General features: G+C 32.6%; 11 protein-coding genes and 1 pseudogene across 25 annotated transcripts; 7 read left to right on the top strand and 5 right to left on the bottom strand.

Annotated features, from left to right (window-relative positions):
- Positions 1-14,982: 14,982 nt before the first annotated feature.
- Positions 14,983-15,649, top strand: LOC102618586 (signaling peptide TAXIMIN 2). Its single transcript, XM_006470098.4, has 2 exons — positions 14,983-15,268; positions 15,384-15,649. The coding sequence occupies exons 1-2, from the start codon at positions 15,171-15,173 to the stop codon at positions 15,505-15,507; spliced, it is 222 nt and encodes a 73-aa protein (XP_006470161.3). The 5' UTR covers positions 14,983-15,170; the 3' UTR covers positions 15,508-15,649.
- A 2,783-nt stretch (positions 15,650-18,432) lies between these two features.
- On the top strand, positions 18,433-21,569 carry LOC102619066 (uncharacterized). 2 transcript variants are annotated; one of them, XM_052434617.1, is made up of 3 exons: positions 18,433-18,805; positions 19,227-19,657; positions 19,988-20,692. In XM_052434617.1, the coding sequence occupies exons 1-3, from the start codon at positions 18,641-18,643 to the stop codon at positions 20,031-20,033; spliced, it is 642 nt and encodes a 213-aa protein (XP_052290577.1). In that variant the 5' UTR covers positions 18,433-18,640; the 3' UTR covers positions 20,034-20,692. The 2 variants fall into 2 exon arrangements, with proteins under 2 accessions (XP_052290577.1, XP_006470162.2); XM_006470099.4 differs by lacking the exon at positions 19,988-20,692 and adding an exon at positions 20,836-21,569 and having other exon boundaries at positions 18,438-18,805.
- Positions 21,570-35,485: 13,916 nt separating this feature from the next.
- On the top strand, positions 35,486-53,633 carry LOC102620125 (uncharacterized). Of its 4 annotated transcripts, XM_052434618.1 has the most exons (4): positions 35,503-35,726; positions 51,271-51,378; positions 52,459-52,784; positions 52,931-53,633. In XM_052434618.1, exons 1-4 carry the CDS (start codon positions 35,670-35,672, stop codon positions 53,355-53,357), a joined length of 918 nt encoding a protein of 305 aa, XP_052290578.1. In that variant the 5' UTR covers positions 35,503-35,669; the 3' UTR covers positions 53,358-53,633. The 4 variants fall into 4 exon arrangements, with proteins under 4 accessions (XP_006470163.2, XP_052290579.1, XP_052290578.1 ...); XM_006470100.4 differs by lacking the exons at positions 51,271-51,378; positions 52,459-52,784; positions 52,931-53,633 and adding exons at positions 36,901-37,244; positions 37,404-38,131 and having other exon boundaries at positions 35,486-35,834; XM_052434619.1 differs by lacking the exon at positions 51,271-51,378 and having other exon boundaries at positions 35,501-35,834.
- On the bottom strand, positions 40,056-42,743 carry LOC102631214 (homeobox-DDT domain protein RLT2-like). Of its 2 annotated transcripts, none has more exons than XM_052434621.1 (4): positions 42,121-42,743; positions 41,254-41,750; positions 40,921-41,025; positions 40,056-40,208 (listed from the first exon to the last, which is right to left on the bottom strand). In XM_052434621.1, exons 1-3 carry the CDS (start codon positions 42,310-42,312, stop codon positions 40,959-40,961), a joined length of 756 nt encoding a protein of 251 aa, XP_052290581.1. In that variant the 5' UTR covers positions 42,313-42,743; the 3' UTR covers positions 40,056-40,208; positions 40,921-40,958. The 2 variants fall into 2 exon arrangements, with proteins under 2 accessions (XP_052290581.1, XP_052290580.1); XM_052434620.1 differs by lacking the exon at positions 40,056-40,208 and adding an exon at positions 40,313-40,762.
- On the top strand, positions 44,177-46,515 carry LOC102619849 (uncharacterized; annotated as a pseudogene).
- Positions 53,634-62,001: 8,368 nt separating the features above from the next.
- LOC102620408 (homeobox-DDT domain protein RLT2-like) lies at positions 62,002-75,430 on the bottom strand. Of its 10 annotated transcripts, none has more exons than XM_025095341.2 (19): positions 75,180-75,427; positions 74,704-74,984; positions 74,202-74,597; positions 73,250-73,368; positions 71,962-72,414; positions 71,793-71,882; positions 71,552-71,716; positions 71,244-71,466; positions 70,695-70,795; positions 70,010-70,096; positions 69,745-69,897; positions 69,463-69,618; positions 68,136-68,345; positions 67,349-68,056; positions 66,696-67,247; positions 65,696-66,325; positions 65,410-65,514; positions 64,367-64,630; positions 62,002-63,035 (listed from the first exon to the last, which is right to left on the bottom strand). In XM_025095341.2, the coding sequence occupies exons 2-19, from the start codon at positions 74,822-74,824 to the stop codon at positions 62,256-62,258; spliced, it is 5,313 nt and encodes a 1,770-aa protein (XP_024951109.2). In that variant the 5' UTR covers positions 74,825-74,984; positions 75,180-75,427; the 3' UTR covers positions 62,002-62,255. The 10 variants fall into 10 exon arrangements, with proteins under 10 accessions (XP_024951109.2, XP_015383214.2, XP_006470169.2 ...); XM_015527728.3 differs by having other exon boundaries at positions 75,169-75,427; XM_006470106.3 differs by having other exon boundaries at positions 64,367-64,458; positions 64,567-64,630; positions 74,704-75,427.
- Positions 75,431-86,527: 11,097 nt separating this feature from the next.
- On the bottom strand, positions 86,528-87,244 carry LOC107175887 (protein DMP7). Its single transcript, XM_015527689.2, has one exon. The coding sequence runs from the start codon at positions 87,216-87,218 to the stop codon at positions 86,604-86,606; it is 615 nt and encodes a 204-aa protein (XP_015383175.2). The 5' UTR covers positions 87,219-87,244; the 3' UTR covers positions 86,528-86,603.
- A 13,408-nt stretch (positions 87,245-100,652) lies between these two features.
- Positions 100,653-104,240, top strand: LOC102622632 (receptor-like protein kinase 5). Its single transcript, XM_006470113.2, has 2 exons — positions 100,653-103,345; positions 103,541-104,240. Exons 1-2 carry the CDS (start codon positions 100,768-100,770, stop codon positions 103,930-103,932), a joined length of 2,970 nt encoding a protein of 989 aa, XP_006470176.2. The 5' UTR covers positions 100,653-100,767; the 3' UTR covers positions 103,933-104,240.
- Positions 104,241-107,732: 3,492 nt separating this feature from the next.
- Positions 107,733-110,363, top strand: LOC102624264 (NAC domain-containing protein 73). The gene is made up of 3 exons (XM_006469016.4): positions 107,733-108,426; positions 108,541-108,730; positions 109,451-110,363. Exons 1-3 carry the CDS (start codon positions 108,238-108,240, stop codon positions 110,002-110,004), a joined length of 933 nt encoding a protein of 310 aa, XP_006469079.2. The 5' UTR covers positions 107,733-108,237; the 3' UTR covers positions 110,005-110,363.
- Positions 110,364-118,671: 8,308 nt separating this feature from the next.
- On the top strand, positions 118,672-119,806 carry LOC102623984 (homeobox-leucine zipper protein ATHB-52-like). The gene has a single exon (XM_006469015.4). The coding sequence runs from the start codon at positions 119,171-119,173 to the stop codon at positions 119,708-119,710; it is 540 nt and encodes a 179-aa protein (XP_006469078.2). The 5' UTR covers positions 118,672-119,170; the 3' UTR covers positions 119,711-119,806.
- Positions 119,807-121,611: 1,805 nt separating this feature from the next.
- LOC102623692 (uncharacterized) lies at positions 121,612-122,543 on the bottom strand. Its single transcript, XM_025095470.2, has one exon. The coding sequence runs from the start codon at positions 122,464-122,466 to the stop codon at positions 121,768-121,770; it is 699 nt and encodes a 232-aa protein (XP_024951238.2). The 5' UTR covers positions 122,467-122,543; the 3' UTR covers positions 121,612-121,767.
- Positions 122,544-130,590: 8,047 nt separating this feature from the next.
- Positions 130,591-133,369, bottom strand: LOC102623388 (zinc finger protein NUTCRACKER). Its single transcript, XM_006469013.4, has 3 exons — positions 132,884-133,369; positions 132,411-132,807; positions 130,591-132,151 (listed from the first exon to the last, which is right to left on the bottom strand). The coding sequence occupies exons 1-3, from the start codon at positions 133,005-133,007 to the stop codon at positions 131,206-131,208; spliced, it is 1,467 nt and encodes a 488-aa protein (XP_006469076.2). The 5' UTR covers positions 133,008-133,369; the 3' UTR covers positions 130,591-131,205.
- Positions 133,370-144,179: the final 10,810 nt, after the last annotated feature.

Raw genomic sequence — 144,179 nt, forward strand, 5'->3', positions numbered from 1 at the left:
ATAACATATTTAAATATGAGGATTCAAGAATATTGGTATTTGAATAGAAGAATCTCACACAATAGTCATAAAATAATTGTAAAATTATATAATATTATTTAAATAAAAAATTAACATTATTTTTTTAACTAACACTATACGGTTTTACAATTATTGTTGTTGTTATTGTATCACTATTAGAACAATAGAACTCTTGGTTATTTTTCTCCAAGAAATTGATAAAATTTTAACTCACTCCCTTATTTTTTTATTTTTTTATTTTTTTTCTGACTGCGTTCAAGGCCTCTAGACCCACACGTAGTTCCATAAACTTTAAAACTGTGAGCATCAATAATTGTTGCCTAGAAAAAGGCGAGGACTAAAACTTTCAATTCTCCACATCCAAGTACAAATTTATCGAATTATCATCTACGATAACCACCTTGTCTGTTGAGTTTTCGCACATCTTGTCAGCGTCACCTTTGCTCTTGAGAACTTATTAAAGTGATTTTCAAGATATTTTATTTGTTTATCATGAGAGTTGGAATCTTAAAAGTGATAGAGAATTAAAAATATTTTATTTAGGTTTTGCGACTCATATAATATTAATGAAAAAAAAAATAATTAATTAAAATTTTTTTTTTGACTTCATCTTAATTATTAATTATGAAAAATTGATTGTTAATCAATGAAAAGATTGATTCACTCCATGTTTAGTAATTAATCATTATTCCCAAAATTACTTTAATTGTATCATTTCCTTCTTATATTTTCAAATGTTTTTATAATTAATAATTAAAATAAATATTTTTATTTTATTAATTTTATTTTTATCTCATTAAAATCATTAATAATAATCTTTTTAAATTTTGCTAATTTTATTTTCTAATTGAATAAGGATAATTTTATATTTTTATAATATATGAGAGGTTATTCATAAAATTGTATTAAATATAAATTTGATTTTCAAAATTAAATTTTAAAAAGTTACTACTTTCCCGTTTTTCAAAATCCGCTATACGGTGAGGTAATTTAAAAAATATATCAAATACTAAATTAGCTTTTAACTTTTCAAAATCACTTTTAACCTCACAAAAGCAATTCTAAACAGAGTCCTAAATAGTCTCAATTGTGGAGTATGATAGAAAGTGCATTGATGATCTAAAACTTTGTATAAATATCTGAGCATCACGCTCATTATGCACACGGATAGAATACGAAGAACCTTAATTTTTCACTTTTTATACACAATTTTAGGATTGCTGAATCAACATATATTAAGGATGGCAATGGATCGGATCTGACCCAAGATCCATGTGATCCAAATCCAATTGGATCGGATTTGGGTCGGATTAAAATGGATTTGGATATCGATGTGTGGATCTAAGGCGAATCTGGAGTAAATTCAGATTTATCTTAATATCTAGATCCAAATCCATATCCACTCACCATTTAATGTAATTTTATTTTAAAAAATTCTTAACAATTATCTAATTATAAATGATGATAAAATTTATAATGATGATAAAATTTATTCATTAACATGTATTTAAGAATCTTAAAACTTAAAGGTACTTAATTGATAATAAGACAAAAATTTATCAAGTGTAAAATAAAATTAAGATAGCCTGACAAATTTTTTTAAGTTTTTCACTCTACAATTTAGCCTCTTTATTCCTCTTTAGTCTACTCTCGCTTCTCCACTTCATTTGAATGCTTGGATCAGTTCTTTAATTGTTACGAAAATCCATAGACTTGAGTTTGTTTTTCTATCATTTTCTCATAATCTTATTTATTTTGTATAATTACTAATCAATGGTGGCTATCAACTATGAAATAATTATGTTAATCATATATTTAGTTAAATATTATCATAATAAAAATAATAAAGCACTGAATATAATAAATCATTTTTAACTTATATGTTATTATTTAATTATATAGGAATGATGATAGTGTGCAATGGATATCAAGATGGTAAAGGAGACATTATAATATTATAATGATCTTATTCATGCAATTACTTTTGATCGATATTTTATTATCTTTCTTATTTGTTTATTTTGGTGTAAAAGTAGAAGCTACAATACTTATTAGATTTTTTATACAAATTATATAATTTAATTGTTACCAATGCATTTTAGTCTTAAATTTTCTTTCTAAAAAAATATTGATCTCTTATTATTGAGATTTAAAATTCATGATGGATCTAGAGCAAATTTGGATTTTAATTTTTCTTTTTGGATTTGGAGCAGATATAGATCTTTATTTTTTGTTTCGGATCTAGATATGGAGCGAAAAATATAGATTCATGACGGATCTGGAGCAGATACAGATCTTAATTTTTATTACGGATCTGGATATGGAGCAATGTAGATCCAATCCATATCTACTCCATTGCCATCCCTAACATATATTAAATGACATATTGGTGAGTGACAACTATTTCAGTTGAAAAAATATTTTCGTGGAAAATAAAAGGTTTGAGTTCAAACTCGATTGTTGTGAGTGGGAATGTGATTTCGTTGCCAACATGCCATTAGAGTACTAAGTTGAAAATTTTAAAAAAACAATTGCACAAATTAATTACCTTGTAATTACACAGGCCAAACTTGATCTCAACTATTGTGACTGTATTAGGTAATTATCCAACAAACCAAAATGTGTGGGGAACTTTACACCAATAACCATAAAAGTTTTGGCTTTTTCCATCTTAACCTCCCAAACAAACTTCTATCAACATTAGCCATAAAAAAACCTTTGAGACCAAAATACCCCTCTCTCTCTTCTCTCCCCCAACAATCTCTCTTTCACCCATCTCTCCCAAACCGAAGAAACTCCCATCATCGGCGGCACTAATGGTCTTTTTCTCAAGCAAATGATATGTTAATTCACAAGCGATTCCACTAAAATAAGAAATTTATTTTTGTAAATACATTAAAGCATTATAATTTTTTTTAAAAAAAATTCCAATTTCTGTAGATATCTAGTATTTCAATGTGCTTTTGGTCTATTGATGATATGATGGTTATAATTTATCATCTTGAATTACCCGTAACTGAAGTTTGCATATCCAAGAGTTGAATTCTGTGAAATTTAAACGAATTTGGATAGATAAATAGGATTCTTCATCCTTTGAAGTCAATCCCTGCGTAAGAACAAGCTACTGAGGAGAGCTAGCGTAGAAAGTTGCAGAACGGGAGTTTGAAAGCAAAACCAGAAAAAGAGTGAACGAAGGTGAAAGAAACTAAGAAAGATATAGAAACAAATATTTTTTTTTTTAAAAAAGAAAGAAGGTGGAACGGTGCAAGGCTTTCTGCACAGAATCCGATAAGAAATAGGGAAACATTTTTACTTTCTGTGCAGAAACGGTTAGCTTTTTTTATCTTCTATTCTCTTCAACGAGATTTATTCAAATCATTTGGTTATTTAACCCTGTATAATATTATTTACTGCAGTAGCCATTTGAGAGAGGGGAGAAAGAAAGAGATGGATCGATCTGTTGAAATTTGTTAATCATGTTGAAAGTTACAAGCAACTTCGCGCTTCTTTTTTTTTTCTTTAAGCTTGTGGGCACTTCATAAAACCAAAATTCGATAATCCATAATCAGTTTACAATCTCTCTTGGTGCGACAGGCGACAGGCGCCCGTCGCACCAACTCACCCACGACTGCAGTTCCCTGAAACTTTCGAGCAATTTCAGAAAATAACTCATACCACTAAGTAATGTCGATTAGTGTTGGATCCAGATAGATTATGATCGGATTTCACTTTTATTGTTCGCCGTCGGCGTTTATCGTTGTCTTTTGCCATCGCCGGTGATGATTCAAGAGTGAAAAGCTGCCTTTGGTTTAACGAAAGGGGAGAAAGAACGTTGCTTTTGATTTGTAAACAAGGGTAATTTAGGGAGAAAAACGTGTGTTTGACTGATGTTGATAGAAAAAAATTTAAAGGATTAATTGTGAAAACAGTAAAACTTTTATGGTTATTTTTATAAATTTCCCAAATGTGTGAACCTTGTGTTAAAAAAAACATATCACTGGAAGTCTAATTCTGAAACTATTCTCTAATACGGGCATGAAAATCCTAAACCTAATGTTTTTCAAATGGTCTGCATTGATGGAAACTATAAAGCCTATACGTGTTTAGGGCAGAGCGGGTCACTAGCATCGGGGTCTGGTATCAGGTCCTTTAATAAAACAGCAAGTTCCATCACTTTCACTGAAAGTCTTCTTCGTGATTAATTTGTGCATTAATTCATAATTCATTCATCGCCATCTAATCGTCTCCTGAGTCACCCAGTTTTTCCTTTTTCTAGTTCGCATATCTTTCATGTCATTGTGACTCACAAATCTCATCCGTTTTGCACAAATTAATTACATAATTCCCATTAAAAATAATTAATAATTACATAATTTAACGTGTAGAATTTAGACACGATTATGTCAAGGCAGAGTACAATTATTATTGTTGTTGTTGCAGTTGTTGTTATTGCCATTATTATTATTACTATTTTCTGAGGTGTAATAGTGATTATCATGAATCAATTGAATCACGGGTTGTTCGATGTTTACGTCCATGATTGGATAAGTATAAAGTTTGCTTGTTTTGACTTGACAATTTTCCACTTCTTAGCCAAAGACAAGTCAATTCTATTTAACGTTTGGCTGCCAGAACCTAGTGATTATGTGATTCGAATCACTTCTCGTGAAGCTAGAACTCTGACTGCCATGTGATTTAAGTTGATCCACCAAAGCATAATTTTCTTATAAGAGAAGAGCGTGTTATTTAAATCAGAGTTTACTTATTTGTTTGGTTCTTGAGAAAAGAAACGAGAAAATTGATAAATGCTTTGATTTCTTACTTTTTCATACTGAATCTGAATTTACAATCTGTATTTATACTAATGTCCAGAACTTTCCATATACACGCCAGAAGCATGAGCTAATTAACAACTTCACAGGAATCAAGTTTATCTTGATGTCATTGAGCTCAAAATTGCGGGCATTAGTTCAGGTCAAGCCCTTACGGGGGCAATTTTCCTTGTATATCGTAGATATTTTCTCACTAATTATGAGAGTAGATTTTCAAACTGTTGCTTGATAGATTTTTAAAGTGTTAAAAGTATGCAGAAGAACTCTCTGTAGATTTTAGATCGTAATGTATTTGTGGATGTAAGAATTAAAAAAATATATCTTGATGTCTTTGCATGCCCATTAATATATTATATTAATATTATATTCTAAGATAAGGATTAAAATCTTATCTTGATATGAACTTTTTTGAGAAAAATTCATATGATTAATAAATTTAAAATATAAAAAAGTTAAATATATCAATACACTATTACTATATAACATATGGTATAAGATTGTTAAAAACTCGGGAGCGCTCAGTTTAGAAGAGAATTCTAATCCTTGATTAGGTAAATATAAAGGAAGTAATCAAGTTTTTCCATTTTCTAAAAGTGAAAATTTTTAATTTATTGAACTTAAAAGAGAATAACAAACCTAAAAGTTATCTAGTGTTTTTTAAAAATGATAGGAAAAATGGAATACTAGAGATTTAACCAATAAATAAAAATATCTAGTGTTTCTTAAAAAATGATAGGAAAAATTCAAACATGAATTTTTGTATAAAAAATGAAAAAATTAGATGAAATTCGACGAACATTTACAGCTTCAGAAGTACGGTGTACCACTATTAGGCTTATGTACCTATTTTGACATGCGAAACTATACATAACTATTAGTTTCACTAGTCGTGTAATAATTTATTTATTTATTCTCATTTTCTAAATGGGTAAGGCCTTGATGTCCCCCAGGTTGTAATCCCGTTTATTCTTTTATTTTATTCACTAGCTTGTTGAGTTTTTTTTTTTTGGGGCTAACATATGCGACTAAGTTGAGGTTAATAATTGATGTAACCAATATTATCATTATCATTAGTTCTTTTCTTACCATGCACGATCATCTATATTATTATCATTTTTTTTAAAGAATTTAGTTCTCCTACGCAATTAAGAGAATTTCGTAATTAATTAATAGCTTATGATTATTAAATATATAAATGGATCATCTTGCAATATTTAGTGGTCTCTTGAAAGTCACTTTCTTGATCCTCCACTTGATGAGGAAAGCAAATGGGTCACTCCTTAGGGGGTCATATTCATATTATATACGTGAAGTTTACTGAAGACCCTGAGGCAGATTCAATGTCAGCCTTCTCTTCAATGCCCTTTGCAATCACCCATTTACTTGACATTAATTTCAAACGACCACCAAATTATTCAAATCCCCATTCTCTGTGTATGAAATTACCGTATATTAACTACAAGATACAAGATCATGAATATTCATCATTAATCGTTGCATATTAAAAGCCCTAGCATATGATGATGCTGGCTATTTATGCATGGGTGAGAATTCAATTTTATTGAATTATGTTAAAAAGTAAAAGAAAAAAATAGAAGGTCGAAAGTTGAGCTATATATATTTATTGACAAATAATAGGAAGAGAGAAAACCTCTCATATTGGTCAAAATTAGAGGAAAAAAAATCCCGCTTTTGAAGGTTCAACCAAAAATTTGAAGTTTTTAGTTTTCTTTTTACTTGATTATATGCGTTTCAAGTTTTCAACTGTTATTTATTCCCTTCACTAAAAAATAAATAAATAAATAAAGCCTGCTACTTATTCCTTTTCAAGAAGCTCTCTCATTAATTTCTGAAAAGTTTCCAACTCCAAGGAACTCCAATGGTGATGGAGACTAACTAGTGGCAATCATCATTGTCTGAGAATGTCTTAATGGTTTATTAATTTTGTTAAAAAGATAACATGACTGTGTATTAAAGTCTCTTAAGATATCATTAAAATACTCTTTAAATGAGGATTTTATTATTTATTTAAAAAATTACACTATTAATAAAAATATTAAAATTTCTCGAATAAAATTATTCTTCTACCTTTATAATATTAAAGAACGATTTCTCTTTCATCGAATAATATAAACATATTTTTTATACTATAATTATTAAAGAGAGACAAATATTATAACTACATTATTAAAAATTTAGAGGTAGTTAAATTTAGAGAAAGAAGAATTTCATTAAAATTATGTAAACTAATTATTTATATTTGAATGATCTTTTAAGAGAGAGGCCTTTTTTTATTATTCTATTTATCACATAAACAAATAAATAAACATTTAAAGAAATAAAATTAAATGAGTTTTTTTGTTAATACTCTTAATACGTAGTTATATGAGTAAGATTGTGACTCCACTTTTTGTAATAATTTGAGAAATTTTATTCACTAAAGTAGCGCATGCATGGTAATTAGTGGATACAACAATACTCTTTTATGTAATCAATATTATGAGCCATGCATGACACTAAATATGAGGAAAAAAATGTCTATAGTGCATTAATGCTATTTCCAAATCCATTTGAGAATTGGAAATCAAATTACTCGACTAAATCAAGACTGATTGGATACAAAAAAAGAAAAGAGTATTCCTAAGTCCGGATCACCAATAAACAACAACACACTGGTTGCCCTAATATTCTGAGTTAATCAGTAAAGCACCCTCTAGCTAGACAGGTAATGAAAATGCAAACAAGTAAACAGTTGCCATGATAACTAATTTTGTTGAGAACTTTGAAAGCCACAAAAACAGGATATCAGAAAAGGTGATTGTGACAATTTCAGAAATTTCATCCTCATGATCGAAGAACTGGTAGAGTCAGTTTAATCCAGCATGTCCAATTGCCCATCTTGTTAATTAATTACTGTCCCCATTCTTAAGATATTTATTTCTTGCTATTTTGTCTACATAACTAGTAGTTCCTCTTTCCTTTTCAGAAATGTTATTATCGGCAGGGTAAAAACTTATTTAGTCCATGTATTTTAATATTAGTGTTCATTTAGTCCCTATATTTTTAAAAATACTCTGAAACATCCATCCCGTTAAAGTATTGATATCCCTACCGTTACTTTTTATTTCTTTTGATTTACTTTTACAATATTACCCTTTTATAATAATTTTTTTATTTGGACATTAATAAAAATAAAATAATTAAATTATCAATTTAATCCTAAAAATTAAAAAAAAATTATATTAATTTTTAATTGTCAAAAATTGTATGCAAACTATCAAGTGTGCAAATGGTGCTTGCCAAAAAAAATTAATATTTTTTTTTTATTTTTTAGGGTTAAATTGGTAATTTAATTATTTTATTTTTATTAATATCCAAACAAAAAAATTATTATAAAAGGGTAATATTGTAAAAATAAGCCAAAAGAAATAAAAAGTAATGGTAGGGGTATCAATACTTTAACGGCATGGATGTTTCGAGGTATTTTTAAAAATACGGAGACTAAATGGATACTAATCTTAAAATACAGGGACTAAATAGGCTTTTACCTTATTGGCAGCACCCCGTCCACTTTTATATGCACAGCACTAGAGAAGAACACAATCACGAGGACTCTATTGCTATTTTTTTTAAAGATTGTCTTTATTTCCAAAAATGAATTCATCATTAGTTTCCAAATCTGACTTTTTCCACTACGAATCAAATATCTATAGTTTTTTCATATAAGATCTAGAGAATTCGAGTACTCGTTGGCACCTCTTGAAAGATTTTAAAATATATCAAAAGTATCATGTCAATTATATAATAAGTAAATGATATTATGATATGTATGTATTTGTTTTAAAAAGCTACCATGCAAATAATGGTTAAATTAAATTCAATTACACACGTCATACATGCAGTAGCTGATTGTATTACCTCTTATGTATAATAAGAATCATTTTGCTTCTTCCTTAAATAAGTATACAGGTCATTCAAATTTATCAAATATCATCCCAAATGTGCTACTACTAATTCTAGTAAGGTCATAATAGATTGTGGCGATCCATTAAAGAAAAAAATAACCCAAGTCGCAAGAAAGTTTAAATGATAGTATAAGAAAATCATTTTTGTAATAAATGTGACGTTAAATTTAGACTTATTTGTGTTTTGGCCTCAGGCTAGTTGTCATTCACTACAAAATGGCCTTTATATATTTAGCAAATTTTTACATTTAAGTAGCCTTTCTTTTTTTTATTATTATTATGCTTTAACCCTGCATAGTTATCATGCCAGCCACATTAAACATCCGCTACCGGTAGACATACTAGTAATGCCATCAATAACTCAAAAAAGGGTGAGAAAAAAAAAAGAGCAATAACCATTTTAAAACGTGTAGGCTATGTATATAAAAGTTTAATAGATACTTCTGCGGTATAAAAGAAGCTTTATTAATTAAAAGAAGAATGACTCACCTAACCAAAGTTAGTTGGTGTGAGTGGTTCGGCACTCTCATTCCTTAAGAGATGTCAGAGATTAAAGCTCCGCTCTTATATGGAGTCACCACTTTGGCCAGCACTTTACCCCTTACGGGCCGACCCAGTGCGAGCGGGGATTAGTCTGGATTGTGGTACGAGCTTAAAGGTGCCTCAAATAGTTGAGGCCCACTTAGGACCACCTCGTGGTTCAAACCAAAAAAAGAAAAGAATGACTCACCTAATTAGGTAGATTACCTTTCATATAATGCATAATGTTGAAACCCAAAAAAAAAAAAAAATCCACAACAACACACAATTAAAATGGAAGATAAATATCCAAAACAAAATACAAGTGTGTGCTTTTATATATATATAGTATAGGTGTTAAAGAGGCTCTCAGCTGCTTAAGGAATTCCCTTTTAAGTCTGTTGTGTTAGAAATGGATAGCTTGCTTGTTTTTAATGCTTTACATGATAAGTTGGATTATCCAAATGGTTTTGGCTCTATTATTGCTGACTGTAGAGCCTTGGCTCAGTCCTTAGGAGAAGTGGTGTTCTCTTTTGTTCATAGATCTGCGAACTCCGCTACCCACACTATTGCTCGGGTGGGGAGTTCTATGTCAGGTTCGGGAGAGTGGAGTTTTATTCCTCCTCCCTGGTTATGTAATTCCTTGGCCGTTTAATGAAATTTCTTCCTTTCAAAAAAAAAATATATATATATGTAGTAATTTTGGGCCAGTATAGGGATAATGGAATAAGGGACAATGAGAGAACATATCAAGTTAACAAGAAAATTGATAGATTTTCATTTTGTTAGTACATAAAAAGAGATGTCATTGTTGATAGTGCAAGTGTTGCTGTATATGATGAATATGTAGAATTAGTGTGGGTCCTGAGAAATAGCAATAATTGTTGCTGCTGGTGATTTTGTTGTAAATAAAATCTGACTTTCTCTATCAATGGTCATTTTCTCACAAACTGGTCCCCCTGTCCACACCCTATAAAATCCAAAACCTTAGCTCTGTCCCAGACCCAGTCCCACCACCTTCAATAATTCATCCGGTCTAAAACTCTTTATTTTTTTCAAAAAGAAATGTTTGAAACGGTAATGTCACTCTTCTTTTCAATATTGAGTAATGATACAGCCACAAACTCTTGTATAAATTTATTTTGTACAAACTGACGTGGCATTAATTCATTGGTTGAATGAAAATATAAATTAATAAAAATAAATCATATGGGCCAAGTGATATTTAATTCAACCAATCTTATCATGCCACATCAATTTGTATAAAATAAATTTGTACAAGAGTTTGTGGCTGTATCATTACTCTTTCAATATTATATTAAAAATTATGTATTGATATTTACTAATAAAAAATCTACTGAGATTTGAGATCAATTTTGCCATGGTACAGCCCATAAAGATTGTATCTGTTAAAAAGGAAAAAATAAAATAAAAAAGGACTGGTACATGTACAAATTAAGGAAAAAAAACTATTTAATAAAAAAAATTGTTCATTAATTAACACGTCATTTTTGTCCCTATTTTTGAATATATTTGAGCATCAGTACTCGTTTCAAATGTTTGGCAGAAATTCATTCCCCACAAATGCATGAAAATGGAAATCGAATCTTCAATAAGCTTACCTATAAAGGAAAGTGCTTTCTACACATTAATGCTACCAGTTCGATGGGTAACATCAATTGCAAGATTTATACTACGTAAAATTTAACACAGACCGTGTGATCAGACGAAGGAATCATTAATTGGACCACCCACAACATTGAATTTTATGCTGTAATTAATTACACATTATATACAACAGATCGAGATGAATTATTATTTTGTCTGGTATGAAAAATGATATTCTAAATGCAACAACTGATATATGTGGAGTAGAGAAGCCATTTTTGTCGTTGATGACTATTTTGTGAATATATAGATTTGTGGTGAGCATTTTTTTGTTTGACTATGGGCATGCATTTCATATAATATAGTAGTAGTACTTATTCGGAGAGAGAATCTTTTATTCCCTTTCCATGTGAAGTACTTACGGTTAACTACTTCACAGTTTTATTCTCATTCTTTATAGACGACAATGAAGTTAATTACAGAGGAGAGGAGATGAATATATCACACGCAGTGATCAGCAGCAGTAAATCTTGTGGTGCTTAGAAAAAAAAAAAAATTGCTGCTTAATTAATTACGTGGGAAGAGGAAAAGTTGACCAAAATTTAATAATTGACCCACCTTGAATTTGTTTTCACGGGACCTGTAGCCTAGATTATCGTCTTCATAATGGTGATCAGGGTACTAGTTTGGGCTCCATGGAACTCTATTTCAAATCCCCTATCGATAGTGATAAATATATCTGTGAGAGTAGTTATTGCTGAAAAAAAGCCTAGACAATGACATATAATCTTACACTTTTATTCAAACACATGCTCAAGAGAGAGAGATCGATGCAAGTTCGGGATTGACCAAAGGATTATGTAAATCTTGACTTCAATTATAACAAACTACATATTATGAATAAAATAGAAAATATATTGTTTCAATCTCACTAACTCTTGAAGGGCAAATATCATCCGTGTAAGATCAAGATCAAAGTTCAAAGCATTCATGTATAAAGCTCATCAAATCAAGAACAAGCTTACGTGATTTTTTGTCAAATATCTCTTATAAAGCTAGTATAATTAAATGAGTGCTTAATTAAGGTAGGGTTTGTTTTTTCGTTTGAAATTTAAATGGGTCTGAATTTTTCTAAAATCTGAATGGGTCTGAATACGAAAATCTGAATGACATATTTATTTTTCTTTTTTAAATATATGAATATAAGTGGTATCTTATTTATTTTTACAATAAAAAACATCTTAAACTTGGTTATTTGACATTTATGTCCTTGTAAATTAAAACAAAAAAGAGGATTAGATTTTAAAGTTTAAGAAATAAGTTATTTTATAGAAATATTTTTGGAATATAATATTTACTTGTCATTCAAACCTTTTTCCATTCAAATAAAAATCACAAAAGTTTACTTTTTCTATTCATATATAAATGTCTGAAAATCAGACATAAGATTCCAAATATATATATATATATATTTTAGAAAATGTATGAAATTAATAAAATTTCATATTTCAGACATTTAACAAACAACCTCTAAGTATTTAAAAGTTCAAATCATTATCATGATTTTAAATATATCTTTATTTTCATACTGTAAAGTTTTTATATTTGAAGAAAAATGGAAATTGAGTTCTTTTTATCAAAATGATTGTTTTCAAGCATGTGGATTAAGTAGATAATTTGAATATTTTGAAGTCAGTATTATTGAAAATATGAAGATAGAAGAAGTACCTATATGAAAAGATTTACAACATTTTGGTTTAATAATTTTAAAACGTTTTGAGGCCAAAATACAAAATTACAAAATTAAAAAGTTAGCCAAGCGATCATCCACTAACATTCTGTTTTGAAATGATAATTCACTTATTTTTAGCAGTAATCCATTTTAGATTTAAAATTCCAAATTATCTCAATGGTAACATACATTAGCAAATGGTTATCCACTTCATAATTATCTTAACATGTTTGCACACATAATGTCTTATTTTAAGAGAGTAACAATTAGTTTCTTAATCCATTTATAGAAAAGCCAACTCTAACTTAATTTCATAATTTTTATTGAGCTAAAAACTTGATCATTTTAATCATATTTGAGTTTTTATTTGCTTATTGAGCTACAACTTATTTATATATGATTGTGAGGAATTTGATCTTGTAAGAATCATTTCTATCTTTAAAATTGAGAATTTGTAATTGTAGGGAACACTTGGGTAAAGAGTGTGGGATCGTCTCAAGATTGTAAAAGGTTCATTGACATATTTAAAGTCAATTGTACTCATTTTGAAGCCTTGGGATGTCAAGTTTAGTTAGTAAAATCTTCAAATTTGAATCACTTGTACGCATGGGATGGACGTAGGTCAATAGGTGGGGTGTTCGAGCTACATAAAACTCATTGTGTTCATTTTCTTTGCCCTTATCTCTTTACATTAATCGTTGTAGTTATCATTATCAGATTTCGGTAGTTCGAGTTGTTGGATTGCGACTATTATTGAAGAAATTTTTAAAAATCTCAATTCACCCTTCTTCTTGGGTTGTTTTACTAGAATTATAAAGATCAACACATTGATTCATCGTGTTCAACGAGTTTGCTCTCAAGCTCAGCTATAGCTCCTACCTTCTTTTGATCTACTACAAGTTATAGTTGTATGTCTTCAACAATCTACAAGCACACAAGCAAGATCGAAAGAGAGAAGAGGGCTTTCTACACTCTTGATCAAGTATCAAAATGAGTGAACAATGACTCCTAATGGGTTGGAGATACTTAAATACTATGGTTCAATGTATAGACCCCTCATGTATTGGTACAAAATTGCTTATTTCATTATGAGCTACAATAACACAATTTAAATATTACACTTGTCCATAATATGCTACTATGTAGGGTGTAATGAAATTAGGCTCATTAACATAATATTTGATCACATAATAAGAGTCTAATTAAAAATACTCCTTAATATTTGACATTGGTCACATACTAATATGATTAAAATATAAAATAATTAGAATGATTTATACTAGTCTACAAAATATAAGAAATAAATACAACAATTATATCTCGAGTATGGGGATGGAGATCTCACCTCTATTAGGAGTAGATTTTTTTATCTATGTATGTACTTAATAGTCTTTTTAAATTGTGGTTCAAGTGTATGGATTTAAACTCCCCCATAAACTTCCGATTGCAATATCTTTATACTCCTAAAAAAAAAAAGAACAAAAAAAGTAGCTATATAAATTGTGCTCAATGAGCCTAATTAATTATTAGTGTCCACAAATAAAGTAGCTATGGATAGAGCTACATGAATGGGAAACATATATTGTGCATTCTTAGAGCAAATGTTTATCATCCCTTTCCTGAAGATTAAAACAAGCTTCTTCGACAACTATTTAGATGGGAACATTCAAGCAATTTATCGAGATAATTGTCGTGTGATTGATTATTGGAGAAGAAAGTCACGATACTACGTCACTTTATATTTATAACCCTCACAAAATTTTCATTACATTTTCGAATTTATGCCCAAACTTGAGATGCGTAAAGCAAAACTTGCTATTACAGTTTTCTTTTTCCATTCGGCTTCAATTGGCTTTGAAAATTCATCTGCAAACCGTAGGAGAATCGAGAAACAAAAGGCTTCTCAATATGTGGGTATGTGCTACCACTACCCACAGTCCCATAAGATCGATCGAGTGACAGGAAGGCTGTTCAAGCCCAGCGGATTTATTTACACTTCATTTAGGCTTTACTGATTTGGGCTTAAAATCAATAACGTGTTATTGTGCTACTAGGCCTTACTGAGCCCAAAACTAGACGTCGTACCCAATTCATTGACCTAAAAAGGTACAAATTCCACAGGATGAAACACATTTGAGTCGTCACGAGCATTCCTCGAAATTGCAAAATTTAAGAAACGCGCAAGAAGATTCAAAAAAGAAAAAGCTCAGGTAATACCCATTGACTTGGCTGCAAAAAATATTAAAGATTCGTCGTGACCACGTCCAAATTTGGTAGTTTCAAAACGCTGCTCCCCGTCAATATACAGAAATAGGGGAGCGTACGTGGTGGCTATGCACCGCGTCTTTCTTTGTTTGAATTTTGAAAGCACAAATCAAAATAAAAACAAAAACAGAAGCAAAAGCAAAAGCAAAAAAGCATTCTCTCTTTAAATTCAAAACCATAAAACACGTCAAAGAAACAGGAAGCCGAAGAAAAAAAGAAAAAGAAAAAATGGGAGAATGCAGGCCATTTGGTTTCTTGATAGGGCTTCCATTTGCTTTCATTGCTTTGCTTTTATCTCTCGTTGGCGCTGTCATCTGGCTTCTAGGGTACGTTCATTTCTTCCTCTTCTCTTCTCGTAATCAATTAATTTCTTTCTAAGTTAACTTGGTTCAATCTTTTTTTTTTCAAAAATAAATTATATATATGGCATTTGGCATGCAGGAGCGTGTTGAGCTGCCTGTGCCCGTGCTGCATTTGCTGCGCCGGACTTGCAAATATCGCAATGGATCTTGTTAAGCTTCCGATTACTATACTTAGATGGTTTATTGATCAGATTCCTTGTTGATTATCTTTTATTATTATCATTTTTTTTTCATGTAACGTTGCTCATATTTCATTCGTTTGATCTTCTTTTGACTCTTTGTTCAAAGAAGGTTTCAGTTTGCTGTATATGGTCATAATCCATCAAAGTTTAGAAGTTTGTAATTTTTAGCTGTTGTAACTTTTTATCTTATCGTTAAAGAGTTGCGTTCCTGATCTTGTGAACTTCTTTGAATCCTAAGAAGCGTAAAATCAGAGACTTAGATCAACACGAATTCTATACCGATCTTCACTAGATTGTGTTATCATTTTACCACTAAATTTTCAAAACTAATCACATTTGCTATTAATAATTAAATTGGAGATTTTGGTTAACCGCATTAATTACGGAGCGTCAATCATCATGGACTTTTTAATTTAAATCTCTTTTATCTCTTCGAATATTGGTATATAAGTCCGATTATTTATCTCTTTAAGTGATTTGATCGCCTCACAGCCCATTAATCATAGCTTGTCGTGCAATATCGTGCACTAGAATATGTGCGTCAATCTGCGTTGAATCAAATCCTCTTTCTTTTAAATTGGGTATGGCTCGAATTTTTGGTTGGTACAAAATTTTCAAGTAAATCTTTGTCACTTTGTGTTGCGTCATGAATACGCTCAATAAACTTCAAATTGTAAAAAAAGATAGCCAATTATATATTTAGCGCAACCACAAAGTATATGGGCCCAAAACGGCTTAAGTATCCTGAAGGCTGGAAGCCTGAAATCGCAGCATTTACATGTGTTTGGATGAGTTTATTTGTTTTTTCTTTTCTTTTTCTTCCTTTTTTTAACAGAAATTTAGAATTTTTTTTTCTTAATGAAAAATGAATCAAGCTTTTAAATTCAATTGACATGTTACTGGCTTGACCACATTGTATAGGTAAATGCAAAATTCACTTTGATAATCAATTCAATATTTGTCTTAGAGGAATGTGAGCGGAAAATTTAGATAAAATCAAGAAAAAGACATCAAATATGTGAAGATTAAATAAATATAATTGATTTTACAAGTAATTCTGCAAGTTAAAAAGAGAGACAGGAAGAGAGATTTCTCTTCCAAATCTCATTTGAGCTTTGATATGGTCAGTCTAAAATTTTTGTTAAAAAAGATTTAAAACAATCTTAATTACTAATAATGTATTCTTATTACTAGTTACTACCGTACTTTAATAAACATGAAAGCAAATAATTATTTCAAAATTTTACTCTCACTAACATCGAAAGTGATGCAACATGCATCAATTAGATAATAAATTATTACAATTTTTAAAATCACTTAATATCAAGGGCATCTCCAATGTAGCACTAAACCTAACACCAAATCACTTTTTACACTATTTTTAGTGTAAAATACTTCTCCAATGTAACACCAAAATGGTGTAATGAATAGTCTTGCACCAAATATGGTGCAATACTATTCATTACACCATATTTGGTGCTAGAAAGAAAAAGTCTCAAATATCCTTATTACTTTATCTTATTTACATATTTGTCCTATTTTATATAATATTTTAAGTTATTATTATTATTTTTGTTATTTTTTTAATTTCATTTTTAATTTTTGAATATTATACTAATATTTTAAATAAAAATATTCAACACAAAAATTAATAATAAAAATAAAATGCCAATAACATTAATTACTAGATTACTTATTACAAAATTAAAAATACAAAATTAAATTAACACAAATTAAAAAAGCTACTATTACTAGCATAAATTAGAACAATTATTTAGTAATGTGGGAGATCATTATTAGATCCTCCAATATCATCAAAATATTGGCCGATATTATTGAAAGTATTTTGAGATGCTTGGCCTTGCTGAGATCTTCTCTGCAAAATCTTAATTTGTTCATTTTGAAAATATTGATGTAAGCTCGGATCATTTATCGAATTTAAATCTTTAAGTAAAATTTTGTTTTCTTCATGATATGTGACCACTCCAATATGATAATCTTAAATCTTAATTTACTTGCATTATTATGCACAATATGATAATCGAAGATGAACGCCATGTTAATGCAACAATTAATGATTGGATGCAAGCCCCAATACCAACCGTTGATATGAGCGTAGATGAGAATACTAGATTTCAAGAATTTATTGCTCGACACAAACAAATTAAGGATAAACAAGCTCACATTGTACTCCGAAATGCACTAATTGATCATTTATGGGATAAATTTAGTAATTCGAATAACTAGAGTATTATTGTTATTGTATTGTATTTTTCTATATTAATGTAATGTTTAATTTTCATAATGTACTAATTTTCTATATTTTTTTGTTAATCGATATAAAATTACTTATTATTTAATTATCTATATTAATAGTAATATTTATTGTGTTAATTGAATTAATTCTTGAGAATTAAAGGAATAAAAAGAAGAATATTTTTTTTTGGTGTAAAATTTGGTGTAATGGGTTGGAGATGAAATAGTAATTTAGTGTGAAAAAGATTTTTTTTGTGTTGGTATTACACCAAAATGGTGTTATGTATTGAAAAGTACCTAAACCTTTCAATAATCAATCTATTTTCTATTTGAATTTTATGTAGAATACGAGTGTGTTTATTTAATAATTTTTTTTATAAAAAATCTATTCATTGTAAGATAAATAATGTAAATTTACATGAACATTATCTACATTTAAAATTAATATGTCGAATAAAAAAATGTAATTATCGTCGTCATCGTCAGTTGTGCAAATGTTTAAAAGAAATTATTAAAAGTAATACAAATAAGATATAACCTGAAATAACGACGCTTTAAATTATATCATAGAACGAACGACAGCAAAGACGTAGCAAATGACTGTGACGAAAACATTGGTGACAGAGGTGTAATTTTAGACAAGAAGAAAATATATATATATTTTTAAAGCCATTGTGATTTCTGGAACCTTCGACAGGATTCTAAATTCATCCAAAAAACACTTTCCAAAAATTGCAACCACATCCCCATCTTATTGTTATAATTATAAATTTATAACCCACTAGAGCAAAAGCTGATTACCCACACACAATTGACAGAAAGTCTGAAGCATTTTTGTAAGCAGAATAAGAAGAAGAGATAGTGAAAGTAAAGAAGAGAAAGATAGGAGAAGAAGAAGATGGGAGTTGATTATTATAAGATACTGGGTGTTGATAGGAATGCTAAAGATGATGACTTGAAGAAGGCTTATAGGAAGCTGGCCATGAAGTGGCATCCTGATAAGAACCCCAATAACAAGAAAGATGCCGAAACTAAGTTCAAGCAAATCTCTGAAGCCTATGAGGTATCTTTCCTATGCTCCCTTTATCTGCTTCATATCATCAATTACTTTTTTTTTTTTAGTATCTTTATGTTGACGTTATTGCTATGTAATTGTGGCTTCTTTAGTCCAAAGTTCAATTTTTGTGAATGTTAATCTTCAAAAAAATAATAATCATTATAGTTAATTTATTTCGCGTCTCTGGTATCTCATCAGATAGGTTCTGTACTTGTAGCAAAGCTACAAGATAATTAATAGCACAATCATTTTTAGGAGAAGTTTTAAATAGAGGTTATAATTTTCATTATTTTGCCATTATACATTGACTTTGGTTAATTGTTTCATTGCTGGTTGTGAAATAGATTCTGTTTGTTGTATTTTGAGATTAACGTGGCTTGGATGTATACTTGTTTTGGTCATTGATTGAAACTCTTTGTTTGTGTAGGTGCTGAGTGATCCTCAGAAAAGAGCGGTATATGATCAGTATGGAGAAGAGGGCTTAAAGGGTCAGATGCCACCACCGGATGCTGGTGGTCCAGGTGGAGCGTCCTTCTTCTCCACTGGAGAAGGGCCTACGTCATTTCGGTTCAATCCCCGGAGTGCTGATGACATTTTTGCTGAGTTCTTTGGTTTTTCACACCCATTTGGTGGCATGGGTGGTGGCGGTGGAGGGATGAGAGGTTCAAGGTTTGCAGGTGGGTTATTTGGGGATGATATGTTTGGGCCATTTGGTGAAGGAGGAGGAGGATCAATGGGTGGTGGTGGGGCAAGAAAAGCGCCTCCGATTGAGAATAAGTTGCCTTGTAGCCTTGAGGATCTCTATAAGGGGACCACTAAGAAGATGAAGATCTCTAGAGAGATAGCTGATATAAGTGGGTAAGTGGTTATTGTTTTAATAGTTGGTCTGTTTTTGTATTGGTGGTGTTATCTTACTTTTAGTAGTTATTCTATGGTTGTGTTACTTTTACTTTTTGGGAATTTTAATTGAGCATTGATTTAGCCATTCTGCTGCTCATCAAAGTATGGCTTATTTTCAAGAACAAAAGCTATAGTGTCTAGAAGTTGCCCCCAAACAAAAAAAGGGGGGAAAAAAAGGGTTTGCTTTGCTAAAAGGTATACTTGTCTTTTTAATTCATCTTAACTTAATTGCTTCTACTAGGCTTATTGGATTTTACATAGTGGAATATTTCATTGGTTAAAATGCAGAATTAACATCCAGACTGCAGTCTTGATTGCTGATTCTTCGAACTGAACCAATTAAATGCTGGATGTGTTGGTTTATGAGAAGGAAATCTGAGGCCGTTGCTTAATCTAAGTTCTGATGATTGTTCAAGCTGAACTAATTATTTTGGCTTGGGAGAAGGAAATATGGGGCTTTTGCCTAATCTAACTAAGTTGAAATTATCAGAACTTTTCCAGTGCTGGATTGTGTACAAGCCAAATGTTTAATTGTGATCATATCTGCTTACATGTTTGGGTTCTTCTTTTGTAATTAAACTGTGACGAACCGCCAAAGGCATTTGTAAGAACCTTTTGAATCAAGCCGTGCGGCGATTCGAAAGGTTCTCAGCCAGGCAGTAACTTAACTAGATGAAGTATAAGCGCTTAGATGATTTTCTGTCTCCTCTCTATTTAATATTAGATACCATCTCTTCATTTATGGTCTTCCTTTTGTTGTGCTCCTGTCCGAAAGCAGCTGTTCGGTGCGAGTTAATTTTGCAGTCAGAATTTGTACTTGTATGGATATATGGTATCAAGAGATCCTTCCTCTAGAATAGTTGATGAGTTCTGATCTACTGGTTTTATGTTTGAGCTTTTTACTTTGGGTTTCTAACCTTGCAGACATGATGAATGTGTTAGATGTGGTGCTATCAGTTAATAATTTTAGAATCTCATTGCATTGCCCCTTTCTGTTTTTCCTTTCCAAAAACAAATTTTCACTGTGAATTGTACTAGTGGGTGTGTTTTATAGTAATCTCTGGAGAGGAGGAATACTCTCTCTGACATTCTTGAGCGTTTCCAATTTTGGTTTAACTTGTTTTTGTCGGGTGCAGCAAGACTATGCAGGTAGAGGAAATTCTAACTATTGATGTGAAGCCCGGATGGAAGAAGGGTACAAAGATCACCTTCCCTGAGAAAGGAAATGAGCAGCCAAATGTTATACCTGCTGATCTTGTATTCGTTATTGATGAGAAGCCTCACAGTGTATTTACTCGGGATGGAAATGATTTGATTGTCACACAGAAGATATCTCTTGCAGAAGCATTGACAGGTTATACAGTTCATCTCACCACCCTAGATGGGAGAAGTTTAAACATCCCAATCAACAATGTGATTCATCCCACCTACGAGGAAATTGTCCCAAAAGAAGGAATGCCCCTTCAAAAAGACCCATCAAAGAGAGGCAACTTGAGAATCAAATTCAACATCAGGTTCCCTACTAGGTTGACCGCCGAGCAGAAGGCGGGAATCAAGAAACTCCTTGGTCCCTGAAATAGATACATCGGCAAATGATATTTTTCAGAAACAGAGCTTTTTGTTGTGAATATCCGCGTGTCAGATCATTGAGTATATTATGAAACATGGCCGGCTGTCCTGGTTGGTTCTTTGGTTACATTGTGATTACAATTCTACTAGCTTAAATTGATAGTTACTTTCTTAGGCTTGTTTGAGAGTTGCTGCTTAATGCATGGGAGAGTTGCGTTGTCATCTTATTTAACATTCAGGGGTTATCAACTGTAAACCAACATCTGCTTTCATAATAAAAATATGATTGATTTCTGCATCATTGCTTGTGTTGGTTTCTGATGATATTAGGAATCTGATATAGGGTGCTTTAGGTGATTAAAAATTTCCTTTTGTATGTGTCGTATCTACTGTTTATGTTCTTTGGGTTGATATGTGGTGGTAAAATCTGTCTTTGATTTACTTCTCCCTTGCGAAATGCAAGTGGAGTATGGACATCCTCTCTTGTGAGGGGTTATTTGTATTGGGCATGTATTTCATAAAATTCATTGTAATAATGTAAGTCCCAATCATGTATATCTGATTATAAATATCAGTGTAATATCTCTGCTATAATAAGCAGTTGTTGTAAATATCTGTGTAATGCAGTAATCTGATGATTAATCAGTCTCAAAAAAAAAAAAAAAGTAAAACTGTTGGAGGAAGCTATAAATTTTTTAGTCAACTTGCATTTTACTCAATCGATTGTTTTAAATATTTTTATAATATATTTCATAATCACGGTTGTCGGTGTACTAAGTTTAAAAGAATAATTCGAATCAGTTATGTTTGTTAAGAGAATTTGGAAAATTTACAAAAGTAACCATAAAATTTTTATTATTTTTACAATTAATTTTTTAAATTTTTACAATTAATTCTTAATTTTTTTAATTAACATTAACCAAGTATAAGTTTTTTTTTTCTAAATTATCCTTGTTTACAAATCAAAAGTAACTTTTTTTTTTCTTTTATCAAATCAAACGCAGTTTTGCACTCTTGAATCATTACCGGTGGCGGCACAAGGCAACAACAAACGACGACGGAGAAGGGTAAAAGTGAAATTCGATCATAATTCATTCGGATCCAACACCAATCTACATCATTGAGTGGTATGAGTTATTTTCTAAATTTGTGAGAGTTTCAGTGCGATCGCTTGGTGTAACATGCACATGTTCCACAAATTTCGTGCGACAGGCAGCTTGTCGCATGAAATTTTCGTAGGACAATCTACCTTTTAGTGCGATAGGCACCTTGTCACACCAAAAGGTAAATTCATCGACTCTGTTTTTTGGTGCGATAGGCTGCCTGTCACACGGTTTATTAATTTGAATTTGCACCAAGAGGCAAATTCATTGCATCTGACTCTTTATTAATTTGATAGTGTGTAATTAATTTTTTTTTTATAATTTCAGGTTTAATAGATTCAGTTGTGCTTGAATTGTGTTATGATGGTTGGTGGAAAATGTTAGAGGAAGACCGTATGGAGTATGTGAATAGTAAAAATAGAGCTTTTTTTATTGAGAAAAATTGTCTGTTTGATAAGTTTTTGACAAGAGTATACGAGATGTTACAAATAAATCATAATGAACATAGTATCACAATGAAGACAATTTTGAGGTCTAGTAACACATTTTATCGTATGTACACTACATATGGATATATTTGATGATGAAATGGTGAGGGTTGTGTTGCATGTGGCATCCAATGTGGCCAACTATGGATGCATTCCTATATTCGTTACCACATCACCTCGAGTTCCGAGCGAAGATGGTGAGTCACATGTCGAAACAGAAACTTACTTTAGAGCAAATATGTCTGGCCCCGATAATGAAGAAGAAGTGTTGCCAAGGATAATGTCGTTGCAGTAATATTACTCTTCAATCCACGATAATTATGACAACATTGATGATAACGATATTACGTTAGAGGATGTTGGAGAAGAGGTGACTAACGACGTTGTTGGAGTAATGGTATTCTCCGTATCACAACAATGGTTTTCAAGATAATGATGATCTTCATGATGAGATAGAAGGGGATAATATTTGTGCAGAACCTTCTAATAATATGATGGACACTTATTTCAATAATGCAGGTGATGATGGAGGAGCCGGTCCTTCCAATATTCTGTCGTTTTAGCATGAGGATGAGTGTGAAAACGATATTCATGCAAATAACAGAGACAATGAATCTATTCCTCCAATGGTTCGATCAAGAAGGAGGATTGACCCCCTCACAAGTCTTGCTCCAATTTTGTCTTCGAACATGATTGCTCCAAGCTTTCTTAGCAGTTGTGACTTAGATGATATTAGTGTGGGTAAGCTATTTGTTGAGGAGAATGAGTTAATATTACAACTGCGCAAGGTTGCCTTTAGGAATAAGTTTGATTTCAAGATTGCACGGTCTACAATGACACGTTTCGAAGCTCATTGTTATTCATAATCATGTAAATGGCGTATTCGAGCAATTAGAAGTTCGAACGAGCATAATGTTCTTTGGGCGGTGAGGAGAATTGAACATGTACACACTTGTCATAATGATGTATTGGTTAATGATCGTCGTCCAGTAAGGAGCCGAGTTGTCGGTCATATTATTACAGATAAATATATTTAAGAAAAGTGGATTTATACTTCGAATGACATCAGAGCATATATTCAACAAGAATACGGTGTTCAGTTAACATACCAACAGACATATCGGGCCAGAGAAGTTGGTCTTAAAATAGTTCGAGGCAACCCTGTAGAGTCATACAACTTGCTCCCTAAATACTCTCACGTACTGACTAAAGCGAATGAAGGTACAGTCACTCACTTCGAGTGGGATGGAGATGATAATTTCTTGTACTACTTTGTAGCACTTGGATCTTCCATCAAGGGATTTATGCAGTGTATTCGGCATGTCATTATTGTAGATGGTACTCATCTAAAGAGGCTATATCGTGGAAGCATGTTCGTAGCAATATGTTTGAATGGTAACAATCAATTGTATCCGTTAGCCATTGGGGTCATGGAGTGATTGGTGATAGGCCGGAGTTGGTAATTATATTTAATCGATGCATTGCCATAAAGAGAGCCATTCTGAAAGTATTTTATAATGCAACTCATAGCGTTTGTTTTTACTATGTGAAAGGTAACATTAAGTTAAAGTTTAGGATGTCCAAAACTCTTTGGGATGAATTTGAGCCTGCTTTTATTAATGCAGCAAAAGCATATGGATATGAGAAATTTAAAAAACAACTTGAAGAGTTGTGGATGATCCACTCGGGTGCGGCTGATTACTCAGAAAATAATGTGGATATTTGTAATTGGGCAAGGCCTCAGTTTGAAGGTATGAGGTACAATATACTTACCACCAACATCGTGGAAAGTGTTAATTCTTTTATGAGGGAACCGCAAAAATTTCTTGTTACTCATCTTGTTGATTACTTTAGGAAAACATTACAGCAATGGTTTTATGATAGAAAAATTGTGGCTGAATCAATGAGTACTCGGTTAACAACATGGGCAGATGAAATAGTCACTGGGAGAAAAACTATAGCTGAAAAAATGATCGTTCGGCCTGTGTCTTCGTATCAATTTCAAGTTGTAGATGGTGGGATCAAGGAAGGTTTAGTTGATCTGCAAAAGAAAACGTACACCTGTAGAGTATTTTAGCTTGATCATCTTGTATGTGCTCATGCAATTGCGGCGTGTTTAACTATCCGAGTGGATTTCATTAACCTTTATTCGGACTTTTACACCACAGAATCGTTGGCGATGACTTATGCACAACCAGTGGAGCCGGTTGGCGATGTGGCTGATTGGGAAATTTCAAATGAAATTTAAGAGATACACGTATATCCACTAGTTGAGGCAACACCACCTGGTCTTCGTAAAGAGCTCAGAATACCCTCGACTGGCGAGGACGTTAACCGGCGGACTGTTAGATGCGAGTGGAGTAATGAGTCGGGACATAACAATAAACGATGTAAGAATCCCATTGCGTCGAGTCAAAATTAGTTGTATTGTTTCAACGATTCCTTAGTTAAAACAGTTGTTGTTTTTTGTGTATTGTACACTTTGAAATACTAACTAGGCAACCCAAAAGGGGGGGTGAATTGGAATTTTAAAATTTAAGCTAAGCAATTCGCTCAACAATTCAATCTATTGCCTTAATCAAATTGAAAACAATAAATTCAATAAAAGCACAATAATAAATGAGTAAGGGAAGAGAAAGCAAACTCAAGGATTTTTACGTGGTTCGGCAATCCCCGCCTACGTCCACGCTTCCAAGCACACCGGGCTTGAGGATTTCACTAAGCTAGCCTCCCAAGGCTTCAAACGCTTACAATTGACTTCCAAGGTGTCAATGGACCTTTACAACAAGAGATTATCCCCAATCTCTTAACCCAAGTGTATCCCAACACTTACAATCTTTTAACTTGATTTTACAAAAAGGATTACAAATGAATCTCTCTCACACAATGTATTTGATCACAAGTGAAAGCTCGATGTGTGAATGAATGAGATGAATACAAAGATTTAAAGCTCAATGAAAGTTGTATTCTCAATATTTTGCTCAATGATGATCGTTGGAATACTGCTTATTTGAATTAGATTGAGCTTATTTATAGTTGGAGCTGAAAAACTAGCCGTTACAGACTGTCTGCTCGAAAACGGTTCGCCGTTAACCATTAACGGTTAACCGTTTAGGCCGGTCAAAGTTACCGTTGGGCCAATTTTCAAATAAACGGTTAGCCGTTTAGGCTTACCCTTTCGCCGTTAATTTCCAGGGACCTGCAAAACAAATTTGGTTTAACCGTTCTTACTAAACGGTTCAAGGTTAGCAATCTGGAAATAATCGGTTAACCGTTTTCAGTAAACGGTTCACCGTTAGTTTCCAGAATCATCATTTTAACAATACTTTGCAGAACATGCTTTCTGGAAATTATCGGTTAGCCGTTTTAAATAAACGGTTAGCCGTTTGCTACAGTGATTGCTACAGTGAAAATATTTTCCAAATTTACAGTTTGACTACAAAACTTTATAAAACTGTATTACGGCCCAAAACGTTATGAAACTTTGCACATAGGTCCAATTTCAGAATTTCTAAGTAATGCTTTGTTAATCCCAAAACTTTCTGAAATTATGGTATACCCCAAAATGCTATTACACTTTTCAAATAAGTCCTTTACCAAGATTTCAAGCAATACTTGTTTATTTCAAAGTTTTCAAAATTCTTTCAATTAAACCATAAACTTTGAAAAACAACCAATTTCATAAAATCATTTTTCCATTAAATATGAAACATTTATAATGTGAAAATAATGATTTGTTTAAAAAGAATAAAAACAATCAATTTCATAAAATCATTTTTCCATTAAATATAAAACATTTATAATGTGAAAATAATGATTTATTTAAAAAGAATAAAAACAATCAATTTCATAAAATCATTTTTCCATTAAATATAAAACATTTATAATGTGAAAATAATGATTTATTTAAAAAGAATATTAAATAATTTGAGCTTAAAAGATTAATCATTCTTAAACTTGTTTGTTATCATCAAAATCAATATTATGGAAACATATATGTTAACACACTTATGTGTCATAAAATTTTATTTTATTTTTTTATATTAAAATGTGAGCATTAAAATTATATAAACTTAAGTGTGCAAATTAGAATAAAATTCAATGTTTCAACATTCAAATTACTACAACGGCTTAAATACAATATCATCATTAAATATGTCAACTGCAATCTTCTTTTTAAAGTATTCCACACGACTGCTGTTAAACTCTAATTTAAGACCGAACATTAAATATATTGTAAACATTAATAAAAAAATACCGCAATCGCCAGTTTCGGGCTCTTGTTGTGACACACTCTTAATTATGACAACTTTCCAAGGGTTAATACTCCGTAACTCAGGTCGGATGTTGTAGAAGTCAATATATTCCAACCATCGAGGGAAGATAACTTCAAGCGGCTTGAATTTCAACTTGTCCTTTTTGTCGTCTCGAAATGTCAGTAATGAGTCATAAATCCAGACTTTGTTCTTACGAAAGTCTACTCGAGGTAGTACCCAATGCTCACAGTCCAGGTTAACAGGGATGAGTAACTGTATATTAAAATTTTTTGTTAATTAATAATGTTTGTTATATATGAAATTAAAAAACAAACAACAAAAAGCCACATCCACATTTGATTATGCCCGTGAAATGCAATAAAATACATACCATATCGACATCCGTCATTGGTTTGGACATGATGTGTTGTCACTCACCAATATAGTTATTCAAGTTGTTGCTATATACTAATGAATCGACCACACAATTCCTGTTGTTTCATAACTGATTCAAGAACACATATTACATAGATAACCAAGAAATGCATAAATTAACAAAACTTTAAGGTGATAATAAACAAATAAAAAGGGTAATTATAAGTTATCTCGGCACGTTACCCAAAAAAATGTATTAGTATGTGTGAACGTTAAACTAAGGCATTCGTATACTATCGTTGTTTCTCGTTAATCAAGCAAAAATACTCGTGAATATGCTGTAGAGGAACAGAAACATGTCGATTTAAATATATATATATATATATATATATATATATATATATATATACAATACAAAAATCCACAACACGAAAAGAAATTAGGAAAATAATTACCTTGTCCCCAAGTCATCCCATTGAAACATGGCCCAAAATCACTTGAAAAAACGACCGCGGGTATTGGACTCTCCAATCCACTGTCATATCGCCAGCGAACCATCGGTCAAACTCATCATATAGACTTGGATCCTCCAATCCTCTAAGTAAATTTATATCCACACTCGTACTCATGTCAATTGCATAGTCTATGATTTAGGGTGGAGGTAAAGGCTGGACGTTCTTTTCTCGCCCGAATGGAGGAAGCATGTAGGGACTGTTAAAAACATACGACGGTATGTATGCTCGGCCGAACTTACTAATGCTCGGAGGTACCTCAGTAAAGACCTGCACACTCTCCCTACCAACATCCCTGTAGAAACTATACAATGACGTGGGAATAGAAAAATTTTGATTGCCCACATGAGTATACACTCCATAGTCATCCGGGGCATGTCCATTCGGCAAGATGAACATATAAAACAACTATCAAATTAAAAGTTAAACGAACATAATTGTCAAATTTAAATTTGTTCACCGCGTACGAGCGTCTAATCGGAGAATCCTTGTTTGGAGGCTTAGACAATGAATCGATATATCCCACAACAGTTTCTTTAAAATCTTTAAATTCCAACTTAAGTTCATAAATTTTACGATCAATCTTGTCCATCTGTCGTCTCTTATAATCATTAAACTACTTTGTCCTTATCTATTAAAAAATTTTCTTTATAATAACATATTGTTATAATGATTTATATATCAGGAAAAGAAATTATTTATGATCTCGGAATCCAGGAAAAAAAATTATTTATAATCTTGGAAGCATGTGTGTCATCAGACTTGTCTGTCTTCTCCTGATGGTCATCCACAGGCACCTTATCCTCAGATATGTCGTGGCAATGCTCTGGTGTTGGGCTCGGTATGTCGTCATACTCGTCTGATTACCTTGTAACGGCCGGCGGCGGGTTGATTGAAGGTTGGTGCTGTAGAAAATAACATTTAAAATAAGTAAATGAAAAGTAAAAAATTTCGATTAAATAAATAATGTTACTTATAGGATACCGACCTTATGAATCCAACCTGGAATACGTGGCATATAATCTTTCACAATGAGCCAATATTTTTTGTGACTCTCCTTTGCATCCGGCTCAAGGGTTTGCAAAACGTTCCTCTGCCATGAATTCAGCCCAAAATTTTAAGTGTACAAAACTCAAATTTAGTAATGTCAAAGATAGTACTATACGTCTACCAATACATATTACTTACAAGACGAGATTCGTCATTAAAAAACGAATAAACCTAAGCAAAGTTTATTTTAGAAAAAGCCATGGGCTTCCATTGCACGATGCGGGGAATCTTCTTCTTCGTTTTCACGACCCATGTTGGTGGCAGACCTCCGATTGTTTCGTAAATCCAAGCCTGCAACAACAAAAGTGAGAAAGCAATTAAAACTACCATTAAATATTTAATATTACAGAACTTATTACTAAAAAAACAATGCACAAACGTAAAGCTGTAAAGATTGTACTTTTTTATTTTATGATTTGGATTTTCCAACCGAGTCGTCTGAAATTTTTTATCTTTCTCGTACAGTGCATTGTCAAGACTATCCTATGGACGATTTCGAAAGTAATTTATATCATCTACTTCGTTCAGCCAATCGAAATTGATTTGACAGTGGCTCTTTCTTTCATTTAGAATTCTGTCCGCAAAATAAAATAGCGCGATCTTTAGTGCGTCAATGTCGTCCATAGCCTCGAAATTCAACTTCTCAAATAATGCATCGAATGGCTTAAGATTAATGTTGCAAAACAAATCACCACCAAAATACGTTTTCAGTAGCCTATGACCCGATTTGTTATTTGTTAGTGCGGTATCTACGCCATAAGAAAGTCCAGTAACCAGACATCATTCTTCAATTGACAAGCGTATCAAATGCTCACCAATTTGAAACCATAACTGATCCTCCACTCTGTATTCTCCATGAGCCACTTGCCTAAGCAAAATATTGTGCAAAATTACATCACTAAACCGAAAGTTTCGGCACTCCAAAAAATGCCCAAATATGTCTTTCTTGAACAGATACAACTGTCGTTTTGTTAATTTTTGCTCGATGGCTTTTACGACCGTAGATAAGTTACACATACTCGAAATTCACCTCGGAAAGTGATCGACATAAGCTAATATCATCCTGCCTAATTTGTTTCTTGACACTTCTGATTTTTCCATGTATCTATAATATTTTTAACATTATTAGATTGTATTTATAATACAATAAAAGGGAAATTAACTTTTGGTAAAAAAACAATTTAAAACTGTAATTTGGTATGACAGGCACGCACGCTACTGCCCAGCGACAGGCGCTAGCTAGCAATTCCCTCGCTGGGCAGGCACCATTCTTCCCAAAACAACACAATCACAAATCACGCCCAAAACAACAACCACTACTACATGCACCACCACCACTATTATTTGCAAATTACAACCACTATTATTCTAAAATTTCATTTTAAATTAATGAAATATAAATAAAATGGCTAACCTAGGTTTTGTTAAAAGCCATAAAAGATAGATTGGATGCCGATGATGGGTGGAGCCGTTGCCGACGAGGGTTAAAGTTGCCGCTGACTATTGGTGTTTCTTGGCTTTGGGAGAGATTACGTGAAAGATAGATTGTTGGGGGAGAGATGTGAGAGGGACATTTTGGTCTGAATTATTTTTTGGCTAATGTTGATAGAAATTAGTTTGTGGGGTTAAAATGAAAAAGGCATAAAATGTTATGGTTATTTGTGTAAATTTCTCAGAGAATTTTTTAACCAATTATTGAAATTAACTCCCACTGCAATTAGATTGGGCAGAGCGGCACGTGACAGGGTATGAATAGGGCGGCACATGACAAGGTATGAATAGGGCGGCACATGACAAGGTATGAATATGGCACGAGTAAGTTTTGATGGGATGCGCGACATGGTATGATATGCACGTGGGTTGGGTCAGGTTTAGAATTGAAGCATGTGGGTCTAAAAGATATGCAGAATGAGATATGGGAGCTTGGCATGTAAAAAAGTCTGCAATAAGTAAATTTTATTTTTTATTAAAAGTAAACTTCAAATTTTAAAATTTTATAAATAACTTGAAATTGAATCTTTTAATACATTTTATTAGTGCAAGTTTTTTACATTCATTTAATTCTTAATTTAAAAAAATACTTAAATTGATTTATGTTTATAATTTATTAAATGAATAATTGACATCATGATTTCAATAAATAAAATTATAAATATTATGATTTTATAAATATGTACTAATGTTATTATAAACTATGATTTATGATTTATGTAAGTCCAAGTTAATAATTAAATTAACTCTTAAGAAAAAAAATTACTATTATCATTATTGTTAAACATTAAAAAATAATTCTGACATCGTAGGGTTTAATTTAGTAATTAATATTTATTATCTCTTATTAATATCAGTTTATTATTATTGAATATTGGCTTAATTTTTTATTCTATTGAACTTGACTAAAGACACATGGATCTAAAAATATGTAGGCTTAAAAGAGTAGGTCAATAACTTGGCATGTTCTCTTAAAAAAAAATTAAAAAAGAAAAAAGCTTTTCATGCATTTTTTTTCTTAGGCGGGATGGAACGATGACATGAGTGGGCATGACAAATGTGTCAAGTTGGACCTAAGCAAATATATATATTACATGCGGCACGAGCATAAGTACATATGTGTCTTCCTTTGATGGGCTAAGCCAACACAACAGGGACCATTGGCATCTCTAACTAGGGATGACAATGGGGAGGGGAGGGGAGGGGACCGATCTCCCCGTACCCATCCCCGATATTTTACGTATGTCCCCATCCCCTCCCCGTCCCCGTCAGAATTACTTGAGAGAATCCCCATCCCCTCCCCGAATAATAACAGGGGATCCCCGAGGGTCCCCGATCCCCGAATAACTAATACATTTTTTTTTTCGATTTTGAGTTAATCATATTAAAATAAAAAATTCAAATAAAAGTAAAGTTCGAAATATATCTTACATTAATATCTATTACAAAAGTCACATACATTAAATTAGTAAGTAACGCAACATGCAAGGGATACAAACTTATTTTACAAACTATCATGAACAAATTAATAGTCTAATACAAAATTGTTACAAATAAAATCGAATTTAGATTCAAAATTAACTTTTTCAATGGTGGCGTGGGCACTTTATAAATGTGGACTATTCCTTTTACAACACAATAGTTAAATCGGAGCAAATCAAAAGTAAATATTAGATTAGATTAGATTAGATATTAAAATTGTGATTCGCTGTGGGCAATTATAACATCTAAAATTAAATAAAAAATAGATTTAAGTTTAAAATATTTAAAGAATATCAAAATTAAAAAAAATGTTTGGCTAATAGAATCTACTCGGTCTTTTTAATGTCCTAAATAAAAATTTAGAACTTTAATTAGCTAATTAGGCCTAAAAGTTTAATAATATAAATATTTTGATATTTTTTATTTTTACCAATATTTATAATTTTATAATTTAAATTTTATAATTTATTTACTAGTAATTTTAAAAAATTAAAATTAAATTAAAAATTAAAATGGGGAAATGGGTAGGGGATGGGGATTCCACCTCATCCCCGTCCCCTCCCCGAATAAGAAATTGGGTATGAAATTATCCCCATACCCTCCCCGAATGGGGAAAATTCCCGAGGGTACCCGTCCCCGTGGGGATTTTTGCCATCCCTATCTCTAACTATAACATTTCTAGATTATTTCATGACCTGGGGTGTTATCTCACTCCTCATAACATGGGGTATTATAGTACTGTAGCCAATTGTTGTAAACTGAAATATCAATCTGGTTTAGCTTAATACGGCAGGTGCTGCATTACTTTTTTTCTTTTTTTCTTTTTAAACTTTATTATGATAATAAATAAATAAAATTTATTTTATAATGCTTGATTTTTTATTTTTGTTTTTTATTAGAATTATTAATGTAAATTAATAAATATATAATTTATTATTCAAATATTGCCAATAATAAATACTTAAAATAATATATAAAAATATAATATAATATAACATTACATTACATTATTAAATTAATATATAAAAATTAATTTTTTAGTAATTAAATATAAGTAATAATAAATATTAATAAATTTGAATAACGTTAATTTAAAATTACTAGTAATATAAATAATGATATAAAATACTATTGCATAAACAATAGATTATGTTGCACTTAATATAATATTGTATTATAATTTAATACACATATGTAATGTAGCTAGTGTAATACAATACATTAAACGCACCCTTAATGAACCTAAAAGAAGCCCAATTAGCAACTCCAAAAAACTCTTTTACTAATAACTAGGAAATATAATAGCGCTTCACGTGGCTTTTAAAAAAGAATTTAGTATTATCATTTTTTCTTACTTTACACTTGAAACTAATAAAAAATATGAATTGATTTTTTTTTTAAGATGAGGCAGCCTTATAAAATTAATGTTATTTATGAAAGTTAATTATTTGTTTGTTAACTTTATATACATATATTAATGTGTATAGTTAAGTGTACGGACCTTATACCTTTTGTAGTTGTTGATAAGTTCTAAATTATATTCAACTTGCTAATCTATTAGAACTTTTATATCTCTTTTTTTCCAACCAGCTCCAACAATCTCAATATCACCCACACCACATAAACTTCCGACAACATTTGTAATATTATGAAAAAATAACATAAACATGTTAAAACATAAGGATCAATAATTTCTAATATACACTTAAAGATTAACAAACATTAATAATTAAAAATATATATTAAAAGATTGTGTTATCATTCACACGTATATCAACCAATAAAAGTTAGAAATGTTGAATGCAGTAGAAGTATCCAATGCAGTCGTCGGAAACCAGGTGGTTTAAACCAAAAAAAAAAAGTTATTAGCCAGTAACACAAATAAAGAAGTAACGCAAGATAACGAATAAAATGATAGAATATATTATAGAGTGATTTTATTCATTCAATTGTGTGTGTATAAAACAAAAAGATGAGCTCTCCTTTTATAATTATATAATCACTCCATGAAATTAATGAAAAATTATGGATCATAATTTCTTGTGAGATAGTGGGAGTTATAGGGAAGCTAAATGTTGCTAATGGGAGATAGTGGGGAGATTAACAGATATATGTTATGAACATCCACATTTATTTTAATAAATTTATAACACTCCCCCTTGAATGTTCATTGTATAGAATATGCCTCATTAAAACTTTTACATAATTGTTATTGTATAATAACAATCAAATTAATTATGAGAAGATGAAAAACTAAATCTAAAAGAAATTTTATCTATTTATTAGATAATAGAAAATATACGAAGATGAGAAATAGTGATGCCACATCACCTCTTTTAGTCACAACTTTATATATATATTGTAATAATGAAATGTGCATAAAAAATAATATAAAAATAGCATATTATTTTTTACATTATTTCATTAAAATTTATGTCATCGTCAATACATATATCAATATTATTAATAAGAGTTGATTAATTACGTGAGAGACAGCTGAGTTTGTGCAATTGGACCGAACAAGTCTCACACTATATTTTGCAAGGCCATCACTTTATTTTCAAAGGTTCGACCTTGTGTCTGTTTTGTGTGAATTATTATTTTTTCCACATACATCATGGGCTTTTTATATCAGTAATTATAGAAAAATGTTTTAACTCCACTAGGATAATTTTTATAATAATTTAATTATTATTTTAATATTAAAGCATATTAATTAAAATATCTAAACTCTTATTTACTCTTATGTGGATGATGTGAGATGGAGTCGGCCCTAAATTTTGTTCATATTTACATAAGAAAGTCTTGTTCGAGATTGAGGTTGGACAATTGTAACATAAAAAGTACACTATTAAAGTATTTGATAAATACTAATTGCTGTAATTTGAAAGATAAATTGATTTGATTTTACACTCGTGTGATGAAAAAATTATTATATTTTTATTAACTTTTTCAAAATTATTATTTAAAAATTATATTTATTACATCATACTAAATTTATTTTATAGTTACATTTTTTTTTAACAATAGTTATAAGTTTTAAGATATAACTATTAAACACTAATTACTGTAACTCAAAAATTAAATTAATTAGATTTTACACTTGTGTGATAAAAAAATAATTATATTTTTAATAATTTTTTAAAATTATTATTTAAAAATTATATTTATTACATCCTATTAAATTTATTTTATAGTTATATTTTTTTTAATAATAGTTGTAGGTTTTTAAGATATAATAGCTCAATATCAGTTAAGCACAAAGTAAGAGGAATGGAAAAAGAGACGCGTTCACATTGTACCTCAAAAGTAGAAAAAAGCCAAAGAAACGAGGAAAAAGATTCGGAGCTTACCGAAATTCCAAAACTGCCCGTTTACTTCTTCGTCAACGGAATATTAGAATCCTGAAGAGAACGTCCACTTTGGTAGTTTCCAAGCACATGCCCCATGGCCATCACTCCATCAGCTTGCGCGAGAAGTAACTCCGCGAGAAGTAACTCCATCAGCTTGCGCGAGAAGTAGAAGCAAAAGGAGAAATTATTTGATTGCTTTTGCTTTGCTCCGAAAGCAAAAGGCTTATAAAAAGCCATCCAAGCTTTTGGGCAGAAGCAGAAGCAGCAGTTAGTGAAAGTGAAGAAGAGAAGATGGGAGTTGATTATTACAAGATACTGGGAGTTGATAGGAATGCAAGTAGCGATGACCTGAAGAAGGCTTACGAAAAGATGGCCGCGAAGTGGAATCCTGATAAATATCCTGATAACAGGAAAGAAGCTGAAGCTAAGTTGAACCGAGTTTGTGAAGCTTATGAGGTCTAATATCTTTTTACTTTCTGCTTTCTATTATCGAACTTTATTTTCCAAAACACTATTTTTTAATCACAGTATGTTGTTATGTGATGATGGTTACAAAATGATATTACTTTTGTGGGAATTTTTTTTTTTTAATTTTCTTGAAATTGTTATTCTCTAATTTGAGACCATTAATTTATCACTAGGGGGAAAAACTCTTTTACTACCGTTTACTCTCTCTAATTGATTACGCTTAAAATTTAAAAATATTCACTAGGTTGTCTGTAAATTTCACATACACACTCGTGCTTGTGTCTGATCAAGTAAGATGTAAATTGCAAAAAGGTCCTCGGCTAAACCCATCTAAGGACTTAATGGGATTTTGGCTAGAGCCATGATAGGGGGAAAAAACTAGAAGGTATTTATGTGATAAAATTCATTTTCTCGAATATTTTTTTTTGATTAACATCCTATTTTCTAACCATTTAACATTTTTTTAATTTATAATTTTAAAAAAAGTAATGGGCACAAAGTTCGGACAATGATCTTTTCTTAATTTTGTTTTCCCTTAATCTCTTTTAATTTAATAAGTAGTTAAGATTGAGTTTTGAAAATTAATATTGACAATCAAGTTAATTTTTTATTTTTTATAATTAAATCTATTTTTTTCACTAGATTTTATAAACTAGGAGAAGTGAGAGAAAATAATTAAAAGAGGATCTCAATTTACAAAACCCTAAACCTACTGACTATCTTCCCCAAAATTCAAACTTGAATGCCCAATTAAACAAAGGTACTTGAAGATTGCTAACCAATTTAACTCTTGAATAAGTATTGCTCAAGTGTCAAAAGCTGCTGACAAAGTTCTATTTTTTAGAATAAAATTCTTGACTTCTCGCAAGAGTGATTTTTTTTTTTCATTTTTGTTATATTACTGTAAAGCAATTCCCACAGAATTTCAATTTACCCATAAAAGAAAAAAAAAATCCCACTTGTCTTTAATAGTTTTACAGTTGGTTAATGTCACTGATTCCAAATGCTGTGTTGCTTATCTTGGTTATTGATCGGAAACACATCGTTTGAGTAGGTTCTAAGTGATCCTCAAAAAAGAGCAATGTTTGATAGTTACCGTGAAGAAGGCTTGAAGGGTACGCCACAAGGCAGTCCCCGAAGTGCTGATGACATTTTTTCGGAATATTTTGATTTCACAATCCCCCATGGAGGTGGGGGGAGGAGAGGGTCAAGTTCCAGTTCCTCAAATGAGACATTTGGTGATGATGATGTTTTTCATTCCTTTAATAGAGTATTTGTAATGGGTGGACCTAAGAAAGCACCTCCGATTGAGAATAGGCTGCCTTGTACCCTTGAGGAACTCTACAAGGGGACTACTAAGAAGATAAAGATCTCTAGGGAAATTGTTGACATCAATGGGTAAGTGGTTGTTATTTTTAATATAGCTGACTAACTGAACCAGTTTTTGCATACATGTCGTGATTTTATTGGCTTGTTATATAGTTGTTGTGACAAGAGGCATAATTTCTTCGACATTGGCAAGATTTCCCACTGTATGTGTGTTTTTTGGTTATGCAGTAATACCATCAAGGTGGAAGAAATTCTAACTGTTGATGTGAAGCCTGGATGGAAGAAGGGTACAAGGATCACCTTCGAAGAGAAGGGAAATGTGCAGCAAAATGTTAAGCCTGCAGACGTCGTCTTCATCGTGGACGAGAAGCCTCACAGTGTGTTTACTCGAGATGGGAATGATTTGATCGTCACACGGACGATAACTCTCGGTGAGGCCTTGGAAGGTTATCCGGTTCGTCTCACTACCCTGGATGGAAGGAGTTTAAACATCCCAATCGACAATGTGATTCATCCCAACTATGAGGAGACTGTCCCGAGAGAGGGGATGCCAATTCAGAACGAGCCATCAAAGAGAGGCAACTTGAAAATCAAGTTCAACATCAAGTTCCCACCAAGTTTGACTGCAGAGCAGAAGGCCGGGATCAAGTTTTTACAGCTTTTAAATCGATGCTTACCTTGTTTTGGGTTGTTTCGGAGTTGGAGTCCTAATTAATGTCGTCATCTTTTCTTTTCTTTCCTTTTTTTTTTCTCTCCCCAAAATCGCGTGCTGTTTTCTTTTCTTTATTTGCTTGTATATAAATAAAGATTTTGATTTTGTCGTTGTTCCCTATAAGAGGTGTTCTATTATGGTTCTATATTTCGATGCGTAACTGTTGTGCCATTTGCAGAAGATAACTTCTGATTGATTTTCTCCGGGGCATGAAATGAAAAGTTCAGTAAATCTAATTTCATTCTTTGCAAAGTGTCATTCTGCCAACTTTGGCTGGTTTTAAATCGGACTGACACGCTGTCCACAAGTCTCTATATACGGGGATTATTATATACACCTAATTAATTGGAATCAAGTACTGCCAATAAAATCCGCTCCCATGTGTGCAAAGACGATTGGGTTAACATGTGACGATTAAATAGCTCAGGGGCCCTTAATCTACTGACTACAGGCCAATTAAGGACCGTCTATGATCCATCAATATAATTTTAATACAGCGGACACGGCAATAAAACGCCAACTGTTAAAATATTTTTTTATTTTGTCTTTTTAGCTACAGAGAGAACGCTGCAGAATCCAACTTGTCATGAAGACACTCCTACCAAGTCAGTAACTCTTCACAGTTAAGTTGCTTTTGTTAGTCACTGAGATCTGAAGATGATGCCCCTGTACCTTCGTCAGGGTCTCCAATCTGGCCTCCATCTCCATCGCTGATTCCCTCTTCATCAGGCTCCTCATTTACATACTCTTCAACGTCCAAATAACCTTGTTCATCTTCTGCACCGCCGTCTCCCATTTCATCCTCATCATCTTCTTCATCACCGTCTACAATATCATAACTTCTCTCCTGCAAGTCATTTGACATACTATTAAAACCACCTGCATATTCATCTATCATATCATTGTATTCATCTCCTGTTGCTTGACCATTTTCTTCACCATACCCTGACCTTCCTTAGAAGCTAGCATTTTCAGCATCGTCTACTTGCAATTTAGGAATTTCATCTCTATTCCACCCATCCCTCGCTAAGTCTCTTGGTTTATCAAAGATGCTTTGCTTTGGAGCATCTTTCTCCACAACCACCCTCTTTGTTGATTTCCGCCTACTTCTAGCACTGCGACGACCACGCTTACGACTTCCTTGCCCATGAGATTGACCTTTCAATACCAGTACTAGTCTCCCACTCTTGGTGTTTGTGCTTCTTTTACCAGAATCCCTTCTGGAACCAGCTACTCTTTTCTTAGATCTTCCAGTATTCGGGAATCCACGGGCCCTTCCACGGATCCCTCGTCCATGACTAGGGGCAGCAAATCCAATCCCCACATCAACCCTGTTAGCTTCTTCAACTTGAAGATATTTTACTTGGTCTTCACCATCTCTGGTGTTTTTCACAGCAGCATATTTTGATGGAAGCTTCTAAGGAATTTAAAGGAGAGAAAACAGTGAAGAAAACAATTTGCTGGAGTAGTAAATCTCAAACTAAAGTCAGATAATTACTGCTGCAGTATATGAATCCAGGAAGAGCAGGACAATGATACCCATAGATGTTACCCTAATTCTCTAAGGGTCCATTTGGGGCAGCTGTGCTGTGGTAGCTACCCTAAATAGGTTTCGCATACAGCTTTGCCTTACCCTAAATAGAGACATAACTTTCATTAGGTCTTAAAGCATAAAATCTACCACCCAAGATGTAAGCGTGATTTTGATGTTTGCACACAGTTTTCAAGAACAACCAAAGATTCTCCACTTGCCTTCACTACTAGTAGTAATAATCAAACTTTATGTGACAATTCTCAAGAAAAGGAACTAATTTTCTAGACCTTGCTAACCAACATTTCTGATCCTCAATTTTCTTTTCTAATGAACCAGAATCATTAGTCATAAACTCTTTCCTTCATGTCATATCTCATTAAAGGAAAATCAGAGTTTAGGCCTACCTAGTCTGATAACTAGTGTTAACTAAAACAAAATTGATATAAGCAACTGAGAGTGCATAAAAAATTATATTACTTTGTATTTAAATGAATTATATTAAAGCTGCACATTTGAGAACGGAAAAGGCTACTCACCATTAAGTTGCCTTCTCTTTTTTCCATCTGAAACTCCACTCTCTGATGTGGCAAATAAGCTATGGATCTATCAAGCTCCATGAGCCTTAAACCTACAGCAGCTTCGTTTTTGGTACCCATGGTAGTACAGAAACTATTTCTGGACTGGAAGAACTGTTAGAAGTACATGCCGATGAGTTAAATGAGTCCAAGAACTCACTAGTTGTTTCAAAGTTTGAGGACAAAAAGTCCCTCTTTATGGCATTCTCCAGCTGTGTAAGAATCAGAAAAATAAACGCATTTTCCAACTTTCTGAGTTCTTCAAAAGTAAATGTAAATCCAGAAACATTTAAAGAAAGAAATGACAAACAATAGCGAATAAAAGAATATCCCAGCTTCATCAGGGGGTTACATGTTTTCACACAATTCTATTAACTACAGAGATAAAAAGAAATTTAAAAGAATAGGTAAAGAGACAATGAAAAAAGCTAAAAAACCCATTTGATTTTACAAGATTTCACCCGCCAATTCAGATATACTTTTAGGAAGTGACTCAAACTTTACGCTAAATTGATTAGATATCAAGATAAGGAATGAAAGAGACAGGGTAAACTTGGACACAGTAGATTAAGACATCATATCTGGATTCAATTCACAAAATCATTTTTAAATTATTTGTGCTTCCAGTTTTGCCGAACTTTTAGTTACTTCTCTTCTTTCAAGAAGTCACCCAAAATGAAGCAAGTACACGGGAGAAATCTGGCCGCACTGACCTCCAACTACTGGAGAATCAAAACATGATGCATCAACAGGAAATGAGTTTCATCTGACATGTCAAGCAATGGAACTATTCTCAATATGTTGGACATTAAAGCATTAAATGGGAGAATGGACAAAACTTTATAAAGCAGAAAGAGAAAAAGAAAATGTTATAAATTCTGACCAGATACAAGTATTGAGAAGAAAAAAGGTGAAACATTATACCTGAACAAGGCTATCAGCTGATAATGAGGAGTTAAGTTTCATTCCTCAGGAGTTTCTATAGCTGTCATTCCAAATAGATTGAAGAGCTTCTGATGGGACAGAAACCTAGGAGGGTCGGTGGCGGGCATTCAGAAATTCAGGCCCAAAAAAATAAACACCATAAGTTGTATGGCAATGACAAAAGTTCTAAAAAAAGGGTAATTCAGAGAGAAACTAGGAGGCAAAACAGTAGTGACATAAGAAATTATCAATTATGTAGTACACGAAGACCAGGCAGGGTTCATCTTCGGCTTTCCTTGACATTGAGCAACATGCTCAGAAAAATTTAAGTACCTCTTAGAAGTATCAAAGGTCTCGTGGCAAGAGCGGCAGTGGCTGTCTTCGAAAAAATATAAATCATGGCAGTAATCACATACACCCAGAACTTGCTTGCACCTTTTCTTCCCATACTCCATGGCACATAATATTGAAGAATTGACACATTCCTTCCACATCCACCTCTCGTAATCTTGATATCGCTTCAAGGCGTCATTTCTCAGAACGTCATCTCTTCCAAGCTCAATTGAGAAAGATGTTGATGTGTCTGATATTTCAGAATCAGAATCACACACAATATTGCTGGGGTTATCAGTGCCAGTGTAATCAGGGCAAGAAGCCCTTTCAATAACTTCTGCTTTGACAGTCTCTTGATTTTGCACTTCCGTGGTAACATGCTGCAAGTTCCTCCTAACAGTTTCCTTAAAGGACATCTCAATCATTTGCAACACCGAATGCAAATGGGATTCTCTAAGCCCACGGACATCCAAAGATGTCAAAAGAGCATCAAAACTCTGCTTGAAGAATATCAAAAGATTTGTATGAAAAAATAAGGAAAACATGGACACAACAGATGGTAAAGTATAAACATGAAAATTTTATCAAATATGTCAATTGAGAAATGTTTTATGGTAAACAAAATTTCAGGATGAGAAAGTATGGACAGCCTGTTAAATCATGGTTTTGCTATAGAAAGATTTCATGCAGCAATCTTTCCTTGGGTTTGCTATCATAAGAAGACGCAAGGTAAAGAGTGAATAGCAGCTATACATGCCAAATAAAGAAAAAAAAGATAACCATATTGATTGTTTACGCAAATTAAACAGACTATACATTCAGATATGACATAGCCAGCAAATAAGAGTCAATAGGAGAAAATGCTACCTCTTCAGAATCAATGAGTCTCCAACGACCATCACATAACTCAACAAAGATCCTGCCACATCCAGGATCATTTTGAGACATGGATGTGATAAAACGCCAATATCGATTACGTCTACGATCCTGACCAAGAGGCAATGATCTATACACATGCGTTTCCTCTGCCTTCTGACCAATGTAAGATTTCAACTGCATGCGTGAATTCTCAGCAGCATAAGCTGATTGCTGATTGCTGATTTACAAGATTATCTGGACCAACAGGGTAATCTTGGTTCCCTTCAGGTGGCATGCTAGTATTGCAATTTTGGTCCTTCTGAGGTTCACCAAACTGTCCTTGTTGGAGATTAAGGTCCACCAACGTCCCATTACTTTTGTCATCAACAGTAACCAAAGGGCTTTGCCTACCGTCTGCAGAAGAAATTGCAAGACTAGGTTCTGCCTTGTTCCCCATGTATGATGGATATTGCATTTTCAACATATAATCTCCTTTAATTCGTCGTTTATCAAGCTGTGCCTCTGCCCACATTTGCTTCATCAAAGCATTTGCAGCTTCTGAGCGTTCCTGGAAATGCCCATATTTCAGATTAACGAAAAAGAAAAAAATGCAAAGCAAAATTTTCGGAAGCTCTCATCAAGGAAAAAGAAAAAGAAAAAAGAAGATACCTCAAGCGCAATGCGAACTGGCGTTTTTTTTTTTTTTTTATTTTTTTTTATTTTTTTAATTTAAAAATTAAAAATATATAATTTTATATTTGTATCTATATTAAATTTGAAGGTCAACTAATAATATATTAAATATCATAATATTTTAATATTTATAAATAAAATTATATTCAAGTAAATATATAATAATTTTAAAATTTTAATATATAAAATACCATAAATTTTAAATTTTACCATATGTAATATAAGAAAAAAAAATTAATAAGATATTTGAAATAATTGATTTATCATTTTATCTTACAGTTATCGCATGTAATTTTGATCTTCATTACTTGAGGAGTTTATACCAAAGTGAGGAAGAATTTTTTGTTGGCTAAAAAAATAATGATAAGATTATTATGTGAGATAAATATCTATAGATAAATTTTAAGATAGACATAAAAAATAAATTATTTAACAAAAATATCTTTAATATTAAAAAATAATTAATTTAATTCAAATGTCTCCATTAAATAAAAAATAAAAAATTTATTTTATTTTATTAAATTAAAATTATTTAAAAAATCACATTAAATTATAAAAATAAACATCTTTAATTTACTTAATTAATTATTAAATTAAATCATTTATTTAAGTTAAAAAAACAAACGCAGTTTCCTTCAATTGCCACACCAATTAAAGCAACAAGCCGCTCATCAACACTGAGATCAGAATATTCTCCCTCCGTTAGTCCTTGAACCCATGGTTTACCAGGATGGCTTTCATTAATATCTGTGTGTGTTTGATCAGGAGTTGCAGCATTGCTAATTCCAGCAGCATCTTCACAGTAATCAGTCAAAGCCCTAGTTCCTTTTATCTCATCAAAGTCTTCTGAATTCTTAGAAGACAAACCCCTACCAGAATTGCCAAGGTCACCTTGTGGGCTTTCTATACCTTTAATATCCGCTTCTCTGTTGCCCAAGGGAGTTTTTGCACCACAACTGTTTGCTTCCAGAGATTCATGAGTCTCCTCCTTTGAATTCAGGTCAGTATCCATGTCATAAACATCAGGAACCTCTGGTACATCACTATCTGAATCTTCATCCCTTTCTTCATCTCTTTCAGCATCATCGGCCTCTTCTCCATCTACAAATCCACTTTTAAATACTCTGATTCTCTCCCTGGCTGCAGAAAGAATTGCATCAGCATCCCCCGGCTCTTTCCTATAGGCAGCACGTACACAATAAGTTTTAAACAGAGGTTATTATTTTCATTATTTTGCCATTATACATTGACTTTGGTTAATTGTTTCATTGCTTGTTGTGGAATAGATTCTGTTTGTTGTATTTTGAGATTAACGTGGCTTGGATGTATACTTGTTTTGGTCATTGATTTAAACTCCTTGTTTGTGTAGGTGCTGATTGATCCTCAGAAAAGAGCGATATATGATCAGTACGGAGAAGAGGGCTTAAAGGGTCAGATGCCGGACCAGGTGGAGCGTCCTTCTTCTCTACTGGAGAAGGGCCTACAACATTTCGGTTCAATCCCCGGAGTGCTGATGACATTTTTGCTGAGTTCTTCAGTTTTTCACACCCATTTGGTGGCATGGGTGGTGGCGGTGGAGGGATGAGAGGTTCAAGGTTTCCAGGTGGGTTATTTGGGGATGATATGTTTGGGCCATTTGGTGAAGGAGGCAGAGGATCAATGGGTGGTGGTGGGGCAAGAAAAGCGCCTCCGATTGAGAATAAGTTGCCTTGTAGCCTTGAGGATCTCTATAAGGGGACCACTAAGAAGATGAAGATCTCTAGAGAGATAGCTGATATAAGTGGGTAAGTGGTTATTGCTTTAATAGTTGGTCTGTTTTTGTATTGGTGGTGTTACCTTATTTTCAGTAGTTATTCTATGGTTGTGTTACTTTTACTTTTTGGGTATTTAAATTGAGCATTTATTTAGCCGTTCTGCTGCTCATCAAAGTATGGTTTATTGATGGCTTAATTTCAAGAACAAAAGCTATTGTGTCTAGAAGCTCCCCCAAAACAGAAAAAAGGGGAAAAAAAAAAAAGGGTTTGCTTTGCTAAAAGGTATACTTGTCTTTTTGATTCATCTTAACATAATTGCTTCTACTAGGCTTATTGGATTTTACATAGTGGAATATTTTATTGGTTAAAATGCAGAATTAACATCCTGACTGCAGTCTTGATTGCTGATTCTTCGAACTGAACTAATTAAATGCTGGATGTGTTGGTTTATGAGAAGGAAATCTGAGGCCGTTGCTTAATCTAAGCTCTGATGATTGTTCAAGCTGAACTAATTATTTTGGCTTGGGATAAGGAAATATGGGGCTTTTGCCTAATCTAACTAAGTTGAAATTATCAGAACTTTTTCGGTGCTGGATTGTGTAAAAGCCAAATGTTTAATCGTGATCATATCTGCTTACATGTTTGGGTTCTTCTTTTGTAATTAAACTGTGACGAACCGCCAAAGGCATTTGTAAGAACCTTTTGAATCAAGCAGTGCAGCGATTCGAAAGGTTCTCAGCCAGGCAGTAACTTAACTAGGTGAAGTATAAGCGCTTAGATGATTTTCTGTCTCCTCTCTATTTAATATTAGATACCATCTCTTCATTTATGGTCTTCCTTTTGTTGTGCTCCTGTCCGAAAGCAGCTGTTCGGTGTGAGTTAATTTTGCAGTCAGAATTTGTACTTGTATGGATGTATGGTATCAAGAGATCCTTCCTCTAGAATAGTTGATGAGTTCTGATCTACTGGTTTTATGTTTGAGCTTTTTACTTTGGGTTCCTAACCTTGCAGACATGATGAATGTCTTAGATGTGGTGCTATCAGTTAATAATTTTAGAATCTCATTGCATTGCCCCTTTCTGTTTTTCCTTTCCAAAAACAAATTTTCACTGTGAATTGTACCAGTGGGTGTGTTTTATAGTAATCTCTGGAGAGGAGGAATACTCTCTCTGACATTCTTGAGCGTTTCCAATTTTGGTTTAACTTGTTTTTGTCGGGTGCAGCAAGATTATGCAGGTAGAGGAAATTCTAACTATTGATGTGAAGCCCGGATGGAAGAAGGGTACAAAGATCACCTTCCCTAAGAAAGGAAATGAGCAGCCAAATGTTATACCTTCTGATCTTGTATTCGTTATTGATGAGAAGCCTCACAGTGTATTTACTCGGGATGGAAATGATTTGATTGTCACACAGAAGATATCTCTTGCAGAAGCATTGACAGGTTATACAGTTCATCTCACCGCCCTAGATGGGAGAAGTTTAAACATCCCAATCAACAATGTGATTCATCCCACCTACGAGGAAATTGTCCCAAGAGAAGGAATGCCCCTTCAAAAAGACCCATCAAAGAGAGGCAACTTGAGAATCAAATTCAACATCAGGTTCCCTACTAGGTTGACCACCGAGCAGAAGGCGGGAATCAAGAAACTCCTTGGTCCCTGAAATAGATACATCGGCAAATGATATTTTTCAGAAACAGAGCTCTTTGTTGTGAATATCTGCGCGTCAGATCATCGAGTATATCATGAAACATGGCCGGCTGTCCCGGTTGGTTCTTTGGTTACATTGTGATTACAATTCTACTAGTTTAAATTGATAGTTACTTTCTTAGGCTTGTTTGAGAGTTGCTGCTTAATGCATGGGAGAGTTGCGTTGTCATCTTATTTAACATTCAGGGGTTATCAACTGTGAACCAACATCTGCTTTTACAATAAAAACATGATTGATTTCTGCATCATTCCTTGTGTTGGTTTCTTATGATATTAGGAATCTGAGATAGGGGTGTTTTAGGTGGCTAAAAATTCCTTTTGTATGGTGTCGTATCTACTGTTTACATTCTTTGGGTTGATATGTGGTGGTAAAATTTGTCTTTGATTTACTAGATTTGCTTTGATAAGAGTTTCTTGCATTGGGCTGAATGGGGAATGTAACGGGGAGTTCCACAAATCCAGTTAGATAAAGTTCAAAATAATTTTGTGTGGCTTTTATTTCTCTTAAAAGTGGAATTCAGTCTATTAAGTAAAACTGTTTTGAGGAAGCTATAATTTTTTTAGGCAACTTGCATTTTACTCAATGGATTGTTTTAAATATTTTTATAATATATTTCATAATCACGGTTGTCGGTGTACTGAGTTTAAAAGAATAATTGGAATCAGCTATGTTTGTGAAGAGAATTTTTTAACCAAATATTGAAACTCACTCCCACTGCAATTAGAGATGGTGAATGGGCTGGGCGGCACGTGATAGTATATGAATATGGCACGAGCAAATTTCGATGGGGTGTGCGGCACGATATGATATGCACGTAGGTTGAGTTGGGCTTAGAATTGAAGCATGTGGGTTTAAAAGGTATGCGGAATGAGATATGGGAGTTGGGCATGTAAAAAAACTTGTAATAAGTAAATTTTATTTTTTATTGAAAGTAAGTTTAAAATTTTATAATTTTACAAATAATTTGAAATTAAATCTTTTAATACATTTTATTAGTGTAATTTTTTATATTCATTTAATTCTTAATTTTTTAAAAAATATATTTAAAATGACTTATGTTTATGATTTATTAAATGAATAATTGACATTATGATTTCAATAAATAAAATTATAAATATTATGATTTTATAAATATGTACTAATGTTATTATAAACTATGATTTATGATTTATGTAAGTCCAAGTTAATAATTAAATTAACTCCTAAGAAAATATTATTATTATCATTATTGTTAAATATTAAAAAATAATTTTGACATCGTAGGGTTTAACTTAGTAATTAGTATTTTGTATTTCTTATTGTTATTAGTTTATTATTATTGAATATAGATTTAATTTTAAAATTTTTGATTCTATTGAACTTGACTAAAGGCACATGGATCTAAAAGTATGTAGGCTTAAAAAAGTAGGTCAATAACTTAGCATGTTCTCTTAAAAAAATTTTAAAAAAAGCTTATCATGCATTTTTTTTTCTTAGGCGGGATGGCACGGTGACATGAGTGGGCATGACAAATGTGTCGAGTTGGGCCTAAACAAAAAATATATATATATACTAGAAAATAGAACCGCGCTTCACGCGGCTTTGAAAAAAAAATTTAATATTATCTTTTTTTCTTGATGAAACTGATAAAAAAAAATGAATTGATTTTTTTTAAGATGAGGCAGCCTTATAAAAAAACTATTAGCCAGCAATACAAATAAAGAAACAACGCAAGATAAAGAATAAAATGAGAGAATATATTATAGAGTGATTTTATTCATTCCAATTGTGTGTGTACAAAACAAAAAGATGAGCTCTTTTTTTATAGTTACATAATCACTCCATGAAATTAATGAAAAATTATGGATCATAATTCCTTGTGAGATAGTGAGAGTTATAGGGAAGCTAAAGGTTGCTAATGAGATATAGTAGGAAGACTAAGGGATATATGTTATGAACATCTATATTTATTTTAATAAATTCATAACACTCCCCCTTAAATGTTCATTACAAAGAATATACCTCATTAAAATCTTTACATAATTGTTATTGTGTAATAACAATCAAATTAATTATTAGAATATGAAAAGTCAAATCTAAAAGAAATTTTCTCTATTTATTAGATAATAGATAATAGGGATATTATCATTTTCCCACCAAAGATATTCTGACACATCATGTCAGTACCACGGTTTGGTAAAACTATCAATTTACCTCCAAACATTTAAACTGTTAGCATTTTTCTACCATTCCGTTAAAACTCAGTTAATATGTAACGGAAAATTACTAAAAGGTCAATTTTACCCCTAGAGCATAAAAGACCATGTAATTAACCTTTTATGAATTTTTTAATTAAATCATTATTTATTGTTCTTCCTTCTTAAAGGACAAAAATTACCCTTTATGAATTTTGTAAAATTGACCTTATGGTATTAGGTAATTCATAAATTGATTTAATTTATTTAATTTTTAAAAGGCAAATTTATTTATTTAATTTTTTGTGTAAAATTATTATCATCATTTCAAAGATTAAATTGCTTCTTTTGCACATTCTTTTTTTTTTTTTTTTGCCCTTTCATAAATTGAGTTTTAGTAGTAGAATAAATTGTCTTTAGCTCGTTAATTTAATAAATAAATTTATCCTTTAAAAATTAAATAAATTAAATTAATTTATGAAGTACCTAACACCACACGGTCAATTTTATAAAATTTATAAAGGGTAATTTTTGTCCTTTAAGAAGGAAGAACAACAAATGATGATTTAATTACAAAATTCATAACAGGTTAATTACATAGTCTTTTACGCTCCAGGAGTAAAATTGACCTTTTATGAATTTTCTGTTACATATTAACTGAGTTTTAACGGAATGGTGGGAAAATGCTAACAGTTTAAACGTTTGGTGGTAAATTGATAGTTTTACCAAACCATGGTACTGACATGATGTGTCAGAATACCTTTGGTGGGAAAATGATAATATCCCTAGATAATATACAAAAATGAGAAATGGTGATACCACATCATCTCCTCAAGTCCTAGTTATATATATATTATGCTCAGCACGAGCATGACTACATATGAGTCTTCTTTTGATGGGGTAGGCCAGCACAGCACGGGCCATTGGCATCTCCAACTACAACGTTTCTAGATTATTTCATGACATGGGGTGTTATGTCACTCCTCGTAACATTATAGTAATGTAGCCAATTGCTGTAAACAGAAATACTAATCTAGTTTAGCTTAATACGGCAAGTGCTGCATTAGTTTTTTTTCTTTTTTTAAACTTTATTATAATAATAAATAAATAAATTATATTTTATATTATTGATTTTTGTTTTTTATTATAATTATTAATATAAATTAATAAATATATAATTTATTATTCAAATATTGCCAATAATAAATACTTAAAATAATATATAAAAATAAAAATATAATATAACATTACATTATTAAATTAATATATAAAAATAAATTATTTTTAGTAATTTAAATATAAGTAATAATAAATATTAATAAATTTGAATAACATTAATTTAAAATTAATAGTAATATAAACAATGATATAAAATATTATTGCATAAACTACATATTATGTTGCACTTAATATAATATTGTATTATAATTTAATACACATATATAATGAAGTTAGTGTAATACAATACAGTAAATGCACCCTTAAGGAACCCAAAAGAAACCCAGTTAGCAACTCCAAAAAGCTCTTTTATTAATAATTGTAATAATGATATGTGCATAAAAATAATATAAAAATAGCATATTATTTTTTACATTATTTCATTAAATTTAATGTCATCGTCAATACATATATCAATATTATTAATAAGAGTTTATTAATTACGTGAGAGACAGCTGAGTTTGTGCAATTGGACAGAACAAGTCTCACGCTATATTTTGCAAGGTCATCACTTCATTTTCAAAGGTTCGACCTTGTGTCCGTTTTGTGTGAATTATTAGTTTTTCCACATACATCGTGGGCTTTATATCGGTAATTATAGAAAAATGTTTAACTCCACTAGGATAATTTTTTTATAATAATTTAATTATTATTTTAATATTAAAGAGTATTTATTAAAATATCTAAATTCTGATTTACTCTTATGTGGATGATGTGAGATTAGAGTCAACCCTAAATTTCGTTCATATTTACATAAGAAGATAAGAAGGTTTTGTTCGAGATTGAGATTGGATAAATGTAACTTGAAAGTTACAATATTAAAGTATTTGATAAATACTAATTATTATAATTTAGAAGTTAAATTGATTTGATTTTACACTTGTGCGATGAAAAAATATTATATTTTTATTAACTTTTTTTAAAATTATTATATAAAAATTATATTTATTATATACTATTAAACTTATTTTATAGTTACATTTTTTTAAACAATAGTTATAGGTTTTAAGATATAATACCATTTATTTAAGTTTAAAATAAAGAGATTGTTATCTTACATAATTATGTAATATGTATTTTTCTTTCACAGTTATTTAATGAAAATTCAACGATTGTGTAAATATAAAATAATAAAATAATATTATTTTTACCATTATTAAATAAAAATTCAACGACCGTAGAAGAATTACATATATTTCATGATCACCCAAAGTAAAGAGGAATGGAAAAGGAGACGCATTCACATTGTACCTAAAAAGTAGAAAAATAAAGAAACAAGGAAAAAGATTCTGAACTTACCGAAATTCCAAAACTGCCCGTTTACTTTTTCGTCAACAGAATATTAGAATCCCGATGAGAACGTCCACTTCGGTAGTTTCCAAGCACATGCCCCAAGGGCCATCACTCCATCAGCTTGCGCGAGAAGTAGAAGCAAAAGCTAGTAGAAATTATTTGATTGCTTTTGCTTTGCTCAGAAAGCAAAAGGCTATAAAAGCAATCCAAGCTTGTGGTGAGAAGCAGAAGCAGCAGTTAGTGAAAGTGAAGAAGAGAAGATGGGAGCTGATTATTACAAGATACTGGGAGTTGATCGGAATGCAAGTTGCGATGACCTGAAGAAGGCTTACGAAAAGATGGCCGCGAAGTGGAATCCTGATAAATATCCTGATAACAAGAAAGAAGCTGAAGCTAAGTTGAACCGAGTTTGTGAAGCTTATGAGGTCTAATATCTTTTTACTTTCTGCTTTCTATTATCAAACTTTATTTTCCAAAACACTATTTTTTAATCATAGTATGTTGGGTTATGTGATGATGGTTACAAAATGATATTACTTTTGTGGGAATTTTTTTTTTATTATTTTCTTGGAATTGTTATTCTCTAATTTGAGACCATTAATTTATCACTGGGGGGGAAAAAAATCTTGTACTACCGTTTGCTCTCTCTAATTGATTACGCTTAAAATTTAAAAATCTTCACTAGGTTGTATTTAAAGATTGTGTCTGATCAAGTAAGATGTAAATTGCAAAAAGGTCCTCGGCTGAACCCATACGGGGGCATCCAAGGACTTAAATGGGATTTTGGCTAGAGCGATGATAGGGGGAAAAAACTAAAAGGTATTTATGTGATAAAATTCATTTTCTTGAATATTTTACTTTTGATTAACATCCTATTTTCTACCCATTTAACTTTTTTTTTAAATCATAATTTTTTTAAAAAAAAAAGTAATGGGCACAAAGTTCGGACAATTATCTTATCTTTTTTTTTTTTTGTCCCCTAATCACTTTTAATTTAATAAGTGGTTAAGATTGAATTTTGAAAATTGATATTGATATTGACAATTTTTATTTTATTTTTATAATTAAATCCACTTTTTTCACTAAATTTAAAAAATTAGGAGAAGCGAGAGAAAATAATTAAAAGAGGATCTGAATTTGCAAAAGCCTAAACCTACTGACTGTCTTCCCCAAAATTCAAACTTGAATGCCCAATTAAACAAAGGTACTTGAAGATTGCTAACCAATTTAACTCTTGAATAAGTATTGCTCAAGTGTCAAAGCTGCTGACAAAGTTCTATTTTTTAGAATAAAATTCTTCACTTCTCGCAAGAGTGATATTTTTCATTTTTTAAATTTTTGTTATATTCCTGTAAAGCAATTCCCGCAGAATTTCAATTTACCCATAAAAGGAAAAAAAAAAAAATCCCACTTGTCTTTAATAGTTTACTGTTGGTTAATGTCACTGATTCCAAATGCTGTGTTGCTTCTCTTGGTTATTGATCGGAAACACATCGTTTGAGTAGGTTCTAAGTGATCCTCAGAAAAGAGCAATGTTTGATACTTACGGTATGCCACAAGGCAGTCCCCGAAGTGCTGATGACATTTTTTCGGAATATTTTGATTTCACAATCCCCCATGGAGGTGGAGGGAGGAGAGGGTCAAGTTCCAGTTTCTCAAATGAGGCATTTGGTGAGGATGATGTTTTTCATTCCTTTAATAGAGTATTTGTAGTGGGTGGACCTAAGAAAGCACCTCCGATTGAGAATAGGCTGCCTTGTACCCTTGAGGAACTCTACAAGGGGACTACTAAGAAGATAAAGATCTATAGGAAAATTGTTGACATCAATGGGTAAGTGGTTGTTATTTTAATATAGCTGACTAACTGAACCAGTGTTTGCATGATTTTATTGGCTTGTTATATAGTTGTGACAAGAGGCATAATTTCTTCGACATTGGTAAGATTTCCCACTGTATGTGTGTTTTTTGGTTATGCAGTAATACAATCAAGGTGGAAGAAATTCTAACTATTAATGTGAAGCCTGGATGGAAGAAGGGTACAAGGATCACCTTCGAAGAGAAGGGAAATGTGCAGCAAAATGTTAAACCTGCAGACGTCGTCTTCATCGTCGACGAGAAGCCTCACAGTGTGTTTACTCGAGATGGGAATGATTTGATCGTCACAAGGACGATAACTCTCGGTGAGGCCTTGAAAGGTTATACGGTTCGTCTCACCACCCTGGATGGAAGGATTTTGAACATCCCAATCGACAATGTGATTCATCCCAACTATGAGATGACTGTCCCGAGAGAGGGGATGCCAATTCAGAACGAGCCATCAAAGAGAGGCAAGTTGACAATCAAGTTCAACATCAAGTTCCCAACAAGTTTGACTGCAGAGCAGAAGGCCGGGATCAACTTTTAAGTTTTAACAGCTTTTAAATCGATGGTTACCTTGGTTTGGGTTGTTTCAGAGCGGCGGTGTCCTAATTAATGTTGTCATCTTTTTTTTTTTTTTGGAGCTGGCTAAAGTTACAGCATCTGTAAGTTACAGATGCTGCTTCAGCCAAGCAACCAACCTTGCTTTGCGTTGCTTTTTCTCTGTAAGTCAGGACACGTGTGCTATTTGCTTTGGGTTTTTTTTTTTTCTTCAAAATGTGCGTCAGTTGTGTATAAATAAAGATTTTGACTTTTGTCCTTTTTTCCTGATGTTCTATTATGGTTCTTTATATCGATGCGTACGCAATGGCTAACTGTAGTGCTATTTTGCAGGGGAGCGCCTACCTTATATATAATGTATCTTATAATTTTTGTCTTATCGTTCTTTGTAAATTTCATACAAGTCCTTTAATTGGTATGGTTTTTTATAATTGGGGGAATATTTATCTTCTTCCATCTCTTCTGCACCTATTTCTTATTGTTTTTAAGATTTCTTTTATTTCTTTAAATATCATGAGATGATTATCAAATTCATTTAAATCAACAAATTCAGTATAAATTCCTGGTCCTAAGTTTAATATTCCTATTCTTTCTTGCTCAAGTAGATCTATTTTTTGATCTATGAGATTTATGTATGTATTTACTATATTTTCCCAACATAACATCATACGATCTATGTTACTAGCTAAATCCTGTATAACACTAACTGCTTGATTCATAATGTTTCTGTTTTATACCAGTAAGCTAAAAATGTTATAAGTTTATCTATAAATTTCATTTTCTTTTCTATTAAGATTTCTCCTCCTGTTGTATCTATATTTCTTTCTCTTAATTCCTCAGTCAATTCAATTTCTATGTTTCTTATATTATTTTTCTCTGTTTTAATTGTTTTTATTAAATTTTTTATTTCTTCCTTATTATATACTTTTAATGTATATAAACTATTAGCTATTGCCTGACCTGGGTCCATATTGGGTCTATGGCTCTGATACCATTTTTTGTTTTATACTTTTAAATAAAAAATAAAATTAGGATGTAAACAAAAAACAAAAATGTAAATAGGCAAACCAAATAAAACAAGGTAATTATTTATGTTACTATTATAGTGTGTATCTAGTATACCCTGTATTATTGTTATTCCTTAAATATACGGCTATAACCTGTTCTTCTCCAATTATTCTATGTATATTATCAGGTAGAGTATAAAAATCGTAGTAACTATTATTAGTTTCTAGAATATACATTGGATTATTATCCAAATTTGAAATTTCTAGATTATGTGTATTATTTTTTGGATAGTAAAAAACTTTTATTTTTATAATATATATATTATTATTCATTATATAATATCTGGTTTCTCTATGAATTTCTATGTTTATTACTTACCTTGATTATAGGTACGTGGCTTGTTATCCCAAAATACAGAGGATACTAACGCCCATTCGGGATCATCTATCCAATTTACGTCATGGGTTGCTTGCCTTTATACCTTATAATCTTTATATGTGTTAATTTCAACACTTCTTAGACTTCAAGGTCTTCATTATCAGAATTTTCTATATAATTTATATATGATGGTCCAATTTCTCTATTTTCATTTTCTATATATGCTAATGCTATGTCAATTCCTTGTTCTACTGTTAACATAATTATATTATGCTTTAAATTATCTATTTCGATATGGTTTATAATTTTTCGTTTTATTTCTTTTGGTAAGTCAGTAGCATATACTGCTTGTAGGTCTTCTGTTCTAACAAGCTCTTCTTTGTTTAAAAAATATGAACTTTGTTTAAAAGATCCTAAATTAAAATCTATTATCATCATATAATCATTATATGTTATCCTGGTTGTCGAATTTATTATATGTTCTTTAGAATTTCCTAACAATAGATGGTTATTCATGTTTAAGGATCATCTCTTCCTCCATAATCTCCTCATCATCAATCATCAACAAACTTCCACCAAAGATAAGGTTAGAGAATTATTACCTAGCTTATTCTTGTTTCCTTGCCTTTCAATCCTTTTCCAGTGACCTGCAGCCTGGTTGTCCTTATTCCCTCAACGGCCTCCTTGCCTTAACGGGATCAGCGGACTCGATCGGCCTTACTGTATGGATTTTGATCGTCTGGCTTAGAAATGTTGAATAAATATAGGTTTCTCTTTCCTTTCTATGGGGTTATTTTGTTTTTTATTAGAGATGTCTTGATTTAGGAATTAGAGCTGGGAGGTTTTTTAGCTGTTCATTGTTTTTGGAGACTTGAGAAGATAATTGAATTATGGCTGAATGAGAAGCTCCCTGAGTTCTTCTCTCTTTCGTTTATTTATATCTTTCTTTGGTTACATTATTGCCCTTCTTCTATTGGGCTTTTTACATTGATATATTACATTTCTGCCCTTATATGATTGGGCTTTTACATCATTGCTTACGTATTATTTTCCACTTATTTCTATTATGCCTTCTCTTTTAGCTTTGTCGGGCATCTGCTTTATGCTTTTGCTTTGTCGGGCATCTTCTTTATGCTTTTGCTTTGTCGGGCATTCTCTTTATGTTGTCTGCCACTTCCATGAGCTGGTAAGCCTGCTCCATGGTTTTACTGCTACTGGAGAAACGCATAGTGCTTATTTCGTTGATGAAGTCTAATAATAGATTAGAAGGTGTACGTCCATCCTCAGAAGTTATAAGGATGTAATTTTAGAACTTGATAATGGTTCTGAAATTCCTTTTGTACAGATCTTTTGCTATGTTCCATATGGCTTTTATTCCTCTGGCTCTTCGTGTTCTGATCCAGGATTCATTTATGTGTGGAACATTTGTATATTCTGTCCCAACTTCAACTTTGAAATTTTTTGTGAGATGGCCTACAGAGATCATGTAAAAGGCCTGGTATTCTATATTTTGATAGTATTCCGGGCTAATGGTATAAAACTTCAAGTATATTGGTCTTTTTTGGGCAAACCTGGATACTTCTTTGATTAACAAATCATCAAGGCTAGCTATTTCTTGAAGGCTTATGTCCGGATATACTAAATCTAGATATCCATATTTTGCTATTTTTCCAACAAGGAGTGGATCTGCTCCTTTGGTAGCAATCATTCTAGGGTACATATTTTTTCCCGGGGCTTTAAAAATTGTATTATTATGAGAACATGTGGAATATACCCATGTAGAGAACTGTTTATACTCTTCTTCTTTTGGATTTAGGGGTTTCTCCTCTTCTTCTACGAAAGGATTGTTTATTTCGATAAACTTGTTTGGAGGATCTGATTTTGGTGACTCGACTTCTATTGATATGGTTTTATTTAGTTCTGGATCAGAGATTGGTTTATCTTCTCTGAAGGGTCCACTGCTGCTTCCTATATTTATTGGGTTAACGTTTATTGAGAGTGTCTTTGTTAAGTCGTCTATGTATGACTCTAACAAATTTACTCATTTCTCATGGGCCTCGGAAGCCTCCTTTATATAGTTTATTGCATCAATTATGTCAGATGCTTCAGTTTTGAGTCTTTGTATCTCGGCTTCTATTTTGCCGATGATTCTATTTACTTCTGGATTCATTCTCCAAATTCTATGTTCCTACTTAAAAAATCTGCAAGGAAATTGTTAGTACCTTTGATATGTATTATTTTGAAATTATAATAAGATAAATAAGCTTGCCATCTATGCAACCTTCTGTACTGAGGTTCATTTGGTAAAATTCTATTGATAAAAGAACTTACTTGAGAATTATCTGTTTCTACAGTAAATTGTTTTTGAAGTAAAAATAATGAAAACTTTTTAATTCCTTTGTATATTGCAAGGAGTTCTTTTTCATGTACAGGATAGTTTATTTGTGCTTGGTTAAACGTTCCACTAGTATATCGACAAATTTCATTTATATCAGTTTTAAGAATTGCTCCCCAATATAAATCAGATGCATCTGTTTGTATTATAAGTTTATCTTTTTCATTTGGTAATCTTAAAGCAGGAAGATTTTTACATTATTGTTTTAGGTTTTTTACAGTTTCTGTATGTTCCTCACCCCAACCTCTCATATTGTTTTTTCTTAATAACTTCTGAAGCATATTTCTCTTTTTTGCTAGATCTTTTATAAATCCTTCAGCATAATTTAAGCATCCTAAAAATTTCTGTATTTGTTGTTTATTTTCTAATTTATCTGGGAACTCAGTTATTTTTCTTCATATATGGCTCTGAAGTCTTATTCCTTGTTTATCAAGAATCATTCCTAAAAATTCTATTTTCTTATATTCTATAACTGCTTTTCTACTGGATAAAACTATACCTTCTTTTATGCATATATTAACAAATTCCTTTAAATGACTTCTATGTTCTTCTATTGTTTCTGATGCTATTAATATGTCATCAACATAGACTATTATATAATTATAATTCATAAATATTTTATCCATCCTACTTTGAAAAATTTGAGGGGCATTTTTTAATCCGAAAGGCATTACTAGCCATTCATAATGTCCCTGTGGGGTACTAAAGGCTGTATATGGAATACTATTTTCTTCCATTTTTATCTGCCAAAATCCTGACTTGCAGTCAAACTTAGAATAATAGGTTCTATTTTTTACAAGATTTATTAATACTTCTTTATTAGGGAGAAAATATCCATCAAATTTTGTATATTTATTTAGTTCTTTATAATTTATTACCATTCTTACTTTTCCTCTAACCTGTTCTGCTCTTTTTCTAACCATAAAAGCAGGACTGTTATGTGGACTATTACTATTTCTAATAAGTTTTAAGTTTAGTAGTTCTTTTATTTGAATTTTAAATTCTTCTCTATCCTCTTCTGTATACATCATGGGTCTCAATCTTATTATTCTATTTTCAATTAATTCTATTTTTGCTTTAGGATGATCTGGTTTCCATAATGCTAATGGGTTTTCTTTATAAACTTTTTCAAGTTGTGATTTTATTGTCTCTAATTGTATATTATAACTCTGTCCTTTTTGTATTAAATAATATTTTTCATAAATATATTTATCACCACGCTGGGCTGGCTGAACTCGATAAGGTTTAAATTCCCGAGGAATACGAAGTATATGGTTACAAGGAGTTTTAAGAGTGATCATATAAGGAGTCTGCTGATAATATTGAAATTGTTGTATGAAATCATTACTTAAAAGGATATCACAATCCATAGTATTATATTGAAAGATTTGGTTAACACGAACTATTTTACTTCCTAATAATATTTCATAGTTTAAGATGGACTGATTTACCTGTTGTTTATCTCCAGTGATACCAATAATTTTTAACTGTCCATTTGATTTCCATTGATTGGATATAAAGGATTTCATGATAGTAATTTCACTACCTGTGTCTATTAAAGCACAAGTATCTATATCTTTTTCGGGTACATTTATTTGTATATAAACAGACATGGGGTATTTTATGTAAGCTTGTCTTAACATGTTTCACAAACTATCTTTTCACCTTGTATTAAGAAAGTTATCTTATTTGGTTCAATTTTGTAATATTCTAAATCATTTAAAAAACTATTTCCTAGTACTATATGTTTTTCTGGATCTGTGGTCATAAATGAATCTATATAACATGCTACTATTATTCTAAGTCCTTCTATAATTATTGGGACTTTAACTTCCTGTTTACATGTATGTTTATTTCCATTAAAATCAGTATATTCATATGGGATTTCTTTTTCTTTTACTAAAAGTCCTTTATTTTTTGTGTGATTCATATAATTATGGCTTGTACCAGTATCTAATAGTATAGGTATTCTTGCAGTATAGTATATTCCATTAAAATATTGTCCAGGTATTCTTATTACATTAGATGTTGGTACAGGTCTGAGTATCTGTTTATCAGTACTTATTCTTCTAAAGGAACTTCCTTTCATTAAAGTTTTTCCAGCAAAGCTTATGGGAATAATGGAGTTTTCATTGTTGTTGTCTAAAAATTATTTTTTATCATCTATTTTTAGTTCATAGTTAATAGGGATTTTATAATCTTGGATAACTGGTTCTATGTATGTTGCTATGTCTTCGCAGTCTTTATTTATTTCTATATAGGGTTTATTCCCATATATTTCTCCATAGTTTGAATTACATAAACTATATAAAGCTGAGTAATGTATTGTCATTATTCTATTTCCTTCTTTCATGAGATTCTTTTTTAATAATTTAAAATGTAAACTTAATGTTTCATCTATATTCTTATCTTTTATATGTACGCAATACCTAGGGTGACAGGTAAATAATAATTTAGTATAACATAAATTTCCTTCTATTGTCCCTAAATGTCTTATACTAGGGTCAATAAATCTTTGGTCATGTAATGATAGAACTATGGGGCTATCTATTCCTTCTTTAAAAAGAGATTTTATTAAGATTTGGATTTCTGCCAGATATACATATTGAATTTTTTCTTTGGTTGATTCGCTTTTTATTTTTCTTAATGCTAATTCTATTGATCTTTTATTTATTAGGCTAAATCTAATATTCCCTTCTGCTTGTGTAATTGTTACAGCTTTTTCTTGTTCATAGTATTCGTGTAATATTATTCTATTTCTTTTAAACATATCTCTAAATTTATGGATTATTCCATATTCTGGTTTTTCCATATTTAATTTTAAAAGTTTGTTGTATTTTTCTTTATTGAATGTAGCTACAAGACTATATCCATTTTTATTTTCTTCTTTTTCTATTTCTTCTATTTCTTCTTTTTCTGACAATCCTTCTTTATCTAGATTCATATTCTGAATCTTCTGCCATATAAACTTCCTTTCCTTCATAGTCTGATAAATTTGTTATTTCTCCTAAATCATTTTCTATGTCTTCAAAATCTTCTCTAAGGAGTCTAACTTTCTTTTTTGTACAATCTGTACTTATGTGCCCTATTTCTCCACAATTCCAGCATTTACACTTGGATTTATCTAATGTTTTCTTTTGATTTTTAAATTTTCTTTTATAATACTTTCTTCCTGATTTTTTGTATTTTCTTTTAAAGTTATTGTATTTTTTATATCTTTTTTCTTTATGATGAAACTTTCTACGTTTCTTATGAGGTATATAACATCCCCATTGGGTAGGCATTTCCGTTTTTTCACAACATATTTTTGTTATATTTTTACTCTTTTTTATTAAACTTCTTTGGATGCATATTTCACTTAATCTTGTATTTAAGAATCTTATTCGTGCTCCTAATGTGTCTGGGAGTCTATTATAACTACTATTAGTGTATTTTTCGTATTCATTAATGAAGTATCCATTCCAGGGGTATGGTAATTTAGAGTAGTATAAATTTTTGTAAATACTTTGGTCTTCATGACTCATGAATTGGGTATAATAATATTTACTAAATTCATATGTATATTCTTTTACAAAACACATGTTACAAATTGTCAAATTTATTAGTTTCATTCTAGCTTCTAATTTATCACTCTTTGCTTCATTTTCTGTATTTTCTATCCAATCTTCTCCTAAAAATTCATTAGCAATATATTCGATTATTCTTTCAATCCCTAATCCTTTATCTCTTCCTAGTGCTATTTTGGTTGAATCTTTTATTAGTTTTTGTGTATCTCCACTTAATCCTTTCCACCAATTAAATACATTTCCTGTAAAACTTGCTATTAAAATATCGGCAAATATATTTACCTTTTCTTCTTCTATTTCTACATTCCAATCATCTCTAGATCCATTAAATATAAAAAATAATTTCATTTGCATTCCCCATTCTACTAAAGCTTTTCGGAGATCTATTTTGCAGTCTAAATCTAAGAATGTACCTGCATTGCTTATTGGCATTAAATGATCATTATTAAGTTGATACTCTTTCTTCCAGGGAGTATCTTTAATGGGTGGATAATACTCAAAAAATGGTCGGTTTTTCTTTTTATTTGTTTCGTACCTATGGCTTGGTTCTCCTATATCAGGTTTTAATTCTGGACCTCCAGCGACATTCATTTTTATGCAATATTCTTTTTCAAATTCTTCTAAGTCACTGAGATTTATATCACTAAATTTTTCTGTTAATTCTTCTATATTTTCCATTATTCTGAATCACTAGGTGTAACTTCTTTTATTTTTAATTTTTCTTTGCCTTTTTCTTTATTTTTTAATTTTGCTTTTAGTTTTTCAGATTCTTCTAATATTTTTGGGTATTGTGTTTTTATAAACCAATCATCATAACTTCTTATTTGAGATTTCATTACAGGCTTTTTAAAGCTTGTTCCAATTATACCTGATTTTAATATTTCAAGTTTTTCTATCTTTTTATTCTTCTTTTGGGTCATTTGTATTGTGGATAGTTCTATTTTTATTTTTCCTATTTCTTGTTTAATTTCTTTCATTTCTTCTTTAAGATTTAAAAGGATCTCTTTTAATTCTATTAATGTAGTTTCCATTAAGTCTAAGGGTTCCAGTTGATATTTTTCTTTTAGAATGTTACTTACATCAAATGTAAGTTAAGCGTTGCCTATTTGCAGAAGAGATCTTTCGATATTATTCTAATTTTATTCTTTGCTAAGTATTATTCTACCAACTTCAGCTGGTTTTACATCGGCCTGACAAGCTGTTCACAAGTCTCCGTATACGGGGATTATTATCTACATCTGATTAATTGGAATGAAGTACTGCCAATAAAATCCGCTACCGTGTGTGCAAAGACGGTTGGGTTGACATTTGACAATTAAATGGCTCAGGGGCCCTTAATCTATTGGCTACAGGCCAATTAAGGGCCGTCCATGATCCGTCAATATAATTTTAATACAGCGGACATGGCAATAAAACGCCAACTGTTAAAAGATTTTTTTCTTTTTCTTTTTAGCTACAGAGAGAACGCTGCAGAATCCAACTTGTCATGAAGACACTTCTACCAAGTCAGTAACTCTTCACAGTTAAGTTGCTTTTGTTAGTCACTGAGATCTGAAGATGATGCCCCTGTACCTTCGTCAGGGTCTCCAATCTGGCCTCCATCTCCATCCCTGATTCCCTCTTCATCGGACTCCTCATTTACATACTCTTCAACGTCCAAATAACCTTGTTCATCTTCTGCACCGCCGTCTCCCATTTCATCCTCATCATCTTCTTCATCACCATCTACAATATCATCACTTCCCTCCTGCAAGTCATTTGACCTACTATTAAAACCACCTGCATATTCATCTATCATATCATTGTATTCATCTCCTGTTGCTTGACCATTTTCTTCACCGTACCCCGATCTTCCTGAGATGCTAGCATTTTCAGCATCGTCTACTTGCAATCTAGGAATTTCATCTCTATTCCACCCATCCCCTGCTAAGTCTCTTGGTTTATCAAAGATGCTTTGCTTTGGAGCATCTTTCTCCACAACCACCCTCTTTGTTGATTTCCGCCTACTTCTAGCACTGCGACGACCACGCTTACGACTTCCTTGCCCATGAGATTGACCTTTCAATACCAGTACTAGTCTCCCACTCTTGGTGTTTGTGCTTCTTTTACCAGAATCCCTTCTGGAACCAGCTACTCTTTTCTGAGATCTTCCAGTATTCAGGCATCCACGGGCCCCTCCACAGATCCCTCGTCCATGACTAGGGGCAGCAAATCCAATCCCCACACCAACCCTGTTAGCTTCTTCAACTTGAAGATAATTTACTTGGTCTTCACCATCTCTGGTGTTTTTCACAGCAGCATATTTTGATGGAAGCTTCTAAGGAATTTAAAGGAGAGAAAACGGTCAAGAAAACAATTCCCTGGAGTAGTAAAACTCAAACTAAAGTCAGATAATTACTGCTGCAGTATATGAATCAAGGAAGACCAGGACAATGATACCCATAGGTTACCCCAATTCTCTAAGGGTCCATTTGGGGCAGCTGTGCTGAGGTAGCTACCCTAAATAGGTTTCGCATACAGCTTTGCCTTACTAAATCGACAGAGACATAACTTTCATTAGGTTTTAAAGCATAAAATCTATCACCCAAGATGTAAGGGTGATTTTGAAGTTTGCACACAGTTTTCAAGAACAACCACAGATTCTCAACTTGCCTTCACTACTAGTAGTAGTAATCAAACTTTATGTGACAATTCTCAAGAAAAGGAACTAATTTTCTAGACCTTGCTAACCAACATTTCTGATCCTCAATTTTCTTTTCTAATGAACCAGAATCATTAGTCATAAACTCTTTCCTTCATATCATATCTCATTAAAAGAAAATCAGAGTTTAGGCCTACCTAGTCTGATAATTATTGTTAACTAAAACAATATTGATATAAGCATCTCAGAGTGCGTAAAAAATTATATTACTTTGTATTTAAAAAAAGAGAAATTATCCACTGTCCACCTGTTTATTTTGTCTTTTTTAAAAATACACTTTTTTTTTTCAGCGCGCCACCTGAAGTTTGCCTTTTGTTGCATTCGTCCACTTCCATCTAATCTCCGTTAGTGGATTTAACGGAATGTTAATAAAATGACCCTTTTACCCCTCAAAATTACAATTTAACCCAAAATAAAGGGAAATTGAAGATAAATTGACCGGATATAAGTTTTTTCAAGCAAAAGAGTTAAACACAAAGGTGAATGCTAGAAATTAGAGGAAAATAGTGCTTGTTGCTTGCAAAATTTAAAAAATTTGTATTTATTTTTTTGGAGGAATATAGTGTTTGCTGCTTGTTAGATTTAGAAAATTTGTATTTATTTCTTCTCTTTCAATTGAGTTAAACAACATCAATTTTCTTTCCTTTTTTTTAATTTTCAAATCGTGTTAAATGACGTTGTTTTACTCTTTTTAAAAAAAAAATTAGCATAATATAGAATAATTTTATATATTCGAATGAAATGCCCATTTTACCCATCTAACGTCAGCAACTTTCTAACGGTTAGACGGAAGTGGACGAGTGCAATAAAGGGCAAACTTCAGGTGGCACGCTGAAAAAAAAAATTGTGTATTTTTGAAAAAGGCAAAACAAACAGATGGAGTGGATATTTTCCCTTAAAAGAATTATATTAAAGCTGCAAATTTGAGAACAGAAAAGGCTACTCACCATTAAGTTGCCTTCTCTTTTTTCCTTCTGAAACTCCACTCTCTGATGTGGTAAATAAGCTATGGATCTATCAAGCTCCATGAGCCTTAAACCTACAGCAGCTGTCGTTATTGGTACCCATGGTAGTACAGAAACTATTTCTGGACTGGAAGAACTGTTAAAAGTACATGCCGATGAGTTAGATGAGTCCAAGAACTCACTAGTTGTTTCAAAGTTTGAGGACAAATAGTCCCTCTTTATGGCATTCTCCAGCTGCGTAAGAATCTGAAAAATAAATGCATTTTCCAACTTTCTGAGTTCTTCAAAAGTAAATGTAAATCCAGAAACATTTAAAGAAAGAAATGACAAACAATAGCGAATAAAAGAATATCCCAGCTTCATCAGGGGGTTACATGTTTTCACACAATTCTATTAACTACAGAGATAAAAAGAAATTTAAAGGAACAGGTAAAGAGAAAATGAAAAAAGCTAACAAACCCATTTGATTTTACCAGATTTGATCCTCCAATTCAGATATACTTTTAGGAAGTGACTCAAACTTTACGCTAAATTGATTACTGTGAAGTGACACCGATTATAACCACCAGAAACTATTTAGATCAAAATTCTAAAAGAAGTTCAGAAGAAAAATCTAACAATAGATATCAAGATAAGGAATGAAAGAGACGGGGTAAACTTGGACATAGTAGATTAAGACATCATATCTGGATTCAGTTCACAAAATCATTTTTAAATTATTTGTGCTTCCAGTTTTGCTGAACTTTTAGTTACTTCTGGTCTTTCAAGAAGTCACCCAAAATGAAGCAAGTCCACAGGAGAAATCTGGCCGCACTGACCTCCAACTACTGGAGAATCAAAACATGATGCATCAACAGGAAATGAGTTTCATCTGACATGTCAAGCAATGGAACTATTCTCACTATGTTGGACATTAAAGCATTAAATGGGAGAATGGACAAAAATAAAGCAGAAAGAGAAAAAGAAAATGTTATAAATTCTGACCAGATACAAGTATTGAGAAGAAAAAAGGTGAAACCTTATACCTGAACAAGGCTATCAGCTGATAATGAGGAGTTAAGTTTCATTCCCCAGGAGTTTCTATAGCTGTCATTCCAAATAGATTGAAAAGCTTCTGATGGGACAGAACCCTAGGAGGGTCGGTGGCGGACATTCAGAAATTCAGGCACAAAAAATAAACACCATAAATTGTATGGCAATGACAAAAGTTCTAACAAAAAAGGGTACTTTAGAGAGAAACTAGGAGGTAAAACAGTAGTGACATAAGAAATTATCAATTATATAATCCAACCAAAAAAGTCAGAGACATACCTCAAACAAAGCTAATAGCACTTTGAGCAATCTGATTCTCAAAGGAGAAGAGAATGAAGTACACGAAGACCAGGCAGGGTTCATCTTCAGCTTTCCTTGACATTGAGCAACATGCTCAGAAAAATTTAGGTACCTCTTAGAAGTATCAAAGGTCTTGTGGCAAGAGGGACAGTGGCTGTCTTCGAAAAAATATAAATCATGGCAGTAATCACATACACCCAGAACTTGCTTGCACCTTTTCTTCCCATACTCCATGGCACATAATATTGAAGAATTGACACATTCCTTCCACATCCACCTCTCGTAATCTTGATATCGCTTCAAGGCGTCATTTCTCAGAACGTCATCTCTTCCAAGCTCAATTGAGAAAGATGTTGATGTGTCTGATATTTCAGAATCAGAATCACACACAATATTGCTGGGGTTATCAGTGCCAGTGTAATCAGGGCAAGAAGCCCTTTCAATAACTTCTGCTTTGACAGTCTCTTGATTTTGCACTTCCGTGGTAACATGCTGCAAGTTCCTCCTAACAGTTTCCTTAAAGGACATCTCAATCATTTGCAACACCGAATGCAAATGGGATTCTCTAAGCCCACGGACATCCAAAGATGTCAAAAGAGCATCAAAACTCTGCTTGAAGAATATCAAAAGATTTGTACGAAAAAATAAGGAAAACATGGACACAACAGATGATATAGTATAAACATGTAAATTTTATCAAATATGTCAATTGAGAAATGTTTTATGGTAAACAAAATTTCAGAATGAGAAAGTATGGACAGCCTGTTAAATCATGGTTTTGCTATAGAAAGATTTCATGCAGCAATCTTTCCTTGGGTTTGCTATCATAAGAAGACGCAAGGTAAAAAGTGAATAGCAGCTATACATGCCAAATAAAGAAAAAAAAAGATATCCATATTGATTGTGTATGCAAGTTAAACAGACTATACATTCAGATATGACATAGCCAGCAAATAGAGTCAATAGGAGAAAATGCTACCTCTTCAGAATCAATGAGTCTCCAACGACCATCACATAACTCAACAAAGATCCTGCCACATCCAGGATCATTTTCAGACATGGATGTGATAAAACGCCAATATCGATTACGTCTACGATCCTGACCAAGAGGCAATGATCTACACACATACGTTTCCTCTGCCTTCTGACCAATATAAGATTTCAACTGCATGCGTGACTTCTCAGCAGCATAAGCTGATTGCTGATTTACAAGATTATCTGGACCGACAGGGTAATCTTGGTTCCCTTCAGGTGGCATGCTAGTATTGCAATTTTGGTCCTTCTGAGGTTCACCAAACTGTCCTTGTTGGAGATTAAGGTCCACCAACATCCCATTACTTTTGTCATCAACAGTAACCAAAGGGCTTTGCCTACCGTCTGCAGAAGAAATTGCAAGACTAGGTTCTGCCTTGTTCCCCATGTATGATGAATATTGCATTTTCAACATACAATCTTCTTTAATTCGTCGTTTATCAAGCTGTGTCTCTGCCCACATTTGCTTCTTCAAAGCATTTGCAGCTTCTAAGCGTTCCTGGAAATGCCCATATTTCAGATTAATGAAAAAGAAAAAAATGCAAAGCAAAATTTTCGGAAGCTCTCATCAAGGAAAAAAGAAAAGAAAAAAGAAGATACCTCAAGCGCAATGCGAACTGAGTTTCCTTCAATTGCCACACCAATTAAAGCAACAAGTGCACTGAGCCGCTCATCAACACTGAGATCAGAATATTCTCCCTCCGTTAGTCCTTGAACCCATGGTTCACCAGGATGGCTTTCATTAATATCTGTGTGTGTTTGATCAGGAGTTGCAGCATTGCTAATTCCAGCAGCATCTTCACAGTGATCAGTCAAAGCCCCAGTTCCTTTTATCTCATCAAAGTCTTCTGAATTCTTAGAAGACAAACCCCTACCAGAATTGCCAAGGTCACCTTGTGGGCTTTCTATACCTTTAATATTCGCTTCTCTGTTGCCCAACGGAGTTTTTGCACCACAACTGTTAGCTTCTAGAGATTCATGAGTCTCCTCCTTTGAATTCAGGTCAGTATCCATGTCATAAACATCAGGAACCTCTGGTACATCACTATCTGAATCTTCATCCCTTTCTTCATCTCTTTCAGCATCATCGGCCTCTTCTCCATCTACAAATCCCCTTTTAAATACTCTGATTCTCTCCCTGGCTGCAGAAAGAATTGCGTCAGCATCCCCCGGGTCTTTCCTATAGGCAGCACGTACACAATAAGTTGAAGGAGCTGTTCTCTCAAAAAGCTTTGTATCCCTAGACAAGGCAGCAGCAATAGAAGCTTCTGGTGTCTTGCTCGTTGTCAGATCCCTTAGTCCAGATTTCTAATATCAAAAGAAAAAAGAGTAAGGAGAATGAGTTCCATCAGCAACAGAAATGTCTAAGTCACAATTCCAGGGTTACCTGAATCTTGTCTGCAACTTCTAATATAGTGAGGCCTTCACTTCCCTCTAGAGAAAGAACATGAAATGCAGCGAATTTAACAGTTCCAGGCGTCAACCGATGCCTAGATCGGCGTAGATTTGATAGACCCATTTCATGCATTATAGCAACAGCATTTCCAACTGCAGACCCATTACGTAAATTAGAAATTATATTTTCTCCATCATTACCCTGCACACACAGAGCAAAGTAATTTTAAAATAAATTAGTAAATTACAGAGAAAAATTATAGCAGATAAATTATGAAAAATATTAATTAAATACTCTGGAATGTTAAGATTAGATGCATCGGATTGCTTTCGGGTTGAAGAAAATAAATTTATATACTCTTGAGCATTCTCAATTGGTGAGGATTTATGTGCTCTTATCTCTCATATTTTCATTAATAGATGGAAAAGTTCCCTGGAGGTTCTTTTGAAACAATTTCCCATAATTTATTCAAGAAAACATAGTGTCTACAAACATGTGAAAACAAAGATCATACGAACACACTGCGCCACAGTTAACCGGATAAGTGCTTTAATACTACATACATATCATGAAGAAACATCTCAGGACAAGCACCACTGAATATTAAAGACACCAGCAACAAACTTACATCTGACCAAAATGACAAAATAAATAAGAATAGGATGGAAGCAACAAATAATAGACACAAGGAACTACAAGCAATGTGTCACAGGCAGGCATCTAACCACCTACAACCTATCCCCAGAAGTAAAGCAGTTCTGAATTTATCTCAACAATATTACAATTACACCGAAGCCACACAATTAGTGGACCACAGGAATAAACTTTAGATGCAAGTGTTGTGGAGCTTCAGCCTCAATTGTTAAAAGGGTGTATAGAGTCTCAGAACAAGGAACTATGGGCAAGTCAGCTCCTGCCAATCAAGAGCAAGAACCACCCAAGGTTCAAATCCAATTGTGGGCCAAATCTTGCAATAACTTGCAAGTTCAAAAGTTAAATACGTCTAAGGAGAAATATGTAAAGAAGTTTGAATATAATAGCATTAAATATACAAGATTTGGCACTAAAGCTTTGAAATGGATAGTAATTAAACCAGCCAGTCATGTTGATCAATTTGTTCCAGAGCTGTATACAGCTTCATTTTGATTTCAACAAGATGCACAAAAATTAGCATCAAATCATCTTTCTCTTGCATTTAGACTTTTATAAGACAAGCTTAAAACAGATGATGAAAGAAATGAGCATCTATAGTATAGAAAAGAACTAGGTCGTAACTAGCAGCTTAGTGAAAGTTGTCCATCAAAAAGGAAAAACAAACCTCGTTATTATCGTGAGGATACATTTTCTCAATATTCCTCTTATTCAATTGCGGCCCAAATCCAGCAGATAAAGCAAATTGCCGCAATATCTCAGGCCATGTTAATGCATTTAAGTGAAGCTGCCAACTGCGTATATCAAAGCCCCAAGCATATGCCTGACCGGACATGAATGTTTAAACAATAAATGAAAATACAAAAAAAAAAAGAATGAGCAGGAATGAGGAACCTACCCCAGAATGAAGGAAATAGCAGCAGTGACAACAAATAAAACAACAGCTTACCCCTTCAACAATCTGTGGATGTGCACCCCCAGGATTTACTGCACTATTTTGGTTTGCTCCCAGCCCGGTGAAGGGTGTCTTTGCAGCATCTTCAATATCTTTGATTACAGATCTTAGAAGAGCAACATGTATTTCACCCAACAACCTTGGATCCTTAAGATCAGAGAGTTACAAATGGTATGAAGATCAGAAACAAGACAATGCCAGCTACAAACAGACTTCAAAAAAAAGATCTCCTTAGACAGCGAATAGAAAAGGCACTTACATAATCATGAAAAGCCTGGACAAACTCATCCAAAGTAAAAGGCCAAAGCCCAAGAACGTCTGCAAATGTAATCAAGAACCTCCAAACCTAAAAAGGATAAATTACATTTCAATGTCCTTATAAGAACCCAAAAATTAATAACAACTAAACTGCAGCACAGCTCACAAGTGAATTGGCTGAAAAAGTCCAATCAAATTGTTTGATTTTGAGCAGAAGAATTACTTCTTTAAACAGTCGAGCATTCCCCGCATATATGTAGATATGGTAAGAAAAACAAATTCATTAAAGTACCAGAATCATTTCATGCAAAAGGATGATAGAGTAATGGCAATATAAAAGATATCAGCAGGTTTGCTCAATTTGCCATGTAATAACAGAAAGCTAGGCCAAGGAAAAAGATAAATATACATTAAGTGTGTTAACTAAGGAAATTAACTGAGGAAATGGAGTGTTCTGAGATGGCCAATGGTTTGAGGTGCCATAATGGACTTTGAAAATTGAGAAAATATAGAATCAACATTCTTTTTCCTGTTTTGGTATATGCACCATTTACCGTGTACGCAGAAAATCTGGAACATGGCAATTATCAGAAACTCCTATGTAACACTTCAGTTTCAATAAAATATCATATCTTTATGAGGAAGAGTATGAAAAGAACATCAGAAAGCCAACTACTCTAACTCACCATAAGAAGATTCCCTATATTGTCCTCAGAATCATTCCATGGCTGAACTGCAAATGGTCTTTTCAACTGCACAGATTTGGGCGGGAAAGTGCAGGGCCTATCTGAAACAGGACTTATCTGTTAGATGCTCATAAGATGAAAGTCAATCATAAAACTTAAGTTTCAAAAGAAAAGGCCATAATTTTCAACACAAAATAAGAAACCGATACGCATTACAAATGACTTTGATATATGGTTAAAACTACATAATGAATTTGTACAGGAAATGATTCAAATTGAATTGCAGACCACATGCTAAACTCTAGAGACAAGATTGGAAACATCAATTCAAAATATTTCTGCTGAAAATTAAAATCTTCCAGGACTGCAGAATTAATCTAGCATATAAAGTTTAAAGCTTCCAGATCATACTAGATATATTTTGTACGCACATAGATACCCACACAAAAGTACAAAGAATTTGATTCAGTACTATTGAATTTATAATCTTAATTCCAATTTGCCCAATCGTCAGACAGAAAATAACAAAAGCATTCAAAGAATCTCTACCTCTGAATAAGTCAAGATTTTGCAAAGTTTCAAAATCAAGAGACACTATTGTAGGTAGTCCCTTGCTTGATGCAGCTAACTCCATGAGTTCCAAGCGCTCATCCTCAACGAGTGCCATTGATTCTTTAGCAATTCTGCGAGCAACTGCTCTCTCATTAGCAACTTTAAGTCGTTCTGCCTCCTTCACTCTGCGTAGTTCCTCTTTTTGCCTCCTTTTCTCTGCCTAAGTACACCAAGACTATAACTATTGCTCATCCTCATATGCCAAGTTAAAAGAGAACTTAAAAGTAATAGGCTTCCAAGCTTACTCTGATTGATTCCTTCTGCAAAAACTTCTCCCTCCGCTCAAGTTCACGCCTCTGTTCCCTCAGGTATCTCTCCTCCTCCCGCAGCTTTTCCCGCAATAACCTTTCTTCTTCCTTTCGCCTTTCACGGTCTTGTCTCTCCATTTCTTTCCTTATTTGTTCTTCTCTCTTAACATCCACAATAATAATATCAGTATACAATATAAGGATTTTACAGAATAGAAGTAAGGATGGCAAGTCAAACCTTTCGCCTCAGAATATCCTGTTTTTCTAGCTCTTTTCGAATCCTTTTTTCGTGTGCTTCAACTTCACGGGCTATTCTTGCCTCCTCACTCTGCGAAAAGAAAATAAACGTACATGAGTTGCAGGTCAATGGTTTATTGACATGCAGTACTTCATAAAGCACAAAATACCTTGCGTTTCTTTTCCGTCCGTGAAACATCCTCGTCGTGACTGACTCTCCTATCAGATGAAATAAAAGCATTGTCCATTGCTGTAATTGGTTGGCCACCAACATGAGCATCCATACCAGCACTAATAAAGGAGTTCTTTCGCAGAATATTTTCATACTCTCCCGAAACAGATGGCAACAGGTGGCTATGCCTACCTTGATGAGACAAAAGATTTAGGTTAGGCAGCTGACCTGGAAAACCATATCCAGAAGATATTTGTTCACTTCCATGCATGAATGGATGTCCAGCACGTAATGATGAATTCCTAGCAGTTGAACCATCAGCAGGTGAACCATAGGGGTAAGATGAGGCAGCTTTCTCATGTGTCTCGGACCTAACAGTTGGTTGCTCTGGAAGAAACTTGTATTCATGGACAGTCCTTGTTGCGCCCTGAGGGTGAATGGTGAACATATCCTGCCATCATTTTTATTTCAACTTTCCATCAAATTATTTTGCTGAGGAAAAAATAAAATGGAGTACTCCATATTGACCAAAAGATATATTATGCAGAAAAAGTTAATCGGTATCAAAGAAAAAGGAAAATAAACAAATCCAATATTTGGAATGACTATAAGGAATGAAAGTAATTTCCAGAAAGACAAAAATTAATCAATCCACATAGAATCACGGTGTTGATTTTGGTGAGAAAATTCAATTAGTAAGAATGAAAGTGAAAGAGATAATGCACATCAAGACTAGTAACATGTCAAGTTCAACCAATAACATGATGAATAGCAACATGGAACATCAAAATGGTAACATAACAAGTTGTAGTAACACGGAAAATAACCAGTAACATAGCATGTTAAATGGGTAACAGAATGGATTGAACACGCTATCAGTCCTATATTCTGTTACACCATTTGTTGTCTAATTTTTCCAGTTTAGAATTTGTTGTTTTTGATACTAACTATTTGTCACCAGTTTAACACACCATGTTAACAATCTTGACATTCCATGTTACCATTTCTTTTCAAATTTTCTAGCCAGCATTCCGTGTGCACTATTAATCATCTCACAAATTTAGTGTGCAATGTTTACCAATCTCGGCGTTCCGCATCATCATTTTCAAGTTTACAGGCTCAGTCTGATCCCAGATAAATCTAAGCAAAATATTCTACTACAGTATTAAAATGCAAAAGATACTCTTAGGGGGGAAAAATGAACCCGTAACAGAATAAAAAAGATTGCTGGCAAAGAATTACTATTATCATCTGTAGCCAGGCCATATATATGAGAACAGTCCAACCTTGAATGGTTTCACATCAAGCCGTTCGTATTCTTTGGCCTCAAGAGGGCGTACAGAGTGCTTTTGATGCCCCATTGCTGCTGGTCCTAGCGTAGTATAAGAAGTTATTAGGCAAACCACTGTTGAGTACCGTCAGCAAATAAAACCACAAAAACTGAAGCAAGCAAAACCAAAGCTGTCATATGTTGTTCTACACAGAGTCAATTAGTCAACGTACTATAAGAAGAAACAGAATTCAAAAATAAACCAACAGAGATGTACTGAAAATGCAGACTAACATGTTAAATGACCATGTGACAAGGAAGATCACGACAGAAGAACACCCAACATAAAGATGCACACTCCTCCATGTGAAATATTCATCTTCATTGGAGCTTTTTGGTAGTAGTCGTGACCAACAGCCATCAGCTGTCGGCTCGTTGGTAAGGCGAGAGCTTCAAGCCCAATTACTCAGCAATTTGAACTCATCAGCTCCCAATAAGGACCAAACTTAGGTAGTAATAACAATGAATATCAAGGAATATTACAAGCAAATACTATTAATCTTTTCTCTGTTTAAACCCTTTCAACCAAAATCACAACTAAGCAACAAAAAATCTGCATACTGATAATCCTTCTAACCTCAATTTTTCATAAACAATAGAAGCAATGATCAAGTCAAGACACTACCCTGAGATAGTAGCATAGTTCAGTTGCCGATGTAGGCTTACAAGAAACTGACGGACCCAAGACATGCAAACTGCATGAATGAAGACCAAAAGCAAACAACACAAGATGTAAACACAACTAATTCTAACCCCTCCAATTGGGAAGGTTTATCTGTTCATCTACAACTAATTTTTAAACCCTTACATTAAACCATGACAGAAACACCTATTAACATGCATTGTCCTCGTTGTGCAGTGCTTTTATTAAATAAAAAAGAAAGGAAAAGAAAGGAAAAGAAATTTACCTATAGGTCTACCAAAAGCATCAGGTGGCAAGGAATCAAACTCCACGCCGAGAATGGGCCCATCCTCTCTCAACGGCTCTCCCAACTGAGACTCCACAAAAGCAATAGCCCTCATCTCCGCTATATTCCGCTGAGGGAGTGGAAACGGCAGCATTGGCGCCATAGGCACCTCGTAGAACCTCTGAACCGCCATACCTCCTCGCACCAACTCACTTCCCGCCAATTCTTTTTCCCCAGCTGGCACAAGTGACTGAAAATCTTTTGGCTGCCGCTTCGCCGTAGGAGCCTTCCGGTCCTTCAAACGCCGGTGACAGAACCACATCTGTAGCTGCCGATCCGACAACCCTAACTGCGCCGATAATTCCGCCCTCAAAGCTTCCGACGGATAAGATTCAACTGTAACAAACATCGAACTCACAATTAAACAAAAACCAGGAAAAAAAAAGAAGAAAACTACAGAAATAAAACGAACAAAAGAACACACACACACAAAAAAAAAAACCTGCGTAAGTTTTTTCGAGAATCTCAAGCTGAGAAGCAGTTTTCATCTTGCGCTTAGTCTTAACTTCAGCTTCCAGTGGCTTCTTCTTCTTCTTCTCCTCCGCTTCAGAAGCGGCCTCCATAAACCCTAAAAATAAAAATTGTAAACTCGACTAACTTCCAAGATCTCCAGCAAGCAAGACAGCTCAACTGAACTCGCCGCGCAGTTTTGGCGCTTGCTCCACGATTAGGTCTCGAGCTCGAGAAATGATAAAAACTCCAAGAGTTTCGATGATGATCATGCTGTTTTGGTTTTTGGCGTGCGTGATTGATTGAGATGTGCGGTGAGATTTGGGGAACAATAACAAAAGTAAAACTATAATTAATGACGATAAGTTTATAATTAATTGTTGGTGGTGTTGAAAAATAAATAAATGAAAAGAAATAATAGATTGTGATATTTGATTTAAAAGAAGAACGAACGAACAAAGAACGAACAGTTTCTGAATCCTCCTTTCTCTCTCTACTCGTTTTCATAATTCCCCCCCTTTTTTGTTTTCCTCCTTTCTTTCTTTCGGTATTTTAAATTGGCGTATAACGTTGTGTTTTTTTTCGTCCCTTTTTTTTTCGGGGGGGAAAATATGAGTTGTTGGAATTGTCAGGTGATTCTATTTTAGAAACGAGAGTAAGCTACAAAGCATTAGCAAAATGGGGGGGATTTTTGATTCATGAATTGGGGGGTTGGGTTTCGTGGCTTTGTGCCGCGGTGAGTTTTTATTGAGTTTAATTCTGTCTCTCACCCCCTCGCTATCTCTTTAAATTTTTTTTTTTTTTATTGAGGAGTTAATTTTTTATAGTGGGAGTTCGGTTTGGTTTGCTGTTTTTTCTCGGGGCTTGGGTTCTTTTTATTTCTTTCACTTTCACAGTTTCATCCTACCGTTCCTTCTCTTTCCCCGGTTTTGTTCGCTCGGTGTTACAAACATTACCCACGAGCTACCACAGCGCGTGTTTCTCACGCGTTATTTCTTATTGTAAAATAACATATGAAGCTCACCAAACTTCTTCTTTTTCTGACAATTATTTATCCCTATTTAATGTTTTAATTTTATCATTTACTCAATTTAAAAATATTAATATCATAAAAATATTTAAGGTATTTTAATTTTATGATTAGATTATTATTGTTTAATTGTTTGAGGAATTATGACATATCAAATGAATAATAAACTATTTTATTTCATAGGTTTTATTTCTTAATATATCTCTTGATATTGAATATAACTACTAAGCAACTTAATGCATGGAATACTAAGGTTAAATTGGTTTCTTTTTTTTTTCTTTTTTAATTCTATTAAATTATCAACGACAATTATTGAAATGAAAAATCGAACAAAATATAACTTTTATAATATTTTTAAATATAGGATAAATTTTGTTGTGTTTATTTTCTGGAGTGGGAGTGATGAGTGTGGATTCCTCTCACTCTAATGTTTACTTGCACATTTTAAGAAAGGATCAGGGATGGCAATTTCCAGGTCTGGGTCCGGATTTAGCTGTTCCGGATCCGGACCTGGACAAAAAATTCTCATAACCGGACCCTCATTGAACCCGGGTTTTTTTAATCCGGGTCCGGTCCGGGTTCAACCCAGAAAAATCCAAGTTTTGAACCCGGATTGCTTTTTTTTTTTTTTTAAGAGACTGGATTGCTGAATTTAACAGGGGATGTTTTGATGTTTTGATGTTTTGATGTATTACATGAAAAAATACATTACAGTATTCTTCCTAGAATTGGTTCAACAAAATTTGCTGGATAAAGGACAAAAAAACAGAACATATAACACATCCAGAACTAGACTACCAGAACCAAATTGCTTAACTTTGGTTCAACAAAATTTGCTGGACAAAGAGCAAAAAAATAGAACATATAACACATTCAGGTTCTAAAACAAATACAACACAATATAGAATCTAAAATTCAAAGTTTTAAAGTAATAAACATCCACAAATACAAATCCATAACATAATTCTACAATTTAAAGCTCAAATTTCCAGCCACTAGGCTAAAGACTAAACTCTGAATCATCCACTTCATTTGACTGTTGCTCACTCATCAACTTTCGTCCAACTCTGAATCATCCACTTCAAATTGGGTTCATTAGACAACTACCCTTCTATGTGCATATATATATCTCACTCCCTGAAAATATATTAGCAAAAGAAAAAGAGCTTTTAGAGAAACAAGCAAAAGATTCCAGCAGAAAGGAGACGAAAATCAATCAAGAACCAGAAAAGCACAGTGCGCCAATATGATTGCAAGTTACAAGCATTAAATTCGAACAACTAATAATTATAATAAAAAAGGAAAGTGATAATGATTTTATAAAAATATATATATATCATAGGCAAAGTAATGGCGACGGCAAAGGAGATATCAAATCTCCTTCTGCACTACCAGCTGCAACTAACTTGCACTGGGATGCCGGAGTACTTTCTGAGTTTTGACTATTGACCTTGACCCTTCGGCATTTTTACAGTCTTGTTTAAAATCACGTGAAAGTGAAGCCTAAAAAGGTACTGCCAAACTTTTCACTGATATTATTACTAGTTTTTTTTTTCCTTTTATTTGTTTAAATAATAAAAGATAGTTTAACTTCAAAGAAGCAGGAATCCTCCTCAAAATATAGAAGCAAATAATAATAATAATAATAATAATAATAATAATATATAAATAAAAAATCCTGACCATGTGCATATTGAAAAGAAAATCAGAGATCACGAGTTCAATCATGCTGCCCTTTTATACCCTTTTAAGCATAACAGCACGAAAATTGCAAAGAGGGAAAATCAAAGTGTAATAGAGCATAAATTGTAAAGAGAAAAGCCGAGACTCACAAATATTCACAGCGGCAGCTGAAGTATATGTTGATGAACACAGAACACAGCCGCGATTAAGGTGGATTTCAACCCCTTTTGCTGGCCGCGACAGAGTGAGAGATGAGACAAGTGATGCTAATGAGTGGTGAAACGAACAAAGCCTCACCGTGAAGGTGATGACAGGCCACACCGCGAAGGATCTAATCTGATCTGAAGAAGAGATTACATGAGAGTTGAAGAGAGAGTGAGAGAGATTAAGTGAGGACTGAGGACTGAGGACTGAGGAACGAGTCACGGCTCACGGGTGAGAGAGGAACGGATGAGACTTGAGAGATTGAGAGGAGAAATTACAGATTTACAGTAGAGTTCAGTTGAAGAGAGTGAGAGATCGAGTAATCGAGATTTTGAGAGAGGAACGAGAGAGATTAAGAGATCTAGGGTTCACTTTTGTTTTTTTTAATTTTTCTATTTATATTTACAGATTTGCGAATAAAAATTAATATTAAAATAAATAATATCCGAGTCCAGGTTCCGGATTTGCGGGTTCACCTAAAATCGGATCCGGACCTGAAAATATGCGGGTTCTCAAAAACTGATCTGGATTCCGGATAAAAATTATTCCGGTGCAGGTTGAACCCGGACCGGATTTTTCGGGTTCAGTCCGGGTCCGGGTTTGGTTGTCATCCCTAGAAAGGATTGAGATTCCCACTCCATAGGCCCCCATCCATTTTTGGAGTGGGGAGTGGGAGTGTGAATCCACTCCCACCTCTTTCTTTTTTACTCTCATTTTATTAAATAATAATTAATTAAATTTAATAAAATAAATATTATTATATTTATTTAAATATTATTTTATATTTAACTAAATAATAATTTGCATTGATTCTAAGTTAAAATTACTTTAAAATAATATTATTATATTAATGGAGAATTAATAATATTACTATATACTATCTTTATTTGAAAATATAATAATATTATATTTATTTTAAAATAATAGTATTATATTTATTTAATATTAATAATTAATAATAATAAATAGTTTATTCTAAGGAAATATTAATTTTGTACAATGTTAATAGTAGAAATGTTTTATTTATGTTACCCTTATCAATAATTTTTAATTTGCGTAATTAAAATTAATAAAAAAATGTGATGTACATAATTAAGAATATTAATAATTATCATAAATTTACAAATATTATAAAAGAAAATTTATTCACCAAATATATTTTTTATTAACTATAAAATAAATGTTTATTCATCAAATATATTCTTTATGAACTTTGTAATTAAAAACTACAATTCTTTAAATAAGGGTAAAATTATAATTTGAAACTATTTACTCCCAATGCAAGACAAAATAAACACATAAATTGGATTCTGATCTTTATTCCATACTTTCAATCCAATAAGTAAACGACATACTCCCACTCACACTCTTAGGATTCCCACTCCTCAAAGTGTATGCCTAATAATTTCCCTTACTTCTTTCTACTTCATGTTTAAATTTTTTAATTAGACCACCAAATCATTAAGTCAATTTAAAAATAATGACATCATAGAGATATTTAAGTATTTTAATTTTATAATTTTAAGCAGTAGTGGCGATTTGATACAAAACAAAAAAAGTCATGTAATAAATGGATAATTTCCCAATAAGGTAAGTGGTAAATTGATAATTTTACAATAAAAAGTACAATTATTTACTATTAATAAATCAAATACTCTAATTGGCATGTATTTATCAAATTGATATAAGTATAGATGTTAAAAGAATAAGCAATTAAGATAAAATTAGATTCTTAAATTATTTTTTATGTTTATTAAATTTATAATTGTGAATGACATGTAACTAATCAAATTGACATAAATATTTTAAATAACAATTAAGACAATGTTAGTTTCTTAATATAATATTATTTTCAAAATTTTAATTTTCAAAATCTTTGGTTTTAGAATTTTTTCTTTTACATTTTAGAGGGCAGAATCATTATTTGCATACTTAAATAGTCCAAGGGGTAAAATAATCTTTTAGCATAAATTCTGTTAAATATTCTATTACTTTTAACAATTTTGTGGTGAAATGATAAAAACTAAAATATTAAGTGGAAAAAATAATTGTCAGAATTTTTAAATGATAAAACGATATATAAAAAAAAAGTGATTATTTAATAATATCCCATCTAGAAAAAGAATAAACAAAACAAGTAAAACTGAACACAAAATATAATTTTATGTAAGACTCCTTATGAGAAAGTTAAATAATTAACACAGTGAGCACTGACTATTAGCATGAAGTTTGTTCACTAAATAACTCTCTTAACTAAAAGGTAGAATGACTTTAAACAATTTAATGATCATATAAGAGAGATATCTTATATTTGGCTCAGTCTTAGTAATTATCAATCTAATTTTATTACTATAAATGAAGACTTGTTTTAAATTTAAAAAAAAACAATTATAAAAGTTAGATGATTTATTATATGAGAAAATTTTTTTAAGAATCAATTCTCTAGTTTGATTATATCTATGATCCTACATGAGATCATGTGATAATATGTACAATAGGAAAATGTAAGAAAACATAATGAAAAAGAAAAATAATCATACATTTAAAAAAAGAGTTCAGCTACGGTGTAACTGTGGTACCGTGCCACAATTGCATCCAGTCATTGGATGTCAGTGGACTAACACATTCAACGGCTGAATGTAATTATGGTACGGTATTACAGTTGTATCACAAGTTTCTCCTTAAAAAAATTGTTAGATTATACATTTCAAAAAATTGTATTAGAAATATTCTCAGAATGTCGTGGCATATCCATTTCAAAGCAGTCAATATTAATAATATTTTTGTTTTGACTTGGGATTATGACATATACGTCAGTATTATTGATTTTCATTTTTTTTTTTTGGGGTTTTGACAACTTTACTCTAAGAAATAAATATAGAATTGGAAATTTTTTTTTAATTAATTATTTTCAAAAGAAAATCCCAGTCAATAGTTTAAAACGCGCTCTCGTGGGGAATGTGAATTGTGTGCACCTGAGGTGTTCTGTAACTTCTGTTTCTTCCAGAAGGGCCCACTTTGAGTTTAATAATAAAAATATGAAAAGGAGTCTTGTTTTGTTTTAAAAAAAAAAATTTGGAAGTGGAAAGGGAAGTCTTGTTTGGTTTCATTTTTCTACTAATATAATCTGAATTTGTGGAGCAGAACAGCCTAAGGCAGCTGGTTGGGCTGCGAAGTTATCATTTTGGATTCGAGTGCCCTTCGAGGTCGGCCAATTGTCCATGTTCTCTAAGTTTCGACACCTAAATTTTTGTTCATTAATGGGGTCATCTTTACTCCACATAACTAAATCTTAGCAGTCGCCTGAGATTTGATTAAAAGAAAATGCTATTCGGACGTGAAGAAGACACTATGAAAATAGAAACGATGGCGCTATTTACGAATAGTGCATCGTTCTGGTCTGATATAGTAATATTGTTGCATGAACAATAACGTTATTTTTATCTTCCTACTACTTAAAAATCAGTGTTCTTGTTTGATCCTAAAGGTCAGATCAATGGTTTTTTTTTTTTCCAAATATTTGTTAGGTTATTGGTTTTATTAGGGTTGTTACAATTTTTTATTTTTTTTTTAATTTTCTTTTCGGTTTGTAATTGACCTTAGAATATATGTTAAATACCTAACAAGTGACTCTAAGAACATCTAAGACTCTTTTTTTTTTAAATTATTTAAAGAAGAATAATTTCCACACTAAATTAGACTTCTTATTGACCTTATTATTATTCTATGCCCCTAAAAGTATGTGATACAATAACAATTACTAAATTTAATAAAAAAATTATCTATTCATTATTTACTTGAGCATACATTATTAATCCTCATTGACATAGTATGTGATTTATGTATTAGGTATCTGATATCAATATTACAAGATATAAATCACAGGTTCTCTATAAATAAAAAATTGTTCATAATTATTAATAAAATTGACATTTCATTATGTAAGATTGTAACTTTTCTTCTTTTTTTTATTGGGAGTAGTTTTATCTTAATTATTATAGTAAAGACCTCAAGTTGAATAATTAATATGCATATGAGATATACATATTGAATGAAATTATTATGAATTAGAATCTAATTTAACAAATATCATTGATCATCAAATCACACAAGTTTTAATAAGTTTAATCAACCTTAATATTGAGTGGGTAATGAACTTGAATTACGTTTGGGATAAAAGCTGGATAAGAAAAAATTTCAAGACTAACAATTTTAATCTTATCCAGAGCCATTTTGGTTGCTTCGATTAAGAAAATAAGCTAATTTTTAATCCGAAAATCTTGGGATTATCAATCCTTTTCTTTTACATGGGTTTACAAGTAATAAGAATAGCTAGTGAAATCTCAGTCCTCTCTTATCTCACTAAAACAAAAACAAATCTTAACTCAAAAATTCATATATGCTTTGACTTAACTCTCCCATAAGCAACATGTTAGAAATTTTAAGTTTCGATTTATGTTTTGCTTTGCTCTTCATCTTCTAATTAAATTGGCGCTTCTATTATAGATCTTAAGATTACTATATTTTTCATTTCTTTTTTTTGGGTGCTTTGGTTGCAGGAACTGAAAACTCAGCTTTTTTCTATGATAAGTGAATGTGCTTCGCCAAAACTCATTTATTTTGCTTGCCTTTTCCAACTTGGGAGTAACCTTATTCTAATTTTTGTATTAACAATATATGTTGTGTCTAGTTCTATTGGTGGATCGTTTTCTTCTCATGGCCATAAATTTGTTTGATTATGTTAGAACTTTTTTATATCATTTTTCTAACTTATTTATTTATTTAATTTGTACAATCTACTGCTTTATTTTCTTTATTTCATATTTAATTATATAATTATAGACCTTTTGATGAATAAATATGGACGAAAGACAAAATGTGTTACTCTTACTTGCAAATGAGTTTCGTAAGCAAAAATTGGATGTTTGTATTATGAATGTTGTTATCTTACGCCATATAATAGCAAGCTTTCATGAAAAATATGTGCTCAAGAATCACACTTTTGCTAGGCTTCAAACTCATCTTTAAGCTCTAGATGATATAATTGGCAATGGAGATGCATAATGTGCAAATCAACTTAGGATGGATAGAAGAGTTTTTGAGTTATTATGTGAAATATTTCATAGTGATGGAAGGTTAAAGATGGATAGTGTAGTTTCTGTAGAAAAATCAAATAATTAATAATTACTTCAAGTATTATGAAGAGACGCTTAATAAATTCTTTAATTCTATTTTGAATAGAGTTTGACGACTACAACACATTTGGAAAAGTCAAATGAAAGTGTGGATAATCTTATTGGTAAGTTATGAAAAGAAAGTATCAATTCATAACTCGTTGCTTATGTTAATAAGAATGGATCTTCTCTTCATCAAAGAGTTAGGGTGCAAAAGATGTTATTGAAACAATTAGAACAAGCAAAATATTTAAGACGTTGCAAAAATGATGAAGAAAGAAAGGAGTTTATGAAGAACTTACACTAGGTGGGTATGATGATTAATAATGGTAGTATTTTGGGATCATTTTGCACAAAAGACTAATCATATGTGGTGTTGGTGAGTCTACAAAGCTGATGATGACAATTTTTTTTTTTTTTTTTGTAGCCAATCATATGAATTATATCTTCTTCTTTTTTTCTGTAGTTGACTGTAAACTATTGGTTATAAATGGTACCCACCATCTTTTTGTAAGTATTTAATCACATGTTAGATAGCGGCTTAATGATAAACATGCATAATGTATCAAATACGTTATAATTGATTGTTTATCATATAAATATATTATATGATAAATTGTATCTTATTTAGATCAAATTGTTGCTCTATAGTTTGATTGGGTTTATATTTTTTTTTGGTAATCTTATAAAGCATAAATAATATTTATGTCAAGTGGTTAAATATTGAGATATAAAATATTATATAAGGCAAAACTTATATAACTGGCTTTTTTCAAAAGAAAAATTAATGTCATTTGTATGAGGCAAAACTTTTTTCGAAAGTTATTGTAAAATTTAAGCACAATTCATTTCACTTTCTGTACTAGTTATTATTATTGTTACTTATCCAAACTTGTAAACTTCTAAATATTGGAGAATATTGTTATAGTCCTGTCTAACATTGTACCAAACAAAAGACAATATTATATCTAATTTAGTTTAATCCAATCTAATCTAATACAGTCTAATCCTAAAAAGTTAATCTAATCAAATCATATCTTCCAAACATAGCATTGCATTCATGTATAATGTCTTTTGAATTATTATGAATTGAGATTCATATAAACAGTCAAAAACTTGATAGCTTGGAGTAGTACTTAATTGCAGTTTATTTAATAAATTATTTACTGAATGAAATTATATATTATAAAAAGTGATCATTAGAACAAATTCTAATTTAGGATAAGTATGTAATGATAGAGACATGACACTTATCATGGGCATGGCTTTAATTACGAGCATCAAAGGTCTAAGATTGGACTTAATATTAATTAAAAGGAGTTTTAATTAATTAAGCTTTTATTTATTATATGGTTCATTAGAGTGCAACATCGGGCTTTCAGTGGAATAACATGGGTTAATTTAGTAATTTTGATATGTACTAGACATTAACTATTAAGTTGGAGTTAGGAAGGTTATGGTTTGCAGTCCATCTGCTAGCTTAATTCCTAATTAAATTCTGACTCTAATAAGTGTCTTATGCAAAGGAGAAGAAATTATAGTAGACTTTTTTCTTTTTAGACTAGAGATTTTTCTCTACAAAAGGAAAAGAGAATGTTTTAGGATCTTCATCTCCTACATACAATTAAGATTCTCTATGCGTCCACACATATGAGAGAGACAATTAAGGATAACAAAGAAGGCTGGAACCATAGTTTGCAAATCCCAGCGATGATGGTGGAAAGATTGCAATAATTCTTTCAATTTTCATCGAAAATCTAAAGTATTGTTCTAATCTTATACATGTATACATAATTTTAAAAAAAAATCTTGTCTTCTGCTGATTTTATTAAATAAAAAATTTATTTTTCTAGGCCTAATTTACCAATAGCCTAAAGGTCAGACCAATGTTTTTTTTTCAATTTTTTTTAGGTAATTGGATTCAGTTCAATTTATTACGGTTTGATTTTTTTTAATTGTTTTTTGGTTTTTGATTGACCTTAGAATATTTGTTAAATGCTTGAATAGTGACTCTAAAAGCATTAAATATTTTTTTAATCATTAAGATAAGAATAATTTCCACACTAGATTAGACTTCTTGCTCACAAAATTGATTTAAAAAATCGACAAGATAAATAATGTTAGAGATCTCAATATTTAAGTCTCATCTAGTATGACATTTATCAATTAAATGATAAAATTGAGTAATACGTAATTTATATTTATCATTTAAAAGATTAGTAACATATAATATTGATATTCAAATAAGGACTTAAACGTTGAGATTTCTATGATTTCTGTATTTCATTATTTCCGAAAAGATTGAAAAGATTGATTGTTCCATATATGTAAGTTGGAAAATGACTGTCGGTTCCTGCGAAAATTTTTCTGAAGGAGAATGTTAATTGATATGCTTCAAGAATCGCCACTCTTAACATTAATTTCAAAATGTTACAAATAGGAATAAATAAATTGCATTTCTGTTGATCCTTTTGTCTTGTCTAAAAAGCTAAATGAACAAGCAAAAATGCATAATTTCTATTTAGACTCGGTCAACGGCAAAGCTTACAAGCTACATATATATCTCGGTGGAATGTAAAGCAAATCTTGACATATAAAAATTATTCGAGCTTTGAATATAATATTCTTCTCAAATGAATGTCATTTAATTTGTGATTTCACTGTTTCGGGAAGTACGGCCTTTCAGGAATGTGCAAGAAACTGAAATATGAATGGGAACGTTTCCCAGATAAAATATTAATACTAAGTTTTAGAGAGAGAAGAACCAATTCCCAATGGTTCTGCATTTAGGTCCCCCTTTGCAGATGCCAGAAGGCTCTGAAATGAAGCACTTGATGATGATTTGATCATACAATGCAAGTATGCGACAACAGCAGCAAAAAGAAACGTGTTTGCGAATCCATGCAAAAAATAAATCCACTTTAGCCGATACTTAGCTGCCTCAGCCCCTCTGCTGAAAGTATCTTAGCTCCTTCAAGGCTTCAACGACCCACAATCTTTTGGAAGTACCAAATCACTATCGAACGTTGCGCTTTGAATCCATCAGTGAAACACAGAACAAAATACATCACAACACATATTACCAAATTAAAGGCCTAGGGTGAAAAACTTGTTAATAGCCTTGTCAAATTGACCTCGATAAGTGAAAATTGGAGACACAAGTTGGAATGTGAGGACAGAACAGAAGGGGAGTACTAGCTTTGTCAATTTTTTTTTTTTTTTCCTTAGCGTTATTTATTTTTTCTTTTTTTAGTTCACGGCCTTTTGTTTGCTCGTCTTTGTGAGTTTTCGGTAAGGGATTGTCCGTTTTCTTGATCCCCATCATGAGATTCCTGATGTTTTCCTTTTGGCACGCATGGATCAAATTTTCCTAATCTGTGCCGAAAACTGAGAGAGCCCATCAAAACTTTGTAATGGCGTAGATTTCGTGTTCATTTTTTGAGTCGTTACATCAGTTCTTAGATGGTTTGCATATTGTGGAGGTCCTCATCAGTCATCATAACAATTCTGAAAATTTGAGGACCATAGCATGCTGGTACCTTTTCTTTGGGAAACCACTAGTTATACATCATATGTGTAGCGCTTTTCATTTTCAGATCAATGTTGATTCAGAACTGAATTTTGGATTAGTTTCACAATTTGCTTCAAAGCATTGCAGAGAAACAAATCCTGACCATCAATTTTATATTCGACAAAAATACTAGCCATACAATGCTCTGATTATACAACCCCTGAAATAATTTAATTTGCAAGATGGAGCTTCTCAGTACCAACACTATATTGTAACACAAGATGAAAATATTAATGCTTAGAGAGAGGGCAGCCAATGCCATGGCGCTTGCTAGGGAATAGCACAAACAAAATGCTGCACGCGATGCCAATCCCAATAGGCACTCGAATTAGGAGTTCCTTGGTTTCCTCTGAGGGTGTTGGAAAAAAGCAATTTACAACATTTTTATCAAACAAAGCAATCGTGGCAAAAACCAATATGGAAGCAAATGCATGAAAAAGATCAATAAACTTAAGCTGATATTGAGCTTTTTCCTCTGGTGCAAGTTTCAGTGATGTGTCAATAACCCACAAGCCTCTGAATGTAGCTAGTCCATACCTAACCTTGCCCCTTTCATCTCTAAAGCTATCGGTTAAACGCAGAATGAAACATGATACGCCGCAGAGAGCCAAGAGGCCTAGAGTGATGACCCGGCTTGCGTGTGTGGGACAACGGCCTTGATGAGTTAAAATTGGAGAAAGAATTTGGAACGTGAGGACAGAACCTGTGGGGAGAAGCCTGGCCAAATGTGCTGTGCCTTTGAATGTTTTTCTTATTGCCTTTTGTGCTGGTGTTTTTTGTGCTTTTGGTGCATTTTCCAAGAGAGGCAGCTGCTGTTGTTGCCGGAGATTTGTTCTAACATCCATCACTCTGATTCTTTTTCTAAGTCTTGGTGATTGTGAAGGAGCTACTTTCATGCAAGAAAGAAACTGAAAACTCTTAGCCAAGAGTTTAAATAATTGGGGTGTTTTTAATTTAATTTATTAATTTTGTTCGCAAGTGCATTTAGTGAAGATTACCTTTTATAAATGAGAGAGGAGTTTATTTTAGCAACTTCTGTGGAGTGGTATTAATTTTGGTTAATTTACTTTAATTAGGGGAAGTTTCATTTGTTGGGAGGTTTTGAGTTTGCCGACATTGAATGAGTGAGTGAGAGACAAAATTATTGCTTTGTTTTTAACTTAAATCCTACTTCTCAGCGGTGATGTATTATTATTGGTTAAAAGGTTAACAGCTCATTTGAGATCGGGCCTTCCCTACCCAATTCGGGAGTTTATTATATAAGGGGAGAGCTTATCCCACCCCTCTAAAATTCTCAATACACCCTCTTTTCTTGTCTTCCCCCCCCCCCCCTTACATTTACTATTTTATCTTTTATTGCCATAGTGCCATCATACAGATCTTTGATTAATTAGTTTTGCAATGAAATAAAGGGCTGCGTCAATGTCAATTAAGTGAAAATGAACTCAAGTATTACAGCATTGATTTTAATACTGACAATAAAGAAGTTCTTTGAGTTAGGGTAATAAGATTTTTGTTTGATGAAGCAATGGAAGTGTTAGATGCAATTTCTAGCCGAGAAGGATTTTGTATGCAACACTTTTTGAAATGATAGATTCGAATGCTTGAACTAGTGCGAAGAGTATAAGTCCACCAGAGGGCTTTAAATTGGAAGCATCCACCAGGGAATTGGGGCATGTTAAATGTTGATGCGGCCATAAATGCATTATCAGAAAACTGGAGGGGAGAGACGATGGTTGCAGGACTGGAGAGCACGTCTTTTAACGGGGTGTTTTGAGAATTTTACACTAAAATCAAAGGAAGGAAACTTAATAGACGCTACTAAATGAATTTAATTCAAACAAAGTGTTTACAACAACAGTAAGTTTAGGCACAAAAAACCCAGCTTCTTAGTTTTAAAACACAATTCACTCGATGCTTATAATTGCTTTACCTTAAACCAACTTAGCAGCTCCCAATCCTTCGAAGCTTTCTCTACTCCTCTAACACCACTTCCCATAGGAGATTATGACGATAAAACTAACCAGCTATGCTACCAACAATTCAAGAATCCTAAATTAACACACTCCCGAACTTGCTGCAAGTTGCAAGCACCGTAGTTGTTCAACGGCAGCAAGGAAAATTAAGAAAATTTACTTTAAAAATCCATCAATGTGCTTACCGACTAAGGAGGATTTCAAAATTATACCGTGAATGCGCAGAAACTTATTCAAATCATGTTCCAAAAAATAATAAATTATGTGAAAATTCAGCCAAACCATGTAAGTTCATAATTCAGCTGAACAGTACCAGTTTAAAACCCAAAATAAACTAGAAACTAGCATAGAAATTCTTATTATTAAGAATCTAATAAGAATTTTTAACATGCATGCAAGACATTTTGAATTCGTTATGAGCTTGAATAAAAAAGAAGAATTTGAGAAAGAAAAGATAAGCTTATGTCAATTTATATAAAATAAATTTGTACGGCTTCATCATTACTTTTGAAAGGGACAGTGAGATTCAAGAATTTTAGAATGTGGATGATCAAATTTAAATAGTTGTTACCAATTGTTGAATCAATTATTGATAAATTATGAAGAGAAAACCCACAGATAAGCTAAATCAATCCGAGCTTTGTAATTTTGGTAGATGAAATTTCAGCGTGTGTAAGCGTTCTAATTTTCTGAATTATTCATCAATTTGGTTTTCAAAAAAAAAAAAATGGGAATTTTGAAGGAAACAAAAATAACTAAAAGTGTACGGGAGTTAGGCGTAAAGTCCGTACTCAAGGCATACGCATTACGTGATGCACAATTTTTTAAACTCCAGCCAATTATATTTTTCTTTTTTATTTTTCTTGATTACTACAGCCAATTAGATTAAAGTGCTTGAAATCTAACGGCAATACAAAATGCACATTTCTAAAACTTCAACCGTTAGATTAAAGTGCTTCGAATCTAACGGCTGTAACTCTCGGAGGAACGCAGCTTCACCCTAAAATAAAGATTTTATTTTGTACCTGGAGTCTCGAAGATTTTTGTTGCTCTCAAACTTTCCACAAATTTTTGGGTTTTGCATTGTCTTTGAATGTGTTTTGCTTCCCGCAGACAATTTGATTCACTTTCATTGATCAACTGGAATTTTTTTATGTTTTTTAGAATGATTACAAAAAAAAGAGAGAAACAAAACTATAAACTTGGATTCTAAATATTCAAAAGATTCAATTTAAAAAGTATAAAAGGAAGAGGCAAGTACTTAAATTTGATTAACACTCCCCCATTGAATCAACTATGGGCGAAAAATTTGCTTTCGTGGAGGCAAAAGGATGGCAAACATTGGGCTTGGGCTGGATTTTTTCAAGTCCAGGCCTGAGCCTATTTCAAGTTTAGTGTAAGGGTTTGGGCCGGGTCGAGCTCATTGTGGGCCTGGGTCTGACTTTGGCTTTTTTATTTTTTAAAATGTTTTTAAATTATTATAAATTTGAAGTAAATTAATAATCAACAAGTTATTATAATCATAAATAAATTAAATAAAATGAATATTTCAAAGTAAAATAATAAATAAAGCAAATAAAAGCTCATAACTTTAAATTTGTTTAATACTGGATTCTCTAATTCAAACGCTATTTTATTTAATTAACACAAAAGAGAGAGTTTAGTATCATAAATTTAGTTTTTTTGAATCATCATTGATTTATAAGTTAAGAATTTAAGTTTTCTTTAAATTACTTTTTAATTTTAATTATATTATTCTAATTTATAAATTTATTTTTTAAAAAAAATGTGGCGCCCTCATGCATGAGGGCCGGGCCAAAGCCTGCGGGCCGGGATGGGCTTGGGCCGGCCCGAGCTTTTTTGCCCATCCTAGCAAATGGAGAGAACTAAAAGATGCAGAGAATTTGAAAAGAAACACCTGGGTTTATTAGGGAAAGGGTTATTTATGGAAATTCAAGTGGGTATGAAATTATGAATAGAAATAATATAGTTGTTATAGTGAATTTACTTTCCGAATTGACAAATTAAAATTCGGAGTCAGAATCATTGACAACATTTACTTTAATATTTACTAAATAGAGGTGAGACTAGAAATCGAAATTGTGAGCCCACCCCTATTTGGGAATGAAAAATGAAAGACTAATTTCCAAAGGGGTTGTGAATCAATTTTTGATTCTCAAAATTGACAATTTTACCTAAATTTATATTATTATATTCCTAAAATGCCCTCATCACTGTAAGAGAGAGAAGGAAACTCGTGACTGCAAGCTCCCTCATTGTTGTCGGTCGTTGCGTCATAGGCAGTAGCTATCACGAGCAGCAATTTTCATATCGCTGAAGTGAAACCACCAGCAATAACGACCATCGCATTGGGATATGATGATACCAACGATGACGATGATGTCGGTTACGATCTAGTGACGATGATGACACCGATGATAATGATGAAGCTTACGATGACAATAATTATTATCGTCATCATTATTGTTGCTGTTGTTGTTATTATTTTAATGATAAAAAGTATAATAATTAATTAATATTAATGTTCATAATAATAATATTATTGTTGTTATTAATTACTATTAAGAATAATTAATAATAATAATTTTTTAATGATAATAATCGAAATCATAAAAGTACAAAATCATAATTATGACAATAGTTAATTAATGACTTTTCAATAATTTGTAACAATTTGAGTCATTCTAATTTGATTCCAAGATAAAGTAAACACATTAATGGCAACACAGCTCATTTTGATTCTGATTCTTATAGCTTAAGTAAACAACGTATTACAGTAAAACTTCTGTATAGTCATATTGTTGCGATTGGAGAAATTTATTCTTATAAAAATGTTATAACTCAATAGAGGTATAGTACAAAAATTATTGTCTCTGCTTAATTATCTTTAATGCAAGTGATATAAAGGTAAATTATGTCATGTATTAATAAATTAATAAGTAAGTGAGTCAAATTTAATGGATAGATATTAATAAAAAAGATATATAGTTTAAAAAAACTAATATAAAAAGTTTCATATCAGGAAGGTACAAACATACTTGAGAAGTTAGAAATATTTTGTTTTCAAGAAGAATATGCATATGCCAACCAATTAATACATACCCACAAATTGAGAGATGTGGTTGCAACTTTGAAGAACAAATCATTGTCACAAGCAACTTTAGAAAAATATTTTATTCCATCTTAATTATTTAATATAATATGACATATATTTTTGAAATATTATTACTATCTGGAGATAAGTTTATTAAGACGACACTTACAAAAAATATAACTTATTACAATGTGGAGTTTATTCATAATTATAACTGATCCCGAGTTGGAACCATAATTTTTTATTACTATGAAGAGGTTATTTCTATATAAAATATTTTTATCTGGAGGTTCTGCTATATAATTTTAATTTCTCATTTTGATTGTAGTCTATTTTGATTTCTGTTTGAGTAAATGTACCATTAATATTATTGGACGGGGGATTTAGTTAGAAGAGGGGTTTGAAAAGGACTTTTTAGAGGGGTGGCAGAGCACTAATAAATCTTGGTATATATAAAATGGGTACTGGGTCTAAAGTAAATCCATTAAGGCCCAATTTGCTAGAGCTTATGTATTGTAAAATTAAGGGACAGAATTTGAGTGAACAATTGTAGATAAGATGCAATCTCCCGGTTCACCTGATTCAGACATTTTCTTTCTTTTTCAGTTGGTGTGAAACTGTTGACTCAAAAAAGTCTCTTTCTTTCTTTTTTTAATATATGTTCTGCCCCTGCTTTTATTGCATAATTAATTGCTGTTGTTTATTTCTCTATATATTAAAATCACAGCTTCTTTGTTCACCTCTGTGATGTATCAAGAGCATATATAATTTTTGTTATTAGAATCCCGATTCTATTTTAAGAAAATTGAGATAAACGTAAGATCCTACGAGTTAATTAATTGTCAAATTTGTTTACAATAATCGGGTAACCTATTATTCTTATCACTCTGGTTTCTAATCTCTCCTGTGTAATTATTAAAAAAATGGAAATAAAATCGGATTTTGGTTTTTGCTGAAGCTTTGGTTTTGGACTTACAATAATAATTGTTGATAAATACAAAATTACAATGTCATGTAATATTTTTTTTAAAAAATAAGTTTACCCATTTGGGTTTTTTTTTTTTTTTTTTTTTTTCTCATGAGAGAGCACATTGAATCAAAACGTAGCACTAATCTCTACATAATAATTACTTCACACTTCATCTAATTGATTGCCTTGTACCGAGAATCAAGGGACTTTTCTTAGCCGGCATGGCAGCATTCAATTTTTTAGGCGAGCCGCCCAAACAAAACACACTTTGATTACTTGAAAAGACTGTTAATTTAACCCATTTTATTAATGCATTGATCATGGCTTTCAATTTTTCTTATTTATTCATTTTCCTTTCTAGAATGTCATTGGCATTAAAGTGAACACCACAACCATAACGGGGGACAAATATAAATATGATACGCAGAATGTCAATTGAAATATTAGTGTAATTGGTATTCAAAATCCCATTTAATATGTTAGGTCGATTAGTTCAATCTAATTTGACTGATTGTGATTGGCTCTCTGGTGTTATCTAATTTTATTGGCTGAATCAAATTCGAAATCGAGTAGAAAATTTTACAAAATATCCACACATTTAATTGATCCGAATTTTGATAATCTTTTCGCAGCTTTCAATCTTGATCCCCAACCTTCTAGTATAAGCATAAAAACATTTCAAATTTCAAGCTGATCAAATGACTGCAAGTTATCAATACATCACACGATAACAAAATATTATGTTTTAATTAAGAGTAAGATTAGTATAATCATAACTCCATTCGAAAAAAAAGAGAGAGAGAAACGAAAATTAGTATTTAGTCGTAAATACTAATTAGTTTAATTAGTAAATTTTTTTTTTTTTTAAAAAAAAGACATGAGATCTAAATTTCGATTACATCCGTGAAAAAAATGAAATTGAGCTATCATGATGCTTTATAACTTAAAAATGAAAAAGCCTCCGGTTGCTTTGGCAAATAATTCATGATGCAGAGAAAGGGTTAAGCTAAACAAGTAAAAATTTATCGACATTGCATTTTATTTTTAATTTTTTACGGTGTCTTTGTGACTGGTAGATCGTTAATTTACTCGGCTCATAACATATGGATTTTTTAATTTTTTTTTTGTTTTGAAAGGACAATACATATGAATTTTTAATTGCGCTCGTGGTTTTAAAAAACTTTAATCATCAGTCAAAGAAAGATCAACCACTTTGTAAGTTAATAATGATTGATCGATTGACGATGGAAATGGAATCTTTTTTTCAACAACAATTTTGAAAAATGGATGTAAACTTTTTGTAATTGAATCAATCTTTTTTTTTTTTTTTGTTTTGTTTTGTTGTAGGAACAAAAAATCAATTACCCTAATTTCAACAACTCTTTTGCTTAAAGCCTTGCTTTGGTCGGATTTTTCAAAACGCATGTGACGCTGGTAATCAAAACATTGAAACTATTAAATCATGTGCCATTAAAAAAAATTAGGTGAGGAATCTCAAGTCAAATGACTCAAATCCAATCACCATCTAATCAATTGATTGCCATTTAGGATAACAAGTGTTGAATAAGGGCTCAAATTTTTTTGTTAACTTGTGATTGGAGAATATTGGTGGTGAGGAAATATTTAGCATTATCTTTGTTCATGATTATGCCCAATACTTATGCCCTATATTTATCCAATACTTGTATGATTGTGGAAGGAAAAGAAACAAGAAAATGACGGTGTACAGTTAGATTCTGAACATTTCAACAATTTAATTAGATTGGTGCATATTTAAAAGAATAATATTTGGAATTTTAATATTTCCATTCAACTTGAATCTCTATGTTACTAATCATTTATTTATTAGATGGTAGATATAACATTCCTACTTATTTATTAGATGGTAGATATAACATTCCTACCTAAAATTGATTGTTTTAATTAATTAAATTCAAACTTTTATTTTTAACAAGTTTAAAATATAACTACTCATATGAAATTATATTTATCAACTTATGATATGATGACACATGTCATTAATTGTGTCACAAGTAGATATCATTGTCGCTAATGAGTTAAGGTATCATATTTCCTTCATTTGGGGTAGATCATGTCACGACCCTTTTGACTCATCGAAATGGCATTGAGCCAATTGCAACATTTGCTAAGGACAAAGTTTAATCATTTTAAGTTACATTTATGAAATATTGTATTATACTACTGTTAAGGTATTTCATATTAATAATTAAGAACAAATTTCTCTTTATCACCTCTGCTTTTTTATATGTAAATTTAACTACCGTAAAATTTTGACATATTCTCTATACCAACTTTATTTTTAAACTTGTATTAATCAACTACTTTAACACTAACAAATGGTCATTTTACCCCTAAATGAATTAAGATACCATTTTATTCTACAAGATTTTGAAAAATAAAAATACTATAATCAAAAGATTTCTCGTGAAATATTTAATAAAACAAATAAACTTCAAAATCCATAATGTTAATTTTTTATAATCATAATTCGTTTAAAATTATTATATTAATTTTTTGCAATTATAATTTCATTCAATTTTTACAATTAAATTAAGTACAGGAAAGTTTAAAAAAATTAACATGAAGAGAAAAGTTCCCTATAATTATTGTAAACTTCCCTATAATTTAAAATTAATAAACTTCCCTATACTAAATTTAATTATAAAAATTAAATGAAATTATAGTTTCAAAAAATCAACATGATAATTTTTAAATAAAATTGTAATTATAAAAATTTACATATTGGATTTTGAGATTTATCTATTTTATTAAATATTTCATGGGTATTCTTGTAATTATGATCTTTTTTTTATAATTTTGTAGAAAAGAAAGGTCTTTTAATTCATTTAGGGTTAAGATGATCATTTGTTAATGTCAAAATGATTTATTGATACAAGTTTAGAAATAAAGATAGTGCAAAGAACATATTAAAATTTTGTAGTGATTAGATATACATATGACAAACACAAAGATAATTAAGAGATAATAATTTCCCTAGTGATTATAACTAATTTTAATTTTATTTGTATCGTGTTATTCATTATGTATCAAGTTGTCCCAACAGTGCAATGTGTCCTAAATTTTTAAGATATTAATTAAATTTTAAAGTCAATATTTACTTTTTATTGTAATATAAAGGGATTTTTTTTTTTTGTTATTGAGTGTCTTTTTTTTTTAAAGTATCGAGGTCTAACTAAGAATATGACTGGACGAAGCTAGGAATTTCTTTGTTCTTTTCCCTACATTGAATGAACAACAAAAACACAATTAATTATTTTTGCCAAAATTTTAAAATTGTGATATAAAAATAAGAAGAACAATCCGGTGTATTATTGCATGCACGTCTAGATCATCTGAGTGAGAAAATTGTAAATTTCACAATAATTTTTTTCTCTCTCAGATCTTAATGAGCACAGCCGTGCACGCACTTGACCAAAATCCATCTTAGCACGCAGGCAATTGCGCATTCATGTGCTTAAAATCATTAAACTCACTAATTATACATATTAAATTAATACTTTGATAATATAGGATTCACCATCCATCCTTCAATTTCAAAAGTACCGAGTTTTCAAGTCCAATAGACATGATCAAGACAGGTCCCACCATTAATCCCTTTCACATTGACTTATGACAACTGGATGGAGAGACTAAAGTAACATTTTCTTTCTCTTTCATAAAGTGGGAGTGAGATTTTTGTTATTATCCATTAAAAAAATTACACATTTTCTAATTGCGAATACTGGGTGCATTTTATTTTATGTTATACACTAGTTTTCTAATAAAAATCAATCAATTTACGAACGCCACATCTTTTAAGATAACAAAATTGGATACGTGTAGCACTACTCTTTTCTTATTGGAGAAACCATGATATGACTAGCAAATGGGTAGGAACATGATGAGAGTTTTTATTCCGAATATTTAATGTTCTAGAAACATTCTCAGAATTTATTCAACTTTTATTTTGATCACACATTTTGTCTACTAAAATAACTTCACTTGATATGTTTATGATCCTCTTATAATTAACTACACTTACTAAGAATATGTTCGTATACTTAAAAAAAAATGCTTTTATGAAAAATATTTTTTAGAAATATTAATAAGTTGGATGCAGGCTTCATTCTCTTATCTCAAAAGATGTGGATTAATGGTGTGGTTACTTATTGAAAATGATAATCAAGAAATATGAATGAATGATATGTTTACTTGCTTAAATAAAAAGTTGAAAGAGAATCAAAATGGTGGATCCCACCTGAAAATTAAGAATAATTACCAGAGTTCTCGTTGACATGAGTAAGGTAAGAATGTGATTCTCATTTTTTAAAGTGACCATATTACCCACACTTAAATCTTGAAATTCTTATTTTATCTTTCTTTATTATGACAATAATAAACTAAGGTTAGTTTAATAACTTATAACTATCTATTCTGATTCCAAAATAAAATAAACACATCGATGTCAATACAATTTATTTTAATTTCGATTCCCACGGCTAAAGTAAACAATTTATTTTGATTCCGTACCTTATTCCGATTCCAGTCCATTTTGATTCCACTTCATTTCGATACAATCCATTCTGATTACTGATTAGTAAACACATCATAAAATGTATTTTTCTTTTTTTTTTTTTAAATATATGAGGGAATAGGTTTTTGAGCTAATACTAAGCAAAGCATTAGGCTGCACTACAAGTATAAATATTTAGAATTCTAATAGATTTTAAGTTATAATAGATACTAGAAGGGACGAGATATTTTGACTCAAATCTAGACATCAAAATTTATTCATTCATTTGGTTCAATCCAAGTGATGAGATAATTGCTTATGTGACATTAAAATTCTAATAAGTACATGACTCAAAAAAATTTTAAAAAAAATTGAGGTGGCATACTAAAATTGAAAAAGAGAAATAAGGAGAATCCTGACTCTTGATATACTTCCCCAATGAGATTATACAAGTAAAAAATTTTCTTTATGCAACTCTCTCAACGAGATTATACAAAACACACTTACTCAGGAAATTAGAATTATTATTTGCATGAAGAAGAAAATAAAAAAAACAATAAAAAACTTGAGCAAGTTAATAGGTAAGTTTTTACCGTTTGTACTTTGATTTACTGTCTTCTTCATTTTATGGATAAGCAAAAATTATATTTCTTATAAGAATGAGTACAAAAGTTTTATCAGAAACTAAGGACATGTTTGGAATTGAAATGTTGTAACTTTTAAGTTATAGTTACTGTGAAAAAAAAATTGTATGTATGAAACAAAAGTTAATAATTTGTAGTAAATATAAAATTTAAATAATAGTTTTAACAAAACTACTAAAGATATAATATATTTGTTATGATACACGTGAAAAACTATTTCAACTTAACTTCTAAAGTACAACAGCTAGTGTTTATCAAATACTTTAATACTGTAACTTAAAAGTTACAACTGTCCGATCTCAATTCCGAACACACTCTAAAAAGAGATAAGAAGAATGAAGGTATTAATGTGTCGCATATGGGGATGACTTTTAATTCGTCTTATAAAGCAAAAGAATGTTACACAGATTATGGTCGAATAAAACTCGTTCTCATGTCATGTTGATGAGGTTACCAGAAAGCAATCTGTACGCTCTACGTGAGGGCAAGAAAAGAAAGAAAATATAGAGTAGATGGAGTAGACGAACTTAAACATCTTCAATGGATTTGGCTTTGTTATTTTCGTGTCAAGGAATTAATTAAAAAACTTTGAGAAAAAGTAATCAAAATTATTATTATTATTTTTTGTCAACAAGATAATTTTACTTTTGTCCATAGCATATATTTTCATGTTAAAAGAATTCACCCCATTGTTGAAATTAAAGTCAACAAGTATAATCAATTAAACCCACAGGTTTTGGGATCAGACTCTTGGATTGTTTGTCGATCAGAGAAGCCAAAACTGAGTGAGAGGGCAAAGTAGTGGAGGAACAGAAGAGATTTGATGACAAGGTTGAACCAAAATGAAGACGAACGGTACGCATGATTCAATTTTTGAATTTTTTTTTCAATTTCGGTTAGAAACATTTGAAAAGAATGCGTTTGAAGAAGAAGAGTCAGGATTTTCTCTCTCTCTCTCTCTCTTATATTTTGAGTCATAAATCTAATCGAGTTTTAATACCATATAAACAATTATCTTAGCCCTTAAATTGAGCCAAATCAATGACTAGATTTTAATGTCTATGTTTAAATTAAAATATGGGAAAAGGACAAACACACTCTCAACGTTTAGGTAAAGGAACAAAAACCCTCTAATATTTAAAAAAATATATTTATACCCTAATTTATTATAATTTTATCATTATACCCTTCTAGCATGTAAAAAATATATTAGATTATCTAATTTATCTATATATTGTTAATAAAATTATAAATAGACAAATTAGATATTATAAAAAAAATTATAAATATACTCTCATTGTCCAATTCCTCTATTTAAATTTTTATCAATAACCAACTTTCAAAAAAGACATCTATAGACCTAAAAATTGTAAATAAATTATAATTTTAAAAATAAAATTAGTTATTAATAACCAATTTTATTTAAACTTTAAACTTGTATATTTAACAATTCTCCACATGTCAATCATTTAAACTTGTACATTTATAACCAATTTTCTATGTTATTTATTATGGTATTAATAACCAATTTTATTTTTAAAATTATAATTTATTTACAATTTTTTTTAGGTGTGTAGATGTCTTTTTTGAAAATTGGTTATTAATAAAAATTTAAATAGAGGAATGAGGTAATGAGGATATATTTATAATTTTATTAATAATATATAGACAAATTAGATAATCTAATAATTTTTTTTATATGGTAGAAGGGTATAATTGTAAACTTATAATAAATTGAGGGTGTAAATATTTTTTTTAAAACATTAGGCGGGTTTTTGTCCCTTTACCTAAATATTAGGGGTGTATTTGTCATTTTTCCTTAAAATATTCACGCTCTACACTACAATCATAACAAGTTCAAAAAATAAAACAATTGTCATCGCTATTTCAAGAATTGTAAAATATCAAATGAGTACAAGAATTAGTTTTCCCTATTATTTTACTACCATAATTTTACAAAATATTTTATGTTACTACTTTTTTTTTTTTGTTAGAACCATTAATTGACCAGTAAAATAGAGGTATCAAATAGCAAACAAAAAAAAATATTGGTATGCTCTTAAACTGTTGAATAATAGTTTTAACCATTAATTTATGAATAATCCTGAACTTATTACAACTATAAGAGTAGTAACTTGACAAAAATACCCTTGAAAAAACACAGCCTATTTAAAAAAAAACTTAAAACTTATATATGGAATCGACACTTCTATATTTAAAATTCTTTCTAGAATAGATTGTGCTTTTTTTTAAAACAAAAATATCTAAGGGTATTTTTGTTAATTTGCTATTTTTATAGTTGTAATAAATTCGAGATTACTATTTAAAAACTATTATTTAACAATTTAATGGCATACCAATAAGGTTATGTTTACTATTTGATATTTATATTTATATACTTTATTATAAAGAGTAAAAGTGATATTTTATTAGTCAACTGACGATTCTAATAAAAAAATAGTAAATAGTAAAATAAGAGATACTTTATTTTTTTAAAATTACAGTAGTAAAATAATAATATTAATAATACTTTTTGTACTATTATTTAACAATTTAAGGGCGTTACAATAATTTTATGTTTACTATTTGATATCTATCTTTGTGTATTTTATCATAAAGGGTAAAATTAATATTTCATTAGTCAAGTAACTTAGTCAACTAATAATTCTAAAAGAACAGTAATAAATCAAAAATTTTTGTAAAATTATGATGGTAAAATGAAAAAGAAATAACACTCCTTTATATATTGATTTAATGTTTTATAATTCTTGAAGTAGTAAAATGGTAATAATTCAAAATAAAAATACAAATAAAAATAAAAATATAAACCGATTCCGCGTTTTTATTCTGTTCTGTTTATACTGACTCCATTTGACTGCATGCTTCCATCTTTGAACAACTTTATAGCGGCTTCACATGTTGGCAGAAAACACTTTCCGCAATTCCCCTTAACCCAGTTGGCCTCACAGTTGCAGGTAAGTGGACTGTAGGCCCCACTTCCCATTTTGAAATGAAACCCACCACCCCCCCACCCTTCAAATAGAAAAAAAAAAATGATGAAATCCCCCCGCAAACACAACGCAAAGCCAGAGCAGAGCTGCAACAAAAACTGAAAACAGAAAAACAAAAAACACAACTGGAAAAAGTTAATAAAAATGCTTCTGTTTTTCTTCCTGTTATGTCTCACACTCTCCCCGCCCTTGCTCACTCAATCACTGAACCAAGACGGCCTCTACCTCCGGCGAGTCAAACTCGGCCTCTCCGATCCAACTGACTCCCTCGCTTCGTGGGACGACACCCGGGTCGACACCCCGTGTCACTGGCGGGGCGTCTCCTGCGACCCACTCACTCAGCGAGTCACCTCCGTCAATTTATCCCAGTCGCAGCTCTCCGGCCCTTTCCCCATTTTCTTTTGCCGCCTCCCTTATCTCGCCCAGCTCTCTCTTTACAACAACTACATCAACTCATCGCTCCCGCTTGACATCTCCACGTGTCGGAATCTGACTGACTTGAACTTGGGATCCAATTTGCTCGTTGGCGCCATCCCTGCAACCCTTTCGCAGCTGAAAAACCTCAAGTCCTTAGAACTGCAAGAAAATAACTTCACTGGTGACATCCCTGCGAGTTTTGGTGAGTTCACTCAACTCGAGTCACTCTCACTCTTTAATAACCTTTTGAATGGAACCATATCCAGTTCGCTCGGCAACATTTCCACTCTCAAGGAGCTTCGTCTCGCTTACAACCCGTTTCAACCGGGTCAGCTGCCGAGTCAGCTCAGCAACTTGACGAACCTCGAGTATCTCTGGCTCAGTGGATGTAACCTCCTGGGTGAAATTCCTGAGAGCTTGACTCGGTTGACGAAGCTTAAAAATTTAGACTTGTCGTTCAACGGGCTCACTGGGTCGATTCCGAGTTCGATCACCGAAATGAAAAGCATAGAGCAAATTGAGTTGTTTAAGAACTCGTTGTCTGGCGAATTACCGGTGAAGTGGGTTAATATGACGACGCTTTTGAGGTTTGACGCGTCGATGAATCAGCTGACTGGGACGATTCCGAACGAGTTGTGTGAGCTACAGCTCGAGTCACTCAACTTGTATGAGAACAGACTCGAGGGCACTTTGCCAGAGAGTATAGCTCGGTCTAAGAACTTGTCTGAACTCAAATTGTTTAACAACAAACTCAGAGGTGGGCTGCCGAGCGAACTTGGGAAGTACTCTCCTTTAACAACATTAGACCTCTCGTACAATCAATTTTCTGGTGAAATTCCAGAGGGTTTGTGTGAGAAAGGGTCTTTAGAGGATTTGGTACTGATATACAATTCATTTTCTGGGAAAATCCCACAAAGTCTAGGAAAATGTCGGAGCTTGAGGAGGGTCCGTTTGAGGCATAACTTGTTATCAGGTTCAGTTCCTGAGATGTTCTGGGGCTTGCCTCATATGTATTTGTTTGAACTTGCTGATAATTCATTTACTGGGAAGATTTCAAAATCTATTTCTGGTGCAAACAATCTTTCAAGTCTTTTGGTTTCCAGAAATAACTTTTCGGGGTCAATTCCAGATGAAGTTGGGTTGTTGAGTAACTTGGTTGAATTTTCGGGTGATGGTAACAAGTTTGCAGGACAAATTCCAGGGAGTTTAGCGAAATTGAGTCAGTTGGGAAATCTTGATCTTAGTGAAAATGAACTATCTGGTGGGATTCCAGAAGGAATTGAAAGTTGGAAGAATATCAATGAGCTCAATTTGGCTAACAATAGGCTCTCTGGTGAAATACCAAGTGAAATTGGGAATTTGCCGGTGCTGAATTATCTTGATCTTTCCGGGAATTTATTTTCTGGGAAAATCCCACTTGAATTGCAGAATTTGAGGCTCAATGTACTTAATTTGTCAAATAATAGGCTTTCTGGCGAGCTACCTCCTTTATATGCCAAGGAAATGTATAGGGGTAGCTTCTTGGGGAATCCAGGTTTGTGCGGGGACTTGGCTGGTCTCTGTCCAAAGACTGGTAGATCTAAGAATGAAGGTTCTCTGTGGATTTTTGGATTGATCTTTCTTCTTGCTGGTGTCGTCTTTGTTGTTGGGGTTATTTGGTTCTATGTGAAGTATCGGAAACTTAAGAAGACAAAGAAGGGAATGGCTTTGTCGAAGTGGAAGTCATTCCACAAAATTGGTTTTAGTGAGTTTGAGATTGCTGACTGTCTGAAAGAAGAAAATTTGATTGGAAGTGGAGCTTCGGGGAAAGTTTACAAAGTTTTGCTAAGCAATGGTGATGTAGTGGCAGTGAAGAAACTGTGGGGAAGAGCCAAGAAGGATGATTCAAGTAATGAGTCACAGAGAGATGAATTTGAAGTAGAAGTTGAAACATTGGGAAAGATAAGGCACAAAAATATTGTGAGATTGTGGTGCTGTTGCAACTCCAGAGATTGCAAGCTTCTGGTTTACGAGTACATGCCAAATGGGAGCTTGGGAGATGTGTTGCATAGCGGCAAAGCAAGTTTGTTGGATTGGCCAACAAGGTATAAGATAGCTTTGGATGCGGCTGAGGGGTTATCTTATTTGCATCATGATTGTGTTCCTCCAATTGTTCATCGCGATGTGAAATCCAACAACATATTGTTGGATGCAGAGTTTAGTGCTAGAGTTGCAGATTTTGGAGTTGCTAAGGTTGTTGATGGAGTTGGCAAGGGGCCCGAATCCATGTCCGTAATTGCAGGTTCTTGCGGTTACATTGCACCAGGTATATTTGCCGACTTCTTGATTAAAATTGCTATATGATTTAAATTGCTGGAGTTGTATTCTTGAGTTTATTGCCTTAAACAAGTTGATTGATTTAAGATGAGATTAGTAAGGGATTTAATGTCATTGACGTGAAGATCATTATCTTTGAGTATACTTTTAACATTTGTTCTGTTTCATCCTAAATTTGATGCAGAATATGCATATACTCTTCGAGTGAATGAAAAGAGTGACATTTACAGTTTCGGAGTGGTCCTTCTGGAATTGATTACTGGTAGACCTCCAATTGATCCAGAGTTTGGGGAGAAAGACTTGGTAAAATGGGTCTGCACCACCTTGGACCAGAAAGGCCTGGACAATATAATTGATTCCAACCTCGATTCAAGCTACAAGGATCAAATTTGCAGGGTCCTCGAGATCAGTCTCCTTTGCACCAATGCACTCCCCCTTAATCGCCCCTCCATGCGAAAGGTGGTTAAACTGTTGCAAGAAGCCACCGCAGAGAACAAGTCTAAGACCATCAAGAAAGACGGCAAGCTCTCGCCTTACTACTATGAAGATCCATCCGATAATCAAATTTTAGTTTAAGAAGTTAATCGAAAACGTGTATCTACAGTAAGTTAGTCCACAATGACAGGACAAGGGACATTTTATAAAGATGGCAACTGTGAGTTTGTCTTGTAATTTTAGTCGATGCTTCATTGTATTCGCTTTGATTATTAGGTAATTGAGAGGATCGTGTCATTGTACAATCCTTGTAACGTGCAAATGTGAGACTCGTCAAACATTGAAAAGGCATCTTTTTTCAGCTGATTGGATGGAAGGATCGCGTCATTGTACAGAAATAGTCGAGATGAAATTTCAAAGGCTTTTAATGGAATTTGTCTCGTTTTGAATGTTTCCCTCCATTTGTGTCTATCATCGTGATGCGTTGTTTTTGGTCCCAAGTAAAAAGACAGTTCTGTTAATTTAACGAGAGATAATTGTGAGCATGTGGCTGCCATTGGCCTCCACGGCCGTCCAAAATTTACTCAATTGGACCCTCTCATGCGTCCTTCTCTCTTGGCACATTTTATGTGCAGCTCGTGAGAATGACAGGCTGCTCTCTCTTTCAAAGTCTTGACAAAATGGGCATTAATTTTATTGGGGCCTAACATCAACAGACAAATCTTGTTTGATCCCCGTATACAGTATTTGTTAGGCGAGCACCGTCATACACCGTATGGTGTATAACTGACAAATATTTACAGCTGTGCACATGCTTTGAAGAAATAGAAATACACCGTCCTATAATTGTGAATAACTTTTATTTACCTTTAATTATAATGACACTTTTTTAATTTATCTATAAAAATGTAAAAACTTCGATTGACCCTTCATTTATTATTGAAAAGATAGGAAAGAAAAATCACCCATTTGTCATTATTTTTTGGAATAAAACTGAGGTGCAACTGTAGTACCGTGTCACAGTTGCACCCAACCGTTGAATTTTTACTTATTCAAGTGGACCCTACTAATTTGAATGGATCCAACGGCTGGTGCAACTGTGACACGGTACCACAATTACACTGTAGCATGACCTTATTTTTTGGGATAAAACTATTTTTTGAACGAAAATAAGAAATAAATTAAAATTTTCACATTTTTATGGGATAAGCTAAAGATTGTCGCTCTATCTGGGGATAATTTATTAAATCCCGTTGTGAAATGAATAAGAAAGAGCGATGACTGATGACATATTTGCAGCTGACCCTCAGTTTCTATCACTGTTATAGTCTAGAGCCCATAACCTTAGCCCAACTTTATTGTTATATATATATTGTCTCTAGATACGCCCCAATATATGTTTGAAGACGCGATTCTTACTTAAGATAGCCTGCAAAATCTTGAAGGGTGGTTATATTTCCTGAATACAGTCCACCTTTAAAAAAAATAATTATATAAAATTCACATTGTTGTTAAAAAAATAAATAAGCAAGTAGTTTAGACAAATAATCAATTAAATATTTCTCAATTAATTTTTTGACTTAAGTTATTTTGCTATATTTGATTTAGCTTTGTAAATAAAACTTTTAGCTGTTCGGTTATCAATGAGAGTTTTTATTAAAATTATAAAATTAAATTACTTTAATAGATTAATTTTTTTAAAGTTATGTTATGAAAGGAAGGGAATCATATTGTCAAATAAGTAAGTGATATTTTAGATACTTTAATATTTAAAAAAAAAACTTTTCAACTTCTACTTTCAAGAGTCCAAAATTTAAATTTTTATTAGTAGAAACAAAATAACTTATTTAATTTTTAAAATCTCTGGTTAAAAAACAACCATATAACAATAGAAAATTTAGAAAGAGCTTATAGGATTAAATAAATACTTATGGCCATTAGATAAAACAACAGTTTAATAATAAAATTTATCAAATACATATGCTCTATTTTTATAGTTCACATAAACGTAATTTATTAAACTCATGAACCTTGTTCTAATTGAATTTTTCATTAACAAAACAAAAGTGGATTATTCTATAATATACATCAACAACCCAACCTGATTCTAGATGATATAAATTATAATAAGATAAATCGGGTTTTTCAAATAAATAAATAAAAATTCAACAGATTCAAGGAATGTTTAAAAAGCAGCAGCTACCCCCCCCCCACAAAAAAAAAAAAGGAAGAAATTCTGAATGCTTCACTATATTTTAACCCAGTTGCTTTGAATGGATTCCGTGGAGTAACAAAATGCTAAAGAGAAAGAAATTCCACAACTGGAAAGTGTGTGTCTTAAACTCCCACATCGGACTTGAGTCGTGATACACGTTGGAACTGATGGAGTGTGCAAGATGAAGTTAATTTATTCTTATCATATTAATTATCAATCTCTCCTTTTCTCTTACATGCCAGTGTATGTTAGTTCGTTCAATTGATATGAAAGATTTAGAGTTCAAACTTTATTCACATCATCTCATATCTTAGTCTTAAATAAGTATAAATTCAACAAACAATGATCCTGTATGGAATTAAGGTGTGTAGTTTTTTAAGCTACAACAACTGTTAAAAAAAATTGTAACTATAAAATAAAAGTTAATAATTGTAGTAAATATAAATTTTAAATAATAATTTTGACAAAATTATTAGAGATATAATAAATTTTCTATGTTACAAGTAAAAAATTATTTCAACATATCTTCAAAACTACAACAGTTAGTATTTACCAAACACTTTAGTGCTTAGCTTCTAAGCTACAACTGCTCAACTTCAATCCCAAACGTACCTAATATTAAATAAATAAAATTTGGATACTACTTGCTGCGAATCTAAGAGTTGGCTAACCCGGGCCGCAGCCTGGGTAAGCTTTTTGAAAAAAAAAATAGTTGATTATAATTTATAAATTTTTCTTTATTAATACTTATAAAAAAATAAAAATAAATTTAATAGCCCACCCCAAAAAATGGTGACTCATACAATTATTTTTTTTTTTTGGGATAAACGCATAAATTTGTTTAAAAAAAAAAAAATTACAAAGAAATGAGGCTGCAACTCGGGTTAAGAAAATCTATACTTTGGCAAGCCCCATGCATGAATCCTCAAGCAAACTCTGAATAACACTACTAGGTGGACTATCCCCCCCACCTATAAGCATCGCATGGCAATCCGATGTTCCCCAATTTATCAGTCACAGAATTCCCTTCTCGGTAAATATGAGTGCATTAATTGAAACATTGTGGGGCATCTCCGCCGTAGACAATACGTTGTACTACAATTGAACCTGGAAAAGTCCAAAAGAATAACCATGAAAGCAAACAGCTGCTTAGTGGGTAAAGTCTAAACCAAGGCCGCTATCTCCCTCATGATTCGAAGAACTCGGGTGACCGAGACTAAAGAAGGACAGATTGAAAAGCTGGCATTGGGTTCAAGTCCTTGGCATTATTTCATCACTTTTCATCTCATTTCTTATCTATTTGCAGATGATTTACACAAAGATAAAACATTTTATTGCCAAATGGGAAATTTCCCAGTTCGCCACGTGGAAACAAAAATGATAAAAGACTAGCAAATCGCTGTCAATTAAATTTTACGAGAGAAGAGGGATGCAGGTCCAATGTCGCCCTAGAGTGTGAACAAAGCTAAAAAATGGAAACAAAAAAAACTATGGAAAGATAAAGAAGAAACGCCTTAATATTAACAGCCAACCAAAAATCTATTTCTATTTCTTCACGTAGACTTATCATGTAAAGCAAGAAACCTGTCTTTCTTGGTGCTAAATCAGCAAGCTAGCTACAGCTTGCCCCTACTTCACTCAATCCTGATTATTATTTTATATTTATATTTTATTTATTTTCTATATTTTAATTATCTAATTCCAGCCTTAACAAATCAAAGTTTGCCTTTTTGACGGAGTAAAAAAGACACAAAAACTACATTTATTCTCCTAGAAGTTGTCATACACAATATAAGCAAAATCCAAACGTAAGATCCAAGCAAACAAATACCCTTTTATTTTTTTCATTATTTTTTTTTCAATTTCTTTTTGTCTGCTTCTTTTAGTTTTACCCTTATTTCTCAAAATTATAGTATCTATGTTGATTTTTAAGTTAGCTTGCTCTCTTTTTCTCTTTCTCTTGAGTGCAATGTAGTGAAGAAGAAGAAGAAGAAGAAGAAGAAGAACAAGCACTGGCCATGAGGGGAACAAAGCTTTAGAAGAGACAAGTTGCTTTTAACCTTTGATCACTTTTAATTGTCCCATCTCTCTCTTCCTCTCTCTTTGTATACCTTTCTTCTTATAGATATATTTTATTTTGGAGTGAGCAGTAGTGGAGAGGAATCAGACAAAACAAAAGATCTATTATTGTGTAATGGGCATAAGAGGAAACCAAAGAAAGAATCATCATCATGACTTGGTGCAATGACTGCAGTGATGTGCAAACGATTGAGAGAATAAGCTCACCGCCATCATCCTCCACCAATAATAATAATAATAATAATAACAATACTTCTAATAGTAGTAGTAGTGCAAAAGCCAAAAATTGTTTGGTTAGATCTTGTCCTTCATGTGGTCATCAGATCAAATGTAACGAGCAGGTACGTGTAGTTATATATATAGTTGATTGCTTTACTATTGCACATTATATATATTCTGTAATCATTTTTGCACATTAATATATGGTTATTATGATTCGTTGGCCGTTTTTTAAGGCAAGGATTCATGATTTGCCGGGACTACCGGCTGGGGTGAAGTTCGATCCGACGGATCAAGAGCTTCTTGAGCATCTGGAAGCCAAGGTGAGGGCTGATGCTCGTAAACTTCACCCTCTCATCGATGAGTTTATTCCTACGCTTGAAGGAGAGAATGGAATTTGCTACACACATCCTGAAAAATTACCTGGTAATTAAATTGAGTTTAATTCTGATGAGCGAAATGTGTAAATTTTCTTTAATATCACGTGTATGTGGATTATTTATTTTATTTTTTCATATATATGACATGACAATATTTTATTAGTTGGTTGTTTATAGATCCATTGTATTGCTGGAGAAATTCTAAAACACATTAAAAGTAACATGTCAACCATACAATAAGTAAATGATGCAGAGACATGTGTATTTATTTTGAAAAACCACAATGCAAGTGGTGGATATATTAAGTTCAATTACACGTATCATACATGCATTAATTAATTCGTCAGTACTATGAACTCTTGGTGAAGCAAAAAGCAGAGTGATGGTTCATTTTAATCCAACCACTGTGGTTCATATCATTAGGTTTTCTATTAATGTTAAGAGTTGGTTAATACTTAATAGTAGTATGTCATTTTAATCCAACCACTATAGTTTCTTAATTCAAAGATAATTGTGTAACCCCATTGCCCGTTAACACCCGATGAACTAATTAAATCACCGTTTGCCAACAAAGGAAACCCCAGCTAACCCTAATATGTCAGCTACAAAAGTCAAGAAAATACTCCATGTTCATGTATGCATACATATATATACATATACATACATACAAAAAACACAGATATACAAATATTCTTTTCTTAATTTTAACATATAATGTGAATCGTCAATTAATGTTGTTATCCTCATATACATATGATGCACGCAGGAGTTTCCAAAGATGGCTTAATTCGGCACTTCTTTCATCGACCTTCGAAAGCATACACAACAGGGACCAGAAAAAGAAGAAAGGTGCATACAGACGAACAAGGCGGCGAGACCCGGTGGCACAAAACAGGCAAGACAAGGCCAGTGTTCATCGGTGGCAAAGTGAAAGGTTACAAGAAAATTCTTGTGCTTTACACCAACTATGGGAAGCAAAAAAAGCCTGAGAAAACAAACTGGGTGATGCATCAGTACCATCTTGGCGGCAATGAGGAAGAGAAAGATGGGGAGCTTGTGGTTTCTAAAGTGTTCTACCAAACACAGCCTAGACAATGTGGTAATTCCGTAATTAAGGATTCCTCTTCTCTTCCTCCAAAGTTTAATATTAATAAGGGACAAAGTGGCCTTGACGGCCTCAAAAATAATCCTGGGGTTGTTGATTATTATAATCCTCCTTTCATAGCTTTTGATCAAGGTGGTGGCCAAAATAGAGCAAGCCCTCCTCAGGCGCTGATTCCCCCCCATTTTGCAGCACATGATACTTCTTTTATTCCTTGAAAGAAAGGCCACTGCTTAACTAAAATGTGCAGGCATGCAGGCATGCAACGCCATGTAGTTACATATTGCCTCAATCATTGTGCAATATCTTATAATTAATAATGAATAAGTTAATACACAGTAGACATATAGATTCACTGAAGGCACAAATGCATGTGAGGAGAATAAGGAAGATTCATTTAGTTGAAGAGTAGGTGTTAACAACTTTTTTTTTTTTGTAATTTTATTATGCAAGCTTTGTGCAGTGTCAAGAAGATATGTACATTTCACACGCTCATCATGTACTTTTGCTTGGCCGAGAGAATGTTAACCTTCAACTGTACAAAGATTATTCTTAGTTTCTTCTCATCATACTTTAATTTTACGCACTTTATAATGATATAAATGTGGTGTCACTTAATGAATAAGTATAACATGCTAACTTCTTTAATATTTGTTTCAACGTGAAAGCATATAACGATCGAGAACATATTATTCAAGACGCCGAATTTCTATATAATTTTTTAAGTTTTAGAAGTGTATATGTGTAATAGTAATTAAGAATCGTAGGAATGGACATCTAAAAGAACTGGTTGTATTTTGAGGAATCATGCACATTCCAGTGGGACATCAGTCATTAATATTTGAATAATCTGTTCCGTACCAACAGAAATTTCAAGAGAATCCAGTCCCTAGAAGGCAAATGGGACATTAAAGCCCTCTTGTGCAACAGGTACGGCAAGTTCTTTATTGTTACAATGAAATGATCAGCTTCCAAGCTGTTTTAACTTAAGACTGCTCAGAGAATTTAGTTTACACCACAAACTTTTGTGTCTTGTGCTGGTAGAGGAGTGTTTGGTGCCCAGCATTACATGGTATAAAAGTTCTGTTCAGCATTAAACTTATGCATACCTATGTTTGGCTGTGAATTACACTCGCATTGCATCGCATAACGCGAAAAAAATTATGCGGCGAAACCCGCATTAACCAAACCCGCCGTGAGGGGGTCGGGTTTAAGCCGGTATGCATAAACATAACAAAAAAAAAAAAATTGTTTTAAAAAGCACAGAGCCCCCCCTTTTTTTTTTAAAATTTCCAGCACCCTACCTTGAAGGCCATTGGTTCTTGATTTTGGCGACGAATCCATCACCGGAGCTTTGTTGCACAATGCTTTCTCTGCGCACCATCATCTGCATCGCCTTCGCCGCATGAATTCAAGGACTGCTTTGCCGTGCGCTACACATGCTTCTCCATCGCTGTCATGTCGAAATTTTTGTTGCCTAAATCATTAAGCAAAATCTGCAAAATCAAAGATTATGTTTCTTTTTCTTCTAATTTGAATTTCTATATATATATAATCCCTCGGAGGTCGCAAAGGTTGGCAATTGATTTCAGTAAAATTATCATTATATTCTTCATTAATAAAACTGTGCATTAACCAAAGTTGGTTGGTATGAATGTTTTGGCACTTTCACTCTTTAAAAGAGGTCAAAGGCTCAAGTCCTGCTCTCGTATATAGTCACTACTTTACCCCTTACGGGCCGACTCGGTGCGAGTATAGATTAGTCTGTGTTGTAGTACGGGCTTAAAGGTGCCTCCCACAGTTGGGGTCCACTCAAGACCACCTCGTGGTTCGGGCCAAAAAATAAAAAATAAGATTGTGCATTGCTAATTTGCTATTATTTTTGTTTTTCTTTTCTCCTTTAATTGTTAAAGTTTGTTGTTTTACTTTTGATAAACTTATTTTCACCAATTTATAATATTTTTTATTTATTCAAAAATCTTTGATTTTTTATATTATTTACAACAATAATATATCGAATTCATGGATTGTGAAAATATACTAGTGAAGTAATATTTCACTTTTAGAGATAAACAACAAATATCATTATGTTTTTTTTTTGGAAAAAAAAGTAAACATTTTCATTAATCACAACATCATTACACTTAAAACTTCTGCTAGTATAGTTTCTAACCAGACAGCAAGAGTATTTCTTCCTAGAGCCAATTTGGCCAAGGAATGGAATGGGCACAAACATTACATTGTCTAGGGACAAATTTCACTTTAACATCCTGAAAACTTCTCATTTGATTCTAAATTTTTGAAATTGTCTAGAAGATTTATGTTATGCTACCTGTGATATTGTTTACAAGCTCCACCACCTCTAAATAGTTTGACTCTATAATAACGGAAGATAAGCATGCTTCCCTTGCCACTTGCATACCCCATTGAACTGCTTCAGCTTCTACTATACTTACATTTCCCTTGTGTTGAGTCTGCTGAATTCCAGCTACTACTTTGCCTCTTGAGTCTTTGATCACAGCCCCCATCCCTGCCTTTTGATCTTTACTGCTTATGGATGGATCTACATTTAATTTGAACACAACTTTGGGGGGGGGGGGGGGGGGGGGAGGGGGAGTCCACTTTATTTGCTTATCAGTTCTGGAGCTATCAATATAAGGCATCTGCATCTTCCTTACTCTTTGATAGGCTTCTGTGATTGTTTCTGCCTTTGCTGTTGAAATTCTTAGGTCTATCTTATTTCTTTCAAAGATAAGCTTATTCCTTGAATACCAAATAACCCAACAATATGTGACCATAAGTTCGAGATCTAGTTTTCTTAGTTTAGAACTCATTTCCTGCAAGGTGCTGGAAATATCTTTGGTTTAGTCATTAAGCTTAGGGGCTGCAAAAGGGGCTTGAGACCAAATTTTCCTTGCTGCTTTACATTCCATGAGAGCATGCCAGATGGTTTCTACATTCCTCTTGCATCTTTGACAGATAGGCTCCTGCAAGATCTTTCGTTTCCAAAGATTTTTCACAGATGGCAGCAGGTTTTTTGCTGCCTTCCACATGGAAATTTTCATCTTTTTCGGGAGCTCCAGCGACCATAAAACCTTCCATTGATTTGAGGAACTTGCTGTGCTACTAATGGCTTCGGCAAATCTGCCTTTGAGTGCCAGTTGATACCCAATTTTCACTTTTCCCTTTACTGTATCTAATCTTATGGAGGTATTCATAACCAATAATAACATTGTCCGTTATGAGCTTATTGGGTATGAATGCACTCTGCGTTGGGGATATAACATGGGAAAAGATTGGTTTCATCCTATTGGTAATTGCTTTGGCTATAATTCTGTATATAACATTGTAAAGATTGATTGGCCTAAAATCTGTGACTTTTTTTTAGCTTATCTACCTTAGGGATTAAAGCTATATAAGTATGATTAAGGGGGCCGAGCATACCTTGCTCATTCAAAAAGTGTAAACATGTTTCAATCACTCATTTTCGGACTGTCAGCTAGTGTTTTTGGTAAAAGACAGCATGCAATCCATCTAGTCCCGGGGCTTTCGTAGGGCACATCTGAGCCAGAGCTTCAGTAATTTCTTCTTGTGTGAATGGCTTGATTAGTATTAAAAATTGTTTAATTATCAAGCGATAATATGTTATTTTATGCTTATGTTATAATTTATATTTGTGTTTATGTAATATATTATGAATTATTAATTATGTTTTAAATATATTTAATTTTGTGTACTTTTATGTGTTTATTAGGAAAATTATTAATTTCACGTACTTCGAGGCTCCAAACAGATAAACAGAGGTCAAATTTGGATTCCGGAGGTCCGAAAATCTTAAGATAAGATCAGTCAAGATCGGCTTAAAATTGGGCTTGTGTAAAAAAAGTTGACTTTTCCTGTTGACCGAGTACTGATTAGATGATGAAATGAGCTTACAATAGATATGAGTGCATGGGATAACTGACAATCTTGACTAAATCTCAACCGTTCATGATTCAATGGCCATGATTGTGCCACGTGACAATGGTTGGTAAAGCAAGTTGGAGGATCCGAATCTTTGTATTCGGGTCGACCCGATCCACCCATTAACCCGCCAAATCTCAACCATTCTTTGGACAAATCGGACGAGTCAAATGATGCCATGTGTGATGTTGACTTTTGAAGTTTGACCAGCCATTAGATCTTGATCTAAGGGTTGTGAGGAGCACATGCATGAAGCCTATGATGGACCGCAAAGCACTGGATTATGAATTTATTTTTCTATAAATAGGGCCTCATTTTTATGTTTTAATCATCTCTCTATAACTCTCTTCTTCTCAAATTCTCTCCATCTCCTTGTAATCTTGATTTCCAGGTGTGTTTTTAATATTTTGTATAATTATTTTCATTAATAAAATTAGTTTTATTTCCAATTTTAGTTATTTTTATTTCTTTTAATTATAAGTAATTCAATTTTACTACTTCTTTTTATTTTAATTATGCTTAACTAAATAATATTAGTTAGGGGAAGGTGAAACTCCTAAGAAATAAATATGATTTAATCAAATTCTATGTTTAATTTTATAAATTAAATTATTTTCTATTTAATTTTATACATGTTTTATATTTTGAAATTTTGATTTATTGTAGACAAACAAATGAATTTGGCACAATAAATTCTTAAGATCTTAATATAAGGCATGGTGAAATGGTATTTTGACTTATTGTAGACAAATTAAATTTTGGCACAATAAATACTTAATCCATCATAAATTTAAAGGGAAAATAATAATAATTTTTATAATTAATCTTTTGGGTAATAAATCTAAAACAAATTGGCAAAAAGAATTTATTAAGTTTTATTTATTTCTAAGAGTGGATCCATAACCCTAACTAGTTCAATTCCATAGTTTCATTTAAATTAAGTTGTTTATATTCAAGTTTTAATTCCAATTTTTAGATAAAATAAAATAAACTAATTAAATCTTTTCTCTGTGGATCGATCTCGGACTCACCGAATTATAATACAACAAGACACTCTTATACTTGGGAGTTAAAATTTACTTTTAAGTTGTGTCATGGCTCATCCAATTGAACATTCATTTTTGGAGTCACCCTAGAAGGTATATCTTGTATGGCAGCTTGAATTTGGCTCTGGCTTGGGTTGGAGGATGAGAACAACTCTTGGAAATACTTGCAGAATTCCTTTTCAACCTTATCTCGCTTATTTGTCTATTTCCCTTGAGAATCTTCAATCCCCCAGATTTTGTTCTTTCTCTTTCAGGCTGAAGATTCCAAATGGAAAAATTTTGTATTCTTGTCTCCTTCCCTTAGCCAGTTTTCTTTTGACCTCTGCTTCCAGTAGATCTCTTCATATATCAATATATTGTTTATCTAGCTTTTAATTCTTCTGATTTCATCTCTATTTACCAAGTGGGGGTTATCTTGCTTTTTACTTTGCAGCTGCTTAATAAGTTCGTTTTGCTTTCTCTTTCTGTCATCAAACTCCTTTTTACTCCAGAGCTTCAGTTGAGCTAAAGAGATTTTAGCCACTTTTTAAAACTAATACACTGGGCTTTCCCATCATTTTCACCCAATTTTCCCTATTCTTCTTTTACTATACTTTTGCAAGTTTCATAAGTGCTCTACATATCTTCATAGTAGTCTCGGGAAAAAAGATTTACTTATATGCTTCACCACACTACCCTTTTCTTTGATTTCAAAAGCAATCGGACAATGATCCTCAATTTTCCATATTTTTTGCAACTGAATCCCAAAAATTCATGCACTAATCTTTACTGCATATGACTCTATCCAATCTTTCCTCTATGAATTGAGAGTCATATCTTCTATTCGACCACGTGAATGGATGCCCCTTATAACCCATGTCCATTAAATTACATTCATGTACAACCTCGCTAAAATCAGCCACTAAATACACATTTCTATCACTGCCTTCATTTTTCTCGTGCAAATGTATAATTTTGTTAAAGTCGCCAAAACAACATCACAGATAAGAAAATAAACTCGCTAACCTTTTCAACAACTTCCAAGTGTGATGCTTCTGGCTAGCTTCTGGGTGGCCATAAATTCTTATGCATCTCCACACTCTCCCCCATTCGTTGCACACAACCGCATCTATGTGATGGGCACTATATGAGGTTATGTTAACATTTACATTTGAATTCCAAAATAAAGCTAGGCCTCCCCCTATTCTATGCATATGTCTACCACGAAGTAATTCTCAAAATTGAAATTTCTATATATTGAGTTAACATGCCTAGCCACCATTTTTGTTTCACAATAAAAGAAAATATGAGGCCGGTACATGTGGAGAATTTTTTTAACCGCCGGGATCCTCATTGTTGCCGGCTGGGCTAATTATCAACTCCTATTGATGAATCTTCATCAATTGCCTCTAGGACCCTCTTTGCATCTTGCTATGTTTCTGCTAATGCCAGGTGAAGTGCTGTTTTGCTTGGGCTTAAGTTGTTGCACCAGTGAGACTGCTTGGATAGACTAAGCAGTCGTTTTCTTTTGTTGTCTAGGCTAGGCCAATTAATTTCATTGTTGGGCCTCTTGGCACTTGTCAGTCCGATAACATATGCTCCTTCACACTTTATATTTCTGGCTTGTAGCTTCCATTTTCTACTTTTGGGCCTTACTTCAACTTTGTTTGGTCCATTATCCATTTCTTCTTTATCTAATCCGGCATGCCCGTCATTTTCCTTGCTTGTGCTTTTTTATGTCATCAAATTTCCTTCATTCTCTTTTTCCATCCATTTCTCATTTCCCGCCCACATATTTTTTGTTTTAGGTTGGTTGTCATTACTAACTTTCGTAGCTGGTTTCTTACTGATTATTCTATCCTTGCTCTGACACTTCACTTGTAGGTTTTCCATTTCAGTCTCAGTCAGCATTAATTATTTGCTTTCAGCCCCTTGCTTCTAACTTTATCCTTTGGTTCTGCATTTGTACTTTTCTCCTTGCCCAATTGACTTGGATTTGGCCCATTTTGCCCAATCGGGTTGTGTTGAGCTTGTGATGACTTTAAGCAATTAGTTTATGTGACATTGGCTTTTGATTCTCGGTTTACCTTTTCTCTGATTCGGTTATGCTTTACTCTTTTAGCTTGTGTTGTTGCTCGCATCCATCCACCGTATGGTAACTCTTCTTTTTATTGGCCCTTATACTTCAAACATTTTCTATACTAATGGCCAATATGAGCGCAACAGAAACAAAAATCTAGTAGTTTTTCATACAATACTAGCATTAAGATTCTTCCTTCCTCTTGTTGCAGAAACACAACCTTTTTTAGAGGTTGTGTTATATCAGTGGACACTTTAATTCGAGTAAACTGACCTAAGCATTCCCCTGTTTCATCAGTACCAACTTCCTTCACAATGCCAATATTTTCCCCTAGCTTTTGGATGGCATCTTTGTTCATACACTTTATAAGTATGTTGTGGATTTGCACTCAAAAGATTGTATGTGTAAAGGATTGGTTCTTTATATCTCCAATACCCATCGGTTCAGATAACACTATCAACGCTTTGTCAAAGTGCCATGCCCCCCCCCCCCCTAATAAATACCCTTTTTTTTTCCTCTTCAGAGGAAAATTTGAAAAGGAAGATGTTATTCCCCATGCTCTCCACCTTTACTTCCTTAACTGTTCTCCATGCTAGTTGCATTACTACCTTTAGGCCCTCCTTGTTGATGCCGCGTCTGAGTAACACCTTACCTATCAGGCAGTTTACTGCAACTCGTTCTCCATGTATCTTCATTTTCCCTATAAAAGTTACTATATCTTCCTCTTCCTCTTTTAATATCACTGCCTGACATTTCTGGATTAATTCCTCAGTATCCATCTTCTCCAAGAATCCCTACAATAATTACCCCCACCAACTTTTCAAATGTTGTATTTAAAACAATGACTGTAATCAAAGCTGTGATTCAGAAAAGGAGATAAGAAAAGATAAGAAGACATAAGAAAGGACAAAAAAGAAAAGAAAAGAAAAACACCCAAGCAATAGGTGAAGATACTAAGCCATGAAGGCTTCAAATTTCTTTCATTCTTAGTACTTTTTCAGAGAAAAAGTTACTGTAGAAGAAAGACCCACAAATATCATTATGTTTATATAATACTATTTAATTTCTAAAATTTAAGACTTCTATATTTACTATATTTTTAAGTATTAATAAATATTATTTTTTAAATATATAATTTAAATTAATTGCCAAAGAAATTAATATATTACAGTTCAACACTAAACATAGTATAACTAAAAATTAATATAGTACAATGTAACACCAAGCATTATATAAGATTATTATAATACAGTGCTAATACAATATAATATAATACAATATATTTGTATTAAAATAATACAATACATAATAATATAATATAGTGTATCAAACACACCCGAAGCGAAATTCTTTATTAAAGACAATAACTTCTCTTCATTGATAGAAGAATTCAATTCTCTTTCAAAGGGAGAGAAAGTCTTTCTTGGCGTCAATGTGATCTTTGAAACAAGAACATAAATTTTATTCATTTCATATAAAATATTTATAGGTATATATGAAAATACAACAAAAAATTAAGAAAAATGCTAAAGGAACTAAAGGTTAAGAGAATGCTCACAAGAATAATAGTAGGTCAGGCTTATTTTACCTTGTTAAATGATATTTTTTTTGTAATTAACATGGAAAAATAAATCCTAGTGTACATTTGTTTTTATCAATGTTCTGTCAGATTTTTCAATTTAAATATCATTATTTATAAGTCCATTACAAAACCTTCACAAATTATGCATAATAACTTATAGATTAGGATTTAGAGCAATGAATCATTAGAAAGAATTTATTTTCATTTTTTTTTATTTCTCTTGCTTGACATCTGTTGATTTGGTGCTTAACAAAAAAATCAGCTTAGTATCAGTTCGAAATGGACAACCATTTCGACCTACTGCCGAGCAGTAAGAAAACTGAAGCGCCGGGAGAGGATACTTCTTTTGACAAGACAAGCATCAGTCCTGTACACTTAACGTGACATATTCATTAAGAGGCTGCCAAAATGGTGGCGGTGCCCAAAAGCATATCACATGTCTGAAATTTAGTAAATAGATATGGCTATTGTAATCTTTTAGAACCAAGCTGTTAGCATGAAGCAGGCTTCACATTAATTAGGGGCCCCCGATGACAGCCCCTCAGTTTTGACCCTCTGGGACCTCCTTTTCCATGCTTGCGTTGCGACTATGGCCTCTCACTGGCATAATCATCAAGATTCAAGCAATTACCCAAGCGACTTTTTCGTACAAGTCTAAAAGAGAGCAAGCTTCAAGCTCTCTCCACCCTTCCCAAAAGTTCAATAATCTCAAACACCACATGTAAAAGCCAGAAATGGATCTTCAGTTCAGTTCAGAAAACCGACAGCCATCCAAACTAAGCAGAAAACGGCTAACCCAAGATCAGGTCAGGCTCTTGGAGACATGCTTCAATGCAAACCAAAAGCTCCAAGTAGACCGTAAACTTGAGCTTGCTCGCAGACTAGGCCTTCCACCGAGACAGATTGCTGTCTGGTACCAGAATAGACGTGCCCGGGAGAAGATTCATACTATAGAGCTTGACTACAAGACCATCCAGCAAGAGCTAGACAATGTGTTGGCAGAAAATAGAAAGCTCGAACAAGAAGTTGGGATGCTTAAGCATGAGCTGAAAAAGTCTCAACAGATGCTACTGGCATCAAATCCTTCTGCCACTCTTCTGCCTTCTGTGTCAACATCTGGTGACAATGATCTCACCAGCTCAAGCTCGCCACTCAACATGACCTGTAATTGGGAAGATACAGGGCTATTGCCAATGGATGAGCTATATTCTTGCCTCATTCGCCCTCAAGGCCAGCCAGAGAATCATAGCATGAATGATCTTTCTATAGTATGATGAATGAAATGATCTATTATAAAATGTAATGAAAGTTTTTCTAAGTTTTTTGAACACTACATTGGAGTTCTGTGTTTGGAGAAAAGTTCTATTCAACATTTACTCTCAAAATTTGCCATAACACTACAACAGTCATAATATTTTATTGATACAATTCAGTTTTCATGGTTCTGACTACGACTTTTATTAACTTCTGCTCCAAGAACATCTTTTCTCAAATATTCAGCTGGAAATTTGAGCCATTTATAAGTAGGAATTTTATTTTTGTTTCATAGACGATGGATTCTACAGAATTTCCATAACACAACCATAGACCACAAGCATTCAAGCTGGTATTGTAAAGCTGCTGTAACTATTAGTTACATTATTCATAATGCTCTGTTGTTCTGCAGATTGTAATTCTTTTACTTTGGATGGATTATGTATGTCATCATTCAGCAACTATGTCAAAAGTGAAGAGTCTATCTAATTGGTGAGAAACCTCAGGTTGCTAAACTTCCTGTTCCAATTGGGACAGCCTGGGGTCAGGGGAGAGAAGATTTGAGTAGCTCATCAAATCATTTGATTGAACTTACTATTGTCTCTAAACAAGTGCTGATGCAAGAAAGAGATTAAGTGGGACCAGTTTTGGTTGCTGAGACAATCAAACATGACAAATCTTTCAAACTGGCCAACTTATTATAAGTTTTAGACCTGGAAAATGAGCCATCAAATTTGACAAGAGTACATGCACTTTCTAGATCTAATCTTTCATAATGTTACACTTACAGGTAGAAGAAATGAGGATTCAACATTTATAATAACTTGCTGTTCAAGTTCAAGTGACCTACATTAACTGTTACGGATCTATTTGGCTATCAACAAATAAAACAAGGACATTATTCTAATGCGAAATATGCAAATACAGCATATTTAATCCACTCAAAGAAAGTGTGAGATTTACATCTAAGCACAGACAAGAAAAATAAAGGTACTAACAAGCATATGATATGTGTCTGCATGCGTGCAAAGTTCCCAAAAAAAAACAGTAGCTGTTTATTTTTGGTGCAAAATAATTAATCAATAATGGTAGATATATCACGCTTTAGCGTGATGCACGCCTAACCTGAAATTAGGTGGTCCAATTAAAGCTGTACTTTTGTAGAATTTGCCAAGACAAGTATGCTGATCCCATTAATTAGCATGGACCTACTGAGGCCTAGAAATTGTTATACTTGAATAAAAATGTAAAGAAATAGAGCCCACTGGACAACTACTAATGAAGAAATATATTTCATAAGATGTATTCTCATTCCGCACATTCCCTTTCTGAATTTTTGAGGCAGATTATAGAAGAGTATTAGAAACTTTAAAACTAAGACAGAACAAATTCCGAGAGACTGAAGAAAAGAATTTGGACAAGCTCAGCTGATGTTACTTGAACAAACTAGCATTTAAGACTCTTACAAGCTTCATAAATGGAATCCATGCACTAATATCAAATAGGCATCATTTTTGAGATTGTGCAAACGCCGGTTAACGTTACTCAGGGCGATGTCTCCTTCATGCAAACTTATACAAACCGTAATGTGTAAGGCCATGAACACCTCCCCAATGATCTAATGTCAAGAACTGCTGGATAAGCATGCGTCCACTTGATTTAGATCCAAATTCCATATTTACTTCTGCAGGATTATTGTAACTTTCCTTCTATCACTTCACCTCTTAGATTTTCATAACGCTAAGATTCACTGACCCTACTCCCAAGACATCATCTATACCACGTACAATACAGCAATGCTACGGCACATTCAAAGATGGTTATTAAGAACAGTCTATTAACACCAAAAGCTAAAAAAAGAACTTCAGAAGAAAAACTAAATTCTTCAATCACCATGATATAACACACACACTTTTCAACATTTTCCAAATCCCACATCATAATTGTACTATTCTATTTCACTAAACGTTTACAGAGTTCACAAGTAGATATATTAATCATAATTAAATTACTCGTATTGCAATCAAATCATATTCAAAGTAACCAAACAAAAATTAGAACTTTTCGTTACCAAATTTTACTCTACATTCTCCTCCTCCTCCTCCTTCTTCTTCTTCCTCAAAATATAAACATCAGTTTCTTCGTATCCATAATCAGGATGCAAATCTTCATGAGGTACTTTCTCAATCAAAAAAACCTCTGCACACATTTCCCAAAACAACTTATGCGCTTCAGGGGACCTCAACTGGTACCCCAACAAAACGACGCCGTCGTCCGCCACAAGCGCCTCCATGGCACGCACCAGCTGGGCCGCCGACTCCTCGATATAGACCACGTCGGCCGCGATCACCAAATCGAACGGCGGCTTCAACGCGTTGATCTGGTCCTGATTGTTCCAGTACAGAACCGACGTCTTTAGGGATTTGTTCAGCACGGGCTTGTTGCGCTTGAGGTTGTGTTTGAGCGCAGGCATGACGGGGGAAATGTCGGTGAGGACGATGTCGGCGAGGCCGAGGAGGTAAAAAGCCATGCCGGCGGCTCCGCAGCCTGCGCCGAGTTCGATGGCGCGGCGGCGCGTGGAGTGGAAGTCAAGGAGGTGAGAGTAGGGGTTGGTGGCGGTGTTGGGGAGTGGGGCCCAGCGTTCGACGAATTTGGCGAGGACTAAAGAGCAAGGCCAAACGGAGGTGCCGACGTGCATAGAGCCGTTGTCTTGTTGGATTGAGAGGAGAGCATCGCGTATTGGCAGCTCTATTACTGGTGAGTCCGTGAATTTCATGCTGTGCTCTCTCTCGATTGTTCCTCTGCTCTCTCTCTCCCCACTGCAGAGACTGTGAGGCGTGAGCGAGAGCGCTCCTTCTCTCTTCTGTCTGTCACTATCGGGGACTTGTTTGATACAAATGGAAAATATATGGCCTAATTTGAAAAAATGTTAAACTTTAGAGATCCAGATGTTATTGTTCTTCAGTTATGAAATTGGGCTTTGTATCTTGGGCCTAGTTTTTGGGCTGGCGACCCAACTGTAATGACAATTGCCATCGAGGCCCAACCCAGTTGATATCTTGTAAACCCTAAAACGTATATTGATAATTTGATATGCATCATGAGATATGAGACGCTGCTGCCGAAGACTACCTTCAAATATGGTTGGCAAATTGCGGGTTTGGGCTGGATTTTTTTATTGTCATTAAGTCTAAACCCGTCTAAGTTTGGGTGGGCTGGGCTTGAGCCAGGCCTAGACAAGCTTGGACTTTCATAAATTTTTTATTTTTTTTTTGTAAAACAAAAAAAAAAACTAATCTAATATTTGTGGGGCAACTTCTTCTTTATCCTATACAAAATTAAAGGAGATAAGATATTAGATTAATGAAATTATATCATCAAATCTGTCAGCTTGTTCTAAACTCTAATATCATCTAAAGAGTTCTATACTGTAAAAGAATTTCTAAAAATATAAAACATTTTCTACACCATAATCTGATAATATTTTTCTAATAAATTAGAACATTTTTTACACCATAATCTCATAGAATTTTTCTAATAATTAATAACATTTTCTACATAATTTCATAATATTTGTCTAAAGATACAAAACATTTTCTAAACCATAATCTCATAATATTCTACAATGTAAAATTTGTCGATAATTCAACCATAATGTGATGATATTCTACTGTGAGTTGGTGATGGTTTGTTGGTTCGGGTCGCAGTCGCCTGGGTTTGCTGCTGCTGCACCGCCGCGTGGGTTAGCTGCTGTTGTGGGTTTGAGTGGGCGCTGCTACGTTGCACGACTGGTGCTACTGGGTTGCTACAACGGCGTTGCATGCTGCACTTGCAAATGCATCTCTCGAACTCATTCGACGATAGATGAACGATGGTGGCTGTGATCGCTGGTTCGATGTAAGGCAATAAAGGTGGCTACCGGTAGTTGTTGCTTGATTGCTTCACTTGGTATGGGTGGGTGAGTGTGAATCGTATGAGAGAGGTAGAGAGCAATGAGAGCGGCAGAGGAGTGAGGGGAGGCAGTTTTAAGGATTTAGGCTATATTTGGAAGGCAAGATTGTATTGGATTAACTTTTAGGATTATATTGGGTTAGATTATATTGGATTACATTGGATTAAATATAGTATTTTTTTTTGTTTGGTGCATGTCCGATAGGTTTATAATAGTGTTATCCTATGTTTGGCATTTTACCGAATTGGATGATGATGATGATGATGATGATGATGATGATGATGATGATAATAATAATAATAATAATAATAATACTAATAATAATAATAATAATAAATATGAAAATTAAGTGAAATGCACTATGCTTAAATTTTGACAATAACTTTTGAATAAAATTTGCCTTCTATAAATGAAATCAATTAAAAAAAACACCTGATTCAATAATATTCCACATCTCAATATGTAACGACCTATATAAACAATACTTCCACTATATAACATTATCGAAAAATATAAATTCCACAAACTATAAAGCAACAATTCAATCTAAATAAGATACAATTTCTCATATAATATATTTAATTACATAAGAGAACAACAAAACAACTATTTATAAAGTATTTGATACATCATAAATGTTCATCGTTAAGCCACTTTAACATGTGATTAAATACTTACAAAAAGATGGTGGGTATCATTTGTGAAAAACATTTTAAAATCACCCACAAACAAAATATAATTCATATGATTAGTTATAAAAAAAGATGTCATCATCAGGTTCATAGACCTACCATATACGGTTAATCTTTTGTACAAAAATGATCCCAAAATACCACCCTTAATCAATCATCATATAAAAAAAGGATTTCAAAATACCACCCCTAATCAATCATCATATACAAAAAGGATCCCAAAATACCAACCTTAATCAATCATCATACCCACCTAAGATAAGTTCTTTAAGAAACTCCTTTCTTTCTTCATCATTTCACATTATCCTAAATATTTTTGCTTGTTCTGGTTGTTTTAGTAACATCTTTTACATCCTAACTCTTTGATGTAGTGAAATGTTCATTTTTATCAACATGTCAGGAACAACTTGTGAATTGATACTTTCATTTGATAGCTTACCAGCAAGATTATTCACATTTTAATTTGACTTTTCAATCACGTCCTGAAATATGTATGCAAAATTTTCCTAGCTTCTAACCAATAGATCAGTTGATGTAGCCCGTTTCCTTTTAGATGATTTTGTTTGACCTTGGTCATTGACATGGGAGATAATCCTTCACCAATCTCATACTCAGCTTCAAGATTGTTTTCATTTTCATTCTCTATCATGTCAACAAGAGTTTCAGCTCCTTTCCTAGTAGCACGATCTTTTCTAAAAATATATGCAAGCCTTTCATATATAAGAAATGGTTTGTTCCTCCACCCTTCAGCATTTTACGGTGATAAAATGAAGGAAAAAAAACAAGAATTTTGTCAATTACTAATGGTCACTAGAAAAAAAAATTCACTTACACATAGGATTGCCATGCCTCATCACTATCAACTTCAACACACTTTTTTTCATCATTCCAACCAAAGCCACTTGTGTTAAGCATATCAAGCACTACCCTATAGCTGTTCTTCAATTTTTTTCATTTTTGATTTCACGTGTGGGCTAGCTTTTAGGCCAGCATTAGGAAGTAGCTTTGCCAATTGTTCTTCAATATGCCTATTAGCACCTGGTTTTAGTTACCCACAATCAACATGAAATTCCTGTGCTACCATTTCCTCCAATATATTCAGCAAAACTTCTTCTTCTTCTTTTGTCCACGCACGTCTTGTCCCCTTTTTATCCTTTTCATTATTTTGATTAGTGCTTACACCATCCATCCCTATATAAGAATAATAATTCATGTATTAAAGAGAAAATATACATTCACAAAGAAATAAGATATCAAATAATGGGAATAGATGAGAATAATGAAAAAAAATAAGCATTATAAAAATAAAATAACTTATTTTTATAAAACATAAAAGTGTTAAATCACATGACATTACATAATAACAAAATACAAAGTTCAAATACAATTAAAAACTTAAACTGAAACTTTAAATTCCTCTATTTCGCCTCCAATCGTTAAACATTTGTAATGCTAAATTATCCCTCCATGCAGTCCACTGCTCAGATGATGATACTTAGCTAATGGTTTCATAGTCCTCCTAATTGTTAGCTAAAGGTTTCACGGTCCTCCGAATTGCTACTAAGGTCAAAGTCGTCTATCTCACCCTTCATTGGATCAACTGACATTTCCCTCCTAATAAGATTATGTAAAAGGCAGTAAGCAATTATTATTCTACATTGTGTTTTTAAGAGGATAGAAAGATGGACTTCGTAAGATTATCCAACGCATCTTAAGAAGTCTAAAATATCGTTCTATTACATTTCTTGTTGAAGCATGCTTCATATTGAAATACACTTAAAAATTAACAGGAGTACACCCATCTCTCCACTCTGATAAATGATATATTGTTCTTCTATATGGTGCTAAAAATCCTTCACCATTTGTGCACCCAGCATCCACAAGATAATAACAACCTAAACATTGAGAATGTGAAATAGGATTAATAAAAATTTAATTAGTTTAGGGCTGACTATTCTAAATCTATTAAAATAGTCTTACCAGTTGAAACTTTTAATCCATTTTCCCTATATATCGCATCTCGAAGTACTCTAGAATCAGAAACTGAATCTTCCCATCCCGGTAACACAAATATAAACATCATATCTTGTGAACAAACCCCCAAGACATTTGTTGCAATTTCACCTTTTCTTGTTCTATATCTTAGTTTATTAATTTCGGGTACTCAAACCTTGATGCAGGTTCTATCTAATGCTTTCAAACAGTTCTATATCAACAAAAATTATTAGATTGATTAACACTAGTACATAAGGTCATGTTATAATTGTAAATGACATCTTAAAATTTAGGTACAACATACTTTGAAAAATTTCCATCTACCATATGTGCAATGTTCAGGCACATGTTCTGGAGATTTTAACAAGATGTATTATAGTCGCAAAACTCCATTAAGAATAGAATTTAAAAAATCTACTAATTGTCTCTCTAGAATACTTGAAGTGATTATTAATTGTTCGATTTTTTACATGATGTGCAAGTACATGTTGAAATGCAAGTTATGCAACCCAAGAGGGGGGGGTGAATTGGGTTTTTAAAATTTATACAATACAATTCGCACAACAATTTAATCTATTACCTTAATCAAATCAAAAACAATAAATTCAATCAAGCACAATATTAAAAGAGTAAGGGAAGAGAAAACAAACACAATGATTTTTACGTGGTTCGGCTATCCCCGCCTACGTCCACGCCTCCAAGCTCACCCGGCTTGAGAATTTCACTATCCAAGCCTCTCAAGGCTTCAAATGTTTACAATTGACTTCTAAGGTGTCATTGGACCTTTACAACAAGAGATTAGTAATTAATTAAATTAATCTCTTGAGCTTCTCAAATGCTAAATCATGCATCAATTAAATCATACCGGCTTTACAAGAATTTATCGTACTAATTTGTCCGTTGAGCTCTAAACTTTATTCTTGATTTCGCCGTTGTCCGTTGAGTGTCTTAAGCTTGATTTCACTTGATTTACTTGCATAAATATTACCCTTCAAAAACTAGTGAAAATGTGAAATACAATATCTATTAAATCATTTAATACATATGTTTATTATCATCAAAATTACATTATGTATAGCCCTTTAGGCTAACACATGTAAGAACATACAAACTTGCTCATCAACAGAAAGTACACTATCCATCTTCAACCTCCCATCACTATGAAATAGTTCATATAATAACCAAAAAGTTCTTCTATACATCCTAAGTTGATTCACACATTTTATATCATCATTGCCTATCATGTTATCTAGAGTTTAAAGACAAGTTTGATGCCTAGCAAAAGTGTGATTCTTGAGCACATATTTTTCATGAAAGCTTGAAATTATATGGTGCAAGATAACAACTATCATAATGTAGACAGCCGACTTCTATTTGTGAAACTCGTTTGCAAGTAGGAATAACAAGATTTGTATTTCGTTCATATCTATTCATCATAAGGTTTGTAATTATGTAATTAAAAATAAAATAAACAAAATAGAGCAGCGGACAATCAATAACAAATGTGTGCATGTGATGATACATGGGTAATGTGGAACATGTTATCCATGTGCATATATATTATAAAAACCCACCAAAAGCCGTATAGGGTGAATGGACTTTCAATCCTTGCTTATATAAAGTAAAAATAATTTAATTAATTTTCATAATCAAGCACAAATTGGACAGTGCACTTGACATAGTGGAATAAAATTAGGCAAGTGACATGTCTTCATAATTCAGTTAATTAAAAATAAAATAAAGAGAATAAAGTAATGGACAATTGATAATAATAAGACCCAAATGAAACAAAATTGCTATGAGGAGAAAAATAATAAAAACCCACCAATAGCCGAACAATATATATTAACAATGCAAAAATTAAAGGAATGTTATTGTAAGTTTGGAAAAGGTAAGCAAAATAATTGAGATTTAACTAGGGAAAGCATGTAGATTCACTTACTGATCGAAGGAGAAAGGTGAGTTTTCAATTCTTGCAACCAAGCCAACTACAAAAGAAAAAGGAAAAAAAATCAATTTTAAGATCCATACTTGAAGCCCCAATTTAATTGGAAGATAAGAACTAATTCAAATAATATTTTGAATACCTTTGATTGTTGCTCAGATAATCTAAAACATTTTTTGGAGAATCAAGATTTGTTGAGTAATAAAGATGTGAGTGCTCTGCATTTGATTGAGAGTAATTCTAACTGGGTTTGCTTTCGACTTGATGAAAGAGAAGAGAGGATTGTAGTTTCACTATATTTTTTATCCAAGATAAACCCACCTAAAAAAGGGGATTAATAATCCCAAGATTATGGGATAAAAAATTGGGCTTATTTTTTAATCTTTACACCCAAACACGGCTTTGGATAGGATTAATATTTTTAGTCTTAAAAATTAGTCTTATCTCGCCTTTATCCCAGCAGCTAGACATAGCCTTAGGTTTCAGTTGCTTTGTTTGTTTGTTTTTTCTTCATTTTTTTTCAATTTTAACTTTTTGATTTTACATATAATAAAGCTTAGGCTTCTTAGAGGTCCTTAATCAGGGCCATGATACATGAACTTTGTATTTTATGATCTCTTATCCATAATTTTATCCCACGGGCCTGGGCTTGGGTCGGCTCGGATTTTTTTGTTAACCCTACCTTTCACCTCAATTAAAGGTAATAGAAATTTTTATTTTATTTTATTTATTTATTTATTAATAGAATTTTCTAACCTATTATATTGATATATTGTCACACGAAAAATTTAAACAAGTTACACTAACTAGCGCTCACACAAAAATAGTAATTAATTAAAGTATAAAAAAAACTTTGTTATGTGTAATTGCACATCTGATATAGGGTGTGTTTATGATTAAGGTTGGGTAGCTATAACTTAAAAGTTACAACACTAAAATGTTTGGTAAATACTAGCTGCTATAACTTGAAAATTATCTTAATATGATTTTCTCTTGTATGATGAAAAATCTACTATATCTTTAATAATTTTGTCAAAATTATTATTAAAACAAGATATTCACTATACACTATTAACTTTTATTTTATAATTACAGTTTTTTTCTACAACAGCTGTAGCTTAAAAGATACAACACCTCAATCTCACACAGGTTCATAGTAGCGTTAAGTGATTACTTATTTATCGTTTCATTTACATACCGTGAATAATTTCATATCTTGCTTACATTATTTGATGACCTAACTTACACTACAAATATAAAGGAAAATGTTATAAATATTTCTGTTTTGATAAGAAAAAATACAAATGTTGCCATACTCCATCTTCGCTAATATTGCACACACTTTATAAAGCATTGATATTTAGACTAAAAGGTGATTTTTTTTTTTTTGGTTTTCGGTGAATTAATTATTTAAAAAAAATCACCCAAAACGATCTCATTTCGGGTGAATATATATATATTTTTTGGTCACTCTTTAGTACACTTACCATTTTTCCACCTTATAATATGTCGAAGGGTTGATCGAAATAATTGACATTACTTTGAAATAAAGGCAGAGTAGTTTCATCCACATTCTCTAGGACTTGGATCTAGGAGCATATGAGCCAGAAACTAAAGCTCCTTTTTCTTTTATCACTTGAGCGTGCGAGTTTTTCGCATTTGGAAATTAAAAGGACCCCCACTGAGGCCACCGTGTTTTTGGCACCGGCCGAAAGCTAGACATTATAACACGGTCAGTGTCGACTTGATCATGACTTGCGTTCGTTAAATTTTCTTCTCTCTCGGCATACATAGTGTCCCATATTTTGATCATATTGACTTTAAGGCTAGTTAGCTTTTTTCTGTTGCTATGTACATAATCATTAGTTTTGAAATTATTCATCAATCATGTTTATAAAGCACTAAAATGTGACACAAAATCGAAAATTAACACTGATATTGCATGCAACATACTTTCCCCGTTTCCTTTAATCTTTATACTTTCCTTCTTTTTCTTTTGATGATCTTTATTTTAATTTTTCATGCCTGTACTGTACTAACTACCATACGCGGAGTTCAGTGAAAGGCGGATAAGTGTCGCAGCATACATAGTAATTAAAAGCCAAATGCTTTCCTTGTGGGTTTTACTTGGCTAATCAGAAAGCTGCAGCTGTATCAGGATCACTCACGTATGATTAATTTTACAGTCGTCCTTGATAAAACGAGTGCCTTCATTTATTAACTGGATTTATTAACAAGCTAGTGAAGCTTAATTTTTGAGCAACCACATGAATTTATCTTCAAACGGAGAAGTCAAAAATAGGATGAAATGGGAAATTAAAAAAGTATGAAACAGATAGTTTTAGATAAAAACATCAACGTGCTTTGCTACATACATATATTTCCATGTAATATGACTGGCTTGCAGTTATATTACAAGAGTGCTTAATTAAGTAGTGATAGAGAAAAGGTAAGAGTTTATTTTAAGGAACAAGGCTAAGTAAAGCCTATGGTACGTACTAGAATATCCAGCCTTTTGCCACTGGAAATATTCTCTAAAACCCAGTTGCGCTAAGACACTACAACCTCCACATCAGAGATGAAACATTGCCAAAATATAGCAATAATGGAGCTCAAAAGTGCCTCTATGCTTTGCCCCCACCACTTCATCTCCCTTTTTATCAAAAATAAAAGCCACTATTTTAAAGGGATCCGCTTTCAGGTCAGGGTTCAAGAGAATATGCATGGATCATCTCTCTTCAACTCATTCAATATACATTTTTTTTTTTAAGCACAACTTTTGTATCTCCCATCAAGCACTCAATGCCACCTTTTCTTCCCTGCAAAGTTTCATAATACTAAATTCGATTCTATGTCTCACCACCACTTTATTGTCAACTTTGATTTAATCCATTTGAGGAAATATTCAACTCATGATTTGTGCTGATATTATCAAATCCAGCCGTTGATGGATGATGGGTGGCAGCTGATGGCTTGCACACCAACACCCAAGAAGTCTCTTGTTTGTCCTCCAGCACTCTCTGCTTGACGGTCACTCTGCAAGTGCCGGCGTTTAGCCGGCGGCGGCATTTGTAGCTGACTCAAACTCGAGATGTCACTAGCTGATGATATTTCAACATCGTTTCCAAGATGACGATCAGCTATTGCATTTGAACAATACATTAATCCACAATATTTGTTACCATCCTGAACTTGATTAATATTGCTACTACACTTGAATCCCAAACTCCCTAAGAATAACGAGGGATCGGTTGATGCTGAACCAATCTGTGCAGCTTTCTGCAGCAAAGCTGTGGCTGACATATTCGCGGCAGCTGCTGCTGCTTGTGTTTGATGGGTGGTTGTCTGTTGTTGTTGGGAACTATACAAGGATGGAACGTTAACACTCACAAGCTGATGATGGTGACTTGCAGTTGCAGCAGCTTCCTTAACACCTGTTAATGGAAGTGAAGCGCTTGCTATTGCCGGGGCTTCAGCAGCATTATTTGAAGACTGTTTATTATTACCAAACACCCAATTGAAATGATAATCCGACGGTGGAGGATGGTCACCGTACATGGCTTCTGAACTCACAGAACCAAGTTGTTGAATTTCCGTGAGATTGCTGCCTACTGTTTCGTGGCCTTGGGATCCCGGGGCCATCCACAGCGAGAGACCTCGCCTCGTTTGGTCAATAGTTTCATCAGCACCACCGCCGGGGATTGGCTTGAAAATTGAGGAAAAATGTTGTGCCACGCTAGGTCCTAATGGAGTCCCCATGAAATGATAACTGATACTGCCATTGGCCAAGCTGTTCATGCTAGATGCTGCATTTACTCTAGCAGTTTCTTCAGCTAAGGCATCACAGAATGCCCTATGCGTGATAAAGCTATCTCGCCTGTGCCCAAACAAAATCCATACACAGTAAATCAGTTTATAAAATAAGCAAAAAAATATAAACTTTTGAATACTAATAAAACCATTTTATCTCTGTGTTCATACACTATAAATACTTTTAATTACAACCACAAAGATCACTTTCATGCTTCAGCATTTCTGCTTTCTTGATTACCGCTTTTTTATTTTGTCACACAGACAAAGGACCTATTACACATACATATATGGTAAAAGCTAATGTAGCAATAATAATACATTACCGTGAAAATACTGTTCCACAGTCACATTTGTATTCCCTGGTGCCGCAGGTTTTAGAGTGAGCTTTCCAGTCGGATTGCACAGCGTATCGCTTTGAGCACTTCTCGCACTTCCACTTTTTCTCTCCGTGCTTCCTACAAAAGTGCTTTTTGATACCTGTGAGGTCACCGAGAGCCCTAGAAGGGTGGTGATGGACACAAGTCTTTTCGGGACAGACATAGACTCGCTTTCTTACTTCCTTGCTAGTCCTTTGCTTCAGCTTCCACGGCAGATTATGCCCACGCCGGTGAAGCTGCAGATTCTGATCTCTTTGAAATCCCTTGCCGCATATTTCACACAAGAATCTGTTGGTCGCCATGAGAGTCTTGGGCGACAAGGCTATGACTTCAGCTTCAGGATCTGTTAAACAAGAACAGTTTTAGACAAATTATTATCAAGAAGCAATAAATTAAGCTCTATGAATTACAAAGCTTGCCTGGAGTTCCTGGAAGGTTTCTCTTCTTCTTTGCAGCAGTATTAGGAGGATTATTGGATCCAGCAATAACTGAGTTTTGAACAAAACCATTTGGAATTGTGTCTTCGGGCATCTTATCTAACATGTTTCAAAGGGTTTGGTTTTTGTTTTTGTTTTTTGTTTGCTCTTCTTTGTTGACCTATAATCTATGAGAAGAACCAAAGAAAAAGATAATTTGTCAAAAGGAAATTTAGGATTGTAATTAGAAGAAAACCCCAAGAGAGAATAGGGTAATTTATATCATGAGTATGAACCCTAACAACACAAGCTTAGCTTATATTATAAGCAAAGAACGGATCTCTCATCTCTCTCTATAAAATGCTGCAGTCATTTTAATATAATAAAAATAATAAAAACTAATATTTTGTGGGAGGCGGTGAAAAGTTAAAGTTGAGAGATGGAAATTAAGTGAGAAGCTGGGGAGGGGAGGTGGGCAACCCCCAGAAGAAGGAAAAAATTAAAAAAAACACACACACACACACACACACACATACGCACAAAGGTGCATGATGACACATATGATGATGTTGAAGAAAAGCTAATCTCCATGCCTTTCCCATTTGGAATGATTATCCCATAATTTGTTTGCTTTTTGTGTCCTTAATTAATTTTCTAATATCTGTTCCTTACAATCCAACGATTTGTTTAATTAATTAATTAAATACTTTTGTTTTAGGATAAAATATTTGACCATTTGAATATTTCCAATAAGTAACACCGCGCAAAATAAATTAACGTCATCCTTTGTCTCCATTCTAGCTATATGATATAGATTAATTGTCCACTACCAACTGAATTTCATTGTTTGTAATAATCTTTCGAGTCAAGCTATTCCTCTGGTAAATAGAATAGGGACCTTATGTTGATTTGAGCTGTTTTGAACTTTTATGATTTAATTACTTTTAAATTCGTATCTAATAACACTTATAACATAACTATACATTTTGCTCAGCATAGCTCAAATATGCATGAAATTCAGGTCTTGGTAACGAAGAATAGGTATTGAAAGTGAAGTTAAAATATTAAAAATATATTAAAAGAAGTGGCATTTCCACAATATTCATATATATTTGCAAGACTCATTTGACCATTGTGTATTGCATTGCTATTATGGAGATTTATATAAGAGTAATAATATAGTCACAAACTCTTGTACAAACTTATTTTGTACAAACTGATGTGATGTGATAAAATTAGTTAAATTAAATATTTTTTGATTCAATTGATTTATTTTTATTATTTTGTATTTTCATTTAACCAATGAATTAATGGCAAATCAGTTTGTATAAGAGTTTGTGGCTGTATCATCACTCTTTATATAATTAGGAAGTTGGATAGTGGCTCAATCATAAAACATGTTACAGCTGGAACAATCAAGGTGTTGTTCTTTTTTTTTTTCCCTCCTTTGTTGAAAAGAAAATACTGTAGTTGCGTATTAAAGGTGTCGTGTGCTTAACAGAACACAAAACTCTTGCTAACTTCAAGTTACGTACAATTAAATTGACCAATATTCACGCACTAGTTTCCCGCAAGGAAAGTATTTCTTTTTTATTTCAATCAATATTGTCAAGCCAAAAAGCATAAATCAAAACACTTGCGTTTTTCATTTCTTTCGTGTTTGTCAAAGATGGCCATCTATTCTTACTCTTTATTGTCATTTTCCACAAAAGTAAAATTTTTCTCTGGTTTCTGGTTCGGTCAAATGAAAGTAAGAAGACATTTTCCTAAGAGATTTTGAACCGATTACATGTTTATCATAAGGTCATGATTTTCTTTTTGACTCGGTTGAAATCAAACGATAAGATTTTGGACCTGTCTATGGTACAGATTCTGCAACAAACATCTCCCGTCATCCCACCATCCGATTGTCTATTGTTTAGTTTCTCACTCCACATCCAACCACATCCAACGGCTGATGGTGCTGTCTGTAGCTTACAGATTCTGTAAGCTAGTCAAGTCCTAAGATTTTGAGTAACTTGGTTGTCTTACAAAATCTGTCATGCACGTGCCCCATCTGTCAAAGAAGGTAAAATCCAAAGGAAACGACGAAACCATACACATAAAAGGGAATAATCGTCCGGATGACAGTGTGGCCGTGGATCTTCCCACCTTACATTGACTAGATTTTGTTACCCACTTGCCTCTTTAATCTTATTAATATTACTGCTAGTAGCTCAAATAATACAACTTAAACTGGATTCTTTTTCATTAATATAAGAAAAAGTGGGCAAGTTTGATTGGTAGGTCTTTCTTTGAATGGTAGACGATGATCAACTTTATACTTTTTCTAGTGATTGATCTTTTTTTCTTTACTTTTCTTTTGATCGATTTTACAGATTTCTATTTGATATGTTTGAGATTTGATCAATCATACCATAACTTGAATTGGGACTGTGAATTTTATGAAAAAATTTGAATTATTTTTTAATGTTTTGGTGAACCTGTGTAAGAGAACTTTATTAGGACAAAGAAGTAATAATACAGCAAAATTATATAGCTAACTCTTGGATGGTGTGAGTGAACTTGAAATGCATTCTAAACAAATTTAAAAAAGAATGACTATGCATTCTCGAGGCTCTCTTAAGGAAGGCATAGATGTGAAAGATGCCACATGGTTTTAATTAAAATAAGAGAATCTATAATGAACCTTTGAAAATTTAATCTCTTGCGCTAATTAAGATATAATAATTGTGGGAGAGATTAGCCAAAGTATAGGGAACGGGTTAAAAGACAGCGAGCTGACAAAGGCAGTGAATTTTTGGAAGTGTGAGCAGTCGTCTCCTTGCGGGCTGACTTTTCCTGCTAACCGTAATCATAATCTAATGATGTTCTTGCTTTCTAAATTTGTTTAGTATAAGTTTTTTGGAGTTTTGCTGTTGAACTGTGGCGGCACCAGAATATTCTCTCCTTCTCCAACACATCTCATAGGCCTCAACTTTCAATGAAACCCTTAGCAAGATTCCAATATACAAACCCCACAAAGTCTATTGCTTTGAGGATAAATAATAATAATAATAATAATAATCGTAGAAGTAGTTATAATAATAATAACGGCAATTAATTAATACAACTAACTTAATAATATCTAAATAATTATAGGTATGCATTTGAAATAGAAGGGGTTTAGGGAAAAGCAAAGTGTTGTCACCAAGGGTATGTTTGTTTCGTCGCTTGTCTTTTATTTTGAAAATGAAAGAAGAAGACCAGGTTATATGAATTGTTTATGCAAATTTAAACAAACCCTAGAAATTATTTACTCATTCCAATGCATAAGCAAGACCAAATACTTCAAAATAACTCCACAAAAAAACGTAGCCAGAGTCACAGACTCAACAGTTCATCATAGATTTTATTATCACTCTTTTTTCCACATATAGTTAAAATGAATGATAATTTTATTTGGAATATGTTTTGTGGCACAAATGCGCATGAAAATCCTACTGTCATGCTATCATGTGTTTAAATTATATAGCACAACATGCTACGGTCTTGCAAAGGTTACTAGTACATTACTATGTAGGTTAGATGTAATTTTTAACAAGCTATATATTTTTTAATCGCATATATTTCTTAGGTTTCAATTTCTTGTTAGAATTTTTATGTTTGATTCCTAAGTTTTGTTTAGTATTGACATTAGGTAGGTGTACCTTAAAAGTTAAACTATTAAATTATTTGGTAAATACTGTTGTAATTTAGAAAGTAAGCAAGTTGATTTTTTTTATAAGAAAAAAAAATCTTATTATTTTAAAGGTTATGTATACACGCTATCAATTATTATTTCGTAGTTACAAGCTTATAATTTTTTTTTCCCACAGAAGTTGTGGCTAATTAAAAGCTGCACCACTTCAATAACAAACAAGGCATTAATCGCATAGCAAAATGGGTTTGGTTATTTAGGAAAAAAAACTTATTAAGTGTAAATTAACATTTCAAACTTACTAATTGAAGGGTAGTTATGTCAAACTAGGGATTGACAATTAATCTTTTAGAGGGAGAGTAGTTTTTGTTGTTGAAAAATATCATAAAAGCAGAGCAGATTTAGATCTAGGAATCCATATACACAGAAACCACATGCTTTGGCTTGTCAAAGGTTAGCGAATATATGCTTTTGGGAAAAAAAAAGGGGGCTGCTTATCTTTTTTTTATTTAATTTTCCTTTCCTTTTTTCCCTTTACTTTTTATTATCTGCGATACACATGCCACAACCTAGAAGGGACTCTTTGCATTTAACCAACCGTTGCTACAAGCACAAAAAAGGCAGTGCTTTGAATATTCTTCTGAATTTTGGGTTTGCCACTTTGTTTTATTATATTGCCAAGGCTGTCTTCTGAAAAAACATAAAAAAAAAAAAACAAATATTGATGATAATGAGGAACCCAGTTAATTTCAATTATTAATTTGTAATCAAAATCAGTACATTAGTGCAATTAATAATTGGAGTATCATACAAGAAAATGTTAATTAATGTATGGATATGAGAGCAAGTTTATTAGGATCAATAGTTTTAATACTAGTGCATTATTTCATTCTATTTTATTTTATTTTGGTTCATAGAACAGTAGAATGAACACCACTCTTGATTAATTTATTTTATGTATATCCAAAATGGAGAAAAAAGAATGTGACTGAATTATGGCTGGCTGCTGTATTTAGACCATTTCCAAGATCCTGTTTGATATTTGGAATCTTTTTCCATGTTCAAATCCATATAAAAATCTTTATAAAACATTTATTATTATACACCATTTTAATTGATACAAAAATAGGGCCTCTTCCACACTTGTTTATTCGGTAGGATAAGCCTCCGGAGCTTCTAAAAGACAACATGCAAGAGTCGTATCAGGCCTTCACTCTTTGCTTTCTTTGACAAATATTGCATACTGATTTTTTACTGAATTGAAAGTACTACTACAATTACTATTGTTATTTTTTTTTCCCTTTCTTTTTAACACTCAGATATAATGCGCCATTGGCTCTCATAGTCCAGTGCTAACAACTCATTTAGAGTGAGTTCAAGTTGTGCTGCAATTACAGGATTGATCAATTTCTCTTTAAACAGGGATAGTTTATTTACCCCCTTGAAAATGGGAGTAGTTTCTTCATTTAGAAGTAGTAGTTTGAGCTGCACCATAATAAAAATGATGTCAATTAGTTCCGATCTATAAACTTATGATTATAAATTATCAACCATATCATATGTAAAGTAAAAAGCTCGTATAAGGTGTCAATTCAATTGGACCCTGATTTTCTTATAATCTAAGCTTTAACCAAGTGATAAAATTAACCCGACCATAATTCAAGGAACTGATTAATGGAAGACAAAGTACTATTCATCCAGGTCATTTGATTGAATAGTATAGGTTAGATAGAAGAGAGAAAGAATAAAGAAAAGGAGACAAGGTTCTTATTCATGATCTCCTCATCAATTAATGCAAATTTTCAAAAGCATTAAAGCATATTAACGATATCGGAGAGGACAAGTGGGTTTCGTGAAAGTTAACATCAACCATTCTCATGCAGAAGCAATAGTATTACCATATATAGAGAGTGAGAGATCATGAGACGAGATTAAAGCACGTATGTGTCACTTAGTGGACGATATTGGATTCCAATATCATTGCTCTAATTGACGAAGCCATAACATCAGTCTTTTGATCTATCTCAAAGACCTTGGTCAAATTGACAAGACAGCACAAATACTGTTTTAAAAAGATGTTACCGTCGTTTCTTAAAGTGCAATTTGCAACGCGCATGCAAAATTATTGCAGCTTCATCAGGTGTCTGTATGGCTCCGTTTGGTACTCCTTAATTTAGAATTTTATGGATAGTTACATAATTAAGTTTGAATTAATTATTCAATTAATTCTTATATTATATCGCAGGATTTGAATATATTCTCTCATAATTTAGTTTTTTTCTAATATTTAAAGGAGATTTTGACATGTGTGATTTAAATAATTTTATGAAAAAATTTAATTTACTCTTTATCTTTTCTTATAAACACAAAAACGCATATTTTGGATCAAATTCAAATTCTAGAACTAACTAAAAACAAAAAGAGCTTAACTTCTTTTTATCTTCTTCCTTCTCAATCATCATAAAAAGCAATCATAATACAATAAGGATCTACATTCAGACAAAAATTTTACCCTTCATCATCTTCACCTCTTGCCTTCTTCTTTTTATTCGCACATGTGGCTTGCAAATCCCTCTTTCATCCTTAGGGCCAGTTTGGAAATGATGTAATTTTAAAAATAATTATTGTTAGTTGTGCTGTAGAAATAATCAGTTGTAAAGAAAATCAGTTAAGTGTTTCGTAAATTTTATTTTCAAAAGTATTGTGAGTTTTGAAAACAGTTATGAACATTTGATAAATCTTACTGTTAACTGCTGAGAGAAAACAAATGCATAAAATGTACATAATGTAGGATAATATATTGATTTTATTTTTTTTATTTTTTATCGTAAAACAATTGGTAATTAAATTTATAATATAGTGAAACACATTTAATAATAATTCGACCAATAAATTGATATTAATAAATTTATATTGATGAATTATATTAAAAATTTATTAAAATATTAATTTTATTTCCAATTTGAATAAGGATAATTTTGGGTTTAGTTAATAATTTTAAGGATATTTATGGAATTCTATTAAAGGATAAAATTGATTTTCAAAATTATAATTTAAAAGTTACTCATTTTCTGCTTTTCAAAATTAACTGTAGAACATACTGATTTTGACAAAAGTAATTTTGGTTTTCTTTTACCAAACACTAAAATTAGCTTTTGGATTTCTAAAATCACTTTTAAGTCTCCTAAAAGCAATTCCAAATAGACCCTTAGCCTTTAACAATATCCAATTATCAATTATAAATTGGATTGAACAAATCAAACTTTGCTCAAATCTTGGTGGAGGTTGAAACAACGACGACAATATTATTTTATGACTTAATAGTTTTCTTGGATCAGATCAATACTTGTATCCAAAGTTAAAGTTTGAGATGAGGGAAGTAGAGTAAAAGTAGCCACAGAAACGAAGAAAGCCATAACAAAAAGGTAAAATTGAAAAAAAAAATTAATGCCAATTTGCTGTTAGGTAGTGTTTATGTATTTAATAAGGGACGATAAAAGCAAATTAAATGCCACTTCATATTGGATTTACGATTGTAGCAATCTTAGAATAATTAAGAAGACCACTACATATGCTCATGTTCATGAACAATCATTTAGCGAATGGTAATATATGTACTCATGCAATGGCATACCAAGAAGATTGATGACTCACTTTTTGGCTTGGAAAGGCAAAGTTAAAGTCTTAAAAAAAGAACCCACTATCTCCCTCTTCTCATCAAAAGTGAATCGTGAATATGTAAGCTACTTAAGTCATGATCCCTTTCAAGGGAATAGAGTAGGGACCATAATTCATTCCACGTAAAAGAGAGAGACAGAAAGCGAGCAAATAATGCCCAAAGTAAAGCATTAATTAAGCCTTAATTAATTGTAAAATGAGAATGACACAATTAATGTCCCCATCAAATTTGTGACCACTACTGAATAAGAAGCTCCACCAAGAAGCTAAGACAATAACTTATATGGTGATCGTCCACTGTTAATCATTGAATCATAATTGACAAATGAGATCGAGGAGGACACAACAGACAAATGCTTGTTCAAAACTATCTTCGATAAAGGAAGTATTCAAATATTCAAAAGAAATTAAAGGCTTCCAGTCGGTTTGTCACTAGCTATATATTAGTGTTGGCTGAATGAAAGCAGAAAAGGAAATATTTTATGAAGGAAATTTGATAAAAAAGTGATCTTTGTTGTCTAATATTTTTCCCATATTCGATGGCGATCACATTAAAAAACCACAGATATAGTCTACATCGAGCATAACCAATTAGATAGCTAGAGATAGAGATATTTACAAACAATTGTTTTGATATATAACTGTTGGAGAAACAACTGATAAGTAAGTCCAATTAGGGTCCAACAATAATATTAAATATGTGTTTTAATAACATTTTTAATATAGGCCGTAGAATTTTTTATCTGTAAGGGCGGAGCTGTCTCAGGCTAACAGGGACTCTGGCTTCTATGGACTCAAAAATAAATAAATAAATAAATATACAGTATAAATTTGAAAGTTTTGTTGCTTGACCATATAACTTTAAAAGTTTAGCACTTTAACCCAAATCATTAAATACTCTTTTTTATTTTTAATCCTAAAATATTGACCTTTATAACATTTGGCCCTCGAAATTTTTTTGTCGGCCTCTGCCGCTTCTTGTATGTTGCTATTTTAATTTTCGCTTGCACAATATTTATAAATTCTTACATTCACCAGACTGAACTAATGATTTTTTAAACCACGGATTAACTAGTGAAAAATTCGATCCTCGAAACTTAATTAAACCCATCAAGTCAAATGATGATTACTCCCTGCTGTTTTTTATGAATTGATTGAGCATTTAATTTTGAATGATACATATAAGATACAAACCTCATGTGCTGATAAAAAGTGGTGCTTTATTTCATTTTTTTTAGAGAAATCTGTAAATATTTGGCAAATGCAACTTTCTTTGAAAAATATATTTTTGATTGGGTAGGGTTCTGTTACATGCTTCCTCAAGGACCTCAACGGTACTCTCGACAGTCATTTATTATTATTATTATTATTATTATTTCACTTGTCGGATTCAAATTTGGGCATTTTGATTTGCCTCAATACTATCTTCTTGCATCGTGGGCTGGATATCCATATTTGGGGTTAAATTTAAGCCATGAGTGGTGCAATTAGTACAACTATTTTCTCACAACCCCTTCTCTCATGCAACCCATTTAATAATTTCAAATGCTAACGTCTACTCTTATAACACTACCTTCAATACCCTGAACACCCTTGTTCGCTATGATTATTAAAAAAATAAAAGTCTATATAAAGAATTAGGGTCTAATAATCGACCTGAATTTACATAAGAAAAGTGATGGGGTTTGAGAAACAAGAGGACAATAAATGTAATTTTAGCAAAATAATCCATTTTTATACGCAGGATATGGTATTATCCAAGGAGGAGTGGAGAAACTTTGGCAAAATAATGAACCTCCAACTAGAAGCAGAAATGATAATATTTTTTTTTTGTCGTGAGGAGGTTTTTTCTTTATACAAATTTCTTATTCTAGAATGCTTGAAACAGAAAAGTTTCATGACTGCTTCGATTCAATTGCATGTATTAGCATTAATGAAGCATCAAATCTAAAAAAGAAGAAGAAGAAGAAGCAGAAATAACATAGGAGATGGCGATTTAGAAAGCTTCTAAAGACAGAGATGTGTTTATAAATATTGAAAATTAACTCATCAAATTTGATTGAACAATTTACAATCTCACTGGAGGCCATAAAATAACGATAAAGACTTATGAACAAAATAATCAACTGTTTATTAGTTAAGTTTTTTCTCTGTTATTTTGAATATGGGTGCAGAGGAGAGAAGTTTTATATCCAAATTACAACCCGGATTGCCTGGCTGAATGCAAGAGTTCCATTAGATTTTTTTTTATTTTTTTAAATTTTGATGTAATTTTGCTGTGTGGTTAAAATTGTAAAAACAAAACTGGGGTTTTAATAGGATTGTTGAGGAGTGCCAATAATGCTACATTTAAGTCATTTCATCCTAGTTGGGTTGCTATGGCACTTGATCTATTGGTTTGGGCTTTGAGTTTCTTGAACTTCTTTTTGAAATGGGATATTATCAATTTACTACTAAAGTTTTACTGACATATCATGTCAGTATCAAGGTTTGCCGAAAAGTACATTTTACTACCAAAGGTTTGCGCGGTTATTATTTTACTACTAATCTGTTAATAAAACGTTAGTGCTCAACGAAAATAATGTTAAAAGACGATTCTGCCCCCAGGAACATAAAAGACAATTTTACCCTTTGAAAAGAAAGAAACAACAAAAGCAAAAATTACAAGAAATGCTCAAGAAAATAGCCGTTAGAACCAAAAACAGCTATTTTCTTGGCTTATAAAAGCTAGAATTTACAGGCTTACAAACATATTAGCAAACTATTTCATCAACACCAGCAGCCTCACAGTCATAATCAATATAGTAGCTTTATAAACACACTCGCAAACCCATTTGAAACACCCCAGCAACCTCACTTGAATACTAACAACCCCATCTCAGCAGCAACAATCTTATTTCAAACACACTAGCAACCTCACTTAAACACTAACACCCCTATTTCAAACACACCGGTGGCCTCATTTCAACCCTAACAACCCTATATCAACAGCAGCCTGATACTAAATACCTGTAATTCTGAAACACACCAGCAATCCCATAGTAAACACCTGCAACCTCAGACTAAACACCAGTAATCTCACACTAAAAGTACTAAAATTTAAACACTTTTGTCATACAAAAACAACAAGAATAAGGCACAACAAATACTTGAATTCATTGAAAACATAATATCCACCTCTTTCCTATCTTCAGTCAAAACCAAACAATTTTTCACCCTTCACACATATAAATTCAAACAGAAAAATGGCCTCCAGCAGCCAAAAATTGAGGATCTGCATCAATTGATTCATTGTCAGAGCTAGATCCCCCATCATCCATAACTCCTGCATCCTTAGCTATGTTTTGGTGATTTATACGACTACCATCAGCAGCAAATTCCTTCTTAAAATCTGACAACCAATCATCATCGTTGTTGTCATCAACATTCTGATGAACATTCTCATTCCTAACATCTATGCCTTCACTCTTGGAAGGTGATTCATCTTCATCAGCATCAATCTCACACCCAACATTCTCAGCAAGGTTTGTTTATGGCCCATCAATGCCTCCAAGCCTAGATAATGGTTCATTTCCACTTTCATTTACCCATGCAACTTGCTCTGCAGATAGCTGAACTCTTAAGGCATGTAGTAGCGATTGTATCACCCCACCAAGTTCTAAATCAGGACGTAGGGTTGGCAACACACTGACTTTAAATATTGGCACTTGTAATGAGTCATGTGCCGTGAACATAATCCGCAACATTGCATCAGTATCTACAATAACTTCCACATTATTCCTTGGGCTGGTGACAAGTAATTGTACACTTTCAGAAGTGGTTAACCCGTCTTCACTTGTAATCTTCACCACCTCATTCTTCAGCTGCAACAGACTGCATTCATCTGGTTCAATCAACCATTTACAATGGTTCTTGCCTTTGTAGATTATATGTAGTTGTATT

The sequence above is a fragment of the Citrus sinensis genome, chromosome 2 (assembly GCF_022201045.2).
Source record: "Citrus sinensis cultivar Valencia sweet orange chromosome 2, DVS_A1.0, whole genome shotgun sequence".
Classification (NCBI taxonomy): domain Eukaryota; kingdom Viridiplantae; phylum Streptophyta; class Magnoliopsida; order Sapindales; family Rutaceae; genus Citrus; species Citrus sinensis.

Excerpts from the sequence above, each read along its gene's own strand:
- LOC102631214 (XM_052434621.1), bottom strand. The coding sequence starts at position 42,312 with ATGCAGTTGAAATCTTACATTGGTCAGAAGGCAGAGGAAACGCATGTG. Across the intron at positions 41,751-42,120 it reads GACTCATTGATTCTGAAGAG|AGTTTTGATGCTCTTTTGAC; the intron begins GTAGCATTTTCT and ends TTCTTCAAGCAG. Across the intron at positions 41,026-41,253 it reads ACCTTTGATACTTCTAAGAG|GTTTCTGTCCCATCAGAAGC; the intron begins GTACTTAAATTT and ends CGACCCTCCTAG.
- LOC102619066 (XM_006470099.4), top strand. The coding sequence starts at position 18,641 with ATGGGAGTTGATTATTATAAGATACTGGGTGTTGATAGGAATGCTAAA. Across the intron at positions 18,806-19,226 it reads AAATCTCTGAAGCCTATGAG|GTGCTGAGTGATCCTCAGAA; the intron begins GTATCTTTCCTA and ends TTGTTTGTGTAG. Across the intron at positions 19,658-20,835 it reads GAGATAGCTGATATAAGTGG|CAAGACTATGCAGGTAGAGG; the intron begins GTAAGTGGTTAT and ends TGTCGGGTGCAG.
- LOC102620408 (XM_025095341.2), bottom strand. The coding sequence starts at position 74,824 with ATGGAGGCCGCTTCTGAAGCGGAGGAGAAGAAGAAGAAGAAGCCACTG. Across the intron at positions 71,717-71,792 it reads AGGATATTCTGAGGCGAAAG|AGAGAAGAACAAATAAGGAA; the intron begins GTTTGACTTGCC and ends GTGGATGTTAAG. Across the intron at positions 64,631-65,409 it reads CAGCTGATAGCCTTGTTCAG|ATTCTTACGCAGCTGGAGAA; the intron begins GTATAAGGTTTC and ends TTTATTTTTCAG.
- LOC102624264 (XM_006469016.4), top strand. The coding sequence starts at position 108,238 with ATGACTTGGTGCAATGACTGCAGTGATGTGCAAACGATTGAGAGAATA. Across the intron at positions 108,427-108,540 it reads AGATCAAATGTAACGAGCAG|GCAAGGATTCATGATTTGCC; the intron begins GTACGTGTAGTT and ends CCGTTTTTTAAG. Across the intron at positions 108,731-109,450 it reads ACATCCTGAAAAATTACCTG|GAGTTTCCAAAGATGGCTTA; the intron begins GTAATTAAATTG and ends TGATGCACGCAG.
- LOC102618586 (XM_006470098.4), top strand. The coding sequence starts at position 15,171 with ATGGGAGAATGCAGGCCATTTGGTTTCTTGATAGGGCTTCCATTTGCT. Across the intron at positions 15,269-15,383 it reads GCTGTCATCTGGCTTCTAGG|GAGCGTGTTGAGCTGCCTGT; the intron begins GTACGTTCATTT and ends TTTGGCATGCAG.
- LOC102623984 (XM_006469015.4), top strand. The coding sequence starts at position 119,171 with ATGGATCTTCAGTTCAGTTCAGAAAACCGACAGCCATCCAAACTAAGC.
- LOC102620125 (XM_006470100.4), top strand. The coding sequence starts at position 35,670 with ATGGGAGTTGATTATTACAAGATACTGGGAGTTGATAGGAATGCAAGT. Across the intron at positions 35,835-36,900 it reads GAGTTTGTGAAGCTTATGAG|GTTCTAAGTGATCCTCAAAA; the intron begins GTCTAATATCTT and ends TCGTTTGAGTAG. Across the intron at positions 37,245-37,403 it reads GAAATTGTTGACATCAATGG|TAATACCATCAAGGTGGAAG; the intron begins GTAAGTGGTTGT and ends TTGGTTATGCAG.
- LOC102622632 (XM_006470113.2), top strand. The coding sequence starts at position 100,768 with ATGCTTCTGTTTTTCTTCCTGTTATGTCTCACACTCTCCCCGCCCTTG. Across the intron at positions 103,346-103,540 it reads TTGCGGTTACATTGCACCAG|AATATGCATATACTCTTCGA; the intron begins GTATATTTGCCG and ends AATTTGATGCAG.
- LOC107175887 (XM_015527689.2), bottom strand. The coding sequence starts at position 87,218 with ATGGATGTTAGAACAAATCTCCGGCAACAACAGCAGCTGCCTCTCTTG.
- LOC102623692 (XM_025095470.2), bottom strand. The coding sequence starts at position 122,466 with ATGAAATTCACGGACTCACCAGTAATAGAGCTGCCAATACGCGATGCT.
- LOC102623388 (XM_006469013.4), bottom strand. The coding sequence starts at position 133,007 with ATGTTAGATAAGATGCCCGAAGACACAATTCCAAATGGTTTTGTTCAA. Across the intron at positions 132,808-132,883 it reads AAACCTTCCAGGAACTCCAG|ATCCTGAAGCTGAAGTCATA; the intron begins GCAAGCTTTGTA and ends CTTGTTTAACAG. Across the intron at positions 132,152-132,410 it reads TGTGGAACAGTATTTTCACG|GCGAGATAGCTTTATCACGC; the intron begins GTAATGTATTAT and ends GTTTGGGCACAG.